The sequence below is a fragment of the Staurois parvus genome, unplaced genomic scaffold (assembly GCF_062004578.1).
Source record: "Staurois parvus isolate SC_StPar_1 unplaced genomic scaffold, SC_StPar_1.0 ptg001227l, whole genome shotgun sequence".
In the NCBI taxonomy this organism is placed as follows: domain Eukaryota; kingdom Metazoa; phylum Chordata; class Amphibia; order Anura; family Ranidae; genus Staurois; species Staurois parvus.
In genome coordinates, this window is record NW_028319023.1 from 87,124 (window position 1) to 231,302 (window position 144,179).

The window sequence follows — 144,179 nt, forward strand, 5'->3', positions numbered from 1 at the left end:
TACTATATGGGGGATGAATTACTAGGGGGGATGAATTACTATATGGGGGATTAATTACTATGCTTACTATGGGGGAATATTACTATACTTACTATGGATGACACATACACATCATTCATCTACTCTTGGTCCGGCCCCCAGGTCCAATATATGAACCCATTGGGGCCCTCAAGTCAAAAAGTTTGCCCACCCCTGGTCTAGGGTGTATGCTTTCAGAAAATATATAACGTTTGGGGGGATTTTGTGTCATCTTCAGACCTAAAATTTTTTTTTTTTTTTAAACGTGTCTACAAAAAAAAAACTGGGCTCTGGCAGCGAAAGGATACATGGTCATGCATTTTTCTTACTTTTTTTTGTAACGCAAAAACGGAAGAAACCCGATTGGTGTTGTGAAGTTCCACCTGAGAAGAATGGACATCCACTCAGGTATTCATGAATAGTCTGTAAGTAGTTTACTGAATACGACATATCGGGTTACAAATAGTGTTGGGCTCTATGTCCAAGTTGAACCTATGTTCAGCTCAAACATTGACCAGTACGGGCGTTCGGCGGGGTCTTCCCCCACAATACACTGCTCCCTGACAATGCAGTGTGATTGGTCAAAGCAATGCACCTGACCACAGGTGCTTTGGCCAATCACAGCACGCAATGGCGTCACATGGGACATCACTTGTGACATCATGACAAGAACTGTCCTCGTGGCACAGCTGTCAAACAGCCGAGAGCCAGCGTCGCAAATGGAGTGGGTTTTTCTTTTTTTTCGGGTAGCGGCGGGTATTGTAATTGACGTTCGATCTACTTCAGGGGACATTTCATTTTTATTTTTAATAAAGGACTCCTCAAAGACTGTCTCCTGTCTTTTTTACACTACACTTTTGTTTTTGTGAATGGATAGCCCATACTCATTCACATGGGGGGGGGTTGGGATCTGGGGACCCCCTTGTTAAAGACGGCTTCCAGATTCCAATAAAGTCCCCACCCACAGACCCCCACAACCACCGGCCACAGTTGTGGGGAAGAGGCCCTTGTCCCCATCAACATGGGAACAAGGTGCTTTAGGGGGGGGGGGAAGTCCCCCTGCCCCAAAGCACCCCCCCATGTTGAGGTCATGTAGTCTGGTATGGTTCAGGATGGGGGGGTGTCACTTGCTCGTCCCCCCCTTTCCGGACCTGCCGGTCTACATGCTCGGATAAGGGTCTGCCATGTATTTTGGGGGGACCCGCACTCCTTTTTTTTTTTTAAATTTTGACGTGCGGGTTCCCCTCAATATCCATAACGGACGCATTTTTTATTCAGCTGTCAGTGGGAACCCCACAGACACCGAAGACATGAATGAATGTCTCACTGCTAAAATACGGCATGACGTCATCATAGTACTCGTGCCGGATTGTAGTAGCTGTGCGGCATTTTACCACATACTCAGATGTAGGAAGATACCGCTCTAAATTGTTCATGTTCGAAGTTCGTGGTTGAACATTCTATAGGTTCGGATGTTTGACCAAGAAACAAACAAGGGGAATGTTCGGCCCATCACTAGTTACAAAGCATAAGCGATGTGACAGAGTACAGGATATTGGATCGATTGTTTTATACCGAATTTTCAGCATAGAGCCAAATCTCTGGCACAATGCCATGGGAAAGAGGAAGCCCTGTCTATCCCAGGACTCAAGATCTGGCCAATATATTAAAGAACTTCCTCAGTTCTACTAAGTAGAATATACATTTCCAGTAAAAAAAAAAACAAGAAAACAAAGTAATAGATCAATGATGAAATCTCTTTCATGTCAACTGAACCTCTCCAAAACTGAGTTTCTTGTCTTCCCCCCCTCAGCCCGGACACCACCCCCCATTGACTTCTCCATCACATCCAACAACGCCACCATCAAACCCGCCCCGATGGCCAGAGTACTTGGTGTCATTCTGGACTTACAACCTATCCTTCCAGCCCCAAGTCCAATCTTTAACAAACTCGTGCAGACTCCACCTCCGCAACATGCAGACTCCACCTCCGCAACATGCAGACTCCACCTCCGCAACATGCAGACTCCACCTCCGCAACATGCAGACTCCACCTCCCCAACATCGCCAAAATCCGCACGTTCCTAACCCCAGAAACCACTAAACAGCTCATCCACTCCCTCATCATATCACGACTCGACTACTGCAACTCCCTCCTCACTGGCCTGCCTCGCCGCTGGCTATCCCCGCTTCAGTCCATCCTGAATACGGCTGCCAGACTCATTCACCTTTCCAACCGCTCTATCTCCGCCACCCCCCTCTGCCAATCCCTCCACTGGCCTCCACTCAGTGTCCTCCACCCCCCTCTGCCAATCCCTCCATTGGCCTCCACTCAGTGTCCTCCACCCCCCTCTGCCAATCCCTCCACTGGCCTCCACTCAGTGTCCTCCACCCCCCTCTGCCAATCCCTCCATTGGCCTCCACTCAGTGTCCTCCACCCCCCTCTGCCAATCCCTCCACTGACCTCCACTCAGTGTCCTCCACCCCCCTCTGCCAATCCCTCCATTGGCCTCCACTCAGTGTCCTCCACCCCCCTCTGCCAATCCCTCCACTGGCCTCCACTCAGTGTCCTCCACCCCCCTCTGCCAATCCCTCCATTGGCCTCCACTCAGTGTCCTCCACCCCCCTCTGCCAATCCCTCCACTGGCTTCCGATTGCTCAACGGATCAAATTCAAAATCCTAACACTGACGTACAAAGCCGTCCACCATACTGCCCCGAACTACATCACTGACCTAATATCCAAGTACCACCCAACACGCACACTCCCCTCCTCACAAGACCTCCTTCTCTCTAGTTCCCTGGTCTCCTCCTCCCATGCCCGCCTCCAGGACTTCTCCAGGGTGTCACCCATCCTCTGGAACTCCCTGCCCCAACCCATCAGATTATCACCTACTCTCCTCTCCTTTAGGCGCACCCTGAAAACCCACCTCTTCAGGGAAGCCTACCCCACCCCCTGCTAACTTGCTGACCTCCTCCACTCTTCCTACCACTCCATCCCCCACAGCTATCTCCTCCTGTGCCACCATCCCCTCCCTCCTAGATTGTAAGCTCCAAGGATCAGGGCCCTCGATCCCCTCATGTTTTGCATTGTATTGGTATTGTTCTGTCACATGTTCTGTCCCCCTCTGTAATGTACAGCGCTGAGCCAACTATCGGCGCTTTATAAATACTGTATAATAATAATAATAATGTCAGCCCATCCTAGATAGAAAAACAATAGAATAGAACAAAAACAAGTCAAAGTGTTACTAAACCCACAACAGTACAATCAGTCTGTATATGCAGTAAAGCATGCTGTTATACTCACTGTGGGACCAAAGGGGTTAATCCTCCGCATTGTGTAAAAAGGATATTTGATCCTGTCTTCTCTGATCCTCCCCTTCTACTGTCCCCCATCCATCTACTGATAGTACAGAGCTTTAGGAGTTACTCTGCACATGCTCAGTTTGGAGTGTATTTTTTTTTGGGAGAGTCTATGAGATCATCACAGGGTCAATCACCACTGTTCAAACAGAGGTCAGGATCCTGAATCTTCCCAGAGCAGAATAAAAGCTGTAACTAGTCACAAGACTGCTGATGAGAAAAGGTATTTAGCAGTTTATATTTAATAAAATAATTGAATTTCCGTGTGTGTACTGTGGGAGAGCGGATATAGTGAATGCAGGATCCGGGGAGAGCGAATATAGTGAATGCGGGGTCTGGGGAGAGCAGATATAGTGAATGCAGGATCCGGGGAGAGCGGATATAGTGAATGCGGGGTCTGGGGAGAGCAGATATAGTGAATGCGGGGTCCGGGGAGAGCGGATATAGTGAATGCGGGGTCTGGGGAGAGCAGATATAGTGAATGCGGGGTCCGGGGAGAGCGGATATAGTGAATGCGGGGTCTGGGGAGAGCAGATATAGTGAATGCGGGGTCCGGGGAGAGGGGATATAGTGAATGCGGGGTCCGGGGAGAGCGAATATAGTGAATGCGGGGTCTGGGGAGAGCAGATATAGTGAATGCAGGATCCGGGGAGAGCGAATATAGTGAATGCGGGGTCCGGGGAGAGCAGATATAGTGAATGCGGGGTCAGGGGAGAGCGGATATAGTGAATGCGGGGTCCGGGGAGAGCGGATATAGTGAATGCGGGGTCCGGGGAGAGCAGATATAGTGAATGCGGGGTCAGGGGAGAGCGGATATAGTGAATGCGGGGTCCGGGGAGAGCGGATATAGTGAATGCGGGGTCCGGGGAGAGCGGATATAGTGAATGCAGGGTCTGGGGAGAGCAGATATAGTGAATGCGGGGTCCGGGGAGAGCGGATATTGTGAATGCGGGGTCCGGGGAGAGCGGATATAGTGAATGGCGGGTCCGGGGAGAGCGGATATAGTGAATGCGGGGTCCGTGGAGAGCGGATATAGTGAATGCTGGGTCTTGGGAGAGCGGATATAGTGAATGCGGGGTCTTGGGAGAGCGGATATAGTGAATGCAGGGTCCGGGGAGAGCGGATATAGTGAATGCGGGGTCCGGGGAGAGCGGATATAGTGAATGCAGGGTTTGAGGAAAGCGGATATAGTGAATGCGGGGTCCGGGGAGAGCGGATATAGTGAATGCCGGGTCCGGGGAGAGCGGATATAGTGAATGCGGGGTCCGGGGAGAGCGGATATAGTGAATGCGGGGTCCGGGGAGAGCGGATATAGTGAATGCGGGGTCGGGGAGAGCGGATATAGTGAATGCTGGGTCTTGGGAGAGCAGATATAGTGAATGCGGGGTCCGGGGAGAGCGGATATAGTGAATGCAGGGTCTGAGGAAAGCGGATATAGTGAATGCGGGGTCCGGGGAGAGCGGATATAGTGAATGCGGGGTCCGGGGAGAGCGGATATAGTGAATGCGGGGTCCGGGGAGAGCGGATATAGTGAATGCAGGGTCTGGGGAGAGCAGATATAGTGAATGCGGGGTCCGGGGAGAGCGGATATAGTGAATGCGGGGTCCGGGGAGAGCGGATATAGTGAATGCTGGGTCTTGGGAGAGCAGATATAGTGAATGCGGGGTCCGGGGAGAGCGGATATAGTGAATGCAGGGTCCGGGGAGAGCGGATATAGTGAATGCCGGGTCCGGGGAGAGCGGATATAGTGAATGCCGGGTCCGGGGAGAGCGGATATAGTGAATGCGGGGTCCGGGGAGAGCGGATATAGTGAATGCGGGGTCCGGGGAGACCAGATACAGTGAATGCGGGGTCCGGGAAGAGCGGATATAGTGAATGCGGGGTCCGAAGAGAGCGGATATAGTGAATGCGGGGTCCGGGGAGAGCGGATATAGTGAATGCAGGGTCCGGGGAGAGCGGATACAGTGAATGCGGGGTCCGGGGAGAGCGGCTATAGTGAATGCGGGATCCGGGGAGAGCGAATATAGTGAATGCGGGGTCCGGGGAGAGCGGATATAGTGAAGGCGGGTCCGGGGAGAGCGGATATAGTGAATGCGGGGTCCGGGGAGAGAGGATATAGTGAATGCGGGGTCTGGGGAGAGCAGATATAGTGAATGCGGGGTCCGGGGAGAGCGGATATAGTGAATGCGGGCTCCGGGGAGAGCGGATATAGTGAATGGCGGGTCCGGGGAGAGCGGATATAGTGAATGCGGGGTCCGGGGAGAGCGGATATAGTGAATGCGGGGTCCGGGGAGAGCGGATATAGTGAATGCTGGGTCTTGGGAGAGCAGATATAGTGAATGCGGGGTCCGGGGAGAGCGGATATAGTGAATGCAGGGTCTGAGGAAAGCGGATATAGTGAATGCGGGGTCCGGGGAGAGCGGATATAGTGAATGCCGGGTCCGGGGAGAGCGGATATAGTGAATGCGGGGTCCGGGGAGAGCGGATATAGTGAATGCGGGGTCCGGGGAGACCAGATACAATGAATGCGGGGTCCGGGGAGAGCGGATACAGTGAATGCGGGGTCCGGGGAGAGCGGATATAGTGAATGCGGGGTCCGGGGAGAGCGGATATAGTGAATGGCGGGTCCGGGGAGAGCGGATATAGTGAATGCGGGGTCCGGGGAGAGCGGATATAGTGAATGCGGGGTCCGGGGAGACCAGATACAATGAATGCGGGGTCCGGGGAGAGCGGATACAGTGAATGCGGGGTCCGGGGAGAGCGGATATAGTGAATGCGGGGTCCGGGGAGAGCGGATATAGTGAATGCAGGGTCCGGGGAGAGCGGATACAGTGAATGCGGGGTCCGGGGAGAGCGGATATAGTGAATGCAGGATCCGGGGAGAGCGAATATAGTGAATGCGGGGTCCGGGGAGAGCGGATATAGTGAAGGCGGGTCCGGGGAGAGCGGATATAGTGAATGCGGGGTCCGGGGAGAGCGGATATAGTGAATGCAGGGTCTGGGGAGAGCAGATATAGTGAATGCGGGGTCCGGGGAGAGCGGATATAGTGAATGCGGGGTCCGGGGAGAGCGGATATAGTGAATGGCGGGTCCGGGGAGAGCGGATATAGTGAATGCGGGTCCGGGGAGAGCGGATATAGTGAATGCGGGGTCGGGGAGAGCGGATATAGTGAATGCTGGGTCTTGGGAGAGCAGATATAGTGAATGCGGGGTCCGGGGAGAGCGGATATAGTGAATGCAGGGTCTGAGGAAAGCGGATATAGTGAATGCGGGGTCCGGGGAGAGCGGATATAGTGAATGCGGGGTCCGGGGAGAGCGGATATAGTGAATGCGGGGTCCGGGGAGAGCGGATATAGTGAATGCAGGGTCTGGGGAGAGCAGATATAGTGAATGCGGGGTCCGGGGAGAGCGGATATAGTGAATGCGGGGTCCGGGGAGAGCGGATATAGTGAATGCTGGGTCTTGGGAGAGCAGATATAGTGAATGCGGGGTCCGGGGAGAGCGGATATAGTGAATGCAGGGTCCGGGGAGAGCGGATATAGTGAATGCCGGGTCCGGGGAGAGCGGATATAGTGAATGCCGGGTCCGGGGAGAGCGGATATAGTGAATGCGGGGTCCGGGGAGAGCGGATATAGTGAATGCGGGGTCCGGGGAGACCAGATACAGTGAATGCGGGGTCCGGGAAGAGCGGATATAGTGAATGCGGGGTCCGAAGAGAGCGGATATAGTGAATGCGGGGTCCGGGGAGAGCGGATATAGTGAATGCAGGGTCCGGGGAGAGCGGATACAGTGAATGCGGGGTCCGGGGAGAGCGGCTATAGTGAATGCGGGATCCGGGGAGAGCGAATATAGTGAATGCGGGGTCCGGGGAGAGCGGATATAGTGAAGGCGGGTCCGGGGAGAGCGGATATAGTGAATGCGGGGTCCGGGGAGAGAGGATATAGTGAATGCGGGGTCTGGGGAGAGCAGATATAGTGAATGCGGGGTCCGGGGAGAGCGGATATAGTGAATGCGGGGTCCGGGGAGAGCGGATATAGTGAATGGCGGGTCCGGGGAGAGCGGATATAGTGAATGCGGGGTCCGGGGAGAGCGGATATAGTGAATGCGGGGTCCGGGGAGAGCGGATATAGTGAATGCTGGGTCTTGGGAGAGCAGATATAGTGAATGCGGGGTCCGGGGAGACCAGATACAGTGAATGCAGGGTCCGGAGAGAGCGGATATAGTGAATGCGGGGTCCGGGGAGAGCGGATATAGTGAATGCGGGATCCGGAGAGAGCGGATATAGTGAATGCGGGGTCCGGGGAGAGCGGATATAGTGAATGCAGGGTCCGGAGAGAGCGGATATAGTGAATGCGGGGTCCGGGGAGAGCGGATATAGTGAATGCAGGGTCCAGAGAGAGCAGATATAGTGAATGCAGGATCCGGAGAGATCGGATATAGTGAATGCAGGGTCCGGAGAGAGCGGATATAGTGAATGCGGGGTCCGGGGAGAGCGGATATAGTGAATGCGGGGTCCGGGGAGAGCGGATATAGTGAATGCAGGGTCCAGAGAGAGCAGATATAGTGAATGCAGGATCCAGAGAGAGCGCATATAGTGAATGCGGGGTCCGGGGAATGTGGATATAGTGAATGCAGGGTCCGGGGAGAGCGGATATAGTGAATGGCGGGTCCGGGGAGAGCGGATATAGTGAATGCGGGGTCCGGGGAGAGCAGATATAGTGAATGCGGGGTCCGGGGAGAGAGGATATAGTGAATGCGGGGTCCGGGGAGAGCAGATATAGTGAATGCGGGGTCCGGGGAGAGCGGATATAGTGAATGCGGGGTCCGGGGAGAGAGGATATAGTGAATGCGGGGTCCGGGGAGAGCAGATATAGTGAATGGCGGGTCCGGGGAGAGCGGATATAGTGAATGCGGGGTCCGGGGAGAGCGGATATAGTGAATGCGGGGTCCGGGGAGACCAGATACAGTGAATGCAGGGTCCGGAGAGAGCGGATATAGTGAATGCGGGGTCCGGGGAGAGCGGATATAGTGAATGCAGGGTCCGGGGAGAGCGGATATAGTGAATGCGGGATCCGGAGAGAGCGGATATAGTGAATGCGGGGTCCGGGGAGAGCGGATATAGTGAATGCAGGGTCCGGAGAGAGCGGATATAGTGAATGCGGGGTCCGGGGAGAGCGGATATAGTGAATGCGGGGTCCGGAGAGAGCGGATATAGTGAATGCGGGGTCCGGGGAGAGCGGATATAGTGAATGCGGGGTCCAGAGAGAGCAGATATAGTGAATGCAGGATCCAGAGAGAGCGCATATAGTGAATGCGGGGTCCGGGGAATGTGGATATAGTGAATGCAGGGTCCGGGGAGAGCGGATATAGTGAATGCGGGGTCCGGGGAGAGCAGATATAGTGAATGGCGGGTCCGGGGAGAGCGGATATAGTGAATGCGGGGTCCGGGGAGAGCGGATATAGTGAATGCGGGGTCCGAGGAGAGCGGATATAGTGAATGCGGGGTCCGGGGAGAGCAGATATAGTGAATGCGGGGTCCGGGGAGAGCGGATATAGTGAATGCAGGGTCCAGAGAGAGCAGATATAGTGAATGCGGGGTCCGGAGAGAGCGGATATAGTGAATGCGGGGTCCGGGGAGAGCGGATATAGTGAATGCGGGGTCCAGAGAGAGCAGATATAGTGAATGCAGGATCCAGAGAGAGCGCATATAGTGAATGCGGGGTCCGGGGAATGTGGATATAGTGAATGCAGGGTCCGGGGAGAGCGGATATAGTGAATGCGGGGTCCGGGGAGAGCAGATATAGTGAATGCGGGGTCCGGGGAGAGCGGATATAGTGAATGCGGGGTCCGGGGAGAGCAGATATAGTGAATGCGGGGTCCGAGGAGAGCGGATATAGTGAATGCGGGGTCCGGGGAGAGCAGATATAGTGAATGCGGGGTCCGGGGAGAGCGGATATAGTGAATGCAGGGTCCGGAGAGAGCGGATATAGTGAATGCGGGGTCCGGGGAGAGCGGATATAGTGAATGCGGGGTCCGGGGAGAGCGGATATAGTGAATGCAGGGTCCAGAGAGAGCAGATATAGTGAATGCAGGATCCAGAGAGAGCGCATATAGTGAATGCGGGGTCCGGGGAATGTGGATATAGTGAATGCAGGGTCCGGGGAGAGCGGATATAGTGAATGCGGGGTCCGGGGAGAGCAGATATAGTGAATGCGGGGTCCGGGGAGAGCGGATATAGTGAATGCGGGGTCCGGGGAGAGCAGATATAGTGAATGCGGGGTCCGGGGAGAGCGGATATAGTGAATGCGGGGTCCGGGGAGAGCAGATATAGTGAATGGCGGGTCCGGGGAGAGCGGATATAGTGAATGCGGGGTCCGGGGAGAGCGGATATAGTGAATGGCGGGTCCGGGGAGAGCGGATATAGTGAATGCAGGGTCTGAGGAAAGCGGATATAGTGAATGCGGGGTCCGGGGAGAGCGGATATAGTGAATGCCGGGTCCGGGGAGAGCGGATATAGTGAATGCGGGGTCCGGGGAGAGCGGATATAGTGAATGCGGGGTCCGGGGAGACCAGATACAGTGAATGCGGGGTCCGGGGAGAGCGGATATAGTGAATGCGGGGTCCGAAGAGAGCGGATATAGTGAATGCGGGGTCCGGGGAGAGCGGATATAGTGAATGCAGGGTCCGGGGAGAGCGGATACAGTGAATGCGGGGTCCGGGGAGAGCGGATATAGTGAATGCGGGGTCCGGGGAGAGCGGATATAGTGAATGCGGGGTCCGGGGAGACCAGATACAGTGAATGCAGGGTCCGGAGAGAGCGGATATAGTGAATGCGGGGTCCGGGGAGAGCGGATATAGTGAATGCAGGGTCCGGGGAGAGCGGATATAGTGAATGCGGGATCCGGAGAGAGCGGATATAGTGAATGCGGGGTCCGGGGAGAGCGGATATAGTGAATGCAGGGTCCGGAGAGAGCGGATATAGTGAATGCGGGGTCCGGGGAGAGCGGATATAGTGAATGCAGGGTCCAGAGAGAGCAGATATAGTGAATGCGGGGTCCGGAGAGAGCGGATATAGTGAATGGCGGGTCCGGGGAGAGCGGATATAGTGAATGCGGGGTCCGGGGAGAGCAGATATAGTGAATGCGGGGTCTGGGGAGAGCAGATATAGTGAATGCGGGGTCCGGGGAGAGCAGATATAGTGAATGGCGGGTCCGGGGAGAGCGGATATAGTGAATGCGGGGTCCGGGGAGAGCAGATATAGTGAATGCGGGGTCCGAGGAGAGCGGATATAGTGAATGCGGGGTCCGGGGAGAGCAGATATAGTGAATGCGGGGTCCGGGGAGAGCGGATATAGTGAATGCAGGGTCCAGAGAGAGCAGATATAGTGAATGCGGTGTCCGGAGAGAGCGGATATAGTGAATGCGGGGTCCAGAGAGAGCAGATATAGTGAATGCAGGATCCAGAGAGAGCGCATATAGTGAATGCGGGGTCCGGGGAATGTGGATATAGTGAATGCAGGGTCCGGGGAGAGCGGATATAGTGAATGCGGGGTCCGGGGAGAGCAGATATAGTGAATGCGGGGTCCGGGGAGAGCGGATATAGTGAATGCGGGGTCCGGGGAGAGCGGATATAGTGAATGCGGGGTCCGGGGAGAGCGGATTTAAGTGAATGCTGGGTCCGGGGAGAGCAGATATAGTGAATGCGGGGTCCGGGGAGAGCGGATATAGTGAATGCGGGGATTTACCTGGATGTCTATAATTGGAAATATACACTAGCCCTGACAGGATCAGGGGTGTAGTCATAGGTATACCTTGTGGGTACGCCTGGATGGTGGAGACAGGCTCTCCCACTGTTTCTTTTACTTGGGGGATTTTCATACCCTGGGACACCTGCTGTACATTCATAATCTTGTTTTTTTCCTTGTTTTCTATTTTTTCTTTACGTTTTTGTAATACTTCATATACCCTCTGGACTAAATCAGCTATCTCAGGGGCTGGTTTCTTTTCTACTCTGGAGTACGTAGTTCAAGTTCCTCTCTAATCTCAGGGAGTAAACCTCCTACAAAGCAATTGACCATGACCAACTCTTGCCTTGTCATGTCAGCCTCGTCATCAGCCATCTTCAGCTTCTTTATGTCAAGGTCAGGTGTCAGGCTCAGAGACCAGTAGCTATAGTAGCGGAAAAGCTCCTACCAACCAGCAGGATGGAACACAAGCAGGTCACCCTGGCAGATGACGCGGGCTCACCTGAGGTGTGGGGTCTAAGCACTAAGTGGGATTCACCAGAGCTCCTGATGGTGAGGATTGGTTTTGCTGCATGATAGTACCAGGTTGCGGTCCTCAGGATCTCCCCACCAGGAGGTGAGCAAGCCAGGGTTCAGTAGCGGAGGTAACAGGTAGGGATCAAACAGAAGCGTAGTCAATAAACAAGCCGAAGGTCGGTAACGTGATTGCAGGTTGGGATCGGGGCAGAAGCGCGGTCGAGGAACAAGCCAAAGGTCAGTAATGAGTGATAGCAAAAGTACGGATGGCAGCAGGAGGGACAAGAACGAGATATTGGCTGGAGAAGGCACAATAATCTGGGAGGAGCAAAGAGATCAAGGTTCAGCAGAAAACAAGGTACAAGGCAGTTATCCAATGGATCAGGCAGTCTACTGCCAAACATTCCTGGTAGGTCAGTAAGAAGAGTTACTGCCAAACTCAGCAGCTGTCCCAGGTGCAAGTCCAGGTCCTGACAAATCTAGTAGATCTGTTTTCTTCTGCAAAATTTCCATTAACAGTATCAAATCCTGACTGTAACTGAACCGGAACCCAGACCGCACTGAGTTTTTCCGTTATAGCACAACTTCCCCTGTCCGAACACCATCCACGGACCACACCCTCGGAATCCTTCAGGAAAGAAAGACAACACCCAGCTCTTACTAAAACAGGAAGCCAACTCTTTATTTTTCACAAAACACAGAATATATACAGAGGGCGGGGAAACACAACCAGGAACAGGAAACACCTCATCACCCCTCCCCATCCAACCGGACACAGAACAATGGGATGCAACCATGTGGCAAAGGACATTGACCAACCCCCACACCAATACACAAACAGTACATCCCATAATAGTTGGCTGGACAGGAAGACACAGCACAATGGGGGGTAGCGCATGGTAAACAGACAATGGACAGCCATGTGGCCTAGACAAAGGAACACACACTATACACAGGACTCACACATTCACATACACACCCTGTACCCCTTAACAGGCACAGGGTGGGTTAAACATAATGATTTGGGGAGATGATACAGAGGTCCCCCGACACCCAAAAGTCACTCCCGTCACACTGACCCTTACTAAAAGTTTCAAAAACCCAGTTTTTCAAAGTGTCTTATCAAAGTTTCAACCACTTCCACTGTCTCCCTCTCCTTATGGCTTCATAATCCCTTGTTCTGTTGCTCCCTTTTTCTTATCTTCCACTTTCCACGTGTCTATGTCTCGGGCAACATACAATCAATCAACATCCACATATCACCATACATAGCATGTTGTGTTTTTTGTAAACAAGCTATTTTAGCTAACCCCTTCCTGTGGGCACTTACTCATTTCAGGTATTGTAGATCTGCAATCATAGCCCAGATTTCAAGTGGCTTCCATGGCACATATACTTTCCCTGATTGGGGGTCTATATCCATCATCCTCCATCTCTCCAAGGAAGGCCACTTCCCTGAGAGGCATTTGTCATATAACTTCTTTATTCATTTTTCCTGTATCTTTTTCATGGAGAAGTTTTTGTATAATATTCCCTCTCTTGTTCCCTAGTCTTACTTCTAGTTGTAGGTGGAGAGGTTAGGGTAGTGTCTTCCATTCTGACAAATTTTCCCAGGGATGGCGTACCTGACTGAGGTGCGATATATTTCCATTCCTGTATTGTTCCCAGGCTATTCCTCCTTGGAACCTTAACCACTTGCCGCCCAGCCCCCGCATATAAACGGTGGCAGGGCGAGCGCTCGTAGGCAAAAGAACGTTTTAAAACGGCTGCCTTCAAAACAGGTAGGGGGCGTGCGCGAGGCGCGCACCCACCCTACCTGTCCCGCGGGTGTCAGCAGTGGGTGTCAGCCGACGGGTCACGGACGGTTTTTACCGGCCGCTTTCCCGCGATTGCCGGTGATCGCTGACACAGAGCAGGGCTGCATTGTTTACACACAGCCCTGTTCTGTGTCAGTTCTCTGACAGCTTGTGAGAAGCTGCAGAGTTTCTCTCCCTCGATCAGCTCCCCCCTCCCTCCCCCCATCCAGTACACACCACCGCCCCCTAGTAAAACACTCCCCTTACACTGCAAATTCTAAAAATGTTAACCCCTTCCTCCCCAGTGACATTAGTACAGTTTCAGTGGTTTTTTTTCACTGATCACTGTATTGGTGTCACTGGGGATGTCAGTGACCCCAAGTCAGTTCCCCCCCAGTGTCAAAATGTCCGCCGCTGTCCGCCATAGGTCGCTGGTCGCCGCCATATGTCTCTGATTGCCGCCAAAAGTCGCTGATCGGCGCCATTATTAGTATAAATAAAAATTAAAAATTCCAGTATCTTTCCCGCCATTTGTAAACGCTATAACTTTCACGTAAACCAATTAATTTACACGTATTGGGTTTTCTGTAGCAAAGACATGTCGCAGAATGCATTTTGGCAGAAATTTATGACTAAATTTGATTTTTGCATTTTTTTTTTACTGGACATGTTTTATAGCAAAAAGTCCAAAATATTGTTTTTTTTTCCTCAAAATTGTCAGCCTTTTTTTTTTTATAGTGCAAAAAATTAAAACCGCACAGGCAATCAAATACCACCGAAAGAAAGCTCAATTTGTGGGGAAAAAAAGGATGTAAATTTCATTTATGTACCGTATTGCATGACTGCGCAATTGTCCGTTAAACTAGCACAGCGCTGTATAGCAGAAAAATGGTGTAAATTGCAGTATCTATACCATAGTTTGTATCTCTATAACTTCCACACAAAGCAATCAATATACACTTATTGGGATTTTTTCTACCAAAAACATGGAGCAGAATACATTTTGGCCTAAATTTATAACCAACTTTGAGTTTACTATATATTTTTTATAGCTGAAAGTAAAAAATATTGTTTTTCTTCAAAATTTTTGGCCTTTTTTTGTTTATAGCGTGAAAAATAAAAAGCGCACAGGTGATCAAATTACACCGAAAGAAAGCTCTATTTGTGTGAAAAAAAGGACGTAAATTTCGTTTGAGTGCAGCATTGCATGACCGCGCAATTAAAAGTTGAATTAGTGCAGCGCCGAGTAGCAAAAAGAGGCGTGGTCATTAAGGGGGGTAAATCCTCTGGAGGTTAAGTGGTTAATGTCCATCATCCTATTAGGGAAGGGAGACATACTGTACCTGAATCGCAGCTTGAGCGGTGTCCTTCACCACCCACTGAAGGATTCCTAAAAGTGGGATGAAAAAAATCAGAGCCCATGGTTCTCAGCTGACATATCAGGAGGTGAGGTTTTCTCTTCTCTCTCTCGCTCTCTACATCACCCACGGATGATTCCGGAGCTGGGGCAGTTACCAACTGTCTCCGTAACTTAGCGTACGGAGAAATTAAATCATTAGGTACATCCTCCTCCGGCTGATCTGTTGGTACTTTTTCTGTGCAGATCTTATATGGGAAAGGTCTAACGAAGCGGTTACATTTATCAGCCATAATTTCCCAAGTAATCAAACATTCAATCTCATCACAATCAGATTGTTTCATGAGCACATGAAATCAGGAATTAATGTTAGCATTGTCAAATGAGCCCTCCGGTGGCCACCATTTAATAGGATCTTCTTTATACACTGCTCAAAAAAAAATGAAAGGAAGACTTTGGAAACACATCAGACCTCAATGGGGAGGAATCTCCTGCTGGATCTCTATACTGACATGGACGGGGTGATGTGTGAGGAACATAAGGACGCCCCATCGTTTGATGTAAATGAAAATGATCGACCTACAGAGGACTGAATTCAAAGACACCCCGAAAATCAAAGTGAAGAAATGATGCAGCAGGCGAGTCCATTTGGCTGAAATGTCATTGCAGCAACTCAGAATGGTCCTCAGTCTGTATGGCCCCCATGTGCTTGTATGCATGCCTGACAACATCGGGGGAGGCTCCTAATGAGACCATGGATGGTGTCCTGGGGGATTTCCTCCCAGATCTGGACCAGAACATCACTGAGCTCCTGGACAATCTGAGGTGCAATCTGGTGGTGTCGGATGGACCGAAACATGACATCCCAGAGGGGTTCTATTGGATTTAGGTTAGTTGAGCGTGGGGGCCATTCAGTGGTATCAATTCCTTCATCCTCCAGGAACTGCCTACATACTCTTGCCACATGAGACCGGGCATTGTCGTGCACCAGGAGGAGCCCAGGACCCACTGCACCAGCGTAGGGTCTGACAATGGGTCCAAGGATTTTATCCCCATACCTAATGGCAGTCAGGGTGCCATTGTCTAGCCTGTAGAGGTCTGTGCACCCCTCCATGGATATGCCTACCCAGACCATCAATGACCCACCACCAAAACAGTCCTGCTGAATCATGTTACAGGCAGCATAATGGTCTCCACGGCTTCTCCAGACTCTCTCATCTGACATGTGCTCAGGGTGAACCTGCTCTCATCTGTGAAAAGCACAGGGCGCCAGTGGTGGACCTGCCAATTCTGGTGTTCAATGGCAAATGCCAATCCAGCACTATGGTGCTGAGCAGTGAGCACAGGACCCCTCTAGAGGACGTCGGGCCCTCAGGCCACCCTCATGAAGTCTGTTTCTGATTGCTTGGTCAGAGACATTCACACCAGTGGCCTGATGAAGATTATTTTGTAGGGCTCTGGCAGTGCTCATCCTGTTCCTTCTTGCACAAAGGAGCAGATACCGGTCCTGCTGATGGGTTAAGGACCTTCTACGGCCCTGTCCAGCTCTCCTAGAGTAACTGCCTGTCTCCTGGAATCTCCTCCATGCTCTTGAGACTGTGCTGGGAGACACAGCAAACCTTCTGGCAATGTCATGTATTGATGTACCATCCTGGAGGAGTTGGACTGCCTGTGAACCTCTGTAGGGTCCAGGTATGGCCTCATGCTACCAGTAGTGATACTGATCCTATCCAAATGCAAAACTAGTGAAAAACAGTCAGAAAAGATGAGTAGGGAAAAAAATGTCAGCAGCCTCCAGCTGTAAAACCATTCCTGTTTTGGGGGTCGTCTCATTGTTGCCCATCTAGTGCACCTGTTGGTCACCTCATTAACATCAAAGCAGCTGAAACTGATTAACAATCCCCTCTGCTACTTATCTGACCAGATCCATATCCCAGGAGTGTCATGGACTTGATGCCAGACTCTGATTACAAAGGCTTCCTTTCATTTTTTGGAGCAGTATATATATGTATATATGTGCCAAATGACGCCCCAACATCCAAATACAGTAGGGACTGATCGTGCATTGTGGTGCATTGCCTGAAATATTTATTGGCTTGGACTAGTGTGTGATAATCACCTAATGAAGACTATTACAATTATAAAACAATTAAGGTCCTTTGCCAAAGCCATGCAATGCTTTGCTCTATTTCTTTCTAGAATATCCTCCAGTGACCTGTAGATAAGATATGACTGGAGGCTTTGTGCAGCCAATAGCAATATTTAGCTTCACTTCCTCTTATATACACAGCAGTTTCTGGTTAATCCACAGCTAGCAAAGACAAGAGATTCACCTTGTCATGTATGGACCCAGCCTTGGGGTTTCTTTTCTCGCAGTTTTAGGTGAGTTTTTATTTACGTAATTATTTTTTTTTACTTATTCATGCAATTGGTTACATAGTTAGTCTGGCTGAAAAAAAAAGACAAAAGTCCATCCAGCTCAACTATAAAAAAAAAAAGTTATAATCCTACACCCACATTTGATCCAGAGGAAGGCAAACAACCCAGCAAAGCACGATCCAATTTGCTCCTGCAGGGGGAAAAAATTCCTTCCTGATCCCCCGAGAGGCAATCAGATATTCCCTGGATCATCTGTACCTTTACCAATTGTTTCATTGGGGTTTTTTTTTTTTTATTAATCTCAAACATAGTGTTCTCTACAGCAGCCTCTCAACCACAGTCCTGCGGAATCCCAGGATTCCTGCTGCTGGTGCTAGGGGTTCCATGAGCATTAACCCCTAAAGTTAGGGGATATCACAATTTTCACTGTCTATGTCAGCAATGGGCAAACTACGGCCCGGCGGACCTTTTAATCCGGCCCGCGGAGCTAGGCTCCTCTCACAGTCCGCCCTGAAGACCGGTGCAGCACGAAAATCTCTCTCCTGTGAGGATCTGTCCCCCTCGACGTATCTGCGCATGTGCCGGAGATCGCCGATCGGCTGCTAATGCCTGAAACTGGCACATGCGCAGATACGTCGAGGGGGACAGATCCTCATAGGAGACAGATTTTCATGCTACACCGGAACGAAGCGGGAACACGGCGAGAGGAACGTGCGGAGCAAAGGTAAGTGAATTGACACAGGGGGGACTTGGGGACTTAATATGGGGGATGAATTACTATAGGGGGGATGAATTACTATATGGGGGATGAATTACTATGGGGATGAATTACTATGGGGGATGAATTACTATATGGGGGATGAATTACTATATGGGGGACGAATTACTATGGGGGACGAATTACTATGGGGGACGAATTACTATGGGGGACGAATTACTCTGGGGGAGGAATTACTATATGGGGGATGAATTACTATAGGGGGGATGAATTACTATGGGGGATGAATTACTATATGGGGGACAAATTACTATATGGGGGACAAATTACTATGGGGGGCGAATTAGTATGGGGGATGAATTACTATATGGGGGATGAATTACTATGGGGGATGAATTACTATATGGGGGATTAATTACTATATGGGGGATGAATTACTATGGGGGTTGAATTACTATATGGGGGATGAATTACTATATGGGGGATTAATTACTATATGGGGGATGAATTACTATATGGGGATGAATTACTATATGGGGGATGAATTACTATGGGGGTTGAATTACTATATGGGGGTTGAATTACTACATGGGGGATGAATTACTATATGGGGGATGAATTACTATATGGGGGATGAATTACTATATGGGGGACAAATTACTATATGGGGGACGAATTACTATGGGGGATGAATTACTATATGGGGGATTAATTACTATATGGGGGATGAATTACTATGGGGGATGAATTACTATGCGGGATGAATTACTATATGGGGGATGAATTACTATATGGGGGATGAATTACTATATGGGGGATGAATTACTATGCTTACTATGGGGGAATATTACTATACTTACTATGGATGACACATACACATCATTCATCTACTCTTGGTCCGGCCCCCGGGTCCAATATATGAACCCATTGCGGCCCTCAAGTCAAAAAGTTTGCCCACCCCTGGTCTATGTCCATTTCCAACTATCATTGGTTATTTCATTTCAAAATTTTTACTGAGAAAAAAAAAATTATATATATATATATATATATATATAAAACAAATTTTTTTATTTGTTTTACACAAATTTACAATTCAGTAGAAGATTTAGAATTCACGTGACGAGATAAAAAAAGAAGGCAATCCTCCAAATGCTAGTTAACAGACTGACCGCCATCCGCCCAAAGCGCGATGCTCAGCGTCAACCACCAGACCCAGTTCCTACAGTTTAAACTCAGCTGTATTATTTGAAAAATAGATAAAAAAGTGTTATTTTTCTATCATTATGGTGGCCAAATGTTTGCAACTTTTATTTTAATTGCATTATCATAGCCAAAAAGACACTAAAAAGAAATACAAATCCTGAAGCATGTGATAGTCAGATATTGATTTGGTAATAGAAAATGTATGTAGAGAAGGGAATAATAAAGAGCTCAAAAGAAAAAAAAAAGAAAGCTCAAATATATTCTAATTTCTATTGTCCGTGTACTTAGTTGTATCTTCAGTTTGTTATGAAGTATAGCTATGAAATGAAGTATCTAAGTAGATGTAGGGGTCCCAATATGAGATTATGTAACGTAAATGTAAGATTCGGGTAGCTAAGATGTGATGTGATCAGTAGAAATATGTCATCGTAGATCTAGTTTAGTTCCGTGTTATTACAGATCAGTGTTCAGTATTCAGTCAGAGACATATGTTCACCAATCAGCATCTGAAAGGACAGAGCAGCTTCTAGACTGGAGGTGACACTGAGGTGCCAATAAAACCTTCTCACCTATGTAGCCAGAGATTGCCACCTTCTTGACATCTAAAAGAAGGGCTCTAGCCATATCGGCTTCAAGAAACCACAGGGGACAAGGAGGGGGCTCCGATGTGTCTGCCAGCTCTGATTTATATCCCCAGATCAGAGGAATCTATTATATCTCTTATGAAAGCTAAAATATTAGTTGCAGAGAGATGAAAACACTTCCTTCTGATTGGACACATTTTAGGCCCCATCTGCATGTAAAACTGTATTTGTAGCCTCTGTAGAATCCCAGAGAAACGCAGAGAACGGTTATATGGCGCCTGATTGTGACAGCTGAACAGCAATTGGTACTGTCGCGATCGCATTGATATGCTGGTGTCGGAAATTTTATTCCTGACCCAGTGATCAGAACCATTCCTGGCCCATTTGAGATGGGGAACTGCAGAACCCAGAATGCCCTTTGGGCTGGTACAGGAACACCCCTCAGGGCTGATTGGCCAAGGGCTAAAGTCCAGCCCACACCCATATTTCAATAAATTGATGACCCTGAGATATGGACGGGGTGATTCATATGGAGCCGGTTCCATATGACTGGTGAATCGTGGACTTTCTCTGATTTGCTTCAGTCGCAGGATAACTCTTGGTAAAACTTTTATTTCTGTTTTTATTCCCTTTTTATTTCATAGTGAATAGTCAATTGTGTGTCTTTTTGTATTTTCTGTAACTTTTTTCTTTGTATATAGTTTATGCTCCGCCCACTTTTGGGATATTAAATCATAAAATTAATAAGTGACTTCTGTGTACTAAGCTCGGGCTCATATCTCCGGAGATTGTTGTATTGTAGTGTCTATGTGCTCAGTCTAAGTTCATTGCCAATCTGTATGCAGTATGCTGTATGCAATTGCGCTGCGTGTTGGCAGATTGCATGCAGATTGTAAAGTAGCAGATCTGCCAGATGGAGATCTGTGTGTGTGTGGTGGCTCAGCAAACCAGTCTGCGGACAAACTGTTGGGTGGTGGCAAGCTACCATTTGTTGTGTGTCTGGTGCGGGGGGGTGTGGACAGTGGAAGAGTGATTAACACCGGGGTTGTAGGATAGCTGGAGGAATCCTAGAAGGGAATGCTAGAGTGCTCCCCAACCCTTAGAGTTCACCGGATTGTATTTATGATTAGTATCTGCCTGTCTGTGGTCAGCCAGCTGGATTGGAGTGGAGTCTCCCTCTAGTGGTGGCCAGAGGCAGTGCGGGCTGTGAAAGTGTATCATGGCCAGTCTTATATACTCAAAGTCCCCCTCATTCTCTCTTTACCCCAGTCACGGACCACGTCTCGGTTAGCTAGTCACCGTGGGCGTGCATTTTTGATCCATGACAGATGCCAATCAGATACTCACTAATACCTGGTTATAGGACTAGTGTTTACACAATAGCTGTGCATTAATGTAACGAAGCAGTATCACTGCCCCTTTCGCTGCCAGTTTTTTAAATTTCAGTAAAAATACACTAGAAACTAGCATTTTCTGCAGCGTTTTGCAGAAACACAGTACCGTCCCTTTAACATGATTTCCTATGGGACATGTTCACATCTGTGCGTTTTCACCCGGGGCATTTTTTGGAAAGGGTCGGGGACTTTTTGAAAAGTTGTGTTTTTGGATCTATAGACTTCAATGGAAACTCTGCAGAAAAGCATTGTATTTTGCGTTTTGATGCATTTTTGCTACGTTTGATTCGTTTTAAATTTTCCTAGAAACAAAAAATATTTAAAAGATGAAAAAAATGCCTAAAAAATGCATAAAAATGCCTAAAAAAGTGAACCTAGCCTAAATCCTAAATCGGCTGAATCACACACCTACTGAGTGACATATCAGATTGGATGTCGCTCCACTTCCTTAAACTGAATCTCTCCAAAACCGAGTTTCTTGTCTTCACCCCAGCCCGGACCCCACCCCCCATTGACTTCTCCATCACATCCAACAATGCCACCATCAAACCCGCCCCGCAGGCCAGAGTACTTGGTGTCATTCTGGACTCCAACCTATCCTTCCAGCCCCAAGTCCAATCTTTAACAAACTCGTGCAGACTCCACCTCCGCAACATGCAGACTCCACCTCCGCAACATCGCCAAAATACGAGCGTTCCTACCCCAGAAACCACTAAACAGCTCATCCACTCCCTCATCATATCACGACTCGACTACTGCAACTCCCTCCTCACTGGCCTGCCTCGCCGCTGGCTATCCCCGCTTCAGTCCATCCTGAATACGGCTGCCAGACTCATTCACCTTTCCAACCGCTCCATCTCCGCCACCCCCCTCTGCCAATCCCTCCACTGGCCTCCAATCAGTGTCCTCCAAACCTCTCTGCCAATCCCTCCACTGGCTTCCGATTGCCCAACGGATCAAATTCAAAATCCTAACACTGACGTACAAAGCTGTCCACCATACTGCCCCGAACTACATCACCGACCTAATATCCAAGTACCGCCCAACACGCACACTCCGCTCCTCACAAGACCTCCTTCTCTCTAGTTCCCTGGTCTCCTCCTCCCATGCCCGCCTCCAGGACTTCTCCAGGGTGTCACCCATCCTCTGGAACTCCCTACCCCAATCCATCAGACTATCACCTACTCTCCTCTCCTTTAGGCGCACCCTGAAAATCTACCTCTTTAGGGAAGCCTACCCCACCCCCTGCTAACTTGACCGACCTCCTCCACTCTTCCTACCACTCCATCCCCCACAGCTATCTCCTCCTGTGCCACCATCCCCTCCCTCCTAGATTGTAAGCTCGAAAGAGCAGGGCCCTCAATCCCCTCATGTATCACATTGTATTGGTATTGTTCTGTCACATGTTCTGTCCCCCATTGTAATGTACAGCGCTGAGCGAACTATTGGCGCTTTATAAATACTGTATAATAATAATAATAATAATAATAAAGGTAATTTAATAGCACAAAAGCAATATATTACCCAATTGGTTGGTTTACACCAAGTAAATACACAACCAACATTTCAAGCCTTAAAACGGTGTGCGCCCATGAACTGGCGACAAACATTAGTACCCTAAATTTCTATATAGGCAATGCTTTAAAAGCCCCTACAGGTCATCTGGTTAGAGATAGGCTGCTTTCACACTAAACCGCCACAAAAACACAGAAAGCGCGGCAAAAACGCCTATGCGTTTTTACTAAGTGTTTTTTAAAGGACGTGCGACTTAAAAACTGCACTAAAATACTTCTCAGATGTACTTTTCATGCATTTTCCATTGACAAGGGGGAAAGGCATTTGCGGGGCAATTTTATTTGTCAGTTGATGGATGTCCTAACTGGAAAAAAAGCTCTTCTTAACCTACTAATTACTAACAACCCAGATCTGATAGCGGACGTGGAAGTCAACGATTAATTAGGAAATAGTGATCACAGGACAGTAAATCATAGAAAAAACAGACATGAGGGGAGGACATGGACACTGAATTTCAAAAAAGCTACCCTAACCAAACTGAGCTCCACACTTCATAGCATTAAATGGGAAGATATTCTAGAAACAAAAACCATGCAGGAAAAGTGGGAGTGCTTTAGGAACATTTTAATGACATTTGGGGGGGATTTTTACCATCCTGACATTTGGGGGGATTTGTACCGTCCTGACATTTGGGGGGGATTTTTACCATCCTGACATTTGGGGGGATTTGTACCGCCCTGACATTTGGGGGGATTTGTACCGTCCTGACATTTGGGGGAGATTTGTACCGTCCTGACATTTGGGGGGATTTGTACCGTCCTGACATTTGGGGGGATTTGTACCATCCCGACATTTGGGGGGATTTGTCCTGTCCTGACATTTGGGGGGATTTGTACCATCCAGACATTTGGGGGGATTTGTCCTGTCCTGACATTTGGGGAGATTTGTACCATCCTGACACTTGGGGGGGATTTGTACCATCCTGACATTTGGGGGGGATTTGCACCATCCTGACATTTGGGGGGGGGATTTGTACCATCCTGACATTTGGGGGGATTTGTCCTGTCCTGACATTTGGGGGGGATTTGTACCATCCTGACATTTGGGGGGGGATTTGTACCGTCCTGACATTTGGGGGGGATTTGTACCGTCCTGACATTTGGGGGGGATTTGTACCGTCCTGACATTTTGGGGGGGGATTTGTACTGCCCTGACATTTGAGGGGGGGGGGGTGGGAGATTTGTACTGTCCTTACATTTGGGGGGATTTGCACTGTCCTGACATTTGGGGGGGGATTTGTACTGTTCTGACATTTGGGGGGGGGGGGGTATTTGTACTGTCCTGACATTTTGGGAGGATTTGTACTATCCTGACATTTGGGGGGGGGGTATTTGTACTATCCTGACATTTGGGGGGGGGGGGGTATTTGTACTGTCCTGACATTTTGGGGTATTTGTACTGTCCTGACATTTTTGGAGGATTTGTACTATCCTGACATTTGGGGGGGGGGGGGGGGTTTGTACTATCCTGACATTTGGGGGGAGGGGGGGTATTTGTACTGTCCTGACATTTGGGGGATATCTGTACTGTTCTGGCATTTTAGGGCCTCAAGAAATTAGATCAGCTGTCAGTACTTCAGGATTGATCAATATTCAGATATATCTCCCATAGTTTGTGAACTCTATAACTTTCCTACAGACTAAATAATAAACACTGATTTGGGTTATTTTCACCAAAGAAATGGAGCAGAATCAGGGGCGGACTGACAACTCATGGGGCCCCCGGGCAATAGGTGATCATGGGGCCCCTGTGTCCTTGCCCACACTCAAAGCACACCCAAAAAAGCCTAAAAGGTACCAGGGGCATTTCATGGGGCCCCCTACGGACCCCGGGCCCTTAGGCAGTGCCTGAGTGCTCGAATGGTCAATCCGCCCCTGAGCAGAATACATGTTGGTCACAATTTATAAAGAAAGATCATTTATTTGCAAAATTTTATAACAGAAATGAAGAAAAACGTGGTGGGGGAGTTTCAACAGTCCTGGTCTTTTTTTGTTTATTTAGCAAAAATTAAAAAACCCAGTGCTGATTAAATACCACTAAAAGAAAGCTCTATTTACATAGTTAGCCTGGCTGAAAATAAAAAGACAAAAGTCCATCCAGTTCAACCATAGAAAAAAAAAAGTTATCCTACACCCACAGTTGATCCAGAGGAAGGCAAAAAAATTAAAAAAATGATAAAAATTTAATATGGGTACAGTGTTACATGACCATATGGGTACAGTGTTGCATGACCATGTGGGTACAGTGTTGCATGACCATGTGAGTACAGTGTTGCATGACCATGTGGGTACAGTGTTGCATGACCATGTGAGTACAGTGTTGCATGACCATGTGGGTACAGTGTTGCATGACCATATGGGTACAGTGTTGCATGACCATATGGGTACAGTGTTGCATGACCATGTGGGTACAGTGTTGCATGACCATATGGGTACAGTGTTGCATGACAATATGGGTACAGTGTTGCATGACCATATGGGTACAGTGTTGCATGACAATATGGGTACAGTGTTGCATGACCATATGGGTACAGTGTTGCATGACAATATGGGTACAGTGTTGCATGACCATATGGGTACAGTGTTGCATGACCATGTGGGTACAGTGTTGCATGATCATGTGGGTACAGTGTTGCATGGCAATATGGGTACAGTGTTGCATGACCGTATGGGTACAGTGTTGCATGACAATATGGGTACAGTGTTGCATGACCATGTGGGTACAGTGTTGCATGACCATATGGGTACAGTGTTGCATAACCATATGGGTACAGTGTTGCAATTGCCATTCAAAGTGTGACAGCACTGAAAGCTACAGACAGTAGTGGGCAGCAGATCCCTGCATGCTTTTTTTTGCTCAAAACCTGTTTGAATCCACTTACTATTGGCTGACTCACTACCTCTTTTTGAAGTCTTTTCCAAAAACCATACACTAATTTGGTAAAGACAGATGAATGTTTGCAAGATTTTATGAGGAATGTAGTGTTCAATTATACATCCTAGTAAATATTGGTACTTTACATGAAAGATCAGACGAGGGAAGGTTATCTGAGACGGCAAATATTTTTTTTCTATGTCAGATATGGCCTAAAGAAAGGCCTTAAAGCCCATCTAAATCAATAAGCTGAACTCCCTCTACCTGGTGGCACCCACCATGCAGGTCCTTGGTTCACCAATGGGGGCGCAGAGCCTGTAAGCATGGTGGGGGTGCGGGCAGGGAAGGCCAACAGTTGTTGGAGTGTGTGGAAGCGATCAGGCGACTTCCCAGCTAGCCCATCACTCCCATCTGACAGATTTGCACACCCTGCAACCTGCTATTGCAGCTGGGAGTGAGTGTTATAACATCCTACTGCTGCCAAGGTATGGCATATGTCATTGGCACCAAAAGGGTTAAACATGAAGGAATGGCTGCAGTTACAGACCAGCAGCTCTTAATTTCCATTCAATTATGAAAGAATGCTAAGGGTCATTTGTGAGAGCCATTGACTCTGATACCAGGTTGGACTTACTCTGCACAGAACCAAACAGACAATTTTTTTTTTTGCACTTTTAATTCTATTTAATGCACCGTTGCTTACTGTCTGTTTTGTAAAATATTTTCTGTAAATATTTTCTTGCACCATTTTTCTTAACTTTCGTTAAAACAATGCTCTGATCTCTAATTAAAGAACTTGCTGCATCTTTGAAAAAAATCGACTACTGTATATTATAAACTATATTATTTTTTTTCCTGTCTGGCCATGGCAGCGAGTGATAGGCAACAGCCAATGCTGGGAATGAGGCGAGTTTCCAATAAAAGACATGGTGGCAGCTAGAGGGTGCATAGGGAGTCAGTGACCATAACTCTCAGTGCTGGAGCTTACATTGTCCCATGAGCTGGAGTGGTGTTGGCAAGGCTGCTGTTAGAAAGTATGGGGCCCCATACAACCAACCTGACAGGGCCCCCTTCCCCTTCAAAAAACACAGGGGATCAGTTCCAGTACTTGCCCCCCCGCCACACCCATCACCCTCCTTGCCCACATCCAAATCACCCAGCTTCCTGGGCCCCCCTGCTGGCCTGGGCTCTGTACTGGAGGACTGGTGGTACCCCCTTATCCACAGCCCTGGGTGTTGGGTAGTGAGAGTGCAATACATCACAACCTCCAATATTGTTTTAGCCATTGCTTAAAGTAATAGTAAAGCCTAATACCAACTATTCTTTTCTTGCTCCCTCCCCGAAGTCTAGAGGTGGAGTTGCTCTGCCGAAGTCTAGAGGTGGAGTTGCTCTGCCGAAGTCTAGAGGTGGAGTTGCTCTGCCGAAGTCTAGAGGTGGAGTTGCTCTGCTGAAGTCTAGAGGTGGAGTTGCCGAAGTCGAAGTCTAGAGGTGGAGTTGCTCTGCCGAAGTCTAGAGGTGGAGTTGCCAAAGTCTCCCAAGGACACCAACAATGGGGTGCCATTTCTCCCAAGGACACCAACAATGGGGCACCATTTCTCCCAAGGACACCAACAATGGGGCGCCATTTCTCCCAAGGACACCAACAATGGGGCGCCATTTCTCCCAAGGACACCAACAATGGGGCATTATTAACCCCTTTGATGCCATTGATGGGGCACTATTCCTCCCACTAATACCAAATGTGGTGATGTTTACTCCCACTGATGCCAGGAAAATTTCCACTCACACTGGCCACGTTCTGGCCCTTCTAAGGCCCGAAGGACAAAAAACTGGCCCTTTGTTTAGACAGTTTGGAGATCCCTGCTATAAAGGAAGCTTTTCTAATCTTAATCCAGAGGACCTTTTAAACTTTTTATCCTAGTGTTTCTCATAGACATACTTTGCCATTTTCTATTGCATTCATATTGCACTTGATGGCAGTACGTATGTTGCCTGCCTCAGCACATTCCCAGTCGGGGGTGCTGTACCTGTTTACTTCTCTACTTTACATGGTACTGGTGTACCTCGGTAATGCTTTCCCCGGGATGTTTCGTATTGTGAAAACTTCGTAGACCGAAACGCGGTTTCCTATAGGAATGCATTGAAAACCAATTCATCCGTTCCAGAGGTCAGAAAAAAGTAAAGAAAAAAGTCGCTGTCACTATAGGTCAGTGCTGGGTTTTAAATGTAATTTTTTTTTTTTCTTCACTATAGCTCAGAGAATCAGCTGTCACTTTCCACCCCAGCTAAAAGAAACAAAGTTTATTTCCCCGAGTTAAAAGAAACAATGTTTGCTTTTAGTTTGTTTCCCAAGATAAAAGAAACAAAGTTTCCTTTAGCTCCGGGGAAAGTGACAGCTAATTCTGTGAGCTATAGTGAAGAAAAAGAAAAGCCGGCAATTGCATTTAAAAATCGGCACCGACGTGCGCTTCGTATTGCGAAAAAAAAATTGTACACCGAGGCGTTACCTTCAATGGATTTTCATTCGTAAACTGAAAATTAATTAAAAGTACACCCGTATTACCATTTTCTTGTGAGAAGTGTAAAATTATCAACTCCGTGCATCCGTCATTATTATGTTGGTTTTATTTCTGACGTGCGCTGTACTATGAACTTTGTTTTCTGTGAAAATATTATAAAAAAAAAAGATTAAACAGAAAATAAACATAATAAAATAATTAATTCTGTCCTGTTCTTTCCTAGGTCCAAATTTCAGACCGACCAAAGGTTAATGATCCTCCATCACCTGGGAAGGAGAGGGGAAAATGTCTGCGACAATTGAGAATCAGACTCCATATATTTTTTCCTACTGCTTTTCATACCAAGTGGCACTAAATAATGTCAGGGTAAGTGAAGTGTGGGAATGTTAAAAAATATATATTTATACACCTAGGTGGATGCAGCATCAATGCATTGCTGCTGCTGTCCCTCATCCACTCTACGTTGAGAACTGAGCGATCAAAGACCGCTGATTGCTCAGTTCTAGTTGTTCAGTGAACAGAGAGCCAATGACTGTCAGTCATCGGCTCTCTTCTCTGCCCCTCCAGCATTCACTGGAGCACAGGACTGTGAATGGAGGAGAAGCTGTCCCAGGTTCTCAGCGGCGGGCTGAGAGGCTCAGCCAGCTGCCAGTCAGGCATCTGGGCGGATCCTGACTTTATTGTCAGCATCCCTTCAGAACTCAGACCGGCTGTGTGATGGGTCAGCAGAATCAGGACTTATTTCTACACTCCTGTGACCCATAGGAGAAGTAGGGCTAGATCTTGGGCAATACTTCTCATAGGGGACAGTGGGGACATAGGGGACAGTGGGGACAGTGACATAAGGGTTAGTGGGAGGGAACACAAGGGATTCACATTCCTAGAAGTGTCAGTTTCTGATGAGGCTTTAGACAGTGATTCCCCTTCATTAGTGTGGGCAGTTGGGGAGGTGATTATTATTATTTTTTACATACATATTATACATTCACATCAGTCCCTAACCCTCAAGGGGCGTACAAACTAAGGTCCCTAACTCACATTCATACATACACATACTAGGGACAATTTAGACAGGAGCCAATTCACCTCCCAGCATGTCTTTGGAGTGTAGGAGGAAACCGTAGTACCCGGAGGAAACCCACACAGGCAGAACATGCAAACTCCAGGCAGGAGGTGCCGTGGCTGGGATTTGAACCAACGACCCGAGTACTGTCAGGTGGAAGTGCTAACCATTTAGCCACTGTGCTGCCCATTATTTACTATCTTCATGTTTACTAACTTCATTTAGTGGCACTTTCCACTTTAATTCCAGACGGAATTAAAAAAAAATAAGTCAGCAGCGACAAAAACTGGAACTGCTGAGTTTTAAAACCGGGCACTCACCTATCCCTCCTTCCCACGGTGTCCTCATAATGGCCTGGTTGACTGACGTTCCTGTCCTTTAGGCCCCGGCATCTTCAGTGTGGGCACCCGGCTGTGGCAGCTTGTAGCTTCACAGCTGGGTGCCCACTGCGCATGCACGAGAAGTGATGCGCATTGTGAATGGTCTACTAGACCTATCACGTGTCCCAGAAGACTACAGGGAGGGAGGGGGGAGGACAAGTTCCACTTGCCTAGGTGACCGCAGTAGGAGCGGGTACCTGTCAAATTCGGGTTCCTCCTCCCCCTGCTCCTCAAAGGTACCAATCCTTAATGGGGGACAAAGCCTTAAAGTGGAACTTTCCCATTTGGGTGGAGCTCGGCTTTAAGTCTAAGTAGGTTTAGATATAGTAACGAGGGATTTTTTGTTGTTGTCTGTCCCCATTAGAGAGATTTCTCTTCACCTCCTGTCTCGTAGACTCAAAAGATTTGAACAGACAGGCTGAAATCATTTATTGGTCAGTGGCTGCAGTCACTTGTGTGGATGGGGGAATCTGCTATTTTTTTGGGCTCTAAGAAAAAAAAAAAAAAAACACTGTCTATGCTGCCTCTTATACAATTGTTAGTAGAACAAGTGTTGCCATTGGAAGATTCTCCCTCCATTCCTGTTCTGATGGCATCTGAAAATTTGGGCTTTTCCCTTACTTTCATTCCCGATGACATTGGTGATCAGGACAATTAGAGAGGGTAAATTTCCTTACCGGGGACATAGTCAGCAATAAAAACCTGTCAGTGGTTTCCACCTGTCACCACTATATAAAAAATTGTTTTGACTTTCATTATACTTGTTATGCTCTATCATAGGTATGGCATATTTGTGTCACGTACCTGGTGATGGAGGCCAATGGAGAGAGGGCTTCCCTTGCGGCTAAGTTCCGGACTCTCCTGAGAGTGGGACAGCGGGACTCCGGCCCAAAGTGGCACAGGTGGCCTGTAGGAGTGCTGGTTGGTGGTCCACTCAGAAGCACAGTTGATGCACTGAGATTAGGTCTGCAGACAGGTGGCACCTGTACAAGGTATGCAAGCCCTTCCGGGGACAGAGGATTACTGGGTAGTCGGTTCAAAGCCAAGGTCAGGTACCAGGTGGGAATCAGAGCAGAAGTTCCGCCGGCAGCATGCGCACTCCCCCACCCAGCCCTGTTCTTATGAATGCCAGCAGTCCCTCCCCCCACCCAACCCTGTTCTTATAAATGCCAGCAGTCCCTCCCCCCACCCAGCCCTGCTCTTATGAATGACAGCAGCCACTCCCCTGACAAGCCACTCCCCCACTCAGTCTTGCTATTATGAATGACAGCTCCCACTCCCCCACCCAGCTTTGATCTTATGAATGGCAGCAGCCTCTCCCCCACCCAGTCTTGCTCTTATGAATGACAGTAGCCACTTTCCTGCCCAGGCCTGCTCTTAAGAATGACAGAAGACACTCCTCCACCAAACCCAGCTCTTGTGAATGACATCAGCCCCTCCCCCACCCAGTCTTGCTCTTATGAATAACAGCAGCCACTCCCCTGTCAAACCCAGCTCTTGTGAATGACAGCAGCCACTCCATTGCCCAGCACTGCTGTCACGTACCTGATGGGAGACTGAATTGACGAGGTCGGCCTCACTTGTGTCACTAATCCTGAGCCCGCTGAGGTTGGAACAGAGGGAGTCTAAGGACCAGGGGGACAAGAGCGCCAGGGTTTTGCTTGCAGCTCTTGCAGATGATGACCTTAGTAAGCAGGATATCCACTGATTCGGATACTGTAGAAATAGACCAGGCAGGTACAGTGGATTGTCAGATGCACAGCAGAGCCAGGTTTGCAGCCAGGACATAGGACTGGAGCGGAGTCGTAGGATAGCCAGGGTCATAACAGTCGGGCAGCATGGTAAAGGATCAGGAGGAAAATGCCAAAGTCAGGAACAGAGCCGAAGTCAGGAACCAGGGGGGCAGAAGAGAGCTCAGAGTCGGGTCAAGAACAAGCCGGGTCAGTACCAAATGAATTTCACAGGAAACAAGCAGGACACTGGGGGAGCTGAAGACCAGTCAGCACTGAATAAGCACGGAGGTGCTCTTTAAATAGCCTGCCCAGTGCTGACAGGCGTGCCTGGGTCCTAGTGCCTGCCTGCTTGTATGCCTTGTCAGGATCCTGCGCAGATTCATGCGCTGCGGCGATCTTCTTGTTCCCTGATATTGCCCCCCCCCCATGGGCAGCCTCTGGATGCCCACTAGGGCTCGTGTCTCAGGATGACTACGGAGGTAGGCTTGAAGTATCTGTAGGGCATGGACATTAGTGGACGGTTCCCAGGAGTTATCCTAAGGTCCATAACCCTTCCAATTGATGAGGAACTGGGTCTGTCCTCCCCTCTTCCTACAGTTCAAGATAGCCTCCACTTCATATTCTTCATTTCCATCCACCAACAGTAGGGCAGGTGCCTCAGAATTCCGGTTGGGGAACCCACTTGGGACGTGTGGTTTCAGTAAAGAACAATGAAATACCGAGTAGATTTTTAGGTTAGCTGGTAGTTCCAATTCAAATGCTACAGGGTTAACCCTTCTCTTGACAGAAAATGGTCCCAGGTATCTTAGACCCAGCTTTTTTGATGGACAATTTAATTTCAGATTAGCCGTGGACAGCCAGACTTTATCCCTTTGTTTTAGTTTCAAGTTGCCCCTTCTTTTTCTATCAAAAATTTTTTTGTTGCTTTCTTGGGCCTCAGAAATTGTTTTTTTGTAATATTTTGCCGTTCCTCCCGAGGAACGGCAAAATATTACAAAAACATCCTTTCTTCTACTGCTGGGACAGCGGCCTCCACTGGTATTTCTGGAAGAAAGGAGGGGTGGTATCCGTAATTAGAGTAAAAAGGGGATTGTTTGGTGGCGAAATGCATGGAGTTATTATATGCGAACTCCGCTACAGGAAGGAGTGATGCCCAGTTGTCCTGTGAGTACGAGGAGAAGCATCGGAGGTATTGCTCCAGTGTTTGATTTGTCCTCTCCATTTGTCCATTTGTTTGAGGATGATAAGCAGAGAAGTGTAACTTGATCTCTAATGCCTCACACAGAGCCTTCCAAAATTTAGACGTAAATTGTACCCCTCGATCCAACACAATATTTAAGGGAACACCATGTAGCCTTACAATTTCCTTGATGAAAGCGGAAGCCGTTTCTGTAGCGTAAGGAGCCCCTTTCAAGGCAATGAAGTGGGCCATCTCAGCTACTACTAAAATAGTGGTGAATTCCTCAGATGGGGGGGCGTTTCACAATAAAATCCATGGAGATCATGCTCCAAAGTTTTTCTGGTACAGGCAGGGATTCCAGCAGGCCCCAAGTCTTGGCTCTATCCGACTTATTCCTCAGACAGACTGTGCACGATTTTACATAGTCCTGGCAATCCTTTGCTGCATTAGGCCACCAAAAAGAGCGAGAGACTAACTCAGATGTTTTGCGAATCCCAAAGTGACCTGCTAAGGGATGGTCGTGACATCTCTGGTGAATAAGTGCTCGAAGTCCTTCGGGCACAAGATCTGTCCCTTGTGGAAGTACAGGCCATCCTTAAATTGTAGATGCATATTTACAGGAGGTGGGATATTGTCCATGGCTTGTTTTATCTGAGTTACAAGATCCGTTTGCAGAAGTAGAAAATTCTTGGCTGGCAAGATCGTGTCAGGTTCTGACTGAACAACTGGGTCAGGAAACATGCGGGAGAGTGCATCCGGTTTACCATTCTTTGATCTCGGATGGTAGGTCAGATGGAAGACGAAGCATGAGAAAAATAGTGCCCACCTAGCTTGTCGTGGCCTGAGTCGTTTTGCAGTTCTCAAGTACTCTAGATTCTTGTGGTCAGTAAAGATGAGAATAGGATGGGCTGCTCCTTCTAGTAAATAGCGCCATTCTTCTAATGCTGCTTTGAGGGCTAGTAATTCCCTGTCTTCCACATCATAATTTCTCTCAGAGACATTCAATTTCCGGGAGAAGAAAGCAACAGGATGCAGAAGGGATTTGGGCCCCTGCCTTTGTGACAATATGGCTCCTACCGCGTTTTCTGAAGCATCAACTTCAAGGATGAAGGCTAGGGCAGGGTCAGGGTGTTTCAGGATGGGTGCGGTTGTGAAGATGATATTTAGCTGCTCAAAGGCTGTTTGAGCCTCAGGAGTCCATTTGAAGGGCACATGTTGCCTGGTGAGCTGTGTCACTGGCGCTAGGATTCCAGAGAAGTCCTTGATAAACTTCCTATAGAAGTTCACAAAGCCTATAAAGTTCTGCACAGCTTTCCTATCTTCAGGGATGGGCCATTCCAAGACGGCGGACACCTTCTGAGGGTCCATGGAGATGCCTTCCGGAGTGATCACCAGCCCAAGGAATTGGATAGATTGTTTCTCAAACTCTCCTTTTTCAGCTATTGCATAGAGGTGGTGTTGGCGTAGTCTCTCCAGTGTCTTTTTTACATGGTCACGATGACTTTCGATGGAACAAGAAAAAACCAAGATATCATCCAGATACACGATTAAAAATAAATCCAGGTAGTCCCGAAAAACATTGTTTACCAGGTTTTGGAAGGTTACTAGGGCGTTGCAGAGACAAAAGGGCATTACCAGATACTCAAAGTGCCTGAATCTGGTTCGGAAGGCTGTCTTCCATTCGTCTCCCTCCCGAATTCTTACTAGATTGTAAGCACCCCTCAGATCCAACTTTGAGAAAAAGCATGCTCCTTGCAATCTTTGGAACAACTCGGGGATCAGAGGAAGAGGATAATGTTTTTTGACCGTGATCTTGTTCAAGTCCTGATAATCTATACAAGGTCTCAAAGTGCCATCCTTCTTCTCCACAAAATATATGCCGGCTCCTGCTGGTGAAGTAGATGGCCGAATAAACCCTTTTTCCAGGCTTTCATCTATATATCCCTGGAGGACCTTTTAGTTCAACTTCGGACAGAGGGTAAATCCTACCGAAAGGAATTACGGCACCGGGCAGGAGCTCAATTGGACAATCATAAGGACGATGTGGAGGAAGGGTGTTGGCACTCTTCTTATTGAAAACACCCAGGTATTCGTGGTAAACCGTGGGGACAAGCTTCAGGGTTTCAGGGTCAGAATGAATACTGAGCAGAGGGGTTGTCCGCCCTGTCTCTTTGAGGGTGCAGTGACTCTGACAATATTCAGAAGGGAAAGAGATCTCTCTGGTCAACCAATTGATGGTTGAATTATGTGCTTTTAACCAAGGCATACCGAGGATAATTGGAAAAATCGGGGAAGTGATAATGTCCAGACATAGGAATTCTTGGTGTCCCGACCGAGAATAGCAAAATATTGGCAAGGTTTTTTGTGTTACCGGACCGGAACTAATACCAGACCCGTCCACCAGATGAACTGCAAGCCTCTGTGTTTTCATGCGGAGGGGAATCTGATTCTGAGTAGCAAAATGGGAATCCATGAAGCAGCTACATGCACCTGAGTCAATGATGGCCAGGACCATGATAGTTTTTTTGGTGCGAGAGGTGCGTTCGATCAGTTCCCTGAGGATGCATAATGTAGAAGCAGTTGGGCGAAGATTTGTGAGGTTTGATCGGGCAGGCAGGCACGCAATGTCCAGCTTCACCGCAGTAGAGGCAGAGATTGGACTTCTGCCGACGGAGACGTTCTGTTGTGGATAACTGTGGTCTCCAAAAGCTCCTTCTAGCTGGATTGGTGAGCGACTCAGACGGGACAACATTCTTAGCTGGCCCAACTTCAGGGCATAACAGAAGTTTTCCACTGGTCCTTTCATTTAACCTTTCCCGAATCTGACAATCGATATGGATCGTTAGGTCTATCAGAGTCTCCAGTTTTGTTGGTACCCCCACTCGGGCTAGCTCATCCTTGAGGGTGTCAGAAAGACCAAGGCAGAACTGATGACGGAGAGCAGACTCATTCCACTGAGTATCAGAACTCCAGATATGGAAGTCAGTGACATAATCCTCCAAAGGCCTTTGGCCTTGTTGTACTTTACTGATCATAGCCTCTGCAGTTTGGCGCTGGAAGGGATCTGCATAAACTTGCGCCATTGCTGAAAAGAACGAATCCACAGAGGTTAGGGCTGGATCATGTTGTTCACGAAGATGGTATGCCCAGGACTGGGGTTCATTTCTAAGAAGGGTGATGACAAATCCTACTTTAGTTCTTGGTGAGGAGAAGGTCCTGGGGAGCAGAGAGAAATATAACTCGCAGGAGTTATGAAAAGTCCTGAACTTCCGGCGATCTCCTGTAAAGAACTCAGGCGTAGGTAGCCAGGGTTCCTGTAGAACCGAAGTTTCAAAGAACATACTGATCTCGGTTTGAGTGGCTGTACCACAGGTTACTGTGTCGGAGAGGACATTAGAGTCGGTTCGCAGTTTGCTCTCCAGGTATTGGAAGTTTCTCTGCAGGTCATGTATTACGTTGCACAGGGAAGTCACAGTTTGGCGAATGTCCCCCAGTTGTGAGGCCTCTCTTTCAGACTCCATCATTGGCTGACTGGTACTGTCACGTACCTGATGGGAGACTGAATTGACGAGGTCGGCCTCACTTGTGTCACTAATCCTGAGCCCGCTGAGGTTGGAACAGAGGGCGTCTAAGGACCAGGGGGACAAGAGAGCCAGGGTTTTGCCTGTGGCTCTTGCAGATGATGACTTTGGTAAGCAGGCTATCCACTGATTCGTATACTGTAGAAATAGACCAGGCAGGTAGAGTGGATTGTCAGATGCACAGCAGAGCCAGGTTTGCAGCCAGGACACAGGACTGGAGCGGAGTCATAGGATAGCCAGGTTCATAACAGTCGGGCAGCATGGTAAAGGATCAGGAGAAAAATGCCAAAGTCAGGAACAGAGCCGAAGTCAGGAACTGGGGGGGCAGAAAAGAACTCAGAGTCGGGTCAGGAACAAGCCGGGTCAGCACCAAAGGAATCACACAAGAAACAAGCAGAACACTGGGGGAGCTGAAGACCAGTCAGCACTGAATCAGCACGGAGGTGCTCTTTAAATAGCCCGCCCAGCGCTGACAGGCGTGCCTGGGTCCTAGTGCCTGCTCGCTGCTGTCATTGGTGACATGTGCACCTGGGTCCTAGTGCTCGCCTGCCTGTATGCCTTGTCGGGATCCTACGCATGAGCAGATTCATGTGCTGCGGCGATCTTCTTGTTCCCTGATAGCTGCTCTTATGAATGACAGCAGCCACTCCCCTACCCAGCACTGCTCTTATGAATGACAGCAGCTACTCCCCTGCCAAGCCACTCCCCCACCCAGTCTTGCTCTTATGGATGACAGTAGCCACTTTCCTGCCCAGGCCTGCAATTATAAATGACAGCAGTCACTCCCCCACCCAGCTTTGCTGTTATGAATGACAACAGCCACTCTCCTGCCCAGCGCTGCTGTTATGAATGAAAATAGCCACTCCCCCTCCCAGCTTGGCTCTTATGAATGACAGCAGCCAATCCCTCACCCAGACTTGTTCCTATGAATGACAGCAGCCACTCCCCCACCAAGCCCTGTTCTGTTGAATGACAGCAGCCACTCCCCCACCAAGCCCTGTTCTGTTGAATGACAGCAGCCACTCCCCCACCCAGTCTTGCTCTTATGAAAGACAATAGCCACTTTCCTGCCCAGGCCTGCTCTATTGAATGACAGAAGCCACTCCTGCACCAAACCCTGCTCTTGTGAATGACAGCAGCCACTCCCCTGCCCAGCGTTGCTCTTATGAATGACAGTAGCCACTCCCCCGCCCAGCTTAGCTCTTATGAATTACAACAGCCACTCCCCCTACCCAGCCCTGTCCTTATGAATGACAGCAGCCACTCCCCTGACAAGCCACTCCCCCACCCGGTCTTGCTCTTATGCATGACAGTAGCCACTTTCCTGCCCAGGCCTGCTCTTATGAATGACAGCTCCCACTCCCCCACCCAGCTTTGATCTTATGAATGACAGCAGCCACTCCCTCACCCAGACTTGTTCCTATGAATGACAGCAGCCACTCCCCCACCAAGCCCTGTTCTGTTGAATGACAGCAGCCACTCCCCCTCCCAGTCTTGCTCATATGAATGACATAAGCCTCTCCTCCATCAAACCCAGCTCTTATGAATAACAGCAGCCACGCCCCTGCCAAACCCAGCTCTTGTAAATGACAGCAGCCACTCCCCCACCCAGCTTTGCTCTTATGAATGACAGCAGCCACTCCCCCACCCAGCCCGTTTTTTATGAATGACAGCAGCCACTCCCTCTACCCAGCCCTTTTCTTATGAATGACAGCAGCTACTCCCCCGCCAAGCCACTCCCCCACCCAGTCTTTCTCTTATGAATGACAGTAGCCACTTTCCTGCCCAGGCCTGCAATTATAAATGACAACAGTCACTCCCCTACCCAGCTTTGCTCTTATGAATGACAGCAGTCACTTTCCTGCCCAGGCCTGCTCTTATGAATGACAGCAGCCACTCTCTCACCCAGTCTTGCTCATATGAATGACAGCAGCCACTCTCCCCACCAAGCCCTGTTCTTATGAATGACAGCAGCCACTCCCCCGCCCAGCCCTGTTCTTATGAATGACAGCAGCCACTCCCCCGCCCAGCCCTGTTCTTATGAATGACAGTAGCCACTTCCCCGCCCAGCCCTGTTCTTATGAATGACAGTAGCCACTCCCCTGCCCAGGCCTGTTCTTATGAATGACAGCAGCCACTCCCCTGCCCAGGCCTGTTCTTATGAATGACAGCAGCCACTCCCCTGCCCAGCCCTGTTCTTATGAATGACAGCAGCCACTCCCCTGCCCAGCCCTGTTCTTATGAATGACAGCAGCCACTCCTCTGCCCAGCCCTGCTCTTATGAATGACAGCAGCCACTCCCCTGCCCAGCCCTGCTCTATAAAGTCTATAAAGTATTGGAGGCATGTCTGCATGAAGGTGCTGCAAACTGTATGAATAGAAATCTTTGCATGATGGGTGAAGAGGATCTATATGAACAATAATATGGGAAAATTTCATGATTGCACCTTATTGTAACAACCTGCTGCAACTCATTGGGGATTGTGTTTTGGTGTTCACCTAAACAGCAAACTGATAAGTATTACCCCTTATTATTTGGAATTTTCCTTCCTTAAGCTGACTGTTTCTTAGGCTACTTTCACACTGATCTGCTGCAAAAATGCATATGCGGTTTTACCGTGCATTTGCCATACTTTCTGAGTGTTTTTTTAAAGGACACGTGACTTAAAAATTGCACCAAAACCACTTCTCAGAGGTGTTTTGGAGGCACTTTTTCAGGTGTTTTTCATTGTTTTTAATGTGAAGGGGCCTTCGTTTTAACTGTACAAACATGCTCTAAAGATGCTGCATTCAGGAGTTTTTACACTGCAGCGGAAGCGCAATGGCCCAGTGTGAAAACACACGTAGACATACATAAGGAAGCTTTTTTCTTGAGTTTTTCAGATGCTTTTTTTTAACGTAAAAGCATGTCATAAACTCCTCAGTGTGAACGTAGCCTTAGTATAAAAGTCTACCTGTGGAATGTACTCCGTATGAGGAAATACTTCTTGAGTGGTGGTGGCGATGGTGGTGGATACAGTTGAAATGTGTTTCTAGAAGTGAATGTTAGCAGTTTCCCAATTGGTACAGAGGATAATGATGCCCTCTACAATTAAATTGTGTTCTTAATAGGTGAACATTAGTAGTTGCCTATTGCACTACATAGAATACTCTTCATTTTGTACAGAGAGCTCCCCTCTCCACAGCCTTGGAGATTTATTTGTAATGCCAGCCAAGCACCGCCCAGCCCTGCTTTTATGAATGACAGCAGTCACTCTCCTGCCCAGTGCTGCTCTTATGAATGGCAACAGCCGCTCCCCCACCCAGCCCTGTTCTTATGAATAACAGCAGCCACACCCCCGCCCAGCCCTGTTCTTATGAATAACAGCAGCCACACCCCCACCCAGCCCTGTTCTTATGAATAACAGCAGCCACACCCCTGCAAAACCCTGTTCTTATAAATGACAACAGCCACTCCCCTACCCAGCCCTGCTCTTATGAATGACAGAAGCCACTCCCCCACCCAGCCCTGCTCTTATGAATGATAGCAGCCACTCCCCCACCCAGGCCCTCTCTTATGAATGATAGCAGCCACTCCCCCACCCAGGCCCTCTCTTATGAATGATAGCAGCCACTCCCCCACCCAGGCCCTCTCTTATGAATGATAGCAGCCACTCCCCCACCCAGGTCTGCTCCTATGAATGACACCAGCCACTCCCCTACCCAGCCCTGCTCTTATGAATGACAGAAGCCACTCCCCCACCCAGGCCCTCTCTTATGAATGATAGCAGCCACTCCCCTACCCAGCCCTGCTCTTATGAATGACAGCAGCCACTCCCCCACCCAGGTCTGCTCCTATGAATGACACCAGCCACTCCCCTACCCAGCCCTGCTCTTATGAATGACAGTAGCCACTCCCCCGCCCAAGCCTAGCTCTTATGAATGACAGCAGCCACTCCCCCACCCGTCCCTGCTCTTATGAATGACAGCAGCCACTCCCCCACCCAGGCCTGCTCTTATGAATGACAGCAGCCACTCCCCCACCCAGCCCTGCTCTTATGAATGACAGCAGCCACTCCCCCGCCCAAGCCTAGCTGTTATGATAGACAGCAGCCACTCCCCCACCCATCCCTGCTCTTATGAATGACATCAGCCACTCCCCCACCCGTCCCTGCTCTTATGAATGACAGCAGCCACTCCCCCCACCAAACCCTGCTCCTATGAATGACATCAGCCACTCCCCCCACCCAGCCCTGTACTTATGAATGACAGCAGCCACTCCATCACCCAGCCTTGCTCTTATGAACGACAGCAGTCACTCCCTCACCCAGCCTTGCTTTTATGAATGACAGCAGCCACTCCATCACCCAGGCCTGCTCTTATGAATGACAGCAGCCACTCCCCCACCAAGCATTGCTTTTATGAATGACAGCAGCCACTCACCCGCCAAACCCTGTTCTTATGAATGACAGCAGCCACTCCCCGACTCAGGCCTACTCTTTTTAATGACAGCAGCCACTCCCCCGCCCAGGTCTGCGCTTATAAATGACAACAGCTACTCCTCTGCCCAAGCCGGATCTTATGAATGACAGCAGCCACTTCCCTGCCTAGCGCTGCTCTTATGAATATCAGCAGTCACTCCCCCGCCCAGTCCTGCTCTGTTGAATGACTAGTTCTGTTGGAACCTTATTGTCTTTTAATCAAAGTACAGCTGCTGGACTTGAACACCCCCCCCCCCCCACAATGGGGAAAAGAAACAGAATGGGGGAGATGCGGTCATGTTACCACAGATTAAAACTCAATAAAAGGTAATAAACTTTTTTCTTCTTCTTTTTTTTTTTACACACACAATGAATGTTGCTAGTACATAAGTAAAGTATTTAAATTAATATATTGTCCATTTTTTGTAGTATCTTCACAAAAAGTTTGTATGATTGAAGGTATTTTATAAGATGAATAGAACATCATAACATCATATTGTAAAATGCCTGGATTTGGGCAATAAAGATGGTTGGGAATACCCTACCCTGGAGGAGGGGCCCATTCAAACCTGCAACTTCTACAATTCCTGTCCCTACTCCACCAACATTTGTTCTTTAGAATTTCTTCTTCTGCTTTGTTCCAGGAATATGATATTGTACGACCTTGGGCTACTAAACGCATCAGTCAGTTGGCGTGGCCTAGTCATATTTACTTGAAATATGGACATCGGTCACAAAATGATACCCGTCACCATGCAGATTTGCATCGAGAATACAATGGAATGTACCATCACACCTTCTATATCCGGGAACACGGCTGGGACAGGTCATCATTGCAGCTAACAAGTAACAAAGGAGGATCTAGTCCTACATGCCCAAACTATGGTAAGCATAGACCATACTCCGGAAATGTACCGCTGTTTACATAGCACCATCACTGGTTATTGGCTAATGGGACACCACAATTTATGTATAAGAAGAGGCAGGCATCTTTTTCAGACAGCATTTCGGCTTATCCAAATTAAAAAGAATTTGATTTGCAAATGTCTCAACATTCGTGCCAGCTTAACAATTCCTGTAATGTTTGTACTATATTGCTAAAAGTATTAGGATTCCACGCACTTGACCTTTAATGGCCTCCCAGTCTTAGTCCGTAGGGTTCAATATTGAGTTGGCCCCGCCCTTTGCAGCTTTAACAGCTTCAACTCTTCTGGGAAGGCCATCCACAAGGTTTAGGAGGGTGTCTATGGGAAAGTTGGACCATTCTTCCAGAAGCACATTTGTCAGGTCAGGCACTGATATCGGGGGAGGAGGCCTGGCTCACAGTCTTCACTCTAATTCATCCCAAAGGTGTTCTATGGGGTGAAGGTCAGGACTCTGTGCAGGCCAGTCAAGTTCCTCCACCAGAACTTGCTCATCCATGTCTTTATGGACCATGCTTTGTGCACTGTTGCGCAGTCATGTTGGAACAAGAAGGGGACATCCCCAAACTCCTCCCACAATGTTAGGAGCATGAAATTGTCCAAAAATGTCTTGGTATGCTGACGCCTTAAGAGTTCCCATCACTAGAACTAAGGAGCCAAGCCCAGTCCCTAAAGAACAACCCCACACCATCATCCCCCCTCCACCAAACTTTACACTTTGCACAATGCAATCAGGCAAATACTGTTCACCTGACAACTGCCAAATCCAGACACGTCCTTCAGATCAACAGACAGAGAAGTGTGATTGGTCACTCCAGAGAACACGTCTCCACTGCTCTAGAGTCCAGTGATGGCGTGCTTTACACCATTGCATCTGACTCTTTGCATTGCACTTGGTGATGTAAAGATTGGATGCAGCTGCTCGGCCATGGAAACCCATTCCATGAAGCTCTCTACGCACTGTTGTTGGGCTCATCTGAAGGCCACATGAAGTTTGGAGGTCTTTAGCTATTGACTCTGCAGACAGTTGGCAACTTCTGCGCACTGTGCACTTCAGCATGAGCTGACCCCGCTCTGTCATTTTACATGGTGTACCACTTGGTGGCTGAGTTGCCTGCCCAGAGTCTTGTCCTCAACCCGATAGAACACCTTTGGGATGAATTAGAATGGAGACTGGGAGCCAGGCCTCCTCCCCCGACATCAGTGCCTGACCTGACAAAAGTGCTTCTGGAAGAATGGTCAAACCTTCCCATAGACACCCTCCTAAACCTTGTGGACGGCCTTCCCAGCTCAATATTGAACCCTACGGAGTAAGACTGGGATACCATTAAAGTTCATGTGCGTGTAAAGGCAGGCGGCCCAATACTTTTAGAAATAAAGTGTACTGTATATAACTAATCACTCATAAAGGTTAAAAACAACAAGCACTTCACTTGATAATACTAGTCCCGTGATCCGATCCAACAACTTCCTGGTTCGAACGTGAGTGGTGAAGGCAGAGACACAAACCACAGAATGTGGCCTTTCTAAAAACTTAGAGCTACAGCCCTCAGGTGTGGATGGGTAAAAACTGTTCTCACTATGAAATACCATCATTCCCTTACTTTTTGAGAGTTCTCATTATATCATATGTGTTCTTTTGAAGGCAAACAAGAAGAGGACAGAAAGGAGATGGAAAGAAGAATTCAAGAGGAAGAGAAGAGGAGGCAGCAGCAGATTGAGCGAGAGAGGAGGATTCAGGAGGAGATTGAGAAGGAAAGTAAAGCTCTAGAAGAAAAACAAGTCCAGTTCAACAAGAAGCTGGAGATGAGAAGAAACAGAACGATACAAAGACAGAAGCAGTCTCATATCCTTCGCCATGTGGTAGAAGATGATGCCCTTCCCATCCAAACCACTGAGGTAACAGATATATATATTCGATAATTATTTACATACTCATTTCACTTTTTAATTCTGTTATACATTCAAAATAACAGTCCCTGGTGCCTTCATAAAACACAGATGGGTGTAGTATGATGGGATCATGCTATTGAGATATTACAAAACTATATCACTCTTAGACTCCTGACTATGCATCTGGGTATATCAATGACAGAGCAGGGGTCTCCAATTTTTCTAAACAAAGGGTCAGTTTACTGTCCTTCAGACATTAAGAGAGAGGCCAGACTGTGACCATCGAGAGTAGAAAATGTCCTTTCATCAATTGGAGTAAACACTGTCCAATTGTTGGTGTCGGTAAAAAATTGTGTCCCTTCATTGGGAGGAATCATACCCCAACATTGGTAGGAATTGTGCCCACATTGGTGTCACTGGGCTCCATTGTTGGTGTTATCGGAAGGAATTTTGCCCCATAACTGGTGTCATTAGGAGGAATTTTGCCCCATCACTGGTGTCATTAGGAGGAATTTTGCCCCATCACTGGTGTCATTAGGAGGAATTTTGCCCCATCACTGGTATCATTAGGAGCAATTTTGCCCCATCACTGGTGTCATTAGGAGGAATTTTGCCCCATCACTGGTGTCATTAGGAGGAATTATACCCCATCACTGGTGTCATTTGGAGGAATTATGCCCCATCACTGGTGCCACCTCTTCCTATTTTCTCTTGGTTTTCATACATGGGATGTGGCAAAAACACTAAAAATGGTGGGACATTTTAACAAATTTCTCATCTGTGCATCAGTGGTGCCATTGGGAGGAATTGTGCCCCATCACTGGTGCCATTGGGCCCCATCGTTTGTGTCATTGGGAGGAACTGTGCTCCATCATTGGTGTCATTGGGAGGAATTGTTCCCCTGGCTCCAGACAATTCATCCATGTCACATTAACCTTTCTTCCAACCAATGTAGGCCTTAAAGAGTTCCTGCCAGTCAGGGTCGAGAATATACCAATATAGGTGCTAACGGGAACCAGGCTGAGGAGAACCATGGAAGCAGGACTGCAGGATTTGTGGACCCACAGCAGTACAATCAGTCTGTAGATGCAGTAAAACATGCTTGTTTTCCTCACTGTGGAACCTAAGGGGTTAATCCTCTGCAATGTGTAAAAAGGAGGTTTGATCCTGATTTCTCTGCTCCTCTCCTCTTATCTCCTAATAAGACATATCGTGTGGAGTCACTCTGCACAGACTCAGTTTGGTGTGTGTTGCTAGAGAGGTTTTTTTTCTTTCCTTGGGAGAGTGCATGTGATCAGCACAGGGCCAATCAGCTCTGTCCAGACAGAAGTCAAGAGTCCTGCATACTCCTACAGCAGAATTAAAACTCCTCCTGCAAGCTTTAACCAGTGCTCTGTTGGACACTGATAGAAGTCACAAGCCTGTTATATACTGCTGGTAAGAAAAAGCATTTAGCAGTATATATTTACTAAAATGCATTTCCATGTTCTGTGTACTGTGGGAGACCGGAAATAGTGAATGCGGGGTCCAGGGAGAGTGGATATAGTGAATGCAGGGTCCAGGGAGAGCAGATATAGTGAATGCAGGGTCCGGGGAGAGCGGATATAGTGAATGCGGGGTCCGGGGAGAGCGGATATAGTGAATGCAGGGTCCTGGGAGAGCGGATATAGTAAATGCGGGGTCCGGGGAGAGCGGATATAGTGAATGCGGGGTCCGGGGAGAGCAGATATAGTGAATGCAGGGTCCGGGGAGAGCGGATATAGTGAATGCGGGGTCCGGGGAGAGCGGATATAGTGAATGCAGGGTCCTGGGAGAGCGGATATAGTAAATGCGGGGTCCGGGGAGAGCGGATATAGTGAATGCGGGGTCCGGGGAGAGCAGATATAGTGAATGCAGGGTCCGGGGAGAGCGGATATAGTGAATGCGGGGTCCGGGGAGAGCGGATATAGTGAATGCAGGGTCCTGGGAGAGCGGATATAGTAAATGCGGGGTCCGGGGAGAGCGGATATAGTGAATGCGGGTGGTCCCAAACCTCTTCTCAGGGCCCCTGCTTGCTCTCTTGGCTCCTCCTCTCCGGTTAGTGCCTCCAACAGGAAGCTACTTGCCATGGGGAAACTCATGCGGGTTCGCTCCCGAGGCACGCTTCTGCATCCAATGCCACAGATGGCGGGACCCCACCCCCTGCTTTCTCGTCACTGGCTTTGATTGACAGCAGTGGAAGGCAATGGCTTAGCACAGCCTGTGAGACCTTGAAGTGAGGGAAGAGAAGAGCTGCAGACATGCACAGCTCAGGTAAGTATGAGGTGGGGGGAATACCGATGCCTAAACATTTTTTACCTGAATGCAAGGAATGCATTAGAATAAATCTTGTTTAACAACTTCAATACCGGGCACTATTACTGCATTCCTGCCCAGGCCAATTTTCAGCTTTCAGCGCTATCGCAATTTGAATGACAATCACACGGTCATGCAACACTACCCAAATTAAATTGTTATAATTTTTTTTTTTTACACGAACAGAACTTTTTTTTTAGTTTAATTTTTTTGTTGTATTTGTAGCGATCCCCCCGTAGGGGCTGCTTACATTTGTTCACTCCACCACTCTGCCTCTCAACCCCAAGAACTGTCTCAGCCCCAACTGACACATCTGACCAGGGGCGGACTGACCATTGGGGAACTCGGGCACTGCCCGAGGGCCTGGGGTCAGTAGGGGGCCCTATAAGATGTCCCTGGTACCTTTCATAGGCTTTTTTGGGTGTGGTTTGAGTGTGGGCGAGGACACAGGGGCCCCATGATCCCCTATTGCCCGGGGGCCCCATGAGTTGTCAGTCCGCCCCTGAACCTGACAATAGTGTAAGTACCAATGAAAAGCACACACGTTATAATAAACACAGAGATCATCTTTACTGTAAGACCTCTATGGGAAGTAATAAACATGAACAACAGGTATACATTCGGTGAATCCAGAGAACAGCCAATCCTGAGACCGGAAGCAATAGAACTCACTTTTACACTCAGGCTGCTTTCAGGGGATTCCAACCATGAATAACCCCAAGAGCAGAAGAAACACTTAAATGGCGCCCTCAAAGTGGATCTAAACCCCTTTACATAAACTCAGCTCTATGATGTCCAAGCAGGAGGAGAGCAGAAGAATGACTCTGTTGTGTCAGACTTCTCCCTTCTAACCCCCGACACCACAAGCCCAATATGCAAACACTGCGCCCAACTGATGCTTAATAGATACTTTCCAAGGTAAAGCTATTCCCTCACACACCATGCAATATAGAGGCCTGAATACGCATGCGCGTGCCCATATGGCACCAGTAACCTCAGTCTCTTGGTAACAGGATGAATGTTGGGGTCCACTTTGGTTGGTGCACTTACACTCTTATGGTAAAGTATAATTGTAATCCCGTGGCAGGATTTGTATAGCAAAGCAAACACTGTGTCTGTATAGCAGGACCATCTACACAACCCAGTGCCTGGTGAGTATGGGAGAAGTGTCATGTCTGTGTGTGCCGTGTTCCTGTCATCTGCCAGGGGGCAAAATCCCTCTCACCAGATCCTGGGACTAAGGCCCAAACGATGGTCCTGGAAATGACCAGCTCCTCTGGTCACCTCACGATGAGCCCGTCACCCTGTCGGTGTAGGCACTGTACTGTAGGCCCACATCTCTCAGTATGGATGTTCCCCGACTGATGCAGATAACTCAGCATGCTGTGAACTGACCCCAAGCACTTCTCTGCCAGGTCCAGACAGTTACCTTGCCACATGCAGCCTGCCTCCCCTCAGGAAAAACAAGATGGAGTCCTTCACTCTGCTCTCACTAAACATGCTGGTCTCTGTAGTTCCATTTCTCATATAAGCCTATCAGACCATTTCTGTTCAAGACTACATATTCCACAATGCTTGGCAGCTGCACCTCCTGCTTGATAAAGTCCCTGTCATTGGCTCATTTAATGGCTCTTCTGATTGGCTCTCTCTCTATTACAATCTGAGAGAAGAAGGGGGGGGGGTGAAATCCCTCAATGCCTTGTGTGTGTCCAGTGCAAGTGTGAGATTTCAGAGGAGATGCAAGTCAGCAGGTTACAGCAGTCACAGATAGGTCTAATTTCCTCTGCTACACACTCCCCCCACCAAAGAACCTTTGGTCCTTCAAAAGCAGTAGCAATCCTTGACCTGGTACATGCTTGATATATACACACAGAGAAAAAACAAGTTAGTACACACAGGAAACCAAACAATTTACATTTTCATAAAACTTTGGCAGAAGAACCTCCCACCAGTTAGCATAGGAGGGAAGGTTGTCCTGTCTACAAGCCACCTTAATTGGAATGGCCCAGCCAGATGTGTCAAGGGGTGAGTCAGGATTGTCGACCACCAAATCTGCGGTGGAAGGATCAGGTGCTTCAAGAGTCCTTTTTGCAGTGAGAACGACCTCTTCAGAGCTCTCACCCAAAGTATCATATGTTAGTCTCTTTGGCGGGTGAATAACCCTACACTCTTGCTGTTCTTTAGGCTCTGGGGTTGCAAGCACACTGGTCTCTTCTTCATCAACAAACTTCTCTTCTTCTTATATTTTACCTTCATCTCTAACTTCCTCTTCAATGAAGGATGGGAAGTCTGCAGGGTCTGCTGTTAGCAAAAAGGATTGAGGGTCTTCCAGCTCTTCAATTAGTGGACTCTGAGACACAAACTTAGGAATTTCTGGCCTGAGTATCCCTGTGTAGATCATCCTGAACCAGTCTGCCCATTCTCCTCTGACCTCCTGACAGTTTCCTCCACACAACTGCAACTCACTGGATATTTTCTCTTTTTCTCTGTAAACCCTAGAGATGGTTGTGCCTAAAAATCCCAGTAGATCAGCAGTTTTTGAAATCCTCAGACCAGCCAATGTCTGGCACCATCAACCATGCCACGTTCAAAGTCACTGAAATCCCCTTTCTTCCCCATTCTGATGCTCGGTTTGAACTTCAGCAAGTCATCTTCACCACGTCTAGATGTTTAAATGCATTCAGATGCTGCCATGCGATTGGCTGATTAGCAATTTGTGTTACCAAGCAGTTGAACAGGCGGACCTAATAAGGTGGCTGGTGAGTGTATATAGAATCAATGTAACCAGTTATTAAATTCAAAAAATGAAACAGTTAAATAAAATTACATAATATAGAATTATAAAAAAAAAGGGGATTACAGTGAGTGGAATCACGAGTGGTGGAACTATTATATTTTCTCATACTAGACTACAAATGCAGTACTATTAGTAGTAGTGTGAATAGAAATACCATTTTTCTTATGTAATCAAACCATAAGCTAATTGTTATTTATAAAGCAAAAAAATCAATCTATCAGGTGTGAGTAGGGGTCTCGGTTCATAAAGGAAGTCGTTATGCAGGCTAATTAGTACTATTTCACTGGAATGAAAGGAAAATCTACTGAACAGGCTTTAAACCCAATATCAGGCGACATCATACATTTCAGGGTCCTCATTGAGGCCGGCGAGTGCTAGATTTCTGAGAGTGAAGATCCAGTAGGCTTCACATTTGCATAGTCTCATATGTCTTCCTCCTGCATCTAGATCTCCCTCAATACCAAACACATTTAAGCCTGAAGGGTCTCTATTATGTACCTCCCCAAAATCACGCGGGATGGAGTTTCTCTCCTTTTTTGTTAGTAATCCCACATTTATGCTCCTCAATCCTAACTCTTAAGGGGCAAGAGGTACGGCCAACATAGAAGTGGCCATATGGACAGATGATCCCATATATTACATAGGCACTGCTAATGGGATGGACTTTTCCATCCCTTCCTGTTACAGTTTGTTTCCAATGCCACACATGAAGGCGTACGTGCCTCAATTTTTAACACTACATTTATAGCTACCTTTCTGGTCAGTCAGAGATGTCCATTTACTGCTTACCATGATTGCGGATTTATTATATTTTTTAACTCTGCATGTGGCAACTATACTCCTTAGATCTCGTGGTTCTCTGTATATAATATGCAATTTATTGGGCAATAGTTTGCCTAATACAGGATCTTGTTTTAAGATACACTAATTATTTTTGATAATGTGTTGAATTTCAAAGGCTTTCTTGGTATATCAAGCGGTGAACCTGACTTGATTACAGTCAGAAGCACTCCCTTGTTTTATTCGGGCGGCAGGTGGATTATCATTTAGGACCTGGTATTTACTGAATGCATGTGACTTTTTGTATCCCTTTTCTCTAAATTCCTTTTTTAGAAGTGCACTTTGTTCCTTATAATCTTTTTTAGTACATGTCTGCCAGAGTCTGCAGAATTGCCCATATATCCATCTGGGATGGTGGCTGCTTTGGACATGTAGGTATGAATTGCCCGCACTGTGTTTAAAATGGGGTTTAGAGTAGATATTACCTTCTGCGTCTGCTCTGAAATCTAAATAAAAAAATACCAGGCATTTATCATCCACCACATCGGTGCATGCAATCCTGTAGGGATTGTTGGCACAGTATTCCTAAAAGTTGCTTAGTTCCTTATCAGAACCAATCCAAATGATAAGAATATCATCTATAAATCTAGCACAGAGGACCATGTTCACTCCAAATATCCCATGAACAGATTAGCATAACTGGGAGTGAACCCCGCCTCTATTGCTGTGCCTTTTAACCTACTGATAGTGCTCACCCATAAATGAAAAATAATTGTGTCAGGGTGCATTCTATACAATCTCGCAGGAAATTGAAAGCTCTATCTTCCGATAGATAATAATCAATGGCTCTAAGGCCCTGCTTATCTATTATAGATGTACAGTGGGGCAAAAAAGTATTCAGTCACCAACAATTGTGCAAGTTCTTCCACTTAAAAAGATGAGAGAGGCCTGTAATTGGCATCATAGGGAGACCTCAACTATGAGAGACAAAATGAGAAAAAAAAACAGACAATCACATTGGCTGATTTGGAAAGAATTTATTTGCAAATTATGGTGGAAAATAAGTATTTGGTGACCTACAAACAAGCAAGATTTCTGGCTCTCACAGACCTGGACCTTCTTCTTTAAGAGGCTCCTCTGTCCTGCACTCATTACCTGTATCAATGGCACCTGTTTGAACTTGTTATCAGTATAAAAGACACCTGTCCACAACCTCAAACAGTCACACTCCAAACTCCACTATGGTGAAGATCAAAGAGCTGTCGAAGGACACCAGAAACAAAATTGTAGACTTGCACCAGGCTGGGAAGACTGAATCTGCAATAGGCAAGCAGCTTGGTGTGAACAAATCAACTGTGGGAGCAATAATTAGAAAATGGAAGACATACAAGACCACTGATAATCTCCCTCGACCTGGGGCTCCACGCAAGATCTCACCCCATGGGGTCAAAATGATCACAAGAACGGTGAGCAAAAATCCCAGGACCACACGGGGGGACCTAGTGAATGACCTGTAGAGAGCTGGGACCAACGTAACAAAGGCTACCATCAGTAACACACTACGCCGCCAGGTACTCAGATCCTGCAGTGCCAGACGTGTCCCCCTGCTTAAGCCAGTACATGTCCGGGGCCCGTCTGAAGTTTGCTAGAGAGCATTTGGATGATCCAGAAGAGGATTGGGAGAATGTCATATGGTCAGATGAAACCAAAATAGAACTGTTTGGTAGAAACACAACTCGTCGTGTTTGGAGGAGAGAGAATGCTGAGTTGCATCCAAAGAACACCATACCTACTTTGAAGCATGGGGGTGGCAACATCATGCTTTGGGGCTGTTTCTCCGAAAAAGGAACCAGGACAACTGATGCATGTACAGGACAGAATGAATGGGGCCATGTATCGTGAGATTTTGAGTGCAAACCTCCTTCCATCAGCAAGGGCATTGAAGATGAAACGTGGCTGGGCCTTCCAACATGACAATGATCCCAAACATACCGCCCGGGCAACGAAGGAGTGGCTTCGTAAGAAGCATTTCAAGGTCCTGGAGTGGCCTAGCCAGTCTCCAGATCTCAACCCCATAGAAAACCTTTGGAGGGAGTTGAAAGTCCGTGTTGCCCAGCGACAGCCCCAAAACATCACTGCTCTAGAGGAGATCTGCATGGAGGATGGGCCAACATACCAGCAACAGTGTGTGCCAACCTTGTGAGGACTTACAGGAGACGTTTGACTTCTGTCATTGCCAACAAAGGATATATAACAAAGTATTGACATGAACTTTTCATATTGACCAAATACTCATTTTCCACCATAATTTGCAAATAAATTCTTTCCAAATCAGCCAATGTGATTGTCTGGATTTGTTTTCTCATTTTGTCTCTCATAGTTGAGGTCTACCTTTGATGCCAATTACAGGCCTCTCTCATCTTTGTAAGTGGGAGAACTTGTACAATTGGTGGCTGACTAAATACTTTTTTGCCCCACTGTATATAGAAAGGCTACGTCTAATGAGAGCCATCTATAACCAGGTTGCTATTGATAACACTGTTCAACAAATTTTTATTTTTTGCCAGTTTTGGAAACAAAAGGATCCATTTCTTAATGAATTTCACATTCTGAGTTCAAATATAACAATGAAATTTGTCAATTGGCTCTAGTTTTTCTGTAAACAGAAAGTTTTCTACTATAGGCGTAATGACTACATAATGCACAATAATTATATAGATAGATGTCTTTCCACAAATATAAAGCAAGTGATATGACTACATAACAAAGCCTAAATGGCATAATATATTGCATAGGATTGCCAAGAAAAATTATAGCCATAAGCTAAGTTGAATCATTTTAATACTTAGGATTCTCACTAGTTTTGTCTTCAGTTTGTGTCGGTTTTGCTTCTCTTGGCTTTTCTCTTGTATTCGAGGAAAGGGCTATCTCTTACAACTGCACGTGACTACACGCTTCAGGTTCTTCCTCACTTGACTCAACCACGAAGGATTCTGGTGCTTTAGGAATTGGTAGCCCCTCTCCATGAGGAACTGGACGTATTGCCGATGGAATATTTGGATAGTGCACAGATAACTTTTTCTTCTTATTTAGCCCTTTTACAATTGGAGGCACCATACAAAAGTAACAATTACTAACATGATCTGTTGGCTCTCTCCAAATCATTGGCACAGCGAAAGGCATAGATGCCTTTTTTCCATTCAACCATTGCTCCAGTGCCGTCCCACAAGAATTGCAGCATATATGTGGTGCCCAGCTCTTGTCCTGGTCTCCTATCTTGCAGCCAAAATACAAGTTGTAGGCTTTCTTAATCATTCCTGTTATCCTCCTTTTTTGTGAGATAAAAGTTATTTCACCGCAGATATAGCAGAAATTATCTGCTTTATTCACACAAGTTCGAGGCATTACTGAGTAGCCTATATAAGCATAAAACGAAATGTAAAGACGAACTCCAATCAGCTACAGATACTGCAGCTTTTATGCAGTGAAGTGATGCAATTAAAGGCTAATATTGCATCATCTCAGTATACATGCAATTTTCTATTGGTCACCAGTATCAATTACGCAATATGCAGCTGAAGTTGCATCATAATTTTGAATGGCTTACGTCATTAGATGGGTGAATATATCATGGAAACTAGAGCCAATCAACATTTTTTAGGGTCATTTTCGTTTTCAGCACCCCAAAATTATGTAAGATTAGCTAATTTTATGCCCAAAACTTTTTACCTGTTGAACAGTGTAATCAGATAGAATTTCCAGCGTATAATATCCTGCAAAAAATAATCTATATAGCACCCAAAGTTGCTGGTGAGGCTATCCATACCAGTGATAATAGGTCTTCTTGGTAGATTTGTTATGCTCTTATGCACCTTTGGGAAATGATAAAAGTGAGGTGTGTGATTGGGCCTGACTACTTGCCCAGAAGTGATCCCACTGCTGGACAGGCTGCCACCTTTGAACCTCCGGCAAAGATCCTACGGCCTAGCCATGACCAGCCTGCAGGGAAGGCTTCCCCTAAAGAAGCTGCCATCCCGCAACACTCCTGCAACATCTGCATTTGTACAGGAAAGACCAAGCTGTCCTGTGGAGGCCAAGTTCGAGGAGTTTCCACCTTCTCCCAACATTGACTCTGATGATGAAGATGAAGGACCCGCTTCTGGACCTATCACCACCGGACTTAGTTGTAGCATCTCTGCAGGAAGACAGTCCCCCTCAGAAGACCCCTCTTGCTCCTAAACCAACGCATTCCCAAAGCCAGCCAAATGGGATTTCTTGGAAGAGCCGTTTCTTTGTTGAGGAGGCCCCTTGTCCACGTCCTCCTCCCCCACGGGTACCACAGACTGCTATCTTGGCTCAGATGGACCGTAAAGGATACAAGTATTTTTGGCCACCAGAAGCCTATCTACCACAAGGGTCAATTTATTACAAAACCTGGATCGCCCATTTCATACAACTACAGCAATACATGGAATGATATGTGAGTGCCTGACACGGGAAGACATTCCCTTATGTCCCTGAACAACTAATTTTATAATTAGAAGAGGAAAGGCCCAAGATATACAGTAGAGCTATGTGGGAGAAAATGCTCGTGCTGGAACACATGAGGGGCTTGCCAAGCAGAATGAGTATGCAGAGGCAGAGTTCCACAGGCTTTACAAATACTACAATACAGGAGGGCACAGATTGTGATACCTGATAGTTTTCTCCCGGTCATGCACTGCATCAGAGTATTCTAGCCCACAACAGGAGCACCTGTCTTCTTGCCAGACCCTGATTTTAATGCCCAAAGTGTTAGTGTTGTTTTACATGCTATAACACTTCATTGTTACTGTTGTGCACCTGTTATTGCATGCTTGTTGGGTTGTAAGGTTTTAACACAGTCCAGACAGGTTGCATCTTTGGGGGAGGAATGTAAGCGGGTTGAAAATAGCCAGTTAGGTGCTGTACCAGACAGGACGGTAGGAGTTAATACTTTCCTGGTTCTTTGGTGTTGACAGGTTTTTTAAAAGTGTTATAAAATAGGGATGGTGGTTCAGAACGAGAGCCCCCAAGTGAAGAAGCCAAGGCCCGGGGCCCCTAAGAGGGAGAGGTGGCGAACAAAACCCAGGGGGAATGAAAGAATATTGCTCTCCACTGTCATGAGCGTGTCCTTAGAACTTGGGGTTTGCTCTGAAGACACCAGCTGCTGGAGAATGCCACAGATGGACCCTGAATTATACATGGACACTACCTTTGCAGGTATGTCGGGGAAGCACATAGCCTGAGTTAGTAGGACGTAGGAAGGAATGATGTTTCTGAACATTGGACTCTATAATGCCTTTTGGAATGCCTTTTGTAATGCCTTTTGCACTTTTTCAAGTAATGTTTTGAAACCTTGTTCCCGCCTTTTCTAAAGTTACTAAAGGGGTGTAATGCAAGTATCTGGCACCATCCTATGGTTCAGGTCACTAAGGTAGTTTGGGGGAACGAAGACAGCAGTACCATAGTAGTACGATGTACAGACACGAGAGTTACCTAGGGTAAAAGAAGTACAAGCAGCCTGTTATCAAGTGTGTGCCTGAGATATGTGGGATATCCTCTTGCAGGAAGTAGTTGTTGTCAGCACTCTCTCTGTGAGCATTCTGTCTCTCTTATCAATGAGAGCAGACTCATGCCGCAAAAGATCCTTGGCCTATGCCCAGGTATGGAGGAGTTAAGTGAAGTGAACTGCATGCATGGAGTCCACGCTATGTGCACATCAGGACCTCAACCCCATTACTGGGTGTGAGGTAGGGAGTGATACGTTGGACGTTGGACAGCAGGGTGTAGACAAAGTTCAGCATGTCCCTCCTAAATGCAAATTACAGAGAAGGTGTACATTGTCATGGGGACCTGTGAGGTTTTTTTTTATACAGTATACCAGATTTTATTCAGAAAAACTTTTCAATCTTAAAAAAACAAACAAACAAAACATGCAGAACAAGCCACACAGGACATCACAGAGTAAAGGAAAAGAGAAAAAAACATAGTGACAACTCCTTAGAGCAGATATTACAATTACAAAATAAGGTCAGCTATAACTGACCTTCAAAGCAAACGTGTATCCCCATACTTGAGCATCAATACTTAAAACAAAAGTTAGCCTATTCCAGTACATGACACATAAACTCAAGCCACTGTGACTAGATAGCAGGGGAGGACTGACCATTTGGAAACTCGGGCACTGCCTGAGGGCCCGGGTCAGTAGGGGGCCCCATGAGATGCCCCTGGTACCTTTTTCATAGGCTTTTTTGAGTTTGGGCAAGGACACAGGGGCCCCATGATCCCCTATTGCTGGGGGGCCCCATAAGTTGTCAGTCTGCCCCTGCCAGATAGCATTAAACTTCTTCATTGAGTTTCTTAAAAAGTACATATGTTTTTCAAAATAAATAAGCCTGTTAAGATAAAGAAAATCCAGTCAGATAGAGTAGGAGGGTGTGGAGAGGTCCACTTAGGGCAATTTGTCTATGGGCCACAAAAAGAGCACACAAGATAGTATTTAGCATAGGAAACTTGTAAAAAGAGGAACCAAGGTAGCCCAGTAGGCATGTAAGTGGATCAACAGGAATATTCACATCCAAAAGCCCATTAGGTGTTCCAACCACCTCCGCCCAATATCTCTGGAGTTTAGGTCACTGCCACAAAAGACGAATAAGGGTATCAGGATTGCCACACCTGGCACAGGCTAGGTCAGATCTCAAATGGCATGAAGAAATTTGGGGGTTCTAAAACCCTATGAAGAACAAAGATCTGAGTCAATTTATGTGATGGAGAAAGAGAAACAATAGGGAGGCAGCAAAGGATCTCCTCCCAGACCTTCTTAAGAGATAGGGCCAATATTCTGTGCCCACCCTTCCCTGGAAAGAATTGAAAACTTCAAAAGTAATCCATCTAGTAAGACCATATACATATCAGAAATAAGTCCCTTGGTTGAGGTTGCTTGTACTATTCTATCCAGAGCAGGGGTCAGAAAAAAAGACACTGCAAATGAGGAAAACTGGGCTCATAACCACCTTGGATATAGGGAGAATTCTGTCCTGCTCAGCTACTCATAAGTTTTAAGAGAACCATTATCATATAATTGGGCTAAGGTAGAAACCCTGGCTCTCTCCCATCTCTGAAAGCCCTGGAGGATAGAAAACTCAGGAAGGCTATCATTTCCCCAAATAAGCATCTAGTAGGAAAGGAAATCCCTATCATTTCTTTGGTAGCATCCCACACCCTACACATTAGCACCAAGGTGGGCATAGCGGTTAGTCAAACATCCCCCAAAGCCCCTTCCAAAGCATATAGTGGTGGCCGAACCCCAAACTTAAAAAAATAGATAAGACAATAGGATGCAGCTTGGAATCCATCCTACTGCTGTAGTTTAGCAACAAGAAAATATATCCTCGGGTTAGGTGCTGCTAATCCCCCAGCATCCCTAGAATATTGTAATACCTCCAGTTTTATATGAGGGGCCTTCTTTCCCCAATTTAAGCTCCTAAATATGCTATTAATCTTATTAAAGAACCTCATGGGTGTCCAAACAGGGGAATTATATAATAAAATACAGGAGCTGAGGCATCCATATCATCTTGGGTAAGTTAATACAACCTCCTACAGAAAGGGGTAGCTAACTCCAGCCTTTACTATGGGTTTGAAATATGGACAGTAATGGAGCAATGTTTCTGAGATGAACGCCTGGGGAGAAGCAGACATAGTTATACACAAGTACTTTATAGAGGACAGAACCTTAAGGTGAGACAGTGTAGATGGTAAGGAGACTGGCAGGGGGGGGTCTAATGGCAATAACATAGATTTCACCCAATTTTTACCAAGCCCTGAAAATTTTCCAAATTCATCAATGTATTTCATTACTGCTGGAAGAGATGACCAAATATTAGTTATAAAGAGGAGGACATAATCTGCGTACAGCACAATTGTTTCCTCCAGGGCACCTCTAACCAAGACAGTAACGTCAGAGGAAGTCCTCAAGAGGCAGGCCAGGGGCTCTATTGCAATGGCAAAAAGCAGTGGAGAAAATTTGCATCCCTGCCCAGTGCCACGAAAGAGTGTAAAAGGTGGAGATTGGAGGCCTTTAACCCTAAATGAAGCCCTAGGAGCAATATACAACAAGCAGGCCCATTGGCAAAAAATGGAACCAAAACCATATTTTTTTTAAAAGAGCATACAAATATAGCAACTCAACACTATAAAAAACCTTAATGGCATCTGAAACCAAAAAGGCATGATCTCTATGGTCCGAAACCGGCACCTGCATGTTTAGATAGGCCCGCCTGATGTTGACCGCTGTGACATGTTGGGCATAAAGCCACCCTGATTGGGGTGAATAATATGCGTGATGACCTTGATCAGCCTATTAGCAAGTACTTTGGGAAATAGATCTAAAGGACTATAGGATATCAGTGGATAATAAGGAAATAGGTCTTTAGGAATCAGGGTACAGAGGACTCCATCAGCTACCCTCTGATGGAGTTCGCAGCATCAAAGCATAACAGGAGAATAGGTCCATTGTGAGATGGGGAAACAGCTCTCATTGTTTGAATACTGCTTGTGTGGAGTAAATTAAATGTTTTGACTGACATTCTGCAGTTTAGCCACAAGATGTCACTGTTTTTCTAACACAGCCTCAGACTGCATAGATATTTCTATATTTATGAAGAGGTAGAGTTTTCACACAGAGTTGAGGGAACAGGAAGAAGAGAGAGAGCAGCCATGTTTAGAGGATGGTGAATGCAGGGGCTGTGTGAGCTGATAATCAGATGACATCCAGGTGTGAAAGCATCCCTCCGTAACCAGAGCTGCAGCTAAGTGAAGCTGATGAGATTGCTGCCAGGAAGCTGATGAGAGCAGAGGAACTAAGCAACATATACGGCGAGACCGCATGCTTGTTGGAGAGACATTTGTTCTGTTCAGAGTCACCAGCAGATGCAAAGCAGACCCGGGTCGGTAAGATCGTGCACGCACCTCATTTCAGTGTTGGCACCTTGAGACCGAGTCCAGGCCTATAGTTAGTTAGTTAGGGTCTCTGTTTGTGTCAGGCCACAAGTGTTATTACTGATTATTGGAAGGACTCCACAACTTCAAGTGACATTTCACATTGGAGAGCTGATAAAATCCCACAAACTCAAGCCAGACTGGTGTTTTGCTCAGAAGGAATACTCAGGCACGTGCTACAGGACCAGTTATGGGAGGGGGAATACTGTAGATTTGTGTAAGATTTTAAGCTGTTGTGCTGCACCGCAGGCTAGCCCATACCGTACCCCCATACACTGATTCCTGCTCTGTAGGGTAATAATGGGTAAGGTGTGGCAGCTTAGTTGTGCCCCCCAGTAGGTAAATTACTAAACTTTCTACCTTCATCCATCAGAGGGCGCCGTGCTGTGCAGCACAAGGGTCTCAGCCTTTGGGCTGGGTGGATGTAAATTTATTGTATATTCCAGCATTTGTGGTTTTGTTTATTTGCCACATCTAAGTAAAATTCTGTTGTGGCAAAAGCTGGTGTTGGGGTTGCTTTCCTCGTTCATGACTTCACTGTATCCTGGGGAGCCCACCCCGGTACACGGCTTACACCATCACGCTGGCACAATATTTAAACAACAGTGACAATGGCCAAAAAATAAGCACCTATAAGGGGACAAAAAAAATTAGAATACAGGCCTTGCAAAAATATCCCGGTAAAGCCATTCGACCTACCTAAACGAAACAGGCTTAAGCACTAGAGCAGACAAAGCAGGCAACAAAACAACATTTCATTCAAGTATTGAAATGACAATCCAACCAGTCCAGTGCCACTTGAGGCAGCTCATAAAATTGCACGCGGCTGTTATGGACGACCCCGAAGGTGTGAAGGGTACAGCTTGGAATATTTTAGACCCAAACATTGCAGCCATTTCTTAACTTCTTGAAAATGAGCCCAATGTTTCTGCACCTCTGGTGAAAAGTCAGGAAAGCACATCATTTTAGATCCATTGTATCTGATAGCTGTCAAGGTTCTGGCCCTGTCCAAAATATTCTCGTTTCTGTCATTCAAAAGGCAAATAAGAAAAGGCTGTGGGGGATTTCCCGGAGGCAGAGGCCGAGTGGGGACCCAACGGGCGGGCTCCACTGTGAATAATGAAGAAAGGTGTTCCTTGCCAAATATATCCACAAGCCATTGTGTATGGCTCACTACCCAAACGATGTTGTGGTGTAAGCGATTTTTGAAATCCTCTGCTTTAGTAATAGTGATATTTAACCTATGCGTGGCAGCTTTCACCTCAGTAACAAGTGGAGAAGCAGTATCTTCTATATCACTAGCCCGATTTTCAAGAGCTGTTATGTGTTTCTGTACTTAGTGGAGATCATGACAAATAAGAGAGGCATCCTAATGTACAGCCTGCACTTGCCCAGTAAGTAAAGAGAGGGACGTGGAGCATTGTTGTACCAGGGAATCCTATAATGTGGACTCATGATCCTCCTCAGCCAGCTTCCCCCCTTCCAATGGAATGGAAATTGTGGCAACAGTACTCACGGCTGGCGGGGGGTAAAGAAGGTCATCCTGTGTCTTCAGCTTGTAGGACCATCCATGTACGCTGCCAACAATATGTCACGATCGCACGGTCACCGCCACCAACATGTGAAAATCGCACGACCGTGACTAACAGCAATATGTCACGTTCGCGGCGTCAGACACCGGACCTTCTCACCAAATTCGTGACCGAAGGACCAGCCGATCTAAAACCGCGGTGTGATGCGCGTAACAAGGCCACACCCAGCTGCACCCTGCACAGTGATTGTCCAGCTAATGGGCCACAATCGCTGCCTGCAGCCTGAATGCGTTTGTTACTGGGTCGGGTTAATTACGCAACTAACCCTTTCACACTGCCACCACCGTCCTTTGTGCAGAGAGGAAGGAAACTCTTATCAAAATACACTATAATGATTGAAATATTGATCTATATAGCACGGCCCGCAGACCTGCTATACAGAGATATAACAAACAGTAGCGTCTCTTCAAAGGCAGGAATTCGTGAATTGCAAGTAAGCGCTTAAGAGCAGTTTAACACTTTCAGAAAGAAAGATTTATTACTAAAAGAGTCAAACCGGTGCAATAAAATATTTACAAAGAGATATCACAAAAAATATATATATATATGTATATAAAGATACAGCAAAGAGATAATAGGATGGAAATTACAGGGTTAAGTTACTTGCCCTTAGCCTTGGTTTGTAAGCAGATCCACGTTGCAGAGCAGGATGATTCTTTGATCTCCTTTTGTTACAATGTTAAGCTTAGGAGATGTGTGTAAAACTTAGCTTCCAGGCTTGCAGCCTGTCCTTTTTAAAATCCCTCTCAAGGGGAGGGGTGGCTCTGAGTCTGCAAAATACAATATTTTGGGCAGGATTCAGTGGACTCTCAATTAAAACTAACAGCTTCATATTGCATGATAGGAAACATACAGTTGACCTGAGGAATGTTCAATTAACTGCTGGTCAGTTTTATGAGGTTCCAAGTCCCGGGAGAAGCTGCCTTATCTGTTTTATGATGGTTGCGAAAAGTTACACTTTCACAGACTGCCTGGCACCTGGACTCAGGATGTCTTAACCTGGGCTGACCCCCCATCTGTCAGGAGATAAGGTTTGCCTCTCAGGAAGGGAGGGGGTAGGGAATGAGGGCTGAGGAATACTTCCACTAAAAGAAAAAAAAAAGGAAAAGGGGAACTCCGCGTCCAACTCTGATGAGCAAGTTTGCTACAGTGCCACCCACCTGTGCCCAGCAATGCCTAGCAGTGCCACCCACCTGTGCCCAGCAGTGCCACCCATCAGTGCTGCCCAGCAGTGCCACCCCTCAGTGCTGCCCATCAGTGCCACATATCATTGCAGCATCATCAGTGCCAGCTCATCAGTGCTGCCTAACAGTGCCTATCAGTGCTCATCAGTGCCATCTCATCAGCGCACATCAGTGAAGGAGAAAAATTACCATGCTCTACCTCTGAAGAAGTGCGTGCGCACGAAACGCGTCAGTTGGAGCCCAGGACGCCGTTGACACTTAGCCGCCGGTGCCACGTGGAGGCCTGGTGGCCATCTTGATTTCTAAGGGGTCAGTGTGTTCATTCATACTTGGCACTATTATGTTTACTATGCACCTGTGTTTTCTAAATAAATCTTTACCTACTACACTATGAGTGCTTCCCTGTGTCTCCTGTGAGGAGCTTCTTCAACCCTTACAGCCCTAAGTGATCCCTGTTTCAGCTCCTGTGAAGGGGGAGGCTTATCCAGATTGATCCTTCTCTGACCTTCTGGACCATTCTTTCACCACATGAGGGCGTAGGATCTCCATCTTTCCCAGCTATTTCCATGACCAGACCAGAAAGGAGAGGGGAGTCTTCAGGATATATATTCACATGCGTATTACTTATACGCTTTCTGGTTAGTGTGTATTTCTACCATTCGCACTGGGAATCAAGGAGCACCATTTTATTGGACTGTGTTTCATCATTATTTCTTATGATCTTTTAACAGCGCTGCATTTTGTTTATACAGAAAAATTACCTGTTTGCAAAATTTTACAATAGAAACAAAGAAAACATTTTTTTTGTTTGTTTTTTTGTTTAGAAAGCAAAAAATAAATACCACCAAAAGAAAGCTCTATTTGTGTGAAAAGAATTATAAAAATAGCATATGGCTATCGTGTTGCATGACCGCGCAATTGTCATTCAAAGTGCGACAGCGCTAAAAGCTGAAAATTGGCCTGGGCAGGAAGGGGGTATAAGTGCCCGGTAGGCAAGGGGTTAATCACCACCCTCTGGACACACCTGCAACCTGGTACATACAATCTTATCAGTCCCAAAAGACATACATTTTTAAACACCTCATTTAAGGCTGGCCATACATTATAATATTTTCTTGAGATTTTTGGTTTATATACCAAAAACCATATAATACGAGGTCAAACCTGAAAGGATTAAATGGAATATAACTGAATCCATTTTGTATACACTAATACAAGATGCTAGTTTAACATAGATATATGAGATATGTGCACACTAACAGAACTGTCTATGCCAGCTTCATGTAGAAATGAGTGTTTTTGCAAACTTTACAAAAAAGCAGATACGGTTTACTCTCATTTCTGAAAAGTTGTAACCACAACTTGGGTGTTGGGTCAGATTACAGCCATGGTCTTGGGTGTTGGGTCAGATTACAGCCATGGTCTTGGGTGTTGGGTCAGATTACAGCCATGGTCTTGGGTGTTGGGTCAGATTACAGCCATGGTCTTGGGTGTTGGGTGAGATTACAGCCATGGTCTTGGGTGTTGGGTGAGATTACAGTCATGGTCTTGGGTGTTGTGTGAGATTACAGCCATGGTCTTGGGTGTTGGGTGAGATTACAGTCATGGTCTTGGGTGTTGGGTCAGATTACAGCCATGGTCTTGGGTGTTGGGTGAGATTACAGCCATGGTCTTGGGTGTTGGGTGAGATTACAGTCATGGTCTTGGGTGTTGGGTGAGATTACAGCCATGGTCTTGGGTGTTGGGTGAGATTACAGCCATGGTCTGGGCGTTAGACCAGATATGGTATGATAGATAAAGCAGAAGAGTGACAATGCAAACCTCATACAAATAATTGTTGAGTTAAGGTAAAAAAATGTCCATGTATTTGATTGGATGGTCTGAAGGTGTGTCTGCCCAAAGACTACAGTTCAAAAACCCTGAGGTTATGCCAATAAAACTGAAGTGTTTGCAATCGCAACTGAGGTGACTTGAGTGCAATCACTTTCCGAGATCTCGTAGCTGTGTCCAGGTGTGACCATTGGTATCTTGAGGGGGCCCCCAAGGAACAGGAAAAAGACCACCTACCTACTTGCAAAACCTAACAACACTTTCAATTGTATCCAATTAGGCAAGCCCTTGCACTACATAGTTGAAGGTAACTAACGGAAATTGGACAGAAATTGGACAGAAAATTGTATAGTGTATGGTCAGCCTAAGGGTATCAGTTGCCCTAGTGAAACCCCAGATATCCAAATGACAGCTCACCTGCTCATAAAATAGTAACAGAAAAAATAAGAAGGAGGCATTTTTTATGTTAGATGAGTGTCAATATTTTTTAATTAAGACACTTTGTTGCAACGCTCCCAAAGCCGCTAAAGATGATGGAGGATTTGAATTCATTTGAACAACAGTTTAGTGCAAGTAATATACGGAAACATGGTACTTCCCATATTTATAAAATTCTTACTGCAATAGCGGGATCTACTCCCCCGCCGTACATAGAGAAGTGGGAAAGGGAACTCGGAATATCATTTAATGGGCAGCAAAAAAAAAATATTTAGATTTACACACGGGGCTATAGACATAAAGGTGGTGGAAGTGAACTCTAAATGTTTAACTAGGTGATGAGTGGGGCACATAGGCAACAAGCAGAGAAATGTGTTGGAGGGGATTTGGGATTAAGGGTACAATGGCACAGATATGGTGGGAATGCCCTAAAACACAGGAGTATTGGGAAGAAATAATTTACCAAATACAGGGGATTTTGGGGAATAATACCTCAAAGGACCTAGATATATGCCACCAACAGGCCCGCCCCACAGGCCAGAGTACTTGGTGTCATACTTGACTCTAATCTATCCTTCCAGCCCCAAGTCCAATCACTAACTAACTCGTGCAGACTCCACCTCCGCAACATCGCCAAAATCCACACGTTCCTAACCCCAGAAACCACTAAACAGCTCATCCACTCCCTCATCATATCACGACTCGACTACTGCAACTGCCTCCTCACTGGCCTGCCTCACCGCTGGCTATCCCCGCTTCAGTCCATCCTGAATACGGCAGCCAGACTCATTCACCTTTCCAACCGCTCCATCTCCGCCACCCCCCTCTGCCAATCCCTCCACTGGCTTCCGATTGCACAACGGATCAAATTCAAACTGCTAACACTGACGTACAAAGTTGTCCATCATACTGCCCCAAATTACATCACCGACCTGATATCCAAGTACCACCCAAAACGCACACTCCGCTCCACACAAGACCTCCTTCTTTCTAGTTCCCTGGTTTCCTCCTCCCATGCCCACCTCCAGGACTTCTCCAGGGTGTCACCCATCCTCTGGAACTCCCTACCCCAATCCATTAGACTATCACCTACTCTCCTCTCCTTTAGGCGCACCCTGAAAACCCACCTCTTCAAGGAAGCCTACCCCACCCCCTGCTAATTGCCAACCTCCTCCACTCTTCCTACCACTCCATCCCCCACAGCCATTTCCTCCTGTATAAATAACCCCTCCCTCCTAGATTGTAAACTCCAAGGAGCAGGGCCCTCGAACCCCTCGTGTATCACATTCTATTGTTTTGTACTGTTGCATGTACTGTCTCCTATTGTAATGTACAGCGCTGAGCGAACTGTTGGCGCTATATAAATACTGTATAATAATAATAATAATATGCTTATTCCATAAAACTGATATTACAGTAGAAAAATACAGGCATATGATGATATTTCATTTAATAAACGCAGGAAAGGGATTGATACCTAAATCCTGGCAGGTACAGGAGGCACGAAAAAGAAAGGACAGGATAAATAGGGTAGACTACATTTATAGGATGGAGGAACTTTACCACATCATAGAAGATAAAATGGAGAGGTTTAACCATTAGCCGCCCGGCCAATGGCCGTTTGGCGGCTTCAAATGCGCTCCTGTATTCCGGGTGCACGCCATTTGGCGTGCTCCCGCACATGCGCAGTTTGCGCTAATGCAGAGCGGCGCAGCAGCGGGATCTGTCACGGGCCGTGCACCTCGGACACGGCCGATGACAGATCCGAGTACCGGCTCCCGTAGCTGGTACCATGTGACCTGCTGTGACCAATCACAGCAGGTCACATGACAGTTGTATACAATGGATGGCTTCATTCATGATGCCATCCATTGCATACTAGTGCCTAGCTGTGAATGGTCACAGCTAATCACATGCACATGTCATGTGATTAGCTGTGACCAAATCACAGCTAAGCACAAAAAAAAAAAAAAAGAAAAAAAAAAGCTGAATGAATCGATGTCATTCAGCTAAATGCTTGCTTATAGCAAAGTAATTCTTTGCTATAAGCAAACTGTGTATAAAAAAAAAAAAAAAAAAAATACTGATCACTTCCCCAAAGTAGTACAATGTTACTATGGTAACATTGTACTACTTTGGTCATAGTAAAATATGAAAAAAAAATCTTAAAAAAAATAAAAAAAATGTAATAAAAAATTAAATATAATAAAAAAATATATATATATATTTTTTTTTATACTGTCACCAGTCAGTGTCCCTGTTCACCGCCATGCCAGTTATATGATGACGCTGTACTGCACTGGTGACAGTATGTAAAAAAAAAAATAGTGAAAATAACAACAAAAAATGACAAAAAATACAACTTCAAAAAACTCGCCATTCCTCTTATGAAGTACGTCGGACTGTCTACTCTGCAAAAAGGGGTCATTTGGGGATATCTGTACTATTCTGACATTCTTGGACCTCAAGAAATTAGATTGGCTGTCAGTACTTCAGGATTGATCAATATTCAGATCTATACCATAGTTTGTGAACTCTATAACTTTCCTACAAACTAAAAAATACATCCTAATTTGGGTTATTTTCACCAAAGACATGTAGCAGAATACATCTCGGCCTAAATTTATGAAGAACAATTATTTATTTGTAAACTTTTATAACAGAAACAAAGAAAAATGTGGTTTTTTTTTCAAAATTTTTGGTCTTTTTTTGTTAATTTAGCAAAAAATAAAAACCCCAGCGGTGATTAAATACCACCAAAAGAAAGCTCTAGTTGTGTGAAGAAAATGATAACATTTTAGTTTGGGTACAGTGTTGTATGACCGCGCAATTGTCATTCAAAGTGTGAGAGCGCTGAAACCTGAAAACTGGCCTGGGCAGGAAGGGGGAAAATCACACGGTATTGAAACGGTTAAAAAAAAAGATGGGGAAAAAATGGGATGAGTTTAAAAGATCAAATAGATATGTTGATTTGATAGGAATGGAGAACGATGAAAAGAGAGAACATGTCTAAACAAGTAGGGAAATGAGAGGTAGGAAGAAAGGAAGGAGGAGAAGGAAGTCCAGAGACTAATAAGGGGAGAGGAGGAAAAGGGAGATAAGGGGAAAAGAAATGGGAGTTGATGGAGGGGGGGTGTAAGGATTTTGGAGGAAGGGTGTGGGGGAAATGTGAAAAGGAAAATGTGTTTTCTTGTAATGTCGTAATGTTGAAACTAATAAAATATTTCTTAAACAAAATAAATAAATAAAATAGTAACAGATTGGTCTGGCAGGAATGATCTTTCGTAAATCCATGTTGGTTACTACAAAAAGGGCTCTTCAAAAAAAGTACTTTTTTTTTACTCTATGAAATATGAAAAAAAAGTGTGGAAAGTTTTTGAAGAACCCTTGCATTTTGGTGTCCGTTTATGAACCAGCGGTAATAGATCGCTGCTCAGTTCTCCGGCATTCTCGGAGAACACAGTTCTCCTGTGAATGCAGTTTATGAAGCAGTTCTCCGAACGAAGGGAGAACGGTCTCCAAACGCTGGAGAACGCTCTACAAACTCTGAAAAACGGCTCATTTTACTATAATCTCTCGAGATTACAGTAAAAGATCAGTTTACTAAGCAGAGCTAAACTATCTCTGCTTAGTTTTCGGTCCCTCCGATTCTCCAGCTCTGGGCTGGAGAATCTGGAGGGAGAACACAGATCTCCAGAGAAGGGCTGACATGATCTCCTGAGTGTTATAAACTGTGAATGACCAGAGAATAGCTGAGATCTGTTGAATCGCAGCTATTCTCTGTTTCATAAAAGGACACCATAGTTCCTTATCATTCCTTTGCAATAGTTTGCATACTATTGATATTAGGCTGACCGGTCTGTAGTTTCCATGAACTTACAGTATCTCAGCCCCTTTTTGAATATCGGTACCACATTTGCTTTTTGACAATCAGCGAGTACCATTCCAGTCAAAAAGCTGTCCTTAAAGATTAGGAATACTGGTCTGGCTATCGCATGGCTAAGTTCTTTGAGAACCCTCAGGTGTAAGCATTCTGGTCCTGGTGATTTATTTATGGTAGGTTTTACTAGTCTTATTTGAACACTGGTCTCTGTCAGCTAAAAGGGTACATTTAACATAAAGTTGTTAAGTTTTCATTAAAATACTTTCCATTAATTATTATGGTCCAAACAGAAAATACTGTATGTGAAAATCTTGCCTAAAACTGTTTATTTTTCTTTTCTTTCACAAAGGTTAAAGATGTAGAGGAGACATTCAGCAAACTCTTGACCATGCATGGCATTCTGGAAGATGAAATAATGCAAAACAAAAGTTTAGCTGAGAGGATCGTTGCACTTCAATATAAAATGATACAAGTCTACGCTCTAAAAAAGAGTTTACCTCTTCAAGCCTTCCAGAATTTGGATCATGTGTTTTGCTATGAGAATCTGTCTCTAACGGAACAAGTTAAACTACTGAAAGCCCTGATAGAGGTCACCATGACCAATGCTACAATGGAAGACACTCCTATCTCATCTGGAGCAACAAAGATGGAAGAGAAGATGGTATTTCTGCTCCATATTATGGAAAAGCTTTATCAAGACAGTAAGACCACAGCTGGGAACATTGTCCTGAACATTATCCAAGAGTTTTCAGATGTCTGTAGGGAACTACTAACTCTTATTCTGTTCAATGGAATTTGGAATCCTGTCCAGGCCCTAACATTTTACTTAGAAGCTTGCAAAGCTGGAACTTCCCAGGAGAACATTGAAAAAATTCTCCATCAAGTAAAAACCTTCCAGCTTGGACTGGATATGCCGGCTGATGTTCTGCAAAAAAAGGACCCCTTGCAATATCTGAACACAGAAATTATGAAGGAAACTGATAAAGATGTGAAGACACTCATACAAGAAATGAGACAATTTAGCCATCCAGAAAACATCCTGAATTTTCTTGAACATGTCTTAGAAAAACTGATGCCTGATCTTCCCCAGTATGCACAGAAAGTTCTTGATGATGAAATGAAAAAAGAAGCAATCCAAATGATAAGGGATTTTGATCTGACCAGCCCCAGTGTGGAAGTTATGGTGCAACTTTTGATTATATTATCAGTAGCAGTTGAAAACACTACAAGTTTTATTTCTGAAGACCAAATTGTGGGAGGTTATTTTCCTCGAGCCACTCAGTTTGCTTCTGTCATAAGTTTGTTCCTTTCAAATTCTCATAATGGTGAAGGTTGTCTGCTGGAAATTGGTACTGGAGAGGGAAAATCCTGTATTGTGGCATTGTTTGCCTTGATACAGGCAATAAGAGGAAAAACAGTAGATATTATCACCAGTTCTCCAGTCTTGGCCCGTCGAGATGCAGAAGAATGGAGTAAACTATATGAAAAATTTGATATAACCTGCAGTGTTATTCCTCCAGTCCATTTAGATGTATCCGCTGATTCCAAAGACCCAACTTCTGCCATTTCTAAGGCCTATAATTCACACATTGTATATGGAACGGTTGAAGACTTTGCTGCTGACATTCTGAGACAGGAATTTGAAAGACAAAAGACCCGAAATAAACGCAAGTTTGATGTTGCCATCATAGATGAGGTGGATTATATGACCTTGGACAATGGAGTGCAAATTACTTTTCTTTCCCATGATGCTACGGGGATGAGACACTTGGACCAGCTACTGACAGCAATTTGGGCAAAGCTTCATAAGTGTCAAAGAATCATGGCGGAATCGGGTGACGTGTACTGGACTCCAGGAATACAATATTTTCACAAGCTTGCAACAGATGCTGTTTTTGGACAGGAAACAACCGAGCATTTCAGTTCTATTCATATTCTAGAATTTGGGGTGCAGCTCGGTCTCCTCAGTGAAGAAGAACTACAGGAGGTTAAGGTGCAAACATCTTCTGAAAAAAGTGACCTACAACAGACAGAGCTAGAAAAGCTGATAGTAAAATTTGGACCACAGCAAGAGAAAGATCTACTGAAAGTCTTTGGCTATGTTTTGAACGATTCCATCCAGTTTGAGTTTTATGAACTAAAAGATGACAAAGCTTCTTTTATTGAAACCAGCTGTGATTCCGGGGAGCCAATCAGTGTCCTCCTCCTCCCACAAGGACAAGCATGTCTGCTGATGACAATAAAACAGCTGGTGAATATCACAGTTGAAGAACTATCTCTGAAAATTAAATACTCTGATGACTCCAGACCAGAAGATATCACCAAAAATGAAAGTGTCATTCTAATCCCGAAACACATGAAAGAGTACACCAAGAATCGACTTCCTGTCTTTGTGGAGAATGCCCTTCAGGCCATCATGATGGAAAAGGGTAGAGAATATACTATAGACAGCAGAGACAAATCAAATTCACCCGAGTATCACAGCATCATTCCGATTGACTTTAAATCCACAGGTGTGTTGGAGAAAAACAAGCGCTGGGGAGATGGTCTTCAGCAATTTCTGGAACTAAAACACCAACTAGCCTTATCTCAGATATCTTGTGTCACCAACTTTATGTCCAACTTCCATTTCTTTCAAAGATACCTTTCTGGTTCTGGAATTTATGGGGTATCAGGTACTCTTGGGGATGAAGCTGATTTTACCTTTCTGAAGAAGCATTACAAAACATACTGCTATCCTATGCCCACACATCGTTACACTAAAAGATTGGAGCTACCAGTTCTGCAAGTGTTTGGAGGTCGGGAGGCCTGGATTAAGGAAATTTGTATGTTGGTGGAGGAACAAACAAGTCCAAAATGTGGGACCGAAGGACAATGTGTCTTGGTGGTTTGTGAGGATGTAAAAACTGCAGAGGAAGTTCAAGGACAGTTGAACAATCACAGGGTAACATCCAATCCATTCAAAATTACTATGTACACCAGAAGTGACCTACATAATGTAGAAGCAAAAAAATTTCAGTCAGGTGAAGTCATTTTGGCGACAAACCTTGGTGGTCGAGGAACAGATGTCAAAGTTACAGAAGAAGTGAACAAAAGTGGAGGATTAAGTGTCATTCTCACTCATTTTCCTAGCAACAGACGAGTAGAAAAGCAAATATTTGGACGTACATCCCGAAAGGGAAATCCAGGCATGGTGCAGATGGTGTTAAATCAGAATGATCTGGCTGCTTCATATCAGGGACAAACTGTGGAGGAAATGAGAAAAATGAGGGAAAATTATGAAAAAGAACGTATTGCAGGCATGGAAAATGATGAGCTTGTGGAAGTCAACATGCGCCATGCGCTCTTTACTTTGTTTTGTCATCACCTGAAGATGTTTGACCATCATTATTCAGAAGAGGAGAAACAGGAATCTAACATTAGTCAGCAAAGCATGGAAGCAACCTCAAAAATAGATTACCATCCTGCCCTAAACTCCTTAAAGGAGACCTGGGCTTTATGGCTCACCACTCATGAAGACGACATCAGTGACCACAAGGACTTAGGGCCATTAAAAGATGATCTTAGCTTAATTCTGGAGGCCAAGTTTATTAACCTTCTACAAGGAAGAAGTGAAAATTTTTATGACTATGTTAAGGCCGCTGTGGATCGGACATGCTTACACATCAATGACAAGAAAAAGGACTATGGTGCCTTATCTGGTTGGGAAAAAATGGAAAAAGCTGACAGTATGTACCGGGCAATCTCCCTTTACAATCGTGCCTTCATCACTATTAACATGGCCAAGAAAGACTATAAACAAACTGCTATTACTTTACTGAGCGAAGCCAAAGCAGCTCTGGACATTTATGTCTCTGAAATTTGCAATATTAATGTCTTTGGAGACTTGATACAATGTTCAAGATTTGAACGACACAACCATGAAACAAATTTTGACTTGCAGAAACAAGCAAAGATGCAATTACTGAATTCCTGGAAAAATTACATTGAAAATTCAATAAAAAAACTGGAGGATTTGGACAAAGAGGGAAATGATGCAGTAACCGAGCTGACCAGTGTGTTCACACTCTCTACAACTGAGAACAGCAGTAAAGTAGAGGCAGATGAGATGTACCTTCTCTATGATTATGGACTGTCATTTGTCTATGAGGTGAAAAAAAAGCCAAAGTTCTGCTTTAATGCCCTCATTTGTTTTTTCCTTGGAGCATTACAAATTCTAGCTGGGATATTGGTTTGTGGATTAACATGCGGAGCAGCAACTCAGTTTGGATTAGGGCTTATCTCCGAAGGTGTTAGTGACATGTTGTCAGGCATAGAAGGAATGATCACGGGAACGTTTGATTGGGCACAATGGGCGATATCAAAAGCCATGAGTATCGGAATGTCTCTCGTGACAGCGGGGTGCAAACTCTTTTTTAAAGGCGCTAAAGCAATGTTCAAAATCACCAAAGATCTTCTCAATGGGACACGGACATTCAGCTCGCTGGCTAATGATGCAATTCAATCAGGAAAGATATTTTTTTCATCAGCCACTTCTGGTCTGAAATCAATAACATCTTCAGCAACAAGGGATGCAGTCACTAAATCCTTCAAAGGACTTGCCACCAACTCAGCTGCAAAGAAAGCCATGCTCAAGGGTGTAAAACATGTTGGCAAGGAACTGATCAAGCAGGGAGTATCAAAAGCATTTGACTTTGCTATTGATGTAGCTTTTAAAAAAGCACTTAAAAAAATCTTTGAGAAATGCATTTCAAATAAAGTACACACCACTGTGATAAGCAATAAAGAGCTGGAGGAGGGTCTCATCAACTTCATTGTAAGTCAAGCTGTTCCAGAGACTGCAAAGGATCGGTCTGAGGACTATGTGATTCCCACAAAAAACAAAGAACTTGTTAAAGGTTCAATGAAAAAACTGGTTCAGTCTGCTGTGGAAGACATCTTCAGTCATCATGAGACCTATAATGAGGTTCGATCACACTTAAATACCACTGCTGGGTTTATTATACAAATATTAAAAACACAGGTTTCCTCATCAAGCATGGAAAAAGTTACACTGTGCATATGCATTACAAATGCAGGAATAGAAATTGCAGATCTTGTAGATTCTGTTCCCATTGAGCCAATAATCAATGAAAAATTAATACCTCATATTGTCTCTGATATGTCTGAAGCCTCCTCTAGTGTGAGAGATGCACGTAGCAAGTTCAAAGAGGTTTTCAATTTGAAAAAGGAAATGCAAGATATAGTATCAGAAGATTTATCCAGAACTTACATTGACCTACTGGTTGACCAAGTTTCATCCCTTGTGCAAACTGCATGGGAAATTCCTTATGTAAAAAGAAATGTGACAAAAATGAAAGACAAAGCAGTAGAGTGGTTTGATAAGACACAACAGAAATACTTTCACATCAACCAAAAAATGAATGTGGAACAAAATCACAGGAATGAAGAGCAGGACACCCAAATAAAGCCGGAGGAAGCCGAGTCACACATAACTAAATTACCAATAGACAAGGACCAAAACCTTGATCTGGAACTCAATGTCCTAACTAAGAGTGACCTAATTGAAGGCCGAGGAGTAAAAATGCTATCTATAAAAGAGGACGGAACAGCAGTGTCCACAGAATATTACCCCGGAAACAAGTCATCATCTGAGACCATTGTGCTTCAGATGAGGTAAGAAACATGTTTTTCTCTTTTAGTTTATTACATTAAACCCATACCAAGATTATAATGACTGCTCAGCAAGCACTAAGGGGTGCCAACACATGCCCAAGTCTTTAAACTGAAACTATGTTCCGTCTAACTAACATTATTATTATACAGGATTTATGGTGCCAACAGTTTGCTCAGCGCTTTACAATATGAAGGGAGACAATACAGTTCAATACAAGAGGGTTAGGAGGGCCCTGCTCCTTGGAGCTTACAATCTAGGAGGGAGGGGCTGGTGGTACAAAAGGTAATAACTGTGGGGGATAGACTGATAGGAGGAATAGAAGATTCCATTGTTAGATGACTTTCATTGTTAGCTCTCTCTTCAGGCTTCCCTGAAGAGATAGGTTTTCAGAGATCGCCTAAAAGTGGGCAGAGTAGGTGATAGTCTGATAGATTGGGGTAGAGAGTTTCAGAGGAACTAACTAACTAACTAACTAACTAACTAATTTGAATAGTTCCCCTTTCCTCGGTAGCCATACACAGACCCAGGAAAAACAATACATTCTACTATAATTGCCCTTTAGGAACAGAGGAGGGCTGTGAACCTTTGGCTTGGGGAAGAAAACTCAACCAACTGACCTTTCCATGATGGGCTAAAGAAACTGTACCATGCAAATGTGCCTTGGTGCTGCAGTGCTGGGTGTGCATGAAGAGAGTAGGGAGTTCATATTTTTTATTGGTACTCAAATTTTCAGATTTTTTTTTGCATCAACTTCTATTGCATGTCTCAGCATTTGGTCACATGACATATCAGAGCTGCAGAGGATGTTGGTGCTGGAAGACCTCCCTCTGTCAGGTGTTGTTTACTCAAATCTGAACAAGAAGCAGGTAGCTTTATAAGGACCAGCATGTGACACTGACTGTGGGCCCCATTCTGGTTTACGTCTCAATGATGAATTATCTCCACTCAGGGCCATCTTGAAAACACAGGCCCAAAAGGCAAATACCTGCCTTCCTCAATAGCCCTAGCTGAAGAGGTCTAGCATACCCAGAAGAAGAATCTGGCCATCAGTAACCCAACTCATCTGGAATAGTGCAACTTGGAAGCTTTCAGGTTTACAAGCCACCATTAAGAGGTTTCTCAAAAGCTTGAAATCCCACATATGGCCTTTCCTGTTATGGTGACATTACCATGTGTTCTGCATCCTACAGCACATGTGAGCTCCTAGTTGTCATCTTCAAAGTAGGCTGCTTAAAAGAACCATTGCACAACATTCTCCTTATGCTGTCACCCAAAGAGTGGGTATGGCTTCTTCCATTTTAGAGATGGCACTGAGTTACATAGAGATGTGGACCCTAATCCCCTGTACAACAAATTGGAGTTTAAGAGGTAGCTTGTTTTCTGGGACCCCCTCATAAGAGTTTGGACTTGGCTACAGTCTACCCCTGGGTCACTTTACAGGTACTCGCAGAGAAGGAGAAGGGTCGGTGGCTGGGTGACTGTGAAGTGAATTGAGAGAGAATCATGAGGCACAGGAAAGCTGGAGGAAGGAATGAAGCTGGGGGTCTGAGATGGCATAGCAGAGGTTCTGACTGTGGATGTAGTGGAGAATGAAGGAGCTGAGTTGGCTGAGACTGTGTTTGTTGCCAAGATTGTAGCACCCATAAGCAACAATGGAGACTCTGGGTGCAGCAGTGACTGGGCTGCAGATTCAGCAGAGATTACAGTTGTGGGTGCAGCAGTGGAAGGACTGTGGGTGCAAAAGGACCAGATTGGGGCCAATCAAGACTTTGGCCATGGATGCAGCAGTGTAAGGACTGCAGGTGCAGCAAAAACCAGGCTGGTGTACAGCAGATACTTTGGATGAAGCAATGTACAATCTGTTAGTGCAGCAATGACCAGGCTGGTGTACAGGAGAAGCTTAGTTTACAGATGCAACAGTGGCTGGGCTGTGGTTGAAGGCAAAGATGTATGCTGGGTACAGGCTAGGGTGCAGGCTGGGTAAATACAGGTGAAACTCGAAAAATTAGAATATGGTGCAAAAGTTCATTTATTTCAGTGCAGCAACTTAAAAGGTGAAACTAATATATGAGACTCATTACATGCAAAGCAAGATAGTTCCAGCCGTGATTTGTCATCATTGTGATGATTATGGCTTACAGCTCATGAAAACCCCAAATCCACAATCTCAGAAAATGAGAATATTCCATGCAATCAATAAAACAAGGATTGTACATAGAACAATATCGCACCTCTGAAAAGTAGAAGCTGCATATGTACTCAGTACTTGGTTTGGACCGCTTTTGCAGCAATTACTGCCTCAATGCGGCGTGGCATGGAAGCTATCAGCCTGTGGCACTGCTGAGGTGTTATGGGAGACCAGGATGCTTCAATAGCGGCCTTCAGCTCTTCTGCATTGTTCGGTCTCATGTCTCTCATCTTTCTCTTGGGTTCAGGTCAGGCGAGTTTGCTGGTCAATCAAGCACAGTAATCCCACGGTCATTGAACCAGGTTTTGGTGCTTTTGGCAATGTGGGCAGTTGCCAAGTCCTGCTGGAAAATGAAGTCAGCATCCCCATAAAGCTCGTCTGCGGAAGGAAGCATGAAGTGCTCCAAAATCTCCTGGTAGACGGCTGCGTTGGCCCTGGACTTAATGAAGCACAGTGGACCAACACCAGCAGATGACATGGCTCCCCAAATCAGCACAGACTGTGGAAACTTCACACTGGACTTCAAGCATCTTGCAGTGTGTGCCTCTCCATTCTTCCTCCATACTCGGGGTCCATGTGCCTCTCCATTCTTCCTCCATACTGGGGGTCCTTGGGCCTCTCCGTTCTTCCTCCATACTCGGGGTCCTTGTGCCTCTCCATTCTTCCTCCATACTCCAGGTCCTTGGTTTCCAAATGAGATGCAAAAGTTGTTCTCATCAGAATAGAGCACTTTGGACCACTGGGTAACAGACCAGGTCTGTTTTTCTTTAGCCCAAGTAAGACGCTTCTGATGTTTGTTGTTCAAGAACGGCTTGACAAGAGGAATACAACATTTGAAGCCCATGTCCAGGATCCATCTGTGTGTGGTGGCTCTTGATGCACTGACTCCAGCCTCAGTCCACTTCTTGTGAAAGTCCCCAACACTTTTGAATGGCATTTTCCTGACAATCCTCTCCAGGCTGCGGTCATCTCTGCTGCTTGTGCACCTTTTTCTTCCACACTTTTCCCTTCCACATAACTTTCTATTAATGTGCTTTGATACAGCACTTTGGGAACATCCAACTTCTTTTGCAATGACCTTTTGAGGCTTTTCCTCCTTATGGAGGGTGTCAATGATGGTGTCAGGTCAGCAGTCTTTCCCATGATTGTGATTCCTACTGAACCAGACTGAGAGACCATTTAAAGGCTCAGGAACCCTTTGCAGGTGTTATGGCTGAATGAGCTGATTAGAGTGGGACACTTTGAGCCGACAATATTCCACCTTTTCACAATATTCTCATTTTCTGAGATTGTGGATTTGGGGTTTTCATGAGCTGTAAGCCATAATCATCACAATGATGACAAATCACGGCTTGAACTATCTTGCTTTGCATGGAATGAGTCTATCTCATATATTAGTTTCACCTTTTAAGTTGCTGCACTGAAATAAATGAAGTTTTGCACAATATTCTAATTTTTTGAGTTTCACCTGTAGAAGGAACTGTCATGTGATACAACACAGGGCTGCAACTCTCCAATGCCCTCAGCCAGGGGAACTAAGGAGGTGCCAGCGCTGGAAAGTTGAAGGTAACCATAATGGTACCTCCCTCTTTTAGGGTCCTATGGGGTCTACCGACCCATTGAGGGCATGATTTCAGAGAGAGGTGGTGGAATTTTCATAAAAGATGTGAAGCAAACACCTCTGATGCCAAAGTTCAGGAATGTTCTTCCCAGCAATAGCCTTTCTAAACCAACAGATGACACAACTTGCCTTAAATGAACTTGAACTCTACTATTTGTTGAACATTCTATTTCTTGAAGAAAGCTGCTGGCAAAGAGACATCTGAGGTAGGACAAGAAAACATGTTGAGAACCAGCGGCTTCAGAAGAAAGGCATGAAAGGAATTAGCATGTGAACATGATGTCATAGAGAAAACTTGAAGGACACAGGATTGATTTTGGCCAATAGTGCAAAAGAACCAACATAGCATGGAGCAAAGTTAACAGAGGGCATCTGGAGGTGAAGGTTTTATTGTGGAGAGCCAGGCTTTGTTTCCAGGATGAAAGTCATGTGTGGAGGCAGTCAGCAAATGTTTTGTACATGATAGCAGTATTGAGAAGCAACTTTTGTACCTCAGACCAGATCAAATTAAAGGAGGTTTGCAAGTTAGTTGAAGCAGGCGTGTCAGGAGTCAGTGGGATTGTAGTAGGATCTAGGGGTGCTTACCATAGACTACAAAGAATGGAGATTCCCTGGAGATAGAGTTAACAACATTGTTATGGTGAGACCAAGGCTGAAGAGAGACACTGTCTTCCAAGGTTGATGGAGACAAGGGAATGAAGATACTGTTCAAGGGTGTGGTTAGTTCTTTCCATTTATTTGAGAATGGTAAGTGGACAAGAACTGCAGAGAGATGTCTAAGAATTTACAAAGCACCTTCCAAATTCAGGAATTGAACTGGCCCCCCCCCTATTTGACACAATATTTGACAGCATGCCATGCAGCCCTTAAAATTTTGTGGACTTAGACAGGCTGCCACAAAGTCTCTAATATCCCTCTTCATTCTTGGCCACTAAGAGAAATGGGACATAAGGGAGAATGTCCTATGGGACCCCAGATGACTTGCCAGTTTGTAGCTGTGGGCCCAATGGAGAATCCTGTTTCTGAAATTTGGTGACACCAGGGTTTTGCCTGGAGGAATGAAGGTTTTCATCATGTAGTTCACTAGCGGAATTTGAGTGTGAGGAATAATGAACTCTGGTTCAAAAAAGGAGATTTATTAACCGCATGCCTCCCAGCCACTGTACATATACGGCGGCAGGGCGGCACTCACAGGCAAAACCACGTTTTAAAACGGGTGTTTTGTAAACAAATAGGGGGCGCGCGCGAGGAGCGCTGCCACCCTATTTGTCCTATGGATCACCGCCGCAGATGTCAGTTGCCGGGTCACAGCCGCTCATTAGCGGCTATGTCCCGGCGATCGGCGGTAAACGGTGACAGAGAGCACAGCTGCAGTAGCTGTGCTGTCTGTCACTTCCCTGTCAGCTCGAGGATGAGCTGATCAAGAAAGAATAGTTTCACTTTCTCAATCGGCCTTGTCCCGCCCAGTACACACCCCCTGCCCCGCCCCCTAGTAAAACACTCCCCTCACTCCTATAACCCTTCCCTGCTAAATAAAGTTAACCCCTTCCTCCCCAGTGCCATTAGTACAGTGTCAGTGTTTTTTTTTTGCACTGATCACTGTATTAGTGTTTTTGGGGATGTCAGTGACCCCAAGTCAGTACCCCCCAATGTCAGAATGTCCGCCTCAGTCCCGCAGTCCCGCCATAAGTCCCTGATCGCCGCCATAATTCACTGATCGCCGCTATTATTAGTATAAAAAAAACCCTAAAAATCCCAGTATCTTTCCCGCCATTTGTAAACGCTATAACTTTCACGTAAACCAATTAATTTACACATTTTTGGGTTTTTTTTAGCACAGACATGTCGCAGAATGCATTTTGGCAGAAATTTATGACTAAATTTGATTTTTGCATTTTTTTTTTACTGGACATGTTTTATAGCAAAAAGTCCAAAATATTGTATTTTTTTCCTCAAAATTGTCAGCCTTTTTTTTTTATAGCGCAAAAAATAAAAACCGCACAGGCAATCAAATACCACTGAAAGAAAGCTCAATTTGTGGGGAAAAAAAGGATGTAAATTTCATTTATGTACCATATGGCATGACCGCGCAATTGTCCGTTAAACTAGCGCAGCGCTGTATAGCAGAAAAATGGTGTAAATTGCAGTATTTATACCATAGTTTGTAGACGCTATAACTGTCACACAAAGCAATCAATATACACTTATTGGGATTTTTTTTTTACCAAAAACATGGAGCAGAATACATTTTGGCCTAAATTTATAACCAACTTTGAGTTTACTATATATTTTTTATAGCTGAAAATAAAAAATATTGTTTTTCTTCAAAATTTTTGGCGTTTTTTTGTTTATAGCGTGAAAAATAAAAAGCGCACAGGTGATCAAATTGCACCGAAAGAAAGCTCTATTTGTGTGAAAAAAAGGACGTAAATTTCGTTTGGGTGCAGCATTGCATGACCGCGCAATTATCAGTTGAATTAGTGCAGCGCCGAGTAGCAAAAAGAGGCGTGGTCATTAAGGGGGGTAAATCCTCAGGAGCTCAAGTGGTTAAGAAGATACTTCCACTCTTCAAGGGCTGAATTTCCAACAACTCACAATCTCCAATGCTATCATTTTTGAAGCCAATTTAATTTTCTTTAGAGAAATTACAGAGGCACGTTTTACCTTAGACAGCCTGCACCAGTACAGCCCCATCACTCACAATGGATGCTCAGACCCTCAGGTGGAATGGTTTGGCAGTATCTGGCCATGTAAATCTCATCCGGTGAGGAAGGTCTACTTCACAGCATCAAAAGCTTCCATGGCTTTCGAAGATCGGTTCTTGGATTCAATGCATTTATAGGTCAGGGCAATAAGGGCTCATGTACACGGGGCGTTTGGAAAACTCTTCTGAACAATGGAACTGGCTGCTGGAAAATGTAGGTTAAAAAACATCTGTTTAGCCGCACTTGCACACCGCGTTTATGCACATTTATGCACGTTTGCGTTTAGAAGTGTTTTTAAAAGATAACCTCAGGAGACCTTCCCAAATGCCCAGAATGAAATGAAAAATAGCACAAAATTAACTATTTCAGACGTTTTGAGAGGAATAGAGAGAGTAGAAGCAGAGAGATCAGTATGTCTTGATGTGACCGGTCTTTTCTGGTTGTAGTCACTATGGATCCCATCATGAACATAATGCGTTCTATCAATTGTTTCCTTCACGCGAAACCTGGAACTGACTGCGGTGGTGTACAGGTCCATTTGAATACATGGAAAATGCTTTGCATGCATTTCTGATGATGAAAAAAGGCTCCGGACAGCACCTGGACATGGAACGCTAAATGCTTGTAAACGTGGTTAACCGCATTTATAAGCGTTTGCATTTAGAAGCGTTTGGTGTTTGATATGCCAGTAAAATCTACTCCTAAATGCAAGTTTGTTGCGTTCAAAAAAATGACTATGAACTCAGCTGCCTGTAAAGACTGAAAACAGGCAGTAGCCGGCGAAAAGTGAACCTGTTTTTGGATATTCAAGTATTTGATGTGGAGTAATTCATCCTCAAAGTTCACAGCAGACGTGCTGAATTGGTTTCAGTCCTTCTCTCAGCAGTTCAGCTCCTGCTCTGTGTTTAACCCCTCCCCCTACAGAGGATTCCCTCCCCCCTTCCTGACCAGGCCATTTTTTTGCGATACGGCCCTATTACTTTAACTGACATTTGCGCGGTCATGCAACGCCGCACCTAAATGAAATTTATGTCCTTTTTTGCCCCCACAAATAGAGCTTTCACAAATAGATGCATTTTATTTTTTTGCGCTATAAACCAAAAAAGACCAACAATTTTGAAAAAAAAACCCACATGTCCAGTAAAAAAAAAATAAAAAAAAATCAAATTTCAGCATAAATTTAGGCCAAAATATATTCTGCTCCGTGTCTTTGCTAAACAAAATCACAATACGTGTAAATTATTTTTACGTGAAAAGTTGTAGCGTTTACAAATGGCGGTATATAAACTGTAGATTTTTTTTATACATATACTAGTAATGGCGGCGATCAGCGACTTGTAGCGGGACTGCGGGAGGCATTCTGACACTGGAGGGAACTGACTTGGTGTCACTGACATCCCCAGTGACACCAATACAGTGATCAGTGCTAATAAGAAGCACTGACACTGTACTAATGCCACTGGGCAGGAAGGGGTTAACATGAGGGGCAATCAAAGGGTTAACTGTGTGCTGTGTGTTGGGAGACATGCTGCGCAGAGAGATACAAAGCAACATGTCCATGCTGGCAGGAGAGACACCTGTGTTATTTACATACAGACCTCTCCCCTGTCAATGTTACTCGGCAATCGCCGGGTGCCAGTGGGGAATCTCTGCCCGGGGCCCGGTGATTGACATCTGTAGTTACCAAGGTAGGGCAGTACCCCTACCCGGATATGCAAATGCAAATCGAGTATATATATATATATATATATATATATATATATATATATATATATGTGATTTTGCGCAGCCCTGCCGCACTGTAGCAGTAATTCTACTATAGGGCGGAGGGCAAGCAGTTAAAGTGAACCTTTTTTGAAAATTTGTTATTTTTTGAGATTTTTTTGTGAAATATTTGTTATTTATACGAAGCTTTATAACCATAGCGCCTTTCTATTTATTTTTTGCTATTCACATAAGTGTTGGTTTCACTTTATAGGTGCAGCTGAAATATTGTGATGTAGTGTGATTATTATAACACTGTTATCACTAACATACACAATTGTTATTTGGCACCATAATAATTCAAATATTCAAAGTGAACCTGTGACCAGTTTTTGGATGTTCGATATGTATTTGATGTGGAGTAATTCATCCTCAAAGTTCACAGCAGACACACTGAAGTGGTTTCGGTCCTTCTCTCAGCAGTTCAGCTCCCCCTCCCAGAGCTCTGTGTTTAATCCAGACATTACAAAGCTGAAAGGCTCCTCTTTTACTGCAGGGAAAGGAGGAGCTGAGATATGGAGTCACTGCTGGGAGGGGGGGCTGAGCTGCTGAGTTATTGCTGGGAGGGAGATGCAGGGGAAGTTGGACTGCTGGTTGAGGGGAGCAGAGTGATCTGAGCTCCTGAATCTCGGCTGGGAAGGGGTAGGAGGAGAAACCTAAGCTGCTGAGTCACTACTGGAAGAGGTGTGGGGGTGTGAGGGAACATGGGGTGTTGAGCTGCTGGGTCACAGCTGGGAGGGGGAGCAGGAGGAGTGAGCTACTAGTCTCTGCTGGGAGGAGGTAACATGGGGTGTTGAGCTGCTGGGTCACAGCTGGGAGGGGGGAACATGGGGTGTTGAGCTGCTGGGTCACAGCTGGGAGGGGGAGCAGGAGGAGTGAGCTACTAGTCTCTGCTGGGAGGAGGTAACATGGGGTGTTGAGCTGCTGGGTCACAGCTGGGAGGGGAGAGCAGGGGGAGTGAGCTAGTAAGTCTCTGCTGGGAGGAGGGAACATGGGGTGTTGAGCTGCTGGGTCACAGCTGGGAGGGGGAGCAGGAGGAGTGAGCTACTAAGTCTGCTGGGAGGAAGAAACATGGGGTGTTGAGCTGCTAGCAGGGGTGGATTGACCATTTGGAAACTCGGGCACTGCCCGAGGGCCCGGGTTCAGTAGGGGGCCCCATGAGATGCCCCTGGTACTTTTTTCATAGGCTTTTTCGAGTTTGGGCAAAGACACAGGGGCCTCATGATCCCCTATTGCCCGGGGGCCCCATAAGTTGTCAGTCTGCCCCTGGCTGCTGGGTCACAGCTGGGAGGGGGGAGCAGGAGGAGTGAGCTAGTAAATCTCTGCTGGGAGGAGGGAACATGGGGTGTTGAGCTGCTGGGTCACAGCTGGGAGGGGCAGCAGGAGGAGTGAGCTACTGAGTCTCTGCTGGGAGAAGGGAACATGGGGTGTTGAGCTGCTGGGTCACAGCTGGGAGGGGGAGCAGGAGGAGTGAGCTACTGAGTCTCTGCTGGGAGAAGGGAACATGGGGTGTTGAGCTGCTGGGTCACAGCTGGGAGGGGGGAGCAGGAAGAGTGAGCTACTGAGTCTCTGCTGGGAGAAGGGAACATGGGGTGTTGAGCTGCTGGGTCACAGCTGGGAGGGGGAGCAGGAGGAGTGAGCTACTGAGTCTCTGCTGGGAGAAGGGAACATGGGGTGTTGAGCTGCTGGGTCACAGCTGGGAGGGGGGAGCAGGAAGAGTGAGCTACTGAGTCTCTGCTGGGAGAAGGGAACATGGGGTGTTGAGCTGCTGGGTCACAGCTGGGAGGGGGGAGCAGGAGGAGTGAGCTACTGAGTCTCTGATTGGGGAAGCGAGGAGGATGAGCTGAGCTATTGACTCACTACTGGGAAAGGGAGTATCATGGAGCTGAGTAGCTGAATCACTGCTGTGAGTGGATGAACAGGTGAGGCTGATCTGCTGAGTGACTTCTGGGGGTAGGGACAGAGGAAGCTGAGCTTCTGAATCACTGCTAGGAGGGGTGTTCTAATCATTGCTGTGAGGGGAAGCAGGGGAGCTGAGCTGCTGAGTTACTCCTGGGATGGGGAGCAGGGTGGGCCGAACTGCTGAGTCACTGCTGGGAAAGGTGATCATGTTGAGCTGAGCTGCTAATTCGCTATTGAAAGATGGAAGCAGAGCTAAGCTGCAGAAAATTCAGTGCTTCTGTTGTAATCTTTAAGGATGAATTCCTCCATGGTGCCTGCAGCTACAGAGGTCAGTTAGGGGATACTTTGAAGCTTATAAATTGCCTGGTAAGAATATGCAGATAGCTGAATGTCCGCGGCCTGACTGCTTCACTTTGGTAATCATAGAATGGTGATGAGACAATATTAAATCAGTTTATATTCCATAAATGTATTTATATTAATGGATATTTATTATTGTTATATGCTGTTTCTGTGCGTACCTTTAGTCACACATCTTCCTCAATTGTTCTTCAGTTCTCACTCAGGACAGTTACAGTTCCGCACTGCCAATTCGGAGGGCCGTGAGGTCGGCAGAACGTGGAGCGGACTGTACGACGCCTTATCACAAGCCAGCGGGGGGAAGATCAGAGGTGATGACATGCGGACATCTGTCCATAACCAGGTAATATCATTGGAGAGTGGTGCTGGGATCCACTGAGCGGAAAAATAAAAGGAAACAACAGGAATGCCACTTCAAGACCGCAATCCGTATACATAGGTTGCAACTTTGACGCGATTTGGCTGCAGCTGCCAGCCACAACCCCGATTTAGTTTTTTCATCTGGTCGATTCTGCTTCTGCTAAAAACGACCGATTAGTCGCTGAATCGCTTTTAGTCCTCATGCACACGGGACGTTGTTACAGCGGCTGTTTTTGGCTTTTGACGGTTTTTTCTCCAGCCAGTAAACCCCCCCAGCATGTTCTCCTATGTGTCCATACACACAGAGACTGGAATCAACATTTTTTGGCTGGGATGAAAAAACAGGACTAGTGGCCTTCTAGATGAGATTCTTATCTGTAAAAATGCTCTAACGCTGAAAAATGCGGGGAAACTGGCGTTTTTTGGATGGGATTTCTGGAAAAAATGCAAACGTGGGAAAACGCCGCTAAACGCTGATGCAAAAATGATCAAATGAAAACTTAAATTTTTAACATGATTTACAAAGCTATCAAAACGCCCCGTGTGCATGGAGACTTATGCAGGCCATAGACGGGTCAAAAACTGGACATTTAAAAAAACAAAAAAATGAAAAATCGGTCATTCAAACGGCCGACGTTACCACCAATAGTTAAAAAAAATCGGCTGATTTTCGTCCCGTCTACGGCTGGCATTTTTACTTCTGTCCCTTGCAGAGAGCTCAGCTATTATCTTTTACATGAAAGTCTTGCAGTTGCAACAATGTATCCATTTGTAGCCATTTTGTATACAGATGTTTTATTCGGATACAAATAGATACATTGTTGCAACTGCAAGACTTTTCATGTAAAATATAATAGCGGACTTCTTCTTCCTTCTTCTCCTTCCTTCTTCTTCTTCTTCTTCTTCTTCCTGCTTCTTCCTTCTTCTGCTTCTTCTTCTTTCTACTTCTTCCTTCTTCATTCTTTCTACTTCTTCTTTCTTTCTACTTCTTCTTCCTTCCTCTTCTTCTTCTTCCTCTTCTTCCTTCTTCTTTCTACCTCCGTCCTTCTTCTTCTTCCTTCTTTCTACTTCTTTTTCTTCCTTCTACTTCTTCTTCTTCCCTCTTCTCCTTCCTTTTTCTTCTTCTTCCTTCTTCTGCTTCTTCTTCTTTCTACTACTTCCTTCTTCTTTCTCTTTTTCCTTCTTCTTTCTACTTCTTCTTTCTACTTCTTCTTCCTTCTTTCTACTTCTTCTTCTTCTTCCTTCTACTTCTCCTTCTTCCTTCTTATCATCTTTCTTCCTCTTCTTCCAGGTCACGGCTCATGCGCAGATTTTTTATCGGTAAAACGATCGGCCGATTTGCCCATCATCGCTGGGAAAATCGGCCGATCGTCAAAATCGGCCGCAAATTCTCCAACTTTACCGATTAAAAAAAATGTGCCAAAACCCGGAAAAACGGCCGACCAATTAACCCACTAACGGTGCGAAAATCGGCCGATTTTTTTTTTGGCCGAAAAAATCTGCCAATTTTCGACCCGTCTATGGCTTGCATTAGAAGCCGCTGACCGAGGTTTCTCAGGCTCACCGCCGAGCCCAAGAAATGTGCCAATGGTTCGTGCGGGCTGGTGATATAGGTAAAGAGAGACCAGATCGTCTCTGATCACCTCTGTGATTTAGGAGGCCGAAAGCGACGTCATGACGTAATTTCTGTTTTGGGACAGACATGAACAATTTCTTTTTTTTTTTTGATCTGATGCTTTCAATGTCATCTAGACGTCAGATGTCCCCATAACGAAGACCTGTCATGCTTTATTGTTATCACAAGGGACGTTTAGCCCGGGTTCACATACATGCGGTGCGGTACATCACATGTGATTCACACAGGAACCGCAATGCACTCCTGTGTGAATCACATGCGATTTGTGTGCGGTGCGATCGGAGTCGTACATTTTGTATGGCTCTTATTGCACCGCACCCGCACCAAAAAGGTGGAGGACCCTTTTTTTGGTCCGCACTAGAATTGTATCACACGGGTATTCACACCTATGTGATCCGATTCTGCACATCGCACTGCATTTTGCGGAGCGCTTTTGGGGTGTTGTTAACTTAACATACACACCCGCAGCGGTTTGCATGAATGGGGTGCAATTCTGATTGGGTGCCGAATTCAAATAGAAAATGCTGCAAATTTTGGACTGCATCAGTGTGAACCCGCGCTTATATTCCTTGTGATAATAATTTAAAAAAAAGAAAGTTAAAGGGGAAATGTAAAAATTAAATGTTTTAAATAAAATTAAATTTAAAAAAAAGAAAGTTAAAGGGGCAATGTAAAAATTAAATGTTTTAAATAAAATTAGTAATTAAAAAAAAGAAAGTTAAAGGGGCAATGTAAAAATTAAATGTTTTTAATAAAATTAAATTTAAAAAAAAGAAAGTTAAAGGGGCAATGTAAAAATTAAATGTTTTAAATAAAATTAGTAATTAAAAAAAAGAAAGTTAAAGGGGAAATGTAAAAATTAGATGTTTTAGAGTTAGAGTTTAGATGTTTAGAGTTACACAGGAGGTCCAGAGAATTATTGCCTCACACGTGTGGTGCGATCATCATTTACATAAGCGCGCAAGACATGTGTATGCATTCACATTTGAGCGTAAGCAGGGGGGGACAGGGGCGCTTAAAATGTTTAAAAAAATTTATTATTTATTTCATTTAAAAATTTCTCTTTACACAGTCTCTTAATTTGTTTTTTTTTGCTAGCAGCGTTATTGCTATCACAAGGATGAACAAGATCTCATGGGCCATTACAGGTCTTCTTTATGGAAAGATCTGGGGTCTGTTAGACCCTAGATCTCTCCTCTGGTCTCCAATGCAGCCCATTGGTCTGCCATCCCCATAGGTCATCACTATCAGATCGACCGGGGAAGTGGTTAAAGCATTTAAACCCCCCCACCTCTCCCCCCAAAAATGTGACCATGCCCCCCCCCCGGCATACAAGTACATAACAGCTTAAACACATGTGCTGGGGGGGTGCACAAAAACATCTCTTACACATGTTGCATATCCCTGGAGTGTAAGCAATAACTCTAGGCCCACTGATCACAGTTACCTCTAGACTGGGGCTTTTATAGCATCGCCTATGGAAGATGAAAGATGACAAAGTGTGTTGCTGTTTCACAAGCACATATCATTTCAAGGCTTGACATGTTGGGTATCTATTTACTCATCTTTTATATATTACCAAACGTTCAGTAATATATTGCCCTTAACCACTTCCAGTCCGTACACTTTCACCCCCTTCCAGTCCGGACACTTTCCCCTCCTTCCAGTGCGGACACTTTCCCCCCCTTCCAGTCCGGACACTTTCCCCTCCTTCCAGTCCGGACACTTTCCCCCCCTTCCAGTCCGGACACTTTCACCCCCTTCCAGTCTGGACACTTTCCCCCCCTTCCCGTCCGGACACTTTCCCCCCCTTCCAGTCCAGACACTTTCCCCCCCTTCCAGTCCAGACACTTTACCCCCCCTTCCAGTCCGGACACTTTCACTCCCTTCCAGTCCGGACACTTTTACCCCCTTCCAGTCCGGACACTTTCCCCCCCTTCCAGTCCAGACACTTTACCCCCCCTTCCAGTCCAGACACTTTCACTCCCTTCCAGTCCAGACACTTTCCCCCCCTCCAGTCCAGACACTTTCACCCCCTTCCAGTCCGGACACTTTCCCCCCCTTCCAGTCCAGACGCTTCCCCCCCTGTGTGTGTGCAAAAAAATGGAGAAAACACCACTGGCAGCGAAAGCAGTAGAGTGGTTGAAATTGTCCGAAGTTTGCTGAATGTGTGGCCACTAGACAAGTCTGAAACAATGTAGTGCTTTTTAATCAACTTTCACCAAAATTGCTTCTCTCCTGCTGGGTGGGACCACCACACCCATGCATGCGGGGGGTACCTCTTTTCATGTATGAACCCACCAATGCCCAGGACCAGGTGGGCCATGTTAATGTGATAGTCAACACTAAGGCTGAACCCCAGCTTAGAGATGAGCTGTACACTGTGTGCAGTAGGGCAATGTACAGAGTTCCTCTGTAAAATGTTCTGTCCAATGTTACTACACACCTTCACTCGATGAATGTTGCATTTAGGAGGGACACTGCTGAGCCTATGCCCCCTCCACCAGTCCAGCATTTCTGTGCCACCTCACTCCCAGTGACAGAATAGGGTCCCGCCGTGCCTTAGCATGGACTTCATACATGCATGTAATGAATTCCTTCTCTCTCCCGTGAGATACTTTGGGTCTCCATACTGTGGGTTCGGTCTCAGTTACTATTTGGGGGGAACCAACCACCAGGGAGGGAGCCAGAATACAGGCCCCCCATGCTACCGGATGACCAATCGCCTATGCCAGGTACTATTCTTTGCTGTCTGGCTGCTATTACATTTCCAGCAGTTCATGGTTACCCATAGCAACTTCATCCCTTCTCCAACTCCCCATTGAGTAAACCTTTCACAGTGGTTTTCCATTTTTTTTTCACCCCCATATCAGCTCTACAGGCCCTGTTCCTCTAGATCAGTGTTTCTCAACCTTTTTTCAGTCAAGGTCTCTTCTAAAATTATGGACTGTCCTGAGGCACCCTCTAAAATGATGGACAGTCTTGAGGCACCCCATTCTAAAATGTGGAAAACTATTCTAATAATTTTATATACGGTAGCAACATCCACACGTGTAGGACACCCAACATTGGAAGTGATTTATTCTTCCAAAGCAAATACATTTTTGCACCCGGGTACTGACTAGTATTCCAATGTTTCTCTTCTCAGTTTTTATCCATCAATGTGCTAATGTGACCCCAGCACTGATGGAGAGGGGCAGGGAAGGGTCAAACTAGGATGCTGTGCAGGCAGCTGACATCCTCCTTATCAACTGATGATGTCATTGGTTGTCAGGACGCTGGCAGCTAGAAGGTCGTAATGGTACACAAAGAAAACCTGTTGTTCCAACCGCTGGCTTATATACAAGTTTGGGGCAATTTGTAGACATTTTGCCAAGGCAACCCTGAAGAAACCTCAAGGCACCCTGGTTGAGAAAGGCATGTACCTTCATGCACCCCTTTCAATGACTTTAGACCAGGCATGGAACAGTTACTGAAACTTTACTGAGCACTCAGCAGCACAGTTCAACCGCAGACTGTACATGAAACAAAGTCCAGCCCTAGCTAACTAATGCAGGCCACCCAGGTTCATACCTTCTCCAAAGAAAGTCCATTTAACTGAAGTCTTGGTTCCAGGGATAATCCCAGCAGTGGTGATCCAGGAGGGGCCATGTGCTCCAGTAGGACTACATGATGCAGTTGTCCTTCCTCTGAAATCCCATCTGGAAGGGAGAGCTTGCTCTCTCCCTTGGTATTATGTGGCTTACTACAGGGATCAGGACCCAGAAAGCCCGGGGAAGAGTCTAGACACAGTTAACCCCTTCCCATCCTGGACAGCCTGAACTATCTACATAGCTGCAGAGGGCATTTAAGACACCAGCAGAAATACATTCAATGATACCCCACAAGCACTTGCTTACACACCTGTTCAAAAACATATTGTCAAACTTCAGTCAAACTACCATTTCAAATTGGACGGAGGTTTCAGAGAGATGTGCATTTCTTCTGGTTCTGTAAGAAGAGCCTCGTTCCTCCAGGGAGGTCATTCAGGTTTGTCTGTCTGGTTACAACAACAAAAGAAGGTTGCACCAACCTAGTGCATTACCACAATACCAATTTATTTAAAAGTATGTAAAAACCTTTCTACTCACAGACATAAGACAAGCATAGACATACTGTATAATAGAATAAAAATCTGATCTGAGGAAGGGGCAAGTCCCTGAAACATGTTATCATGATGACCAGATTCTCTCCTTTGGTTTGAGTGTTCCCCATGCTTCCAGTTTGCCCTTACTAGCCCTTGTTCAGGTGGTCTCTTGCCAGGTGTATGGCATAACAACCAGATCTGGGACACCTGACTTCCAGCGGACACTCCATCTCAGTGATCCCAGCGGGTGCCATCCACACACCTTTCCCACTGTCCTGAGGCTCCTGGGCTTAGCAGTCTAGTGTTGGATCCAGGATCATGTGTCATCCTCCAGCTTCTGGAAATATGTGTTTCTCCTCTCCACTGGCTTGGTGAAGTATCAATCTAGGCACTACTACATGACATGCTTTTTAACCAGCATTAAAGTGTATTTCAATTTTATCCGTTCCTGGGCTTGTGACTCTATTGACATCCACAGGGTTGGGAGTGCTCCTTTATTTGTTGTTTTGTGCTCATGTCTCATTGCTGGTCAAATGCGTTGTTGCAGCTGCCCATACTATGGTTATCTACTTATCCCCGGAACCTCATTGCACTTGGTATTTGAACCACTACATATAATAAAATGCTGACAAGACCGCCTCCAGATCCATAGTGTCCTGCAAGTGGTGCAGGAAGCCCTTGTAGCATCCAAAGGCTTACACATTTTGAGGGCTGAGTCCTCTTCTTCAGAGCCAAAGAGAGTATTAATGGCTTCACACTAAGTTTTATATCATAGTGAGCTACAGTGAAGGAAATGCATATTTGCTCCCCTGCTGATGTTGAATGTTTGCCCACTTAGAAAATAATGATCGGTCTAAAAATTTAAATGTTCGTTGTATTGTAACACTGAGAGACAGAATAGCAACAACAAATTCAGCAGAAATGCATTTCTAATAAATGATGACTGATCTGCCTGATCTGCCTGTTCATGAGGTAAATAAGTATTTGATCCCCTTCACAAAACATGACTTAGTACTTGGTGGCAAATCCCTTGTTGGCAATCACAGATGTCAGACGTATCCTGTAGTTGGCCCCCAGGTTCGCACACATCTCAGGAGGGATTTTGGCCCACTCCTCTTGGCAGATCCTCTCCAAGTCATTAAGGTTTGGTGGCTGACGTTTGGCAACCCAAACTTTCAGCTCCCTCCACAGATTTTCCATCGGATGAAGGTCTGGAGACTGGCTAGGCCAATCCAGGACCTTAATGTGTGTCTTTGCCATGCTGGAACACCCATCCACAACAGCTGTTTTGTGTTTCTTCCATTTGTGAATGATTCCACCAACTGTTTTCACCTTCTCACCAAGCTGCTTGGCCATAGTTTGGTAGCCGAGTCCAGCCTTGTCTAGGTCTAAAATCTTGTCCCTGACCTCCATGGACAGCTCTTTGGTCTTTGCCATGATGGAGAGTTTGGAATCTGATGTTTTGATTGATCCTGTGGACAGGTGTCTTTTATAAAAGGAACAAAATGCACTCCCTTTAAGAGACTGCTTCTATTCTCAGCTTGTCACCTGTATGAAAGACACCTGGTAGCCAGAAATCCTGCTGAATGGTATGGGATCAAATACAATACATTTGTTAGACATGCATTTCTTTTGAATTTTTTGTTGCTATTCTGTCTCTCAGTGTTACAATACACTGAACATTCAATTTTTAGACCGATCTTTTCTTTGTGAGTGGGCAAACATACAAAATCATTATGTATTAGTGCAGGTGTACACGACCCTCCCCACCTTTTGCGAGAGGAGGAGACAAGGGTGGGACACAGGTCATGTGAGCAAAAGGATCATAAACAATACAATAAGTGACTGGCATGGAGACATAAGATACAGAAATGCCTTATTTATATACCACAGTATTATGCCCTTCTTACCTTCATTGCACATATCAGCCATGATGTCACATGAAGATTGTTCTCTCTATTGTCTACTACTGAGACCATTATGCCATCACATAGACCGTCTATTTCCCTCTATACAAATATGTAAAAATGATGCTAAATAACTAAATTGTCATGGTGTAATGCATTCATTTTTGTGAAGTATCACCAGCAATCCAAACTGGCCACTCTGGCTGCTCTTTTCTGGAGCGCACGCCATATACCAGGGCTGGAAGTAGGTAGGTATTAGTTACCGGCACTGGGTTTGAAATGGGCTTTGAAATAAATGTTCCCATCTCAACCAACTCTTAAATCGAGATCTAAAAAGATCAGACATTTCTCATCCAACACATGTGTGAAAGAGATACCATATGGGTTACCGGCACAGTGGGCCAAAAAGCCCCTCAGCTTTTCATCAGTGCCATTCCAGATGATTATAATATCATCAATATACTGTGCATACAGGACCAGGTTAGCCCCAAATGGCTTATTGAACCAAATATGATGGAGTTCCCAAAAACTCATAAAAAGGTTAGCATAACTCGGGGTAAACCTGGCCCCCATAGCTGTACCCCTCATGTGTCTGTAGTGCTCTCCTATAAATGTAAATTGTGTGTAAGTGTAAATTCTATACTATCATATACAAACTGAGCTTGTTCATGATGGAATGTCTGACCTTCGGCTAGGTAATGATACACTGCACAAAGGCCAAATTCACATTGAACTGATGTATACAAGGACACCTCCAATGAGAACAACCAATAGCCTTCCTTCCATAAGTTAATAGAATTTCCAGCATATGACCAGAGTCTCTAATGTAAGATGGTAGACTGGTGACTAAGTCCTGGAGGATGGATGCGATTTTAACACCCATCCACTAGGTGGCGTCATAGGATGTACTGTATACCGTGTGGACTGCCAGTACTTCTGGTGCTCTCATTGAAGATGGGAGGACCAGAAATTAATGAAATTAACTGGAAGCGTGGGTGGAGCGCAAACACACTCGCACTTCTGGTCTTCAGGCCCTGGTATGGCGTACACTCCAGAGAAGAGCAGCATTTACATTTTGGATTGCTGGTATATAAATAAGACATTTGTGTATCTTATGTCTTCATGCCAGTCACTTATTGTAGTGTTTAGCTCACTATGACATAAAGGTCAGTGTGAAACTGTTCATACCTTCTTTGGCTGTGAAGAAGAGAGCTTGACCCTAGAAACACGTAACCTTTGGATGCTACAAGGGCTTCCGGCACCACTGACAGAACAGCGTGGATCTGGAGGTGGTCTCGTCAGCATTGTTTTATATGCTTATGCTTGTCATACGACTGTGAGTAGAATACTTTTTATATACTTTTAGGTAAATTGGTATTGTGGTAATGCACTAGGTCGGTGCGCCCTTCTCCGAGACTGAGACCTCCTGGGTGGAGCCCTAAACTACTGAAATGTGCCAGCTTATACTGGCTGTGCACATCTGCTTACTCAAATAACCTGCAGGTCTCCAGGAAGACCTGGACACAGGATTGAAGGCTTCAACCCACCCAAGACTCTTTGAAGCCTTTGGACTCCAGAACCCTATTCGGGATTACCAAACCTGAAGAACACTGGAAAACAGTCTCCTCCACTCAGAAACCATACTCCATAGCCTCTCAAAACTCTGTCTTTCAGGATCCTGTGTCTTTTGCCTATACCAGGGGTCTGCAACCTTTAAGACATAAAGAGCCACTTGGACCCGTTTCCGAGAGGGAAAAAAAGACTGGGAGCCGCAAAACCATTGCAACATTTAAAACAAATCCGACACTGCATATATTGCAAAAAGCGCTCTGGTCATGAAGGGGGTTTAAGGGCCCAGTAAGCAAAGGGTTAATCAGGGCCACAGTGTATCGTCATAATCACAATCATAGCCTTAGGTCAGTGGTGGGCAACCTTTTTTTTCAACTGAGCCAAATCTCGCCAAAACCACGATTGAAATTTATTTTGAGAGCCACATTTTTAAAACTGAAAATACATCTCCCATATAGTAATTCATCCCCCATAGTAATTCATCCCCCATATAGTAATTCATCCCCCATAGTAATACATCCCCCATAGTAATTCATCCCCCATATAGTAATTCATCCCCCATATAGTAATTCATCCCCCATATAGTAATTCATCCCCCATAGTAATTCATCCCCCATAGTAATTCATCCCCCATAGTAATTCATCCCCCATATAGTAATTCATCCCCCATATAGTAATTCATCCCCCATATAGTAATTCATCCCCCATAGTAATTCATCCCCCATATAGTAATTCATCCCCCATATAGTAATTAATCCCCCATATAGTAATTCATCCCCCATAGTAATTCATCCCCCATATAGTAATTCATCCCCCATAGTAATTCATCCCCCATATAGTAATTCATCCCCCATAGTAATTCATCCCCCATAGTAATTCATCCCCCATAGTAATTCATCCCCCATATAGTAATTCATCCCCCATAGTAATTCATCCCCCATATAGTAATTCATCCCCCATATAGTAATTAATCCCCCATATAGTAATTCATCCCCCATAGTAATTCATCCCCCATATAGTAATTCATCCCCCATAGTAATTCACCCCCCATATAGTAATTCATCCCCCATATAGTAATTAATCCCCCATATAGTAATTCATCCCCCATAGTAATTCATCCCCCATATAGTAATTCATCCCCCATAGTAATTCATCCCCCATATAGTAATTCATCCCCCATATTAATTCATCCCCCATATTAAGTCCCCAAGTCCCCCCTGTGTCAATTCACTTACCTTTGCTCCGCGCGTTCCTCTCGCCGTGTTCCCGCGCCGTTCCGGTGTAGCATGAAAATCTGTCTCCTATGAGGATCTGTCCCCCTCGACGTATCTGCGCATGTGCCAGTTTCAGGCATTAGCAGCCGATCGGCGATTTCCGGCACATGCGCAGATACGTCGAGGGGGACAGATCCTCATAGGAGACAGATTTTCATGCTACACCGGTCTTCAGGGCGGACTGTGAGAGGAGCCTAGCGGGAGCCTAGCTCCGCGGGCCGGATTAAAAGGTCCGCCGGGCCGTAGTTTGCCCATTGCTGCCCTATTGCCTGTCACCTGGTGGGCAGTGTGCTCCGGAGCCGCAGCCAAGGTGAAAAAGAGCCGCATGCGGCTCTGGAGCCACGGGTTGCCGACACCTGGCCTATACTCACACAGTGGCAGGGCCTAGAACTGTCACAGTATCAACAAGGAAGTGTAAAGCTCTGGCCCTCACTACATACCTTTACAGAGACCCGTGCATTGCACTGGAGCTTGGGGCCGTGGATGGCCCTAACAGCCGAAGGCTGCCATTACTACATCGAGACCTGAGTTTCATGCCGCTGGGGAACTCTGCATGTGCACCTATGATTACATGTCTGCTTTTAAGGTGTAGCCTTTTAATAAAATCTGGGTACAGATTGTCTTTAAGGATATCAGAATTCCTCTGGGAGGTCCATAACATTTAGAAATGCATTGTGGCCTTGTGTGTATATAGGATCACCTAACTCCGAGATCAATACAAATATAGTTAATTGTTGCAGCATGGCGTACATTAACCTCTATGTAAATATTTTCCAGATCCGGGAGAATTCAGAGGAATATCTACCGCAGATCAACAGGGAGATCCAGCGACAGAAATGGAGGGACATGGCGGAATATTACACAATCAAACAAGAAGAAAAGGAGAACAGATGAAGACTTAGTGAACTGTTGTAGTGACACTAAAACTGAACTCCATGTAAACAGTTAAATAAACAATTGAGATACCTATACTGGAGCTGTTTTAACTACCAAAGCATTTGTATTTCTGTCCATCCAGTCCTGAGGTTTAAGCAGCACATAGATTAGTTGTTTTTTTGTTCACCCAGCAGGTTGAACGAACAAAAAACTGACCTAATGCCTCCATCCACACACTCAAGGTGGATGGGGGAATCCTCCCCATTGAGGGAGTCCTGGGCTGGGCAAAGGGCACACCGGTATTTTCCCAGTGGGCTGGGCCCACTGGGCCGCATAACAAGAAAACTGGCTAATGCAGGGATCCCCAAGTCCCGGCCCGTGGCCTGTTGATGACCGGGTCGCACAGCAGGAGCTAAGTGGCAACCGTAGTCTGGAAAAAGCCAACACAAACCACGGTCACCACTCACCTCCCGCTATGCGGCCATGCCTGTGTCTCCTCTCCCAGCTCTCCCGCCAATGATCTCATCCTATCAGTGGAGCGGGGGGCAGGAGAAGCTGGAGATCTGCAAAGAGAGAAGCCTTTTCATATTATCAAGCGGGCAATCACCTGCTTGTTAATCTGATCCAGATCTGCAGCTCCTCCCAGGATGGCATCGGGAGGGGGGGGTGCAGAAGACCCTGGAGAGGACATACAGGATAAATCCTGCCTCTGCCTGAAGGTAAGATTGTGCAGGGGAGGCAGAGAGTAAAAGGGGGCAATGTGATTAGAGAGAAAAGGGAGGGGGGATGACTGCAAGGGTGCTGTGATTAAAGAGAAAGGAGAGGGGGATGACTGCAAGGAGCACTGCAGTAGCTTGTGCTTGTTTTGTTTAGCTTTTTCCTGGCTGTAAAGTAAAAGTGATCTGGGTGGTCCATGGTTACCAGGCTTTTCCAATAGCCCAGGACCACATCAGGGGGCTTCAGAATGACGCGTAAGAGGAGACTGAGGAACATCAGTTCACCGATCTCCTCTGCACTGCGTGAAGCCAGAAGCCACAATAATTTTGTCCCTTCCAGTTTCGGCTGTTACAGCTAAGGGCAGCATGTAACCAAGCAGAGACTACCTGCCCAATTCTTCCACAGGGAGGTTTGTTAACCTTATGATAGCAATAAAGTTTAATGAAACAAGAAAAATTAAAAAAAGTTTAAAAAATGTATTTAATAAAACAAAAAAAAAACACTACTATTGTTGTTGCCCTGCACGCACCCACAAATGCAAACACACACAAAGGGGGGCACAGGGATATATAAACTCCAATTGAACCAAATGTCTGAGGTATCCCTGTGAACTTTTGAAGTGAGAGCAATAATTCTAGCATCAGATCTCACAGTTAACTCTGAACTGAGGAGCAGTAAAGGTTTTTAAAGCATCACCTACAGAGATTTCTGGGTAACATCATTTTTTTCAATGTCATGGGCACAAGCAATTTTAAGACTTGACATGCTTGTTATCTATTTACTTGATGCAACCTCATCCAGGTCCTCCAAAAATATGATAGGTAGTCAGGAAATTAGATGCGTAATATATACCCCTAGAAAGCCTGAAGGTTCTTCTTGGATTTTGGGCTCCTCTGTGTGCCTGGGCTGCGAAAATGTCTCACACATGTGACTGCAGGGGGAATAGGGGTGAGGTTTTCTCTCCCCCTCCTTTGACGGGAAACAATCCTAGCTCCTCATGGTTTCTTCTGTTGTTGATGGGAAACAATCTTAGTCTCACGGTATCCTGTCTTTGGAGCACTTGACCAAGGTACTCCTAATCATGTGAATGACTATTCTGCTGTTTTACAAGTTTACAAGTGGATATAGATCCTTTTCTGGTCGATGATCATTCCTTGTAGTCGCTAGAGGCCACCTGTCAGGAGCCTCCACGATCCGCGGCTCGGCGCAGGCGCACTGTGCCCGTTCACACTAGGGTACGGGCACTAGGTCCTGGCCGGCCGCGGCGGAGACGGAACCCATGCATGCACACTCGGAGCCACGGGTGCATGCCTGGCACCAATGACAGAGCAGGGCGCGATATTTAAATCGCCCTGCGCTGACAGGTGGTGCCGTTTGGTCTCCCTGTGTTCCTGATCTTGTTGCTGTGATTCCTGCTGACTCTGATTGTTCTTGACCTGGCTGTTCTCTCCTGCTCTGACCCCTGGCTTGCATGACCTTCCTTCTGGGTGCCCCCTTGTGGATCTGATCTTCTGTTGCTGACCTGGCGTGTAACCCGACCATTCTCTGCCCGCTGCTTTGTACCGCACTGCTCCCACGGCTACCGACTCGGCTTGTCTGACCACGCTCTTGCTCATCCATCCATTTATCCATCCATCCACCTTGCCCTGGCATATCCGCCTCTTCACATCAGGCTCTCACCCTGCAGGAACCTCTGGCGGATTCCTCTACCACGGGTGGGTGTACTCAGGAGCCACGACCTGGTCTCGGTTCGCTCCAAGTCCATCTCCACCATCAGGGGCCCTGGTGAACAAGCGGACTGGGACTTAGACTCCGCGCTCTGGGGAAACCTGACCAGTGGGCTGCTAGAGGCACTGCCAGGCGGTTCCTTACACCCCCCTTTTTCCATCCAGATAGGACTGACAGGTCCTATATGTTGCATGAACCATCTGGGAATGTGCTAGTATCATCAACTGGAAATTGTGTTTTGTTTTCCCTGAAGAAGCGGGAATTGTTCTGTGAAACATGTTGGAATTTTGAAACAAAGTACCTACTCATGGTCCTAAGTGGAAACTTTGGCCCTGATTTACTAAGAATTGAGTCTACCAGCAGACACTGAACATTCAGGAAGACTCAATTCAATAAATCAAGACCTATCAGTCTTCAGAAAGGCGCCCAGCAAGTGGATTAAAAAGAGTCTACTTTCTACACTCTTTCCTGTTCGTAAATACGAAATGACGTTGGGCGCATTTCTAGATGCAATGTCGGATATGTTCGCTAGGTGGCGCACAACTGCGGCCTTTGTCCCGTTGGTGTTTTTCTATTTGCATATGAGAATACTTATAATTTAAAATAAAAAGCACACCTTGTCAAGAGAACCAGAGAGCACACAGAGACAGATTGCACGGAACCCAATGTGTGGGCTTTTATTGGGGAGGTTGTTGGGGCACAGACAACAGTTCCGTTAGTCCACAGATCCACACCAGACACAGTAACACAGTAAAGTTCTTTGTGAGGCAATATGGAACAACAGGGGTATGGTAATCCACAGGGTTCAGTAAGGCAAGGGCGGGGTGGCTTTGTGGGACCCTGGGTTCCTGGGGAGAATTGGGCTCAGTCTTTTGGGCAGCACGGGGTTAGTCCACTTACTGGATGCGAGGAGCCGGACACAGAGGGCTACAGTCCACACCGTCAACACAGGGTTAATCCACACAGGCAGCTCCAGGCAGGGAAGGTTTAAGTCCGTTCGGTTCACGGGCAACAAAGAGTTCAATCCAGGCAGGGAAAATATCCAGCCTGCAGGCTCACAGGGAACAAGAGGTAATTCCAGCCAGGGAAAATGTCCAGCGCGCAGGCTCACAAGGAACAAGAGGTAAGTCCAGCCAGGGAAGAGGTTCCAGGCAGCAGAGAGTTCACCCCACACCAGAGAGGATCCAGCAGCAGACGGGCAGTCCGGTCAGCAAGGGAGATGAGGAGGGGGACGGGGGATGGTCGCATGAGAACAGCTGGCGCTCAGCACAGCCTTCTCTCACACATGCAGCCAGGAGAACACAAGGGAGGTTTTACTTGCTCTCTCAAGTAGGGAGCTGGGCGCCTTGCTGCTGCAGTGGTAGCCAGATACTTCCGGTTGGGTTACCATGGCAACGGGTCCTGTCTCCCAGGTCTCCCGACCCGCCCAGGGAACACGGCCTCCGGCATGGAGCCTGGGAAGATGTACATGAGGGGGAAGGGAGGAAGGGGGCCTGTTTGTGGATTCCCTCAGCAGGGGGCCAGACTGCCAGGGACAAGGGGGCTAGGGGCTGCTGAGGGCTGCCTGTGTCAGAGACACGGAGGACTAGAAGTCCCAGCATGGATGGGACAGAAGCGTGAGGGGCTGCTGAGGAGTGTGGGGTGGCAGGCAGCAAACCTAGAGGATGGGGGAGGAAAGACCAGCTCCGTGACACACCTATATTATAATTTTTTTTTCATAATTTTTTTTGTTGCTGTTTCTCCAAAAATGATCAGACAACAAATGCATTTCATAATGAATGTCATACATTCTATTTTCAAATGTCGAACATTTTCACACTTATATCTCAAATAATTTGAATGCCTAGTTCTAAGTTCCCAATATAATAATATATCTTCATTCTCTTTAATCATGTAACTATTCTAGATTGTGCCTCAAACTGTGTCTCCTACAGTGGCTTAGTGGTTAGAGTTCAGAACTTACAGCACTTGGGTCATGGGTTCTAATCCCAGTCATGGTCGCACCTGTCTGGAGTTTGCATGCTTTCTCTGCACGGGTGTGTTTCTACCAACACTCCAAAGACATGCTGTTAGGTTAATTGGGCCTAGTATATGTCTGAGTTTCTGGTCTTAGATTGTAAGCTCCTTGACATTACAGTCTATTGTGAATGGCCAAAATATGGAGATCAATTTCCAGGGTTCTGTCAGTGCCAGAAATATTGATCAACCAATGAATATTTTGGCTACTGACTAGAAAGTGTAAAGGGAGTGAATCTTACCTGCTTCTTGTTCTTCTGACAAGTTTGAAACTTTCAATTTTCTTTCCGTTTATATTTCATTACAACTTTGTTTCTCTTCTCTAAGGCTACGTTCACACTAGCTTTCTCAGCAGGCATCAGACAGGCGCTTGGGAAGCGTTTTTAACTCTTCTCAAATGCCTATGAAAATTCTACACATGGCAGCAGACAGTGCTGTTCACACTGAAGCATTAGCATTGCGTCACGGCAAAACTGGCACCTCATGTTGAGTCAAAAGGAGTTGAAGCCTCCCATTCAAGTCTATGGTGCCACTCCTCAAATGCCTGGCAGACGATTGCGGTGTGGTTTCGAGGCGTTTGCGGTGAGTTAATACCATTTAACTTCATTACAGGCATTTATGGTGCTGTTTTAAAGCTTGGCAAATGCCTATCAAATGCTTCAAAACCACACATAGGGTGTTTGGGGAGCGTTTTGGGAGCATTTGAGCAGCGTTAAAAATGCTTCCCAAATACCTGTCAGACACTATAGGGGCGTTTGGTAAGAGTCAGAAATAAAGTCACGTGTGAATGAGCCCTTAAACCTCTCTCCTTATACAACTTGACCCCCTCCCCCACCACCCCCGTCATCACCTGTTCCATCTGCAAATGTATGTATCCCCGCCCCACTCTTTTTATGTAACTATTTATTACTGATCAAGTGAATGTGTCTCATTTCCTATCACCTGCAGCTCAGATCTCGCATTATTATACGATTCCTGATTGTATCTCACCTCTAGTCTGATTGAATTCACAATTCCTGGTCAGTCCCGGTCCCTGACCTCTAATATCCTTCAGGGCCAGTTCACACTACATGTGTTTCAGTTGCTTTTTCTGCATCCAAAATGCACAGAAAGAAGGTGATATGGTTGTCAATGTCATAGTTCACATCAGCGCTTGCAGTTCCAGTGCGTTGCAGGTGCTGCCAAAAAAGGCGAACAGGCTACATTGTTTATGCATAGAACTGTACTGGAACACGGTAAAATGCCCTGGAATGCATTGAAACGCAAATGTCCCTAATTAAATTGAAGAAAAAGAGAGGGGAAAAAAATTAACTGGAATGCATAAAAAAATGCACTGGAACACACAAAACGCATCCAAAATGCACTGGAACTAAACATGCATCAAAAAAGTGCATGCAAAAACGCATCTGGAACACATCTACACTGTGTTTCTATATTGTGAGCTGGCCCTTAGGACTTGTTCACACCATTTGTGGTGCAGAAACGCATGCAAGAGCACATTTTTTCCAGCTCAGCAAAGAAATGCAATGCCCTCTGCAGATGTGCGCAGGTACCATGATGAAAACTTCACTGCATCTCCACACGTCTAGTAAACACAGATGCATTCACAGCCACCAAAACGCATGGCACCACACTACAGAGCGGTTAGGTACAACACACGTTTACAATAACATGCCTGCAGTATCTTTGCATGTTCCCTCATGTTAGGCAGCCCATTGAAATTAATGAGCTGAGGAAAAAAAAATCCAAAATGCCCCATTCACACAGGTCCTCTGTCCTGTACAGCATGAATGAGGGGGTTGTTCATGTGGCTGGAGCCACCTGTTACACTATGGGGACACAGCAGCTGTATGAACACAGGTTGTCATCTGACAGGTGTGAAGGCGTGGGGAAGTGGCCCTGAATGCTCACTGTCTGTGTTCAGGGCTGTACACCTGCACCCATATGCCTGTCAAATTAGGACCTGCAGCATTTCCATAGTGTAACATAGTTTGCCTGCAAACGGCGATAGCCACAAAAACCAACCACTGATTCCCACTCTACAGGCCACAGCACCCATGTGAATGAGCCCCAAGACCTCCATTACACACACAGCTTTATTTCTGAACTCAGTACAGTTTTATCATTTAGATTTCACAGGAATATGGTTGGGATTATGTCCATTAATAATGTTTTTAGTGGATTTTTACCATAAATATAATTTGGATATTTTCTCTGGTGATGGGGGGCTGTCAGGTATGCTGTACGGGGCCCCGTGATATCTAACAGTGGCCCTGGGTGTATGCTTGTGTCTGTGCCACCTGTATAGTTAGGAAGAACCTTGAACCTCAGCTATGTACCTCAATGGATCTAGGAATTGGACATGTTTCCTCCTGAAGATACAACAATTATTAGTAATGTTTCCCCGGCCAATGAGGATCAGCTCCTTGGTGGAGAACAGCGATCTCGCCATGTCCAGATGTGGTCTGGAATTCCACAAAAAAACAATTCACAAAACTAAAACATAGACTTGTAAATGACCACTAAACTCTCTAACTACACTCCCATCCACCAACACTCCCCACTACCACTTCCGGGTGTGTGCAAACGTCCTGCCGCCAACGTCATGACGTATTTCCGGTATGACCGCTGCTCTAGCGCCTCCTCCAACAGCCGTCTTGGCGTTTATTTGTGCACCATAGCAATTTTACATGCGGCTCCATTGTGTATATAACATTTGCAAATATATGTTTGTAACTCTACTGTGTATATGACATTGGTGAAGATATGTTTGCGGCTCTATTGTGTATATGACATTGGTGAATGTATGTTTGCAGCTCTATTGTGTATATGACATTGGTGAATGTATGTTTGCAGCTCTACTATGTATATGACATTGGTGAATGTATGTTTGTGGCTCTACTGCGTATATGACATTGGTGAATGTATGTTTGCAGCTCTACTGTGTATATGACATTGGTGAATATGTTTGTAGCTCTACTGTGTATATGACATTGGTGAATGTATGTTTGCAGCTCTACTGTGTATATGACATTGGTGAATGTATGTTTGCAGCTATACTGTGTATATGACATTGGTGAATGTATGTTTGCAGCTCTATTGTGTATATGACATTGGTGAATGTATGTTTGCAGCTCTGTGTATATGACATTGGTGAATGTATGTTTGCGGCTCTACTGTGTATATGACATTGGTGAATATGTTTGCAGCTCTACTGTGTATTTGGCATTAGTGAATATATTCAATAGAGAAGATGGGACTTTCAGGGTGAATGAACATGAATACAAAACATTAAAAAGTTATATAATTTTTATTTAAAATTTTTGTAAAAAACACAAGAAAGGAAAAAAATACAGAAACATAAAAACAATTTCAGTTCTAAGAATACAAACTGAGATTAAAACTTGGTTAGGTGAATATAGATACTCCCTACATGTTTCGCCCTCACGTGCTTCTTCAGGGGAGATTTTTTGACAAAATTTCTACCGCCAAGGCAGTCTAAAGGTATAGCAAAGGAAAGTTGTTCAATTACCAAACAACTTTAATATATCCAATACAAGGTATTTAATCAAATATATATATATATATATATATATATATATATATGGGACTCAATGGGTCACCCTGGATGTGAAAGCTCACGGAGATAGGAGAAAATGACCTAAAAAAAAGATCTTAATTGGCCTACACGTTCAAAACAGTTGTAGAGGATATAATGGGCATCAAATATCTAGGCATAATGGGACAGACAAAAAGAAGATTAGTTAAATTTAACGGAAGATATGAAGAGATCATAATTCAATAGGTTGAGGTAAACTTTGGGCAATTTTACCTGTTAAATGCTTTAGAAGGATATATAGGTATAACCTAACAAAGATCTATTTGACCTATACGTCCACAACCATAGGAGAGGATACAATGGACATCAAACATCCATCTAGACAAAGAGATCAGAAACTAATTTAATTTCAAAAAAGAACTCAAGAGATGTTAATTAATGAAAATTAACTTAAGTGATTTTCCCTGTTGAAAATTGCAGAGAAATATAAAAGTATATTCTGTCTAAAGGTCTAATTGGCCTATAATGTCCAATAAAGGTTCAAGAATATAATGGGAATAAAATATCCATCTAAGCACAACGGGATAAGGTTGGAAAATATAATGGGCATCATATATCCATCTAGGTATAACGGAAAAAACATAGGGGATTCAAAAGATTAATTTAATTCCAAAACGGAATATAAGGAAAGGGTTATACGTTAATGAAGGGTTAAAGTTAAATAAACCAATTTTACCCGTTAAATATTGTAATTCAAGTAGCAAGGAAAATGTGGGGAAAAAGGATTTTAGTTGAAGATCAATTTTCAATTCCACCACTAGGTGTCAGCAAAGGACAACAGTCCAGATGATAATAGCTGAAAAAAACAATCACTACTGTAAGGATGCAATATAAAGCACACCCTCAGGGGGCAGAGAAGTCACCATTTCTTGAAGCCCACCCGCCTGAATAGATCAATCTAAGTACCTTCGTTCAGATCCAGAATAACCTCCAGGATACTCAGTGGTGATTAGCAGAAAAATCATTTTTTAATTTCCTGCCCTCTTTTATATCCTCCACGCCGGCCTACGTATGACGTCATCGGCCGGGTGCGGACGTCCGGGATACAACTGCACATGTGCGAAGGCTCTACTGCCTATGTGTGAACCAGTAATCTATTACTACAATTAAAGACTGACAGGATATCACTCATTAAGGGAGGGAGCAATACAGGTGGAACTTCCCCAAAGCTGGTGTCAGGAGCCGCAGTGGCGTGTGGCTCGGCGCAGTGTGCCAACTCGCACTGGTGTATGGGCACTAGGTCCTGGCCGGCCGCGGCGATGGAACTCGCACATGCGCACTCGGGACCGCGGGTGCGGGTCTGGCACCAATGACAGCGCAAGGCGCGGTATTTAAATCCGCTCTGCACTGACACTGGTTGCCATATGGTCTCTTCTGTGTTACCTGCTCCTGTATCTGTGCTGTTTGATCGTTGCTGACCCGGATTGTTTCTGACCGTGCTGTACTCTCCTGCTCTGACCCCTGGCTTGCCTGACCTCTCTTTTGGATGCCTCCGTTGGATCTGACCTTCCGTTACTGACCTGGCGAGTGACCCGACTATTCTCTGCATGCTGCCTTGTACCGCGCTGTCCCCACTCGGCCTGCCGACCATGCTTTTGCTCAGCCATCCGTCCTGCACGGACCCATCTGCCTCTTCACATCAGGCTCTCACCCTGCAGATACCTCTGGCGGATCCCTCTACCACGGGTGGGTGTACTCAGGGGCCGCGACCTGATCTCTGTCTGCTCCAGGTCCATCCCCACCATCAGGGGCCCTGGTGAACAAGCAGACTGAGACTTAGACTCCGCACTCTGGGGAATCCTATCCCGTGGGTTGCTAGAGGTAATACCAGGCGGTTCGTTACAGGTGGCTTGATTAGACCAGACCTCAATTCTACTGCCATCTTGGGGCTGAAAAGAAAAATTAAGGCCACAAGAAGTTTTATAGAGAATTAGTCAACAAAAAAAAATGAATAACTAAATAAAAAACTAAAAACAAACTTAAGCAAATTGGAGATTGGTCCAGGCAAATCAGTCTTTTTCCCTATTTCCCCCTAAATACTGGAATCAAAAATGCTAAAAAATAAAAAATAAAGTTCAAATGGCACCAATTTTATAAAAAAAAATGAACAAGAAGGTGAATTCTAAATCTCCTGCGTTTAACCACCTCCCGTCCGGCCGTTGCAGGGTCGGGTGGCCGTCTATAAACGGCTTCCCCGCACCCTGCTTGTGCGCGCTCCCTGGGAGCGCGCAGCACCGCAATCCGGTGCCCGCTGTGTCCTCCGGACACAGTGAAACACCGATCGTCGGACGGGACCTCTGTACGAGGTCCCGATCATGTGATCACTGATTGGCCAATCAGTGATCACATGCAAAGTAGTAAGCAAGATGTCACTTGTGACATCATTGCTTACTACGTGTGAAATCTGTGAATGATCACAGAGGTCACATGGTACAAGGCTATTCACAAAAGCCTTGTACTATGTGACAAGCTGTGACCAATCACAGCTCACTGAGTACTTCTCAATGAGTGCAAGAATGCACACAGAGAGAAAGAGAAATGATTGCTTTTACACCCTATATGGGTGTAAAAGCAATCAATGTAAAAAAAAAAAAAAATCTTCATCACCCCCCACAAGTAGTACAGTGTCACCATGGTGCCACTGTACTGCTAGGGTGACAGTATGTAAAAATAAAAAATAAAAATGTAAAAAAAAATCTTTAAAAATTTAATTTTTGCTTATAAACTAATTTGGATTTTTTTTTTTTTTACTAAAAAGATAACGGAATAAATTTTGGCTAAGATTTATGATGAAATATTATTTATTTGCAAAATTTTATAAAAAAAAACACTTTTTTTCAAAATTTTTGGACATTTCATTTACATAGCAAAAAAAATACAAATCCCAGTGGTGAATAAATACCACCAAAATAAAGCTTTATCTGTCTCAAAAAAATGGTAAAAAATTCATTTGGGTACAGTGTTGCATGACCGCGCAATTGTCATTCAAAGTGTGATAGCGCTAAAAGCTGAAAATTGCCCTGGTCAGGAAGGGGGTAAAAGTGTCCGGTCTGGAAGTGGTTAAAGACGTAATATTAAATGCCGGATTGGATAAAGGTTCTTCTAAGTTAAATATATTACAGTATATCTCAAACTATTTGGAGCCTTGCAGAAATTGCGGCAGTATATAAAGGCGAGTCAACCAAGTTGTGGAAGGGTGACTACGCCCGGGGCATCCGTACAACTGCCAAAAGGACGTTGAGCTCTAATAGAATACATTAGTAATTTACAATTCACATCCAGAAGAGTCATAGGGGTCCACATCTTAAGGATCAAGAAAAATGACCATATTCAAATTTTAAACAAAAAATCATCCTAATAAGAATATAAACAAATACCAACACTGATTGTAGTACCAAGTTATACATACAAATTACATACATAAATAAACTGTTATGGAGGGTAATTGAAAAAAAAACACATTTGAATGATTATCTGATCTCTGTATGGGGAAGGGGAGGCAGGACAAGGCCAACAAGTGTATTATAAAAGAGGTTTAAAACTCAAGGATCCGTTCAGGCCGGGGTATTGAGTAGCATTAGGCCTATAGATCCAACGTGTCTTGAGTTGGAGAAGTATTTGGTCATAATTCTCACCTCGTACATGTGGGGGATATGTTCAAGGGCCATGAATTAAATCATTCCTAGATCAAAATTATGGTATAGACCTACATGTCTACTAATAGGGGTTTCCATCTTATGATTTTTAATTAGGGAAACGTGATCTCTTATTCGTTCAAAAAAGTGTTGTTTAGTTTTGCCCGCATAGAAACAACCGCAGAGGTATTTCATCAGATAAACTATAGCTGGTGTTTGACAGGTAATTCTGTATTTAATTTGGTGGACTGAACCATCTGGGAGATGAATTTCCCCACAGTTTGGCATAAGGCTGCAGAAATTACATTTATGGCAGAAAAAGGAACCGGTATTACTGGTAGGATTAGGTAGACTTGGACTGTAATGACTCTGAACTAACTTATCTTTTACAGAACGCGATCGTTTATATGTAACCATGGGGTTCAGAGATATATGTTTACTTGCCGTTGGGTCGGCCAACAAAAGAGGCCAATATTTCTGGAGAGTTTTATTATCTGTGAATTGTTTGGTAGAAGTAGTAATAATCCTTACCCTAGAATCGTCTTTCGTTTTCGATTTTCCAAAAAGTAGGGAGCGTCTCTCCTATTTATGAACTTTATTAAAGGTTTTCTTTAAACAAGAATGGCTATATCCTCTTTTCCGTAACCAGGTATAGAGGAGATTAGCTTCTTGAATAAAATCCTCATCTTTGGTACAGTTCCATTTAAGCCGGAGATACTGGCTGTAAGGAAAACTCTACTAAAGAGCGGGGGGGGGGGGGAACTTGAGTCATGTAGAATAGTATTGCCTATCCGGAAGGCATTCGATACAGTCCTATGGCCTTACCTTAGATATATATTGCACCGTTGGGGTTTCGGCCCACATTTTTTAACTTGGGTCTTCTCGCTATATCGGGAGCCTTCGGCCAGAATTAGGTACCTGGGACATAGGTCAGCTCAGTTCCCGATCTCCAGAGGCACGAGACAGGGCTGCCCTCTGTCCCCTTTGCTATTTTCCCTGGCTATAGAACCCTTGGCCCTCTTAATCAGAGCTAATCCGGATGTCAGGGGACTGGAGATAGGAGGCACACATCATAAATTATGTCTCTTCGCGGATGACGTCTTGCTCTTTCTCACATCTCCATTGATTTCCTCTCCCTCCTTACTCCGGCTTTTCGAGGTGTTTGGCTCACTGTCTGGTCTAGTAATAAACCCCAATAAATCAACAGTACTCAACATCTCTCTCCCCCCGGTAGAGTTGACGCATCTAAAGCAGATTTTACCATTTCCTTGGTCACAGTGTCATATCCCTTTCTTGGGAATCAAACTGACCCCTAAGTTATCAGACCTTTATGCAGCTAACTATCTTCCGATGCTAAACCACCTCTATGCCCTCCTGACCAAATGGTCCTCCTTACCCCTCGCATGGCTAGGCAGAATAACAGTTGTCAAGATGTCAATCCTCCCAAAAATCCTATATCTATTCAGAGTCCTCCCAGTCCCAGTCCCCCCTCACTACCTCCGCACACTGCAACGTCGCATTTTTTCCTATGTATGGGGCAATACCCGTCCTCGTATACCTCGCTCCACCCTGTACTGTCCTAAGCTTAATGGTGGTCTAGGCTTACCCGACATCAGCAAATACTATCAAGCAGCGCATTTAGCCCAATTACCTAAATATCATGCAACCTTTGAAATCCCACAATGGGTGGCACTAGAGTCGATAGAATGTGACCCATTATCTACGGCTAACTTACTCTGGTTGAGGCCAATAGACCGCCGTTCTATAACCAACCCCATCACTTCTCACTTTTTATCCCTATGGGACAAACTGAAGGCCCGATATCCCCTCCAATCACTACATAATCCCCTGCTTTCGTTCCTACGAAACCCAGCTTTTCCCCCGGCCTGACAGACACCTCTTTTATTCAAAGCCTGGTCCTCTGCTAATTTGCTTCGCACGCATCATTTCCTACAGAGGAATAAGTTTAAATCCTTTGCCTCGCTGCAGGAAACGCATAGCCTCCCAGCTTCTGAGATATTCAGATACTTGCAGCTACAACACTTTTACTCCCCCTACGCTACAACAACTAATCGGCCAGATGCCATGTCTCTCTTCGAACGAGCGTGTTACAAAGATCCTCACAGACGCGGGCTTATCTCCTGCCTATATTCTCTCTTCACAACTTCGATCACCACATCCCCCCCTCTGTATACACATAAGTGGGAAGTGGATTTAGGTAAGAAACTTGACCTATCTGATTGGGATCACATTTGGGCCAACACAAAATCTTCATCACAGAACATCGTAGCATTGGAAACGAATTATAAAGTTTTAACCCGCTGGTATTTGGTCCCAGCGAGAATCGCAAAATTTACCCCTAATTACTCGCCCAACTGTTTTAGAGGCTGTACGGACCTAGGAACACACTACCATATGTGGTGGGAATGCCCAGTGGCACGAGTCTTTTGGTGTGAAATTTTCTCTATGATATCTGCACTTAGCACTATCACCCTACGACCCGACCCAGTAACAGCCCTACTCAATCAGTGCCCCCCTGGCGTTTCCAACTCGCAATTCAAGCTCCTTATGCAAGTTACGATGGCAGCTAAACAAGTTATAGCGAAATCCTGGAAATCTCCCACCCTAAGTGTTGCGGCCGTCAAAACCAGAGTCACACAAGCCATGATACATGCAAAGGTGGAAGCCACAATTCTAGACAAGATTCCTAAATTCTTATGCATATGGAGCCCCTGGGTAGAGCACTTCCTCCCGCCTAACTTTGATGAATCACTCCTTCTCCCTTGATTTGTATACTGTGCGCCAAGGACACTGTCAGTGGCCCTTTGTGGGCAGCACCTGAGGTGTGCTGCAAATTTGATGACTGTTCATGGAGTCATCGTTGCTGTTCCTCATTCTCTCCCCTACCTTCCACCCCCGTCTGACCCCCCTCAAAACTTCCCCCTATCTCTTTATTACACTTGGGAGACGATACTCTGATTGGCTGGGACAATAATGTTATCTACAGTCTACTCCTATATACCTGTTTCTACTTGAATTATATAGACATTTGTAATGTGATCCTCATCCATTTTTTTCCATGTCCTACTGCCACTTCAATGTCCAATGTACATTACCAAAGTCTCCATGTTTGTAACTTTATGGTTTATTGTTAATAAAAAGTTTGAACAAGTATTGCCTGCAGAAGGCTTCCTATATAGAGATGATCCCAAAGAGCCAGCCGACTCTATGAATATTTGTACATCCACAAATGTGATTTTCTCTTGGTGACATGACATGGTAAATTTTAGATTGTAATCATTGCAACCCAGTATAGTCATAAAATTAGTAAATTCAGTGTATGTGACTGACCAAAGCATCAGGATATCATCAATATAACGATAATGGGAAAGAACATGTTGGAGGTAATAATCAAGATCTTCACGTGCAAACAAGTCCCTCTCCTACCCCCCCAGGTACAGGTTGGCATACGACGGAGCACATCGAGTACCCATTACAACCCCCTGCACCTGGAGGTAGTGGGAGAGGTTAAACATAAACACGTTGCCTGTTAAAATAAATCTCAATAGTTGTAACACAAATTTATTATATTTGGATGTTGCCAGACCCCGTTTGCATAATTGTTCAGCTATAACTAAGAGCCCCTTCTCATGAGGAATAGTGTTGATTAAACTTTCTATATCAATAGAAACCAACCATGTGCCCCTGGGCACATGAAAACCATCAATGATCTCCAAGAGATCTATAGTATCTTTCACATAAGATTTAAAAAAATCTCCTCTGAAGAAGCCCATGAGGGCGAAACATGTAGGGAGTAACTACATTTACCTAACCAAGTTTGAATCTCAGTTGGTATTCTTAGAACTGAAATTGTTTTTATGTTTCTGTATTTTTTCCTTTCTTGTGTTTTTTACAAAAACACAAAATAAAAATTATATAACTTTTTAATGTTTGGTATTCATGTTCATGCACCCTGAAAGTCCCATCTTCTCTATTGCATATTTGCAATTTTAAGGGATGTAGTGCAATAATCATATCTGATCGCTCGCTCGCCACTTCACTGTTTCTATAATCCAGGCGTTTTAATATGTCATTTCTTCCAGTGATGAGTGAAGGACTTGAGTATTATTATTTAAAAAACACTAATTAAGTTTTCATATGCTATTTTGTTTTTTTTTTGTGTATACCAATTTCTCCCCTCCTTGTTTTTTTTTTATTTGAAATACTATCTTTTATATTGAATGATGTCTGATTTTTGCGGAGAGGCATGGGCAGGACTTATGTCTAAAATACAATCCTCCCAAGATGCCAATGCAATGAGGGAGGCAAATTTTGAGAAAATCTTTTTCAAATTACAACGTATGCTAGAGAGGAAGGCACGCATATATCGGCACAAAAAATACTTTGAAAAATACCACGAGCAGAAAATTGTTTCATGGGGTTTGAGGATTCAGATCTTTCCTAATCTTAGAAAAATTGATGATACCTTAAAAAATGTCTGGGAACAAAATTTACAAATTTACAACAATGTTCTCTACATGTGATCATGACACTGTGTCAACAATACGACCATCTCCGGCTTAAAACGGAACTGTACCAAAGATGAGGATTTTATTCAAGAAGACAATCTCCTCTAAAACCGGTTATGGAAAAGAGGATATAGCCATTCTTGTTTAAAGAAAACCTTTAATAAAATTCATAAATAGGAGAGACGCTCCCTACTTTTTGGAAAATCGAAAACGAAAGATGATTCTAGGGTAAGGCTTATTACTACTTATACCAAACAACATTGACAGATAAATAAAATTCTCCAGAAATATTGGCCTCTTTTGTTGGCTGACCCGATGACAAGTAAATATATATCTCTGAACCCCATGGTTACATATAAACGATCGCGTTCTGTAAAAGATAAGTTAGTTCAGAGTCATTATAGTCCAAGTCTACCTAATCCTACTCGTAATACCGGTTCCTTTTTCTACCGTAAATGTAATTTCTGCAGCCTTATGCCAAACTGTGGGGAAATTCATCTCCCAGATGGTTCAGTCCACCGAATTAAATACAGAATTACCTGTCAAACACCAGCTATAGTTTATCTGATGAAATGCCTCTGCAGTTGTTTCTATGCGGGCAAAACAAAACAACACTTTTTTGAACGGATAAGAGATCATGTTTCCCTCATTAAAAATCGTAAGATGGAAACCCCTATAAGTAGACATGTTGGTCTATACCATAATTTTGATCTAGGAATGATTAAATTCATGGCCCTTGAACATATTCCCCCACATGTGCGAAGTGGCAATTCTTACCAAATACTTCTCCAACTAGAGACACGTTGGATCACAGCAAATTCTAAAAGGTATGATAAAGAAGGAATGAGAGCTGCAGATTTTTACCTTAGGCAACATAGCCCTTTGACCTCCATACATATTGAGTTTATCATGAACCTTTTAGAATTTGCTATGAACAGAAACTATATGTGGTTCAATAGCAAGTATTACCTACAAAATAAAGGCGTGGCGATGGGGGCAAAACTTTCCCCCAGCCTCGCCAATCTATTTATGTCATTTTGGAAGGAAGAGATAATATATTCCAGAGACTGGCCAGAACTGGTTTTCTATAAAAGATACATCGATGATGTTTTCTTGTTATGGGAGGGTACTGAACAATCTTGCAAGAATTTCTTTAATATCCTAAACTTCAATAGCAGCAATATCAATTTTACATATATTTACAGCTGTTCAGAAGTGAATTTTCTTGATTTAACTCTAATGAATGTCGATGGTAGGATCACCACCAAATCTTATTTCAAATCATCTGACCGTAACAGTTATATTCCCCTAGACAGCTGTCACCATCCCAATTGGCTTGCGAACATCCCTAAGGGGCAATTTTTAAGATTAAGGAGAAAATTGGACCAATATGGATGATTTTCTAGTGCAAGCCAAAGTTTTAAAAGAGAGATTTCTTGAAAAAGGTTACAAAACTTAAATACTTGAGAATACAATATCGTCAGTAGCTAATGTGAACCGTGAAGATCTTCTTAGTACCAACTCCAAAGAAATAAAGGACATCATTTGCCCTTTTGTTACTATATTTTCCGTACAATTGAGATCTATACAACATATATTAAAGAAAAATTGGGGTATACTTAAAGCGAACCCAGTTCTAATAAAAATCCTTCCTGAAAAACCCAAAGTCATTTTCCACAGACCTACAACTTTGAGGGACAAGATATCTCCAAATATCATTAATCCCCTTGTTAAGCCCCTGCCTTTATTCAATATGAAGGGATTTTACCCCTGCAATAAGTGTATTGCCTGTAAAGCTAGCGGGATGAGAAAGAAAAAAATTAACACATAAAATTAACAACGCCTGACAGCACCTCTATCAGTCCCCCGGTAGAGCCTCCCCAGAGTGCGGAGTCTAAGCACCGGAGCACTTGTTCACCAGGGCCCCTGATGGTGGGGATGGACTTGGAGCGCTCCGGTACCAGGTCGCAACTACCAGGTATCTCCAACAGCGGTAGAGGAGTCTGACAGGGGCTCCAGAGAGCTAGGAGTCTGATGTAAGGGAGCCTAGTGATCCCTGCGCGGTGGGTGGATGGATGAGCTAAATCAGAGTCATGCAGGCCGGGTTGGTAACTAGCGGATCAGTAAGGTACAAAACGTAGGCAAAGGATAGTCGGGTCACACGCAGGGTCAATACCAGGAGGTCAGATCTAAACGGGAACATCCAGGAGCAGAGTCAGGCAAGCCAAGGGGTCAGGACGGGAGAAGGCAACAAGGTCAAAACAATCCAGATCAGAAGTACTTACACACAGGTAACAGGATACAAAGACCATTCGGCAACAAGTGTCTGTGCAGGGCTAGTTTAAATAGCCCGCCCTGCACCTGACAGGCGTAGCCTGGGTCCCAGTGCCTGCCTAGTACTGTCCAGACGACGGGTGTGTCTGGTTCCTAGTGCCCTGCCACCTATACGTCTTGGCAGACACCTACGCATGTGTAGACCCATGCGTCGCAATGGTTCCTGACACATATTGTTCTAACCAGACCAACAAAACATACAAGATAGATCAATTTATTTGCTGTAATAGGAAATTCATAGTATATTTGCTAGAATGCCCATGCTTTAGGCAATATGTGGGCCGAACAACAAGGAGGCTGAGGGATCGCCTCCGTGAGCACATTGCCAACATCAAGAAGGGTTACAAGGATCATTCCTTGTCATTACATTATAGGCAACATCACAAAAGAGACCCTTCAACACTTAAGTTTGTTGGAATAAACATTGTTAACCCCCACTTGAGGGGGACACATAAAACTAGAGCAGTCTCACAGTTGGAGACTAAGCACATTTTTGAACTTGATACCCTTTATCCTGCGGGTCTCAATGTTGAGTTGGACCTAAACTGTTTTAACAGCTAATCTTTCTCTACAGCTATATTTAATATATAATTTTCAATATCTATTACATCAACATCAACTTTACTAGGTTCTTATGTGAGGGGCTTAACATTATCAGCTGCTATAATAATTTTTTGATATACTTTTTTGATGCTAAGTGTTACCTCTACCTAAGTTTCTGAATCCATCTGGAATGTTTAATATGATGTTTGTTTTAGAGACTTTTTTATGATGGATAGTTACCCTTCTGCCATATTTATGATGATTTTTATTTTATTTATTTGCCTATTCATTTGCTGATCATACATATTTTTATTATTAATATTATTTTTGCCTAATTTTATTTAGATGCCTATATGTTTATATTTATTCTACATATTTTTATTTATATTTTTATTTTGACTTAAGGCACCTTTAATCAGGTTCCATACTCTTAACTGATGTGTTTTAAGTATTTACACTTTTTCTGATACCTTGAAAAATCATTTGTCACTTTATATTTTAGCAATAGCTATTTTTCTGTTATGTATTTCTGTTATTTCCATTTACTACTACACACATATGCTCGTATGGTTGCAGTTGCGCATGGTCGCATAATAATCAGCAATTTCCTTCCATGAATATTGCTAGTGAGATCTTTCTTGTTTATATTGGCCGCTGTGCTTATCCTGAGCTCCAGTAAAATGGCGCTTGATCGCACGCGCATGCGCCATTGCACGCATATAAGTCCGCCAGCCACGTCATGGTGTCATTGGTTCCATCCCTCTGATGATGTGCGTGCGCACGTAACGCGTAAGGATTAGCCCGGACGTCGTGACGCTACGCTGCCGGAGCAACGTGGAGGCCCGGCGGCCATTTTTGCTATTCCTAGGGTTAGTTCTCACTATACCTGGATGAATCTTTATCTGTATATTGCGATTTGGATACGTTTTACTTGCTTTTAATAAAATTCATTTGCAAACCTTACTACACTATGGGCATCCTTCCCTAACTCCCTGAGAGGAGTGCTTATTTTCAGAAGCCCTGTACCAGGCACCGTACCAAGAGGTAGAAGATTCCCTGTAAACAGGCAGTTCCTTCCAGCCAGCCCCTTTGAGGAAACCTCTGGTTATCTGGATCTGTTTCATCTCTGCTGAGTCCTGTCACCAGACAGAAGGAAGGATTGCCCAGGCTGACCAGAGGTCAGGAATGAGGAATTTTATACAACGCTCATATTCATTTTATTTCTGGTGAGTGTGCATTTTTATCATTCCTCACGGAGCACCACCAGTATCCATTAGATTTACTTGGCACATTTTATAGACTTTATGGATGTTTTATTTGACCTTATTCACCATTTCTAGCGCTGCACTATTTTATATTATTTGGTGTATTGCATATATTGGTTGCTTTGAGTGCATAGCTGCTTCTTGGATTAGCGCTCACTACTATTTCTCTATTGGTGAATATATGTTTGCACTGTATTGTGTATATGACATTGGTGAATATATGTTTGCACTCTACTGTGTATATGACATTGGTGAATGTATGTTTGCACTCTACTGTGTATATGACATTGGTGAATGTATGTTTGCAGCTCTATTGTGTATAAGACATTTGTAACGGAACCGGACCCCTGACTGCGCTAGGATATTTCTGTTATACTCTCGCTTCCCTGTCCAAACACCATCCACGGACCACACCCGTTGATCATGCAGGAAATAGACAGCACCAGACTCTTCTTAAGACAGGAAGTCAACTGCTTTATTTTTACACAAACACAAGATATACACAGGGTGGGGAAATACAACCAGGAACAGGAAACACATCAGCAGACCCTCCCATCAGGAGAGAAGGGCTGCTGGAAATTTTTTATTGAGACAAAAATTCCTTGCAACCAAAAAAACTATTATATACAAAAGTATAAAAAATAAATAAATAACACCATATATCGGTAACAAAGAAACCTTAGCAGAGAAGAAAACTATAAAGTCCTTTTAAAGGTCCATATGACCCCGTAAAGTCCATTCCTGAAACAAAAGTTTTAAAGCATATATACAAGGGTCTAAGACCCTAAAAGTCCACCTGTAAAGAAAACCACAAAGGCCCTTTTGGCCTCGCAAAACCTCTTTAAGGCCTTAGGCCCATTAAGTCCAACCTAGGAAAAAAAAAAAAAAAAATCCCTTAAACAAAGGGCATAGGGGGTTTCCCCCAGGGCCATCCCCATATAGAGCATAACCCTGCCTATTAAACCACTACCCACACAGACCCAAACTCCCAAAAGGGTCCCCCACACTACTGTACCATCCATCCTCAGCATCAGACAAAGCTCAGGACACTCATGGCGTCCGAAGCCGGAAAGGGACCCTACGCTCAACAGAAGGTCAAGCGATGGAGATCGTCCGATTTGCCCAACCTAAAAAACAAAACTGGTAAAAAATCTAGGGGAGTGACCACACAGAAAGAAAAGGACAGAACCCCACCCAAAGATCAACAGGGCACCAACCCAGGCCTGATGTTCCTCCACACCTTCATCCAGACCCTAGGCCGCATCCTGTCTTTCTCAAGACCCCGAATCTTCCCGACTGCACCCAGAATGTCGTGCACCACCACCATGACAGGAAGGACTGCTGGAAACACCCCCCACCAAACCAAGACACACAATAGAACAATGGGATACACCACTTGGCAGTAGACAGTAGGGGAACACATGCATCCCATAATAGTTTGCTGGCCAGCAAGACACAATAGAACAATGGGATGCAGCACCTAGCAGTGAACAATGGACAACCCCCACACCAATACACAATACTAGGACATTCCACCCTGTGCCCCTAACAGGCACAGGGTGGCTTACACATAATTATGGGAACATGAGGAGCTGAGACAGGGGTCCCCCCACCCCCAAAAGTCACTCCCGTCACATATCTCCCCTTTTGGCAGGAGACTGACGCAGGAGTAAATCCCAGACGGATGGACTCCGAAGTTAGTCTGTACTTCCAGTCCCCCAATGCCAGCACCCGCACAGTACCCCAAACCAATTGTCCCACACAAAGCATTACTCACCCAGCCAACCTCTGCCTCTCCCATAGAACATACCCACCGCTGGGGAGAAGTACGGACTGGTCCTTCTCCCTGAAGTCCTCTCAGTCGCTGGAGAGAAGACAGGGTGGCTGTGCTGACTCCATCATGCGATGGGGGATCTGGGCCGATTGCCCAGCATCCCTGGGGTATCCAGGTGGCGACTGTAGTCTCCTTTACTTTGACTTGATGGATATCCCCCCGTGTTTGCAAAGTAAGGCTGACATCCTCTTGTCCCAATGCCAGACCGTGTTCTGGGGTTGTGTCAGTGGAGACCGAAGTCTCAAGCTGCCGTTGTGAGGTGCCGATTGCATCCTCTTCCTGTAGCTCCTACGGTGCTGATTGTTGTGGGCAGAGGTCAACCACGAAATGCCTTGATGCCAGCTCTTCTGCGGAAGGTGTGCCGGCTGGTTCCTCCTCAGCAGAAAAGTCAATCAAATCCCCAGTCTCTGGAACTGGTGTCTGGGGATAGGGGTTCACCATCTCCTGTCCGTGGAACTCCAAAGATGTTACCAGTGCTGGGCAGACTAATGTTTGGCCTTGTTTCCAGGTCTTCTGCTGGTTCCTCCTCAGCAGAGATGTCTATCAAATCCCCAGTCTGGAGTCTGGAATTTCCACTGCCGATTCTTGGGCATGCTGCCGAACATGTTTTAGCAGTTGCCTGTATGCCCTTTCCAGATGCAGTTCTTTCTTCAGCAGGTATTCCAGATTTGGTTCAAGCTCTGAGACCCCTGTGAGACTGAACATAGCCTCTCTGCCTTCTCGCAACTCCTCCAGGGTAGGTTCTCCTTCATCGCCAAACACAAAATGATCTGTAAGGCTCTCCCACAGCAATCCAGGCCCACCAAAGTCATGTCCCTCAGGAGAGCACTCTGTTGACAACCCTAAATATTCCTGCTCTGCGTACCATTGCAAAGCCAGATATCTGTGGTCCAGTTGTATCACCTGCGGGACCAGCCTGTCCAACTCAGTCACCCATTGCTCCTGGGGTCGCTCTCCCAGGAATGGCATCCGTAACTTCCGATGGTCCCTGGCCCGTTCCCCTGGGGTTGGATAGCACTTGCCCTTGTACATATCAGCAGCCTGGAGGGCTCCTCTCCAAAGGACCTCCCAAATCTGCTGCCTGAGCTCCAGGTACTGATCCGTAGACACAGTCCTGGTTTATATTTCAAGAACGGTCTGCAGCAGCCCTGGGGACTCTGATGCCAGGTCCATATCTCCACTGGGGTGACTGACGTCTCCTTTCCTGATCTAATTCCGGTGGTGATTTGGACGTGTTCACAGCTTCGAAACACAATCCCACCGCTTGCCACCAATGTAACGGAACCAGACCCTGACTGTGCTGAGTACTTCCATTATACTCTTGCTTCCCTGTCCGAACATTATCCACAGACACCACCACTGATCATACAGGAAATAGACAGCACCCGACTCTTCTTAAGACAGGAAGTCAACTGCTTTATTTTTACACAAACACAAGATATATACACAGGGCGAGGATATACAACCAGGAACAGGACACACATCAGCAGGCCATCAGTGGGAAGGGCTGCCGGAAACACCCCCCACCAAACCAAGACACACAATAGAACAATAAGATACACCAGGTGGCAGTAGACAATACAGGAACACATACATCCCATAATAGTTTGCTGGCCAGCAAGACACAATAGAACAATGGGATGCAGCACCTGGCAATGAACAATGGACAACCCCCACACCAATACACAATACTAGGACATTCCACCCTGTGCCCCTAACATGCACAGGATGGCTTACACATAATGGTGGGAACATGAGGAGCTGAGACAGGGGTCGCCCCACCCCCAACAGTCACTCCCATCACAACATTGGTGAATATATGTTTGCAGCTCTATTGTGTATATGACATTGCTGAATGTATGTTTGCAGCTCTATTGTGTATATGACATTGGTGAATGTATGTTTGCAGCTCTATTGTGTATATGACATTGGTGAATATATGTTTGCAGTTCTATTGTGTATATGACATTGGTGAATATATGTTTGTATCTCTATTGTGTATATGACATTGGTGAATGTATGTTTGCAGCTCTATTGTGTATATGACATTGGTGAATATATGTTTTCGGCTGTACTGTGTATATGACATTGGTCAATATATGTTTGCAGCTCTATTGTGTATATGACATTGGTGAATATATGTTTGCAGTTCTATTGTGTATATGACATTGGTGAATATATGTTTGTATCTCTATTGTGTATATGACATTGGTGAATGTATGTTTATGGCTCTACTGTGTATTTGGCATTGATGAATATATGTTTGCAGCTCTATTGTGTATATGACATTGGTGAATGTATGTTTGTATCTCTATTGTGTATATGACATTGATGAATATATGTTTGCAGCTCTATTGTGTATATGACATTGGTGAATGTATGTTTGTATCTCTATTGTGTATATGACATTGGTGAATGTATGTTTGTATCTCTATTGTGTATATGACATTGGTGAATGTATGTTTGCAGCTCTATTGTGTATATGACATTGGTGAATATATGTTTTCGGCTGTACTGTGTATATGACATTGGTCAATATATGTTTGCAGCTCTATTGTGTATATGACATTGGTCAATATGTTTGCCGGTAAAGGCCCAAAGTCACAATAAATTGGGGGCCTAATTTATTACTGTTAAAAGGATTGTAGAAAAAGAATAGCTCGCTGCACATTGAACACAACCTATTTATTGGTACATAACATGGTCTTGTGGTGCAATAGGGGCTGTTGGTTGGTTAGTGTGGACATTAATTGCATATGTGCGCTCTAACAAGCTATATTTGGGCATTTTATATCGCTCACAAAATATAAGTGTTAGGGCTGCTTTTATATTGAACATGAAATAATCCCCCCAAAAAATACATAGTCCAAACATTTATTCATCAAATACATATTCCACATTTATTTGGACAGCAGCAACAAGTAGGTACAGTCAACTTCTTGGTGTTAAAAAAAAGAAAAGCAGGATTGATGTTGCTAAAATCGAACAGTCCTGCTCATAAGAGCTTACAATCTAAAAGATGATACTTCTAATGAACTGTGCTGTCACAGGTTACAACAGGAAACAAACAGTTAATATGAATCAAACAACATTTTCATGGCCATAAAATTAACACACACCATCACTTAGTAGGATGATCTATCCACAAAACAGGCTGCAGATCAAAATATCAATATAAAAATACATAAGACAGTGCCAAAATACTAAACGCCTCCCACCTCCCCAAATCCCCCACACATACATTTCTCATCAGGTTTGTCCGAAAACTGCATTTCATTCTAAATAAAGCAAACTTGGAAGAGCAGAGCAATGGACATGTGTTAGGATTACAATGCAAAGATAATAAACACAATCATTGTACAATAACACACAAACACACTTTAGAAGGAAAAAAATGCAAAACATTTACATCCCACATCCAAACACAGCCTGAGTGTGGTCTGGGGCAATTCAGCACAATATCTCTACTTCCCCCCCCACCCAAATACAGCCTGAGTGGGGTCTGGGGCAATTCAGCACCATATCTCTTCTCCCCCCCACCCAAACACAGCGTGAGTCTGGTCTGGGGCAATTCAGCACAATATCTCTTCTCTCCCCCTCACCCAAACACAGCCTGAGTGGGGTCTGGGCCAATTCAGCACAATATCTCTTCTTCCCCCCCACCCAAACACAGCGTGAGTGGGGTCTAGGGCTAATTCAGCACAATATCTCTTCCCCCCCACCCAAACACAGTGTGAGTGTGGTCTGGGGCAATTCAGCACAATATCTCTTCTTCCCCCCCACCCAAACACAGCCTGAGTGGGGTCTAGGGCTAATTCAGCACAATATCTCTTCCCCCCCCACCCAAACACAGTGTGAGTGTGGTCTGGGGCAATTCACCACAATATCTCTTCTTCCCCTCCCACCCAAACACAGCGCGAGTGTGGCCTGGGGCCAATTCAGCACAATATCTCTTCTCCCCCCCCCACCCAAACACAGCCTGAGTGGGGTCTGGGCCAATTCAGCACATTATCTCTTTTTACCCCCCACCCAAACACAGCGTGAGCAGGGGCAGACTGACCATTTGGAAACTCGGGCACTGCCCGAGGGCCCGTGGTCAGTAGGGGGCCCCATGAGATGCCCCTGGTACCTTTTTCATAGGCTTTTTTGAGTTTGGGCAAGGACACAGGGGCCCCATGATCCCCTATTGCCCGGGGAGCCCCATATGTTGTCAGTCCGCCCCTGAGCGTGAGTGTGGTCTGGGGCAATTCAGCACAATATTTCTTCTTCTCCAAACCACCACAAGCACAGACTTGCTGAAAATAACCCGGCCTAGTAACAGGAAATCAGCCACTACTGCAGGTCTTTATATAACATAGGTTGCATTTGGAGCGTGCCAAACAAGGCCCCACCCCCAATGAAGGCCACACCCACCACTGTCATTCATTGGGTCAGAGAAAGTGTTTGCACCTGATGAATCCTCTTCCCACCTGCGTTAACCCTTGGTATACAGGCCCCACAAATCAGAGTCAGAAAGAAAGCCGCAGTGACGTGTACCTGTGCAGCATACAACAGAACATTGAACAGGGATGTGAAGGGAACCCTATTGGCAATATTTCTCGGCCCTATGGGCACAATTCACTCCAGATTATCGCATGAGTTAAGGCAGTCACATGACCACATCTCGCATGCAATACTGAAAATGGCAATTCACTTTTGCTAGTGTGCGGGATTTCCCATAAATCGGAATAACACTCAGGAAATCCAACATAAAAAGGCCTTACACCGCGGTCACATCAAAGCAGATTTTGAAATTGTGCGACGTACAGTGAAGATGCCGATTTCCTTGCGATTTACAAACATCTGACACAGATATCTATGCAAATCATCACAAAAGTAGTACATGTACGACTATAGAAATCAGTGTCGGAAACGCACCCATGTGACTGCTCTAATAGTTACTGTGAAGTCGCACGATTTAAAAATCAGATTGGATGTGAACGGAACCTATAGTGGACAATAGGGTGCGACTTGGCCTATGATTCGCAACTCGCATGTCATGCAAATCACATGCCAAGTCACACTCAATGTGACCGCTATTAGAGTGTTCATATTGGTGTGGTTCAAACTTGGTCAGAGCCGCAACAATTTCTAAAGTAATGAATACACTACTTTTCATGCGATTTGCAGAGATCTGTGTCAGATGTCTTGCAAATTGCACATTAAATCAGCATGCCCCCCGACTTTGAAATCGTGCGACTTCACTGTAAGTCACATGATGTGACCGTAGTGTAAGGCGCACCACTTCAAAATCTGCTTTGATGTGACTGTTGTGGCCCCTAGTCACATCGGGTGCAATTTGGCATGTGATTTGCATGACTGATGACTTACAAATTGTAAACCACCCTGTTGTCCACTATAGGTTCTGTTCAAATCCAATATGATTTTGAAATCGTGCGACTTCACTGTAAGTTGCCCAATTTCCAAATCGGATTAGATGTGACTGTGGTGTTAGCCCCCCGGTCAGATCGGGTGCAATTTGGCATGCGATTTGTAAGTCACAGGGTGCCAAGTCGCATCCAGGGTGCGCAATTTCAGGTGAGATTTGGGAATGAATCTAATGAATGTGGATGTGAGTGTCTTAACATACAAGATTTGCTGCAGCACGATTTCAAAAGTAGTTCTTGTCTAACTTTTTCAGCATTTTGTAGCGATTGCACATATAGATTACAATAGAAATCTCAATACAAAACACAATTGAAAATGCAATAACTCGTTGGTAAATCTACAGAAAACACAGTGAAATTGCCAACCAAAAGCCCCTTATGATTAAGTCGATGACGAAACGCGTCAAGGGAAAGTGACGTCAAGACTTTTACCGAAACCAGAAGTTGACTGGTGGCCATTTTGGAGAAGGGAAAAGATTGTGGAGGTACACCTGGACGTTGCCCTGGATGGCTGTGAGATTCCTTTCATTCCCTAACATGCGATTTTAAAAGCTTTCAATGTGAGCAGTTTAAATAAAGTATATTTTGTATATTTGATTGGCGGTATTACACTATGTTCTGTATGTTTTCTTGGAGACACTGAAAACAGAGTGTCTGAGGAGTTCAGAGAGTGTCGTGACAACAGGAGAGATCTGAGGAAAGATCCATGAGAGGGCTAGCCTGTGGCGTTCCTTGAGTATTTGAAGCATACTTTATTGGGATGGTTGGTAAGGGTACCCTTACTACAAATAGAAGTGTGCACTAAATTTTTGCTTTGGTTTTGATGTGGCACTGATGAGTGTTATATACACTTGATTCTCACTGATTCACGTTTTTCACCATTTTTCACGAATATTCACTATACTAATTATATGAAGTTTTTTTTAAATAATTTTATTTATTTATAAAAGGTAATGCACTATATGGATTTTCTTTTTTTGAGGTGGATATTTTTTGGATATCGTTGGAAGAATTGTTTGGATTTTTCTTTGGTGGACTGTAAAGAAATTTTAGTGGACTTTATTTTGTAGTGGACTTTATAAAAATATATTTTTATTTTTTTATTTGGGGATTAAGGCGAATAGTGGATGGATGGTGTAGAGATTATATTGCACAGTTATTATGTTATAGGATGAATTTGTAAAAACACTTTCACTTGTATGATAATACAATAGAAATCGCAATGCAAAACACAATTGAAAATGCAATAACTCGTTGGTAAATCTACAGAAAATTGCCAACCAAAAGCGTAATTTTTAATTGCATCTAGTGCGAACCAAGCAGGCAATTTAACAAAGGTAATAAATCTTTGAATACAATCAAGTGCCAATGTTACCTGTGAGCTAATATGGTGAAATTCACCATCAATAAACCATCAATAAATCAATCAAAAAGTATATAAACATGCACAAATGGTTCTCCAGCACCTTACACCAACTCATACATAGTGCTAATAACTCAATATATAAATTTAAACAATCGTGCAGCGCTCCCGTGCTAATTGATAATATTTTTTAAAATAAATCGATAACCATAAATGATACTATAAAACCATGCTTCTGTGACTTCAAATCCGTGAAATATCTATTATATCAACAATAGTGAAAAATTCCCAATAATAGTGACCAAATCAATATGTAAATATAAAATATTAATGCCCCAAAAATAAACAATTTATCCCATCAAAAAAATGTCCACTAATCATAAAGTCCTCCTAAAATAATAAATGAAAAAGGACTTGTTCCAACATATGGATGAATACAGGATGAGTACTGCTCTATTGTGCGCTCACCTCCTTTTTAGCCTAAATATATTTAGGCTAAAATAGCTTTTGTCCTACAAGGACAGATGCAAATACTGCTGCTCCCGAGCTCCTTCTCAGATGATTCCACGTTGTAATATACTAATTAACCACCTGGTGTCTCTCCAATATGCTGCTCCCTAAGATGGTTGAGGATGGATGGATGGTTTTCTCCTTCTCACCTCCAGGGGTCTATTCCTCCCGGTATCTCCTCCAGGACTCCTTGCTGCAGTGCTGCTCCTGATTCCTTTCACATCAGAAGCAGCACTGCAAAGCCTTTTCTCTCACTCTCTCGCTCGCTTTTCTCTCTCTCTCTCAGCTCTTGGCTTGACAAACCTTCCCAAAATAGGGCGCAGTGCAAACAGGCATTATCCAATCAATCATTAGTCCAGGCCCTTATCTCATCCCATCGTTTGACATTCACCTAAGGTGCAGCATTGAAGGTGTTTGAACAGACAAGGCCTCATTCTAATTCACATTCTAGGGATCATTTAGACAGAAAGCAAAGATGCTGCCACCAGCACATGTATGTTAGGGTAGCCGCCCAGGGAGATCATGCAACTTCATTGCCGTGGTTGGGATCCAAACTGATGACTCTAGCGCTGTGAGCAGGGGCGGACTGACAACTCATGGGGCCCTCGGGCAATAGGGGATCATGGGGTCCCTGTGTCCTTGCCCAAACTCAAAAAAGCCTATGAAAAAGGTACCAGGGGCATCTCATGGGGCCCCCTACTGACCCCGGGCCCTCGGGCAGTGCCCGAGTTTCCAAATGGTCAGTCCGCCCCTGGCTGTGAGGCAGCAGTGCTAACCACTAATCCACGGAGCTGTTGAACACTAACCCTGCCTGTATTTCTGTGCTGTGAATCCACCCGAAGTCCCTGGGCAAGGTCAGTGTAACTACCAGATATCTCCCATGTGACACAAATGTTGTGCTATGTTGCCAATTCACATGTATGTTGGTTGTATGTATCCCAATACAAAGGATTGCAGTACTAATACAGGCGTACCTCAGTTTACCAAAGCCTCGGGGAACGTAATTTTCGGTTTACGAATAATAATCCATTGAAAATAATGCCTCGGTTTACACAATTGTTAATATTTTTTGTCACACTACGACGTGTATATTGATGCTGATTTTTAAATGCAAATGCCGCCTTTTTTTTTCCTTCACTATGGGTCACAAGCTTAGAAGTCGCTTTCCCCGAAGTTACAGAAAACTTTGTATCTTTTCATGAAGTAAAAGTAAACCTTGTTTCTTTTAAGGAAATAAACTCAAAGAAAACTTTCTCTTTTAGCTGGGGAAGTGACAGCTGAATTTCTGAGCTATAGTGAAGAAAAAACAAAGCCTGAATTACATTTAAAAACCAGCACCATAATAAATACAAAAAGCGTGGGGTCCCCCATCCCATCCATACAAAGCCCTTTGGGTCTGGTATGGATCTGGAGGGGAATCCCCACGCCAAAAAAATACAAAAAATGGTGTGGGGTCCCCCCCAAATGTGTACCAGACCTTTATCCAAGCATGCAGCCCAGCAGGTCATGAAAGGGGGGGACAAGCAAACGCCCCCCCTGAACCATACCAGGCCACATGCCCGCAACATTTGGGGTGCTTTGGGGCTGGGGGTTCCCCCCCAAAGCACCTTGTCACCATGTTGAGCCCATCCCTTGTGACATCAATGATGTCACATGGGGTGGGGTCACTCAGATTATGTCACCAGGTGGCCCCGCCCCGTACATATTTAAGAGCTGTCAACCCAGCCAACAGCAGAGGGCTGGATGCCATCGTTGGGAACGGAACCATTTTTTTTTCTTTTTTCAGGTCGCTGGTGGCTTACATCGTGATTGACATTGGATCTACTTTGGGGGACATTCTTTTAGATTTTTTTTAATAAAGGACTTGTCAAAGACCGTGTCCTGTCTTTTTGTACACTACACTTTTTGTTTTTTTGTGAATGAGTAGCGGTACCATGTACCCCATACTCATTCACGTAGGGGGGGCGGGATCTGGGGGCCCTTTTGTTAAAGGGGGCTTCCAGACTCCGACAAGCCCCCCGTTCACAGACCCCCACAACCACCGGCTAGGGTTGTGGGGAAGAGGCCCTTGTGCCCATCAACATGGGGACAAGGTGCTTTGGGGGGGAGCCCCCCAGCCAAAAGCACCCCCCCATGTTGAGGGCATGTGGCCTGGTATGGTTCAGGAGGGGGGGGTTCTTGCTCATCCCCCCCCTTTCCTGACCTGCTGGGCTGCATGCTCGGATAAGGGTCTGGTATGGATTTGGGGGGACCCCACGCCATTTTTTGTGTTTTTTTGGAATGAGGATTCCTCTCCAGATCCATACCAGACCGAAAGGGCTTGGTGTGGATGGGAGGGGGGACCCCACGCTTTTTGTATTTATTATGGCGCTGGTTTTTAAATGCTTTTTTTTTTTTATGTAATTGCCGACCTTTATTTTTAGATTCAGCTGTCCAAATATATTATCTAGACCTTCGAAATAAGTAACATCATTACAGAAATAATTATAAAGAACAAGAAATGAAAACAGAATCACTAGAACTAAGGAAATCAAATTAGAAGACAGAAAGATATGCCGAGTGCTGGTTGTCACACACAGGAGACGCAACCGAGTGCCGTCTGTCAGAGGACTCCACACACAGGAGGCGTGACCGAGTGCCGTCTGTCAGAGGAATTCACACACAGGAGGCGTGACCGAGTGCCGTCTGTCAGAGGACTCCACACACAGGAGGCGTGACCGAGTGCCGTCTGTCAGAGGACTCCACACACAGGAGACGTGACCGAGTGCCGTCTGTCAGAGGACTCCACACACAGGAGACGTGACCGAGTGCCGTCTGTCAGAGGACTCCACACACAGGAGGCGTGACCGAGTGCCGTCTGTCAGAGGACTCCACACACAGGAGACGCGACCGAGTGCCGTCTGTCAGAGGACTCCACACACAGGAGATGTGACCGAGTGCCGTCTGTCAGAGGAATCCACACACAGGAGGCGTGACCGAGTGCCGTCTGTCAGAGGACTCCACACACAGGAGACGTGACCGAGTGCCGTCTGTCAGAGGACTCCACACACAGGAGACGTGACCGAGTGCCGTCTGTCAGAGGACTCCACACACAGGAGACGTGACCGAGTGCCGTCTGTCAGAGGACTCCACACACAGGAGACGTGACCAAGTGCCGTCTGTCAGAGGACTCCACACACAGGAGACGTGACCAAGTGCTGGCTGTCAAAAGAATCCACACAGAGATTTACTATTGAACAGCGTCTAAAAAGAAAGTGCCCGTGGCAGATGTCTACAATGTGTTCTGCAAATGCGCATTTATATCCGGCCATAGACACTGGAAAAGTGTCTAATTCTTCACTGTGACAATTTGCTTTAAAAAACTATTTTTTACCCATTTAAAATTTTTTTGGAAATGTCAGATATCATTTAAAGTGAAGTCCAGACATTTGGGAACATGTCTCTGCAGTGATTTTTCATGGTGTTAGACGTGTTTCTTAGCAAATCTGCTTTCTTAGACTGATTCCTGGATTGTGTCTGGTTAGTAAATTTGCTTTCGAGTCTACTTGTTAGACTCTTTCTTTAGTAAATGTCTTTGCTATCTAAAAGTAGACGGTCGCTATTAAAAAGTAGACGTTAGCCCACGGAAATGTGCCTAGGACCAATAGTAAATCAGGGCCTGTGTGACAGGTTGTCAGTGACACACACAGTGTTGACATTGTGCCCCCTGAAGATCAGATGATCCAGCCCTGATTACAGCTCATTCATAAAATGCAAGCAGGGGGGCATAGATTCTGCAGTGCCTGCAAAAAGCCATAAAGACGACTCCATGATTGCTTGAGAGACGGGTCACAATCTTTGGCAGATCACATGACCAGTGTTTCTTCCCGGGATTTTATTTTTCTCATTCCTTTGAATGTGAGCTGAGAACAACACCCAATTGTAAAACAAGCTGCTTATAACTAGGCCCCAACTGCCACTGCATTCCCAAAATGTCTCCACCCAATCACTGGCCTGTCCTCATTGCACTCTGGTTTCTTCCAGCATCACTCCCCCTCAAGTTTTCTGGGTACCCCACAGGTTCGATGGATATTATTATTATACAGGATTTATATAGTGCCAACACCTTGGGCAGCACCGTGACTAAATGGTTAGCACTTCTGCCTGGCAGTACTAGGGTCATTGGTTTGAATCCCAACCACAGCACCACCTGCCCAGAGTTTGCATGTTCTCCCTGTGCCTGCGTGGGTTTCCTCCCACACTCCAAAGACATGCTGGTAGGTTAATTGGATCCTGTCTAACTTGTCCCTAGTATGTGTATGTATGAATGTGAGTTAGGGACCTTAGATTGTATGCTCCTCAGAGGCGGGGACTGATGTGAATGTACAATAAATGTGTGTGAAGCACTGCGTACATTGACTGCGCTATATAAGCACCTGAAATAATTAATAATGACATCTAGAGATGAGCGAAGTATTCAAAAATTCGATTCGACTGATTCGGCGAATTCGTAGAAAAATTTCGATTCGAGTCGAATATATTCGCTGTGAATTTAACTTAAAAAAGGGTGTTTCTAGGCTTCAGAGAGACTTAATATTAGTGCTGAACACTGTACCTTTAATTTAAATGCCCTTGGAGTCTGCTGGGGAAGAGAAATAATACTGTCAGGCAGTATGACATGCAGATGAGTGCCGTCGATCTTAGAATCACCGCACACTTCACTCATTTGGCCAGTCACGGGGCCAAAACCAGAGTGTGGAGCCACAGTGTGGCGGTGGAGGCAGCAGCAATGGGAGGCCATACAGCACCCTATGACAAAAATGGAAACCACCAGCAGTGTGAGGAGACCTGAAAGTGGCACATGGCAGAGTGTGGCGATAGAGACAGCAGCAATGGGAGGCCGTACAGGGACCCATGACACACTCTGGACCTGGCAGCAGCATGAGGATGCGGTACAGGGGCCCATGGCAGATTACGGGCCTGGCAGCAGCATGAGGAGTCGGTACGGGGGCCCATGGCAGATTATAGGCCTGGCAGCAGCAATGGGAGGCCGTACAGGGACCCATGACACAATCTGGACCTGGCAGCAGCATGGGGAGGCGGTACAGGGGCCCATGACAGATTACGGGCCTGGCAGCAGCATTTGGAGTCGGTACGGGGGCCCATGACACACTCTGGACCTGGCAGCAGCATGAGGAGGCGGTACAGGGGCGCATGACAGATTACGAGCCTGGCAGCAGCAACTTGGACAGGAGGACGTTCAGTTTCTGCACCGTCTGGTGCGTGCTCGCAAACTGTTGTCTCTTGGAAACGGATTCCAAGAAAGACTGCTGACGGAATCCGTGAAGAGGAGTAGCAGGAGAAGGAGCATCTGAACGAGCGGAATATGCCAACAAGCGACAACAGGGGCCCATGACAGATTACGGGCCTGGCAGCAGCATGAGGAGTCGGTACGGGGGCCCATGGCAGATTAGGGGCCTGGCAGCAGCTATGGGAGGCCCGTAATCTGCCAGCACCCTATGACAAAAAATGGAATACACCAGCAGTGTGAGGAGACCTGAAAGTGGCACATGGCAGAGTGTGGCGATGGAGACAGCAGCAATGGGAGGCCGTACAGGGACCCATGAGAGACTCTGGACTTGGCAGCAGCATGAGGAGGCGGTATAGGGGCCCATGGCAGATTAGGGGCCTGGCAGCAGCTATGGGAGGCCCGTAATCTGCCAGCACCCTATGACAAAAAATGGAACACACCAGCAGTGTGAGGAGACCTGAAAGTGGCACATGTTTGGGGCATGATTCATGGCGGATTTAGTCAGTTGTGTCAGGAACTGGTGGTTTGAAATCCAGACTAATCCACGCCTGATTCATTTTCACAAACGTCAGTCTCTCCACACTTTGGGTGGACAGTCGTGTCCTCCGCGGAGTTGCAATACCTCCTGCCGCACTAAACACGCGCTCCGATGCCACGCTACTGGCCGGGCATGACAGCCTTTCAAGGGCAAATTCAGCTAGTTGGGGCCAAAGGTCAAGTTTCGTTGCCCAGTAGTCAAGGGGATTGTCTACCTCGGTTGGCAGGGTGCTGTCCAAGTAGGCCTAAGCCTGTTGTTTGAGGTCCTGCTCCAGGTCCACCTGATGCTGCTGCTGCTGCTGCTGCTGCTGCGGCTGGTTAGTAGTTTCCTCACTGCGCTGGTGAAGAAAGCTACTCATCATCGACTGCAGACTGAGGCAGCCGCTGCTGGTGGAGCTGCCACTGCTCCTACCACCCCACCCCTCCCCTGCTGCCATGGCAGCGGAACGCGAGCGCACAGGGCCCACAGTGTCTGAGGATGGACGTTGGCGCAGACAGGCAGAGACCAGCTGACTACATAGGTGGTTTTTATAGTACGTTATTTTGGCCTTCCTCTCAGCAGGTGTGAAAAAGGCCACCATTTTGGAACGGTAGCGAGGGTCCAACAAGGTGGACAGCCAAAAGTCATCCCTCTGTCTGATGGTTATTATTCGGCTGTCGCTACGCAAGCAAGCGAGCATGCTATGGGCCATTTGTGCCAAGGAATGCGAGGGACTCCCTGCCTCCATCTCCACAGCATACTGCCACGGTGCGTCTGGGTCCTCTGTCTCCTCCTCCTCCTCCTCTACCAGATGCTCCTGCTCCTCCACTCCTGTCCGCTGAGTGGAAAAACCACCCATTTCACTCAATAATTCCTGAGCACCAATGTCCTCCTCTACCTCCTCCTCTTCTTCCTGTCCTGCCCCCACAGGGGTCATGTGGCGTTGAGATCTGTGCGCCACGTCTACCGCACCCTGACCAGCCATTGTTAACAGCATTTGTTCCAGGACGTGCAACAGAGGAATGACGTCGTTCATCCCATAGTCCTGCCGACTCACGAATAGCGTGGCCTCCTCAAAGGGCCTGAGCAAGCGCAGGTGTCACGCATGAGCTGCCAATGGCTGACATCTAAGTTACACAGGGAGTACCTTTATCCGCTTTTAACATCAGGAAATCGGTGATGGCCTTTCGCTGTTCGTAAAGGCGGTCTAACATATGTAGGGTTGAATTCCACCTTGTTGCAACGTCACAGCATGAGGAGTCGGTACGGGGGCCCATGGCAGATTACGGGCCTGGCAGCAGCAATGGGAGGCCCGTAATCTGCCAGCACCCTATGTCAAAAAATTCAACACACCAGCAGTGTGAGGAGACCTGAAAGTGGCACATGGCAGAGTGTGGCTATGGAGACAGCAGCAATGGGAGGCCGTACAGGGACCCATGACACACTCTGGACTTGGCAGCAGCATGAGGAGGCGGTATAGGGGCCCATGGCAGATTAGGGGCCTGGCAGCAGCAATGGGAGGCCCGTAATCTGCCAGCACCCTATGTCAAAAAATTCTACACACCAGCAGTGTGAGGAGACCTGAAAGTGGCACATGGCAGAGTGTGGCGATGGAGACAGCAGCAATGGGAGGCCGTACAGGGACCCATGACAGACTCTGGACCTGGCAGCAGCATGAGGAGGCGGTATATAGGGGCCTATGGCAGATTAGGGGCCTGGCAGCAGCTATGGGAGGCCCATAATCTGCCAGCACCCTATGTCAAAAAATTCTACACACCAGCAGTGTGTGAGGAGACCTGAAAGTGGCACATGGCAGAGTGTGGCGATGGAGACAGCAGCAATGGGAGGACGTACAGGGACCAATGAGAGACTCTGGACCTGGCAGCAGCATGAGGAAGCGGTATATAGGGGCCTATGGCAGATTAGGGGCCTGGCAGCAGCTATAGGAGGCCCATAATCTGCCAGCACCCTATGTCAAAAAATTCAACACACCAGCAGTGTGAGGAGACCTGAAAGTGGCACATGGCATGAGACACTGTGGACCTGGCAGCAGCATGAGGAGGCGGTATATAGGGGCCTATGGCAGATTAGGGGCCTGGCAGCAGCTATGGGAGGCCCGTAGTCTGCCAGCACCCTATGTCAAAAAATTCTACACACCAGCAGTGTGTGAGGAGACCTGAAAGTGGCACATGGCAGAGTGTGGCGATGGAGACAGCAGCAATGGGAGGCCGTACAGGGACCCATGAGAGACTCTGGACCTGGCAGCAGCATGAGGAGGCGGTATATAGGGGCCTATGGCAGATTAGGGGCCTGGCAGCAGCTATGGGAGGCCCGTAATCTGCCAGCACCCTATGTCAAAAAATTCTACACACCAGCAGTGTGTGAGGAGACCTGAAAGTGGCACATGGCAGAGTGTGGCGATGGAGACAGCAGCAATGGGAGGCCGTACAGGGACCCATGACAGACTCTGGACCTGGCAGCAGCATGAGGAGGCGGTATATAGGGGCCTATGGCAGATTAGGGGCCTGGCAGCAGCTATGGGAGGCCCATAATCTGCCAGCACCCTATGTCAAAAAATTCTACACACCAGCAGTGTGTGAGGAGACCTGAAAGTGGCACATGGCAGAGTGTGGCGATGGAGACAGCAGCAATGGGAGGCCGTACAGGGACCCATGAGAGACTCTGGACCTGGCAGCAGCATGAGGAGGCGGTATATAGGGGCCTATGGCAGATTAGGGGCCTGGCAGCAGCTATGGGAGGCCCGTAATCTGCCAGCACCCTATGTCAAAAAATTCTACACACCAGCAGTGTGTGAGACCTGAAAGTGGCACATGGCAGAGTGTGGCGATGGAGACAGCAGCAATGGGAGGCCGTACAGGGACCCATGACAGACTCTGGACCTGGCAGCAGCATGAGGAGGCGGTATATAGGGGCCTATGGCAGATTAGGGGCCTGGCAGCAGCTATGGGAGGCCCGTAATCTGCCAGCACCCTATGTCAAAAAATTCAACACACCAGCAGTGTGAGGAGACCTGAAAGTGGCACATGGCATGAGACACTGTGGACCTGGCAGCAGCATGAGGAGGCGGTATATAGGGGCCCATGGCAGATTAGGGGCCTGGCAGCAGCTATGGGAGGCCCGTAATCTGCCAGCACCCTATGTCAAAAAATTCTACACACCAGCAGTATGTGAGGAGACCTGAAAGTGGCACATGGCAGAGTGTGGCGATGGAGACAGCAGCAATGGGAGGCCGTACAGGGACCCATGAGAGACTCTGGACCTGGCAGCAGCATGAGGAGGCGGTATATAGGGGCCTATGGCAGATTAGGGGCCTGGCAGCAGCTATGGGAGGCCCGTAATCTGCCAGCACCCTATGTCAAAAAATTCTACACACCAGCAGTGTGTGAGACCTGAAAGTGGCACATGGCAGAGTGTGGCGATGGAGACAGCAGCAATGGGAGGCCGTACAGGGACCCATGACAGACTCTGGACCTGGCAGCAGCATGAGGAGGCGGTATATAGGGGCCTATGGCAGATTAGGGGCCTGGCAGCAGCTATGGGAGGCCCGTAATCTGCCAGCACCCTATGTCAAAAAATTCAACACACCAGCAGTGTGTGAGGAGACCTGAAAGTGGCACATGGCAGAGTGTGGCGATGGAGACAGCAGCAATGGGAGGCCGTACAGGGACCCATGACAGACTCTGGACCTGGCAGCAGCATGAGGAGGCGGTATATAGGGGCCTATGGCAGATTAGGGGCCTGGCAGCAGCTATGGGAGGCCCATAATCTGCCAGCACCCTATGTCAAAAAATTCTACACACCAGCAGTGTGTGAGGAGACCTGAAAGTGGCACATGGCAGAGTGTGGCGATGGAGACAGCAGCAATGGGAGGCCGTACAGGGACCCATGAGAGACTCTGGACCTGGCAGCAGCATGAGGAAGCGGTATATAGGGGCCTATGGCAGATTAGGGGCCTGGCAGCAGCTATAGGAGGCCCGTAATCTGCCAGCACCCTATGTCAAAAAATTCAACACACCAGCAGTGTGAGGAGACCTGAAAGTGGCACATGGCATGAGACACTGTGGACCTGGCAGCAGCATGAGGAGGCGGTATATAGGGGCCCATGGCAGATTAGGGGCCTGGCAGCAGCTATGGGAGGCCCGTAATCTGCCAGCACCCTATGTCAAAAAATTCTACACACCAGCAGTGTGTGAGGAGACCTGAAAGTGGCACATGGCAGAGTGTGGCGATGGAGACAGCAGCAATGGGAGGCCGTACAGGGACCCATGACAGACTCTGGACCTGGCAGCAGCATGAGGAGGCGGTATATAGGGGCCTATGGCAGATTAGGGGCCTGGCAGCAGCTATGGGAGGCCCGTAATCTGCCAGCACCCTATGTCAAAAAATTCAACACACCAGCAGTGTGTGAGGAGACCTGAAAGTGGCACATGGCAGAGTGTGGCGATGGAGACAGCAGCAATGGGAGGCCGTACAGGGACCCATGAGAGACTCTGGACCTGGCAGCAGCATGAGGAGGCGGTATATAGGGGCCTATGGCAGATTAGGGGCCTGGCAGCAGCTATGGGAGGCCCGTAATCTGCCAGCACCCTATGTCAAAAAATTCTACACACCAGCAGTGTGTGAGACCTGAAAGTGGCACATGGCAGAGTGTGGCGATGGAGACAGCAGCAATGGGAGGCCGTACAGGGACCCATGACAGACTCTGGACCTGGCAGCAGCATGAGGAGGCGGTATATAGGGGCCTATGGCAGATTAGGGGCCTGGCAGCAGCTATGGGAGGCCCGTAATCTGCCAGCACCCTATGTCAAAAAATTCTACACACCAGCAGTGTGTGAGGAGACCTGAAAGTGGCACATGGCAGAGTGTGGCGATGGAGACAGCAGCAATGGGAGGCCGTACAGGGACCCATGACAGACTCTGGACCTGGCAGCAGCATGAGGAGGCGGTATATAGGGGCCTATGGCAGATTAGGGGCCTGGCAGCAGCTATGGGAGGCCCGTAATCTGCCAGCACCCTATGTCAAAAAATTCTACACACCAGCAGTGTGTGAGGAGACCTGAAAGTGGCACATGGCAGAGTGTGGCGATGGAGACAGCAGCAATGGGAGGCCGTACAGGGACCCATGAGAGACTCTGGACCTGGCAGCAGCATGAGGAGGCGGTATATAGGGGCCTATGGCAGATTAGGGGCCTGGCAGCAGCTATGGGAGGCCCGTAATCTGCCAGCACCCTATGTCAAAAAATTCTACACACCAGCAGTGTGTGAGGAGACCTGAAAGTGGCACATGGCAGAGTGTGGCGATGGAGACAGCAGCAATGGGAGGCCGTACAGGGACCCATGAGAGACTCTGGACCTGGCAGCAAAATGAGGAGGCGGTATATAGGGGCCCATGGCAGATTAGGGGCCTGGCAGCAGCTATGGGAGGCCCGTAATCTGCCAGCACCCTATGTCAAAAAATTCAACACACCAGCAGTGTGTGAGGAGACCTGAAAGTGGCACATGGCAGAGTGTGGCGATGGAGACAGCAGCAATGGGAGGCCGTACAGGGACCCATGACAGACTCTGGACCTGGCAGCAGCATGAGGAGGCGGTATATAGGGGCCTATGGCAGATTAGGGGCCTGGCAGCAGCTATGGGAGGCCCATAATCTGCCAGCACCCTATGTCAAAAAATTCTACACACCAGCAGTGTGTGAGGAGACCTGAAAGTGGCACATGGCAGAGTGTGGCGATGGAGACAGCAGCAATGGGAGGCCGTACAGGGACCCATGAGAGACTCTGGACCTGGCAGCAGCATGAGGAGGCGGTATATAGGGGCCTATGGCAGATTAGGGGCCTGGCAGCAGCTATGGGAGGCCCGTAATCTGCCAGCACCCTATGTCAAAAAATTCTACACACCAGCAGTGTGTGAGACCTGAAAGTGGCACATGGCAGAGTGTGGCGATGGAGACAGCAGCAATGGGAGGCCGTACAGGGACCCATGACAGACTCTGGACCTGGCAGCAGCATGAGGAGGCGGTATATAGGGGCCTATGGCAGATTAGGGGCCTGGCAGCAGCTATGGGAGGCCCGTAATCTGCCAGCACCCTATGTCAAAAAATTCTACACACCAGCAGTGTGTGAGGAGACCTGAAAGTGGCACATGGCAGAGTGTGGCGATGGAGACAGCAGCAATGGGAGGCCGTACAGGGACCCATGACAGACTCTGGACCTGGCAGCAGCATGAGGAGGCGGTATATAGGGGCCTATGGCAGATTAGGGGCCTGGCAGCAGCTATGGGAGGCCCGTAATCTGCCAGCACCCTATGTCAAAAAATTCTACACACCAGCAGTGTGTGAGGAGACCTGAAAGTGGCACATGGCAGAGTGTGGCGATGGAGACAGCAGCAATGGGAGGCCGTACAGGGACCCATGAGAGACTCTGGACCTGGCAGCAGCATGAGGAGGCGGTATATAGGGGCCTATGGCAGATTAGGGGCCTGGCAGCAGCTATGGGAGGCCCGTAATCTGCCAGCACCCTATGTCAAAAAATTCTACACACCAGCAGTGTGTGAGGAGACCTGAAAGTGGCACATGGCATGAGACACTGTGGACCTGGCAGCAGCATGAGGAGGCGGTATATAGGGGCCTATGGCAGATTAGGGGCCTGGCAGCAGCTATGGGAGGCCCGTAATCTGCCAGCACCCTATGTCAAAAAATTCTACACACCAGCAGTGTGTGAGGAGACCTGAAAGTGGCACATGGCAGAGTGTGGCGATGGAGACAGCAGCAATGGGAGGCCGTACAGGGACCCATGAGAGACTCTGGACCTGGCAGCAGCATGAGGAGGCGGTATATAGGGGCCCATGGCAGATTAGGGGCCTGGCAGCAGCTATGGGAGGCCCGTAATCTGCCAGCACCCTATGTCAAAAAATTCAACACACCAGCAGTGTGTGAGGAGACCTGAAAGTGGCACATGGCAGAGTGTGGCGATGGAGACAGCAGCAATGGGAGGCCGTACAGGGACCCATGAGAGACTCTGGACCTGGCAGCAGCATGAGGAGGCGGTATATAGGGGCCTATGGCAGATTAGGGGCCTGGCAGCAGCTATGGGAGGCCCGTAATCTGCCAGCACCCTATGTCAAAAAATTCTACACACCAGCAGTGTGTGAGACCTGAAAGTGGCACATGGCAGAGTGTGGCGATGGAGACAGCAGCAATGGGAGGCCGTACAGGGACCCATGACAGACTCTGGACCTGGCAGCAGCATGAGGAGGCGGTATATAGGGGCCTATGGCAGATTAGGGGCCTGGCAGCAGCTATGGGAGGCCCGTAATCTGCCAGCACCCTATGTCAAAAAATTCTACACACCAGCAGTGTGTGAGGAGACCTGAAAGTGGCACATGGCAGAGTGTGGCGATGGAGACAGCAGCAATGGGAGGCCGTACAGGGACCCATGACAGACTCTGGACCTGGCAGCAGCATGAGGAGGCGGTATATAGGGGCCTATGGCAGATTAGGGGCCTGGCAGCAGCTATGGGAGGCCCGTAATCTGCCAGCACCCTATGTCAAAAAATTCTACACACCAGCAGTGTGTGAGGAGACCTGAAAGTGGCACATGGCAGAGTGTGGCGATGGAGACAGCAGCAATGGGAGGCCGTACAGGGACCCATGACAGACTCTGGACCTGGCAGCAGCATGAGGAGGCGGTATATAGGGGCCTATGGCAGATTAGGGGCCTGGCAGCAGCTATGGGAGGCCCGTAATCTGCCAGCACCCTATGTCAAAAAATTCAACACACCAGCAGTGTGTGAGGAGACCTGAAAGTGGCACATGGCAGAGTGTGGCGATGGAGACAGCAGCAATGGGAGGCCGTACAGGGACCCATGAGAGACTCTGGACCTGGCAGCAGCATGAGGAAGCGGTATATAGGGGCCTATGGCAGATTAGGGGCCTGGCAGCAGCTATAGGAGGCCCATAATCTGCCAGCACCCTATGTCAAAAAATTCAACACACCAGCAGTGTGTGAGGAGACCTCAAAGTGGCACATGTTTGAGGCATGATTCATGGCGGATTTAGTCAGTTGTGTCAGGAACTGGTGGTTTGAAATCCAGACTAATCCACGCCTGATTCATTTTCACAAACGTGAGTCTCTCCACACTTTGGGTGGACAGTCGTGTCCTCCGCGGAGTTACAATACCTCCTGCCGCACTAAACACGCGCTCCGATGCCACGCTACTGGCCGGGCATGACAGCCTTTCAAGGGCAAATTCAGCTAGTTGGGGCCAAAGGTCAAGTTTCGTTGCCCAGTAGTCAAGGGGATTGTCTACCTCGGTTGGCAGGGTGCTGTCCAAGTAGGCCCAAGCCTGTTGTTTGAGCTCCTGCTCCAGGTCCACCTGATGCTGCTGCTGCGGCTGGTTAGTAGTTTCCTCACTGCGCTGGTGAAGAAAGCTACTCATCATCGACTGCAGACTGAGGCAGCCGCTGCTGGTGGAGCTGCCACTGCTCCTACCACCCCACCCCTCCCCTGCTGCCATGGCAGCGGAACGCGAGCGCACAGGGCCCACAGTGTCTGAGGATGGACGTTGGCGCACAAAGGCAGAGACCAACTGACTACATAGGTGGTTTTTATAGTACGTTATTTTGGCCTCCCTCTCAGCAGGTGTGAAAAAGGCCACCATTTTGGAACGGTAGCGAGGGTCCAACAAGGTGGACAGCCAAAAGTCATCCCTCTGTCTGATGGTTATTATTCGGCTGTCGCTACGCAAGCAACCGAGCATGCTATGGGCCATTTGTGCCAAGGAATGCGAGGGACTCCCTGCCTCCATCTCCACAGCATACTGCCACGGTGCGTCTGGGTCCTCTGTCTCCTCCTCCTCCTCCTCTACCAGATGCTCCTGCTCCTCCACTCCTGTCCGCTGAGTGGAAAAACCACCCATTTCACTCAATAATTCCTGAGCACAAATGTCCTCCTCTACCTCCTCCTCTTCTTCCTGTCCTGCCCCCACAGGGGTCATGTGGCGTTGAGATCTGTGCGCCACGTCTACCGCACCCTGACCAGCCATTGTTAACAGCATTTGTTCAAGGACGTGCAACAGAGGAATGACGTCGTTCATCCCATAGTCCTGCCGACTCACGAATAGCGTGGCCTCCTCAAAGGGCCTGAGCAAGCGGCAGGTGTCACGCATGAGCTGCCAATGGCTGACATCTAAGTTACACAGGGGAGTACCTTTATCCGCTTGTAACATCAGGAAATCGGTGATGGCCTTTCGCTGTTCGTAAAGGCGGTCTAACATGTGTAGGGTTGAATTCCACCTTGTTGCAACGTCGCAGATCAGGCGATGCTGTGGAATTCCGTTCTGCCGCTGCAGCTCAAGGAGGGTGTGCTTTGCGGTGTAGGAATGGCTGAAATGCATGCAAAGTTTACGTGACATTTTAAGGATGTCTTGCAGTGGGATGGTGGATTTTAAGAACCGCTTGACAACCAGATTGAACACGTGAGCCATGCATGGCGCATGGCACAACCTTCCTTGACGCAGAGCAGACACCATGTTCTTTCCGTTGTCGGTCAACATGGTTCCGATTTTCAGTTTGCGCGGAGACAGCCATCTGTCGATTTCTCTGTTCATTACACTCAGAAGTTCCTCCCCTGTGTGACTACGTTCGCCAAGGCATACCAGGTGCAGAACAGCGTGACACCGTTGCGCCCTGCACATGTGATATGCCGGTCGGGTAATGGGACTTGGCACGGGGGTGGCGGCTGAGGACACGGCGGAAGAAGAGGTGGTAGAGGCGGACATCTTTGCCGGACCAAGGACGTGCAAACGTGGAGGCAAAAGCGGCGTGACCTGTCCAAGTTGCTGGTGCGGCTGTGACGGCACCACGTTCACCCAGTGGGCCGTAAATGACATGTACTGTCCCTGACCATAGTTACAGCTCCACACGTCGGCGCTGCCGTGCACTTTGGCAGAGACCGACATGCTCAAAGACTGGCCCACCATCTCTTCTACATGTGAATGCAGGGCTGGCACTGCCTTTTTGGCGAAGAAATGACGGCTTGGCACTCTCCACCGCGGCGCGGCACAAGCCATCATTTCTCTGAAAGGTGCTGAGTCCACCACTTGGAAAGGGAGGGACTGCAGCACCAGCAACTTGGACAGGAGGACGTTCAGCTTTTGCACCGTCGGGTGCGTGCTCGCAAACTGTTGTCTCTTGGAAACGGATTCCAAGAAAGACTGCTGACGGAATCCGTGAAGAGGAGTAGCAGGAGAAGGAGCATCTGAACGAGCGGAAGATGCCAACGAGCGACAACTCCCCTCAGCAGAGGTGTTGGAGCCTTGACTGGCTGATGGAGGGCGATTGACGTCGGGTGACGGAGCAAGTAACGGAGCGGGTGATGGAGCGGGGGCTGGGGCGGGCAGAATCTTATCACGTATCTTTATCACGGTTTTCCCAGGCCACCAAATGGCGACGCTGCATATGCTGCCGCAACGCTGTAGTCCCAACATGGGCCCCCTGGCCACGCTTGACTTTCTGCCCACATAGTCGACATACGGCTACGTTTACTTCCTCGGGCGGCTTGACGAAAAATTGCCACACCGCCGAGTAGGAAACTTTGCCCCCGATACTCCTCACTGGCTGACTGCTGCTTCCTCCGTGCACACCGGCACCACTACTGGCCGTGGTGGTAGGCTGCAGTGGAGCTGGTGCTCTACTCCGTGGCCGTTTTGCTCCACTGACACTGCTGCGACCCTGCTGCTGTCTCCTGGGCAACCCACCGACTGTTTTGCTCGCTGCCAAGCTGCCACCCTCTTCTCCTGATGATGCGGAAGAAATTGCCTGATGACGACGAGGCTGCCAAGTGCGATCAACCTCCTCATCATCAAGTAGGGTCTCCGCCTCACTACTAGCCCCCTCGGCTGCGTCTGGGTCAGGAGACAGACCTGTCTCTAGACCGGCTACCGAGCCACTCTCCTCGCCACTACTTCTTCGCCTGGCTGCTGAAAAGGCGGATGTCTCCCCCCGTTCCTGACCGCCCTCTGTTAGCTCTTCCTCACTGTACAGTGGGGCTGAGCCCACAGCATGCGATACTTCGCTTGGTGAGGGAACACCAAAGGACAGGGGCAGGTAGAGGACACGTGATTTCAGTGGGCTTGGTCCCGGGCCATGCCAACTAACGGTTGTGTCTGACGTACCCACCGACCGTTGGCTGTAGGTGTCAGAGGTGACCTGGGAAGAGGAAGACGACCGAGCCAACCAATCGACGACGGCAGGGTTGTCGGTGGAGACACGACCGCTGGATGACACCGGGAGCACTGGCCTCTGGCTGCGAATAGTGCTGCCTCGACCCCTTCCTCTGCTGCCACGTCTGCTCGCTCCTAAAACATTGCCTCCTCTGCCACTCCTCTGCATGTTGTCTGACATACTCTTTAATTAAACGATTATGTGTCCCTGAGTAACAATTCTGTGTCCCTGAGTAACAATTCTGTGTCTGTGAGAGTAACAATTCTGTGGCCCTAAGTAACAGTTCTGTGGCCCTCAGTAACAATTCTGTGTCCCTGATTAACGTTTCTGTGGCCCCAAGTAACAGTTCTGTGGCCCTCAGTAACAATTCTGTGTCTGTGCGAGTAACAATTCTGTGTCTGTGCGAGAAACAATTCTGTGGCCCTAAGTAACAGTTCTGTGGCCCTCAGTAACAGTTCTGTTTCCCTGAGTAACAATTCTGTGTCTGTGCGAGTAAGAATTCTGTGTCTGTGCGAGTAACAATTCTGTGGCCCTAAGTAACAGTTCTGTGGCCCTCAGTAACAGTTCTGTGGCCCTGAGTAACAATTCTGTGTCTGTGCGAGTAACAATTCTGTGTCTGTGCGAGTAACAATTCTGTCTGTGCGAGTAACAATTCTGTGGCCCTAAGTAACGGTTCTGTGGCCCTCAGTAACAGTTCTGTGTCCCTGTGTAACAATTCTGTGTCTGTGCAAGTAACAATTCTGTGGCCCTAAGTAACAGTTCTGTGGCCCTCAGTAACAATTCTGTGTCCCTGATTAACGTTTCTGTGGCCCCAAGTAACAGTTCTGTGGCCCTCAGTAACAATTCTGTGTCTGTGCAAGTAACAATTCTGTGGCCCTAAGTAACAGTTCTGTGGCCCTCAGTAACAATTCTGTGTCCCTGATTAACGTTTCTGTGGCCCCAAGTAACAGTTCTGTGGCCCTCAGTAACAATTCTGTGTCTGTGCGAGTAACAATTCTGTGTCTGTGCGAGTAACAATTCTGTGGCCCTAAGTAACGGTTCTGTGGCCCTCAGTAACAGTTCTGTGTCCCTGTGTAACAATTCTGTGTCTGTGCGAGTAACAATTCTGTGGCCCTAAGTAACAGTTCTGTGGTCCTCAGTAACAATTCTGTGTCTGTGCGAGTAACAATTCTGTGGCCCTAAGTAACAGTTCTGTGGCCCTCAGTAACAATTCTGTGTCTGTCCCTGAGTAACAATTCTGTGGCCCTAACTAAAGTTTCTGTGGCCCTAAGTAACAATTCTCTGGCACTCAGTAACAATTCTGTCTGTCCCTGAGTAACAATTCTGTGGCCCTAATAACGTTTCTGTGGCCCTAAGTAACAATTATCTGGCACTCAGTAACAATTCTGTCTGTCCCTGAGTAACAATTCTCTGGCACTCAGTAACAATTCTGTCTGTCCCTGAGTAAAAATTCTGTGGCCCTAAGTAAAGTTTCTGTGGCCCTGAGTAACAATTCTCTGGCACTCCGTAACAATTCTGTCTGTCCCTGAGTAACAATTCTGTGGCCCTAATAACGTTTCTGTGGCCCTAAGTAACAATTATCTGGCACTCAGTAACAATTCTGTCTGTCCCTGAGTAACAATTCTCTGGCACTCAGTAACAATTCTGTCTGTCCCTGAGTAAAAATTCTGTGGCCCTATGTAAAGTTTCTGTGGCCCTGAGTAACAATTCTCTGGCACTCCGTAACAATTCTGTCTGTCCCTGAGTAACAATTCTCTGGCACTCAGTAACAATTCTGTCTGTCCCTGAGTAAAAATTCTGTGGCCCTAAGTAAAGTTTCTGGGGCCCTGAGTAACAATTCTCTGGCACTCAGTAACAATTCTGTCTGTCCCTGAGTAAAAATTCTGTGGCCCTAATTAAAGTTTCTGTGGCCCTAAGTAACAATTCTCTGGCACTCAGTAACAATTCTGTCTGTCCCTGAGTAACAATTCTCTGGCACTCCGTAACAATTCTGTCTGTCCCTGAGTAAAAATTCTGTGGCCCTAAGTAAAGTTTCTGTGGCCCTGAGTAACAATTCTCTGGCACTCCGTAACAATTCTGTCTGTCCCTGAGTATGAATTCTGTGGCCCTAACTAGCGTTTCTTTGTCCCTAAGTAACAGTTCTGTGGCCCTGAGTAACAATTCTGTGTCTGTGCGAGTAACAATTCTGTGGCCCTAAGTAACAGTTCTGTGGCCCTCAGTAACAATTCTGTGTCTGTGCGAGTAACAATTCTGTGGCCCTAAGTAACAGTTCTGTGGCCCTAAGTAACAATTCTGTGTCTGTGCGAGTAACAATTCTGTGTCTGTGCGAGTAACAATTCTGTGGCCCTAAGTAAAGTTTCTGTGGCCCTAAGTAACAATTCTCTGGCACTCAGTAACAATTCTGTCTGTCCCTGAGTAAAAATTCTGTGGCCCTAAGTAAAGTTTCTGGGGCCCTGAGTAACAATTATCTGGCACTCAGTAACAATTCTGTCTGTCCCTGAGTAACAATTCTCTGGCACTCAGTAACAATTC

General features: G+C 46.2%; 1 protein-coding gene across 1 annotated transcript; it reads left to right on the forward strand.

Annotated features, from left to right (window-relative positions):
* The first annotated feature begins 36,080 nt into the window (after positions 1 to 36,080).
* On the forward strand, positions 36,081 to 95,172 carry LOC149438004 (uncharacterized). The gene is made up of 6 exons (XM_089660343.1): positions 36,081 to 36,089; positions 41,084 to 41,324; positions 43,008 to 43,261; positions 67,464 to 72,790; positions 83,527 to 83,674; positions 94,981 to 95,172. The coding sequence occupies exons 1-6, from the start codon at positions 36,081 to 36,083 to the stop codon at positions 95,095 to 95,097; spliced, it is 6,096 nt and encodes a 2,031-aa protein (XP_089516469.1). The 3' UTR covers positions 95,098 to 95,172.
* Positions 95,173 to 144,179: the final 49,007 nt, after the last annotated feature.

Excerpts from the sequence above, each read along its gene's own strand:
- LOC149438004 (XM_089660343.1), top strand. Across the intron at positions 43,262-67,463 it reads TTCCCATCCAAACCACTGAG|GTTAAAGATGTAGAGGAGAC; the intron begins GTAACAGATATA and ends TCTTTCACAAAG. Across the intron at positions 72,791-83,526 it reads ACCATTGTGCTTCAGATGAG|TTCTCACTCAGGACAGTTAC; the intron begins GTAAGAAACATG and ends ATTGTTCTTCAG.